The sequence below is a fragment of the Pelophylax lessonae genome, assembly GCF_965119305.1.
Source record: "Pelophylax lessonae genome assembly, chromosome: 9".
Classification (NCBI taxonomy): domain Eukaryota; kingdom Metazoa; phylum Chordata; class Amphibia; order Anura; family Ranidae; genus Pelophylax; species Pelophylax lessonae.
The window spans coordinates 248873744-249017922 of NC_138776.1; the positions used below are offsets into that span (position 1 = coordinate 248873744).

Below are 144179 nucleotides of genomic sequence, written 5' to 3' on the forward strand. Positions count from 1 at the left end.
ATTTTATACCTAAAATTCAAAAAATTTGCCAAAATTACAGTTTTTTGGGCAATTATCAATATTTAAGCTACAAACATGTAACTAGTTCTATTAGCAATGTGTTTAAGGTATAACAAATGTGAACAAAATATCTCTCTTTTTGCATGAAGGTCAGGTTAATATAACCTAGCACCGAGTTCCCTCTTACATCAGAGTCTGCAGGGTTCCCCTTTACAGTGCAAGGGGGTACTCTGTGGATGCTGATGTAAAGGGAAACACTGTGGACCCAGATGTAAGGGAGAACTTTGTGGACTGTGATAAAAGGGGAACTGAAGTCTGATGAAAGGGTTAACTCTGTAACCTGTGATGTAAAGGGGAGCTCTGTGGACTGGACACTTGTGTAGGGGTGTGGGGGGGGGGGGGGTTGTGGAAATTTTATTAGGATTAGCGTGGACATTTTTCAAGATGTGTTTTATTTAGATTGTCATTATGGCTCCTGTGGTCGGTTTGCTTGCAATATGCTCTTCGGAGCGTGTACAGGCAAACCGACATGGAGGGAATATTACTGGCAGTGAAAACCTTCCCTTAGATGTGTAGACGCGTTGGCTCTACATAGACATCTCCGCCGGCAAACATTCCATGCGCTATACGCGGATCTGTTTGCTGGTATAGATCTATGAGTATTGCTGTGCGGAGTCAATATAGTTTTGATATCTATCTGCCTTTATCAAGGGATACACGCTCATGTCTTTCTACTGTGCCTGATCAACATAGTGGAAACTTCATGGCTGCAGATAGCCTCACGTCTATGGGAACAGTACTATAATCTGATTAGGCATTGTTCTCTGATGCTTTGCTAAATGGGATTCACACCAGTAGTAGTGGTGGGAGTGCATGCATGAGTTTGATCAGAGCAGCGTTCATGGTTCTACACGCTGATTTCATTGTGTAGTTTTAGGCGGGAAGCCATGCACTTTATTATGCTCATTCACGTTTGTGAACTTCTCCTTTTCTATTGTACATTTGAATGTATACAAATGTGTCATTGGCTGATTCTATGTGAGTAACTTGTGTCATGTGACTGTACATTTGGAACTGATTGGCCGATGTAGTATAGTCCTCACTTCCTGTTGATTGTTCCTTTTGCCTCATAAATAAACAAAGCTTCCTGTCTGAGACAGGACATTTCTTGTGAGCATCTAAGGTGACAGCAGCCTTTGTGTCTCTATTCCTTGGTATTGCGGAGAGCAATTGATTAACAAAAGAGCTGAGAATTGTGCTTTTTAGCACAACGGGATTGATTGCGCTTGGCGTATATTAACCACTTAAGCCCCGGAAGATTTGACCCCCTTCCTAACCAGGGCCTATTTTGCGATTTGGCACTGCGTGACTTTAACGGACAATTGCGAGGTCATGCGACGCTGTACCCAAATGAAATGGACGTCCTTTTTTTCCCACAAACAGAGCTTTCTTTTGGTGGTATTTGATCACCTGTGCGATTTTTTGATCATGCGCTATAAACAAAAAAAGAGCGACAATTTTGCAAAAATAACAATATTTTTCACATTTTTTTATATGAAATTCCCCCCAAAAAAATGTAAAAATCAAAATTTCTTAACATTTTAGGCCAATTTGTTTTCTGCTACATATGTTTGGTAAAAAAAATCGCAATAAGCGTATTTTGATTGGTTTGCACAAAAGTTATTGCGTTTACTAACTAAGGGAAAGATTTTTGTCATTTTAATTTTTTTTTTTTAACGAGTAATGGCGGTGATCTGCAATTTTTTTTGCGGGACTGCGACATTGCCGCCGACAGATCGGACCCTTGACTGACATTTTTGACACTTTTGGGGGTACCAGTGACATTACTACAGTAATCAGTGCTAAAAATATGCACTGTTACTGTAAAAATGACACTGGCAGGGAAGGGGTTAACTTTATTGGAGAAGGAGGGGTTAAGTGTGTCCCTAGGGGCGTGCTTCTAACTGTGCAGGGATGTGGCTGTTTGTGTAACAACAGAGAAATACGATCCTGCATAGCAGGACTGTATGATCTCTGCTGTTACACAGGGGAGAATGACAGGCAGCTTTGTTTACATTAGCTGCCTTCCTTTCTCCCTTCACAGCGGACGATCGCGAGTGGCCGGCGGACATCGGGTCCGCCGGTCACACGCGTGGGGGGGTCCGCGAATGAGCGGGGGCGGGAGTGCGCCTCCAGCGGCGCGTGCTCGCCCCCTAGGCTAGTGACGTATCCCTACGTCACTTTGCCTGTGAGGGGCTGACTGCCGCCGTAAATAGTCGTGCGGCAGTCGGCAAGTGGTTAATATCCAATTTATTTGTGCATCTGGTGACCAGAGACCCCCTTACATCAGAGTTTCCCTTTACACCAGAGTCCACAGCATTCTCCCTTACATCAGAGTCCTCAGAGTTCTCCTTTACATCAAAGTCCACAGTGTTCCCTTTTTATCAGGGTCCACAGAAATGAGGGTTCCCTGATGAAGCCATGCTATTGGTGTAACACGCAAGGGACAGAGTCAGTGATGTCAGGATGTTTCAGCACCTGTATGTGTCAGAAGCTTAGCCACATAAGCATACCTTAAGGGGCCAGCATAAGATTACATCTGTAAAGTGACATACACTGTATTATCAAAAGTATTGGGACGTTTGCCTTTACACGCACATGAACTTTAATGGCATCCCATTGCAGGGTTCAATATTGAGTTGCCCCCCCCCTTTTCAGCTATAACACCTTCAACTCTTCTGGGAAGGCTGTCCACAAGGTTTGGGGGTGTCTATGGGAATGTTTGACCACTCTTCCAGAAGCGCATTTGTGAGGTTAGGTACTGATGTTGGACGAGAAGGCCTGGCTCACAGTCTCCTCTCTAATTCATTCCAAGGGTGTTCTATTGGGTTGAGGTCAGGACTCTTTGCAGGCCAGTCAAGTTCCTCCATCCCAAACTCACTCATCCATGTCTTTATGGACTTTGCTTTGTGCAGTGGTGCGCAGTCATGTTGGAATAGGAAGGCGCCATCCCCAAACTGTTACCACAAATTTGGGAGCATGAAATTGTCCAAAATGTCTTGGTATGCTGATGCCTTAAGAGTTCCCTTCACTGGAACTAAAGGGTCAAGCCCGACCTCTGAAAAACAACCCCACACCATAATCCTCCCTCCACTAAATGATTTGGACCAGTGCACAAAGCAAGGTCCATAAAGACATAAAAACTATAGGCAAAACTTTTTTTCAGTTTGGCTAAAGTAAGGGAGGGTTATAACCCCTGTAAGGTTTATTTTTGCTCTCTTAGTCCCATTGGGGAGATTTACCTTCTCTTCCTGTCCTATAGCTAAATAGAAGTCCTTACAAATTAAGGGAATCTCTTGGGGCCCTGCAGGTCACCAGAACTAGTGTTCCCATTGGAAGATTTCCCCTCTATTACTTTTCTGGGGACAACCCAAAATTTGGGATTTACTTTCACTTTCAACGATAATGGTAAACAAGACAAAGAAAGCAATAAAAACTGACAGATGTTCTAATCCATGTCCAGTCTGTCCAAAACAAAAAAAAAGTTTTGCCTTTAGTTGTACTTTTAGGCCCCTTTCACACAGGCGGAACGTTCAGATCCGCCTGTCCGTTTTTTTGGCGGATCTGAACGGTCCCCCCATGTATTCCTATGGGGCATCGGATGTCAGCGGAGACATGTCCGCTGACATCCGACCCGATCCGATCCGTCAAATCTGGACGGATGGAAACCCTATTTTCCATCCGTCCAGCGGATCGGATCAGATGGGATCGGGTGAGAACGGACTGACGGTCCGTTGACATCCGATTTCCCCCATAGAGATGCATGGGGAACTGACAGCTGTGTCTCCGCACACAGCGCGGAGACACAGCTGTCCTCCTGCTGCTCAGCGGGGGATCGGCGGCTCGATTCCCCGCTGAGAAAAACGGACTCCGTCCAACGGATGGAGTGTGTGAAAGGAGCCTTATGAAGAAAATATGTTTAAGCAGAGAAATACTATGAAGATATATTTTTTCTTTTTTATAGTGTATAGATGTACAATAAAAGTTGCACCGGGTTGTTAAGTAATTTCAGTATGATGACTGCTTCATAGATATGTGCATGCACAAAGCATTGCTCATAGAAATGAGCATAGGCGCATCACTAATAGAAATGATGCATGCACACAGGAGCATGCCCAAAGTTTCTGGCACCAGACTGGCTATTTAAGGAATGCTCTTGCTAACTGTCAGTGCTGACTGGTCTTCAGCTTTTCCTGTGTTCTAAGTGTATCCTGTATCTAATTTCTATTGAGAACCCAGCTTGTTACTGACCTAATCCTGCATTCTGCCTGTACCTCTGTCCACCTGTTCCTGACCCCGGCTTCATTCCTGACCATGCTTCCACCTACGCCTTTATACCTTGTTGCCTGCCTGCTACTGACCTCAGCTACCTATGTGACCTTGCTCCCACTTTCGACTTGGCTTCAAACTACTTCATAACTGGTCCAGTCATCGCAGCGTGTTCCTGCCTAAAGCTTGCTGAGAGCTCTTATAAGCCACATATGCAGAACCTGCAATACATGTGGAGTACCCCTTTTAGCCTTGGTCCAGCGTGCTTTACATCTGCTCCTGGCATGATGCCCTGCCTGATTTCTCAAGCCTGCATCTCCTGCTGCAAGTTCTGCTACCAACATCTGCTGGCACTCGTGTTTCTCCTGTCCCTCAGCTCCATCTGTTCCACCTTCAGTGAGTCCTGGGCTAGAGATACAAGAGATGCCAACCTCGTCAATTCAGTCTCCTACCAGATACGTGACACAGGTTCATTCATCTTATTTGAAAGTGAGAGATAAAAATTGGATGTGGATCTCATCAGAGGAGGAAGGAGTAAAGTGGAAGTACACATGACCCCATTGTTAAAGGGGAAGGCGTGCTTTGTTCTATGATAATCTTTAGGTGAAATAATGAAGGTGCCCAGCCGCTGCAAGCAAAGCCAACAAAATACTGGCATGTATAAAAAAGGGGATTCACTCCAGAAATAAAGAGATTATTCTCCCACACGACAAGACTCTGGTCCGGCCACATCTGGAGTATTCTGTCCAGTTCTGGGCACCGGTCCTCAGGAAGGATGTGCTGGAACTGGAGAGAGTCCAGAGAAAAGCAACAAAAATAATTAGGGGAATGGAGGACATCAGCTATGAGGAAAGACTACAAGCATTGAACTTATTCTCTCTGGAGAAGAGACGATTGAGGGCGGATATGATATCAATGTACAAATACTGTTCTGGTGAGGACCCTAGCATAAGGAACAAACTTTTTAGAGAAAGGGAATACAATAAGACACGTGGCCACTCACTAAAACTAGAGGAAAAATGGTTTAACCTTAAAATACATAGGGAGTTCTTTACTGTCAGAGCAGTAAGGATGTGGAATTCTCTTCCACAAGCAGTGGTATCAGCAGGGAGCATCAATAGTTTCAAAAAACTATTAGATGGGCACCTTAAAGACCACAACACAAAGGGGTATACAATGTACGGTTAACAGCAAACACACACACACACATTATAGGTTGAACTGGATGGACTGATGTCTTTTTTCAACCTCACTAACTATGTAACTATATATATTAAAGGTGGAGGCACTTGGGTGCTTCTTTCTTCATGAGTGAAGTAAATATTAATCACAGAAGAGTGGAAAAGAGGCACAGAAATAACACACAAAAGACTGCATTTATGTTTAATAATATATTTATTAAGAAAAGAACAAATGGATTTGCTAATAATATAGAAGATATTGTGCTGGTGCTTATTTCTGTTATTCTTTTCACTGGTTTTCTTAACAATATTCTTTATGTCGGAGTAGATATTTTCCAGCAAGTGGGATCATTGTTACTCTATGGGCAGCCTAACACGTCCTAGATTGTAAATTTCATTGCAAGGACAAATTGTGGGTCAGCTTAGAGACTGCCTTGACCTCTGCTCAACTTTCTTTACCCTAGTCTTCCCCTCAAGATTGCCCCTCTTACTATCCCCTCAATCTGTATACCCATTATTTGACTGTGTGACACACAACTTCAAAAGGGACTCAATTCTGCTCCTAGAAAGGCCCAATGACCACTTTTTAAAGAAACCCGGCTTGACCCCCAGGTTTCCATGCAACTTCTTTCTTGAAGTTGGGGAGCCCTTCTCCTAGCTTTATGGCTTTGTGAGCTGGTCATCTGGAACCTCTCACGGCTTTAGTTGTAGACCAACCTCTTAACCGGGTTCATGTTTTTATTACCTTCAGCTGAAAAGACTACATCAACTCAACATACAAAGAATTCTTAGAGACTCCATGCTCTTTGAACCCCTCTCCACCTTCAATCAGAGACCCCCTACTCACCTTTTTCCCAACTCTATGCCATTCTTTTGACCCAGGAATACTCACCACTCCCCCTATAATATATCAGCATGGGTATGGGACTTGAACTGCTGTTTCACCGCCAAAGATATAAAAAAAAAAAAAAAACCTCACGCTGATGTACTGTATATACCAGAGTTGTATAAAGTACTCGAAACCCATACTTGAGTAAATGTACAAGTGCTCGATCAAAAAGTGACTTGAGTAGAAGTGGAAGTGCTCGATCAAAAAGTGACTTGAGTAGAAGTGGAAGTGCTCTATGAAAAAGTGACTTGAGTAGAAGTACTAAAGTATTCAACATTTTTTGTACTTAAGTATTGCAAGTAGTTTTTTTTTAAATTTTGCTACTCAAGTAATGAAAGTAAAAGTACCAGTAGTTTTGAAAAAAAAAATTGCTACTCAAGTACTGAAAGTAAAAGTACAAGTACTGTGTTATGTAGTTATTAAATAAAGAAGTCAAAAGTTTGAACATCATATTGTTTTTTATTATTTCAAATGCAGCTTTTATTTATACATACAGTAGCATTTATTTTCGTATGCGCTGATAATACACATGTTTTGAGCTTCATGAAACCTGCCGTCTACTGTTCTGGCAGTGGTAATTTTTATAATTGTAACGAGTAACTATGCAGCACAAAAAAAAAATATCAGAGTAGAAGTATTGAAATCATAGAAAAAATGTAGTGAAGTAAAAGTGGAAGTAGGAGAAAAAAATTCTACTCCAGGAAAGTACAGATACCGCCTTTCGGTACTTAAGTACAGTAGTGAAGTAGTTCTACTTAGTTACTATACATCTCTGGTATATACTCAGCATTGCAATTAGGGTTAAGGAAAATAATTTTAAGATTCTGACATGCTGGTTTCCCCTCCTATAGATAATATTATGCTGCTGGTGTTGCATGAATGATAAAGGTACTATGCTATCAACCTGGTGGTCCTGCCCTTTGATCTTGCTTTTCTGAATGCTAATCTTTACAATATATGAGCAGGTGACAAGCCTTTGTGTCTCAAGAACACCAGAAATTGCTCACCTCTCCATGCCCCCTGCATCAATTTCAAGCGCCAAGAAAGGCCTTCTTAATTTCTTCCACATAGCTGCCAGAACGGTGATACCCAGATATTGGAGCTCTAATCTTCGTCTTTTTTTTTAAGGAATGGGTCACTGAAATCACCCATCTGCAATGAATAAAGGAACATAAAGCCCAACTTTGACAAAAAATGTATCTATTTGGAGGATCTGGATCAATTATATGAGCTCCGACCATTTTACAAGCCTTTTGCAATGTTGCTGGCTATTATGCAGTGGACTGGGCTTGAGGGCTACCCCTCTCAGTGGCTACCTCCACATTTCCTATTCCTCTCTGCTCTATCTGCCCAGCAATTCCCATTCATGTATGCAACTGAACAGGGAAAGGAGTGGAAATATGGCAACACGGCCATATTTAGGGAATGATGTCACCACTATCCCTTCCCTTTATACAGCCTTTGACAGCTTGGGGAGCTGTCATTTAGCTGGTGTCACCATTGGGGATCGGTCCTGTGCAGTAGGTCATCGGGGGGGGGGGGGGGGTGACTTGTGACTGACAATGGATTTACAATAAGGCACATGTTTTGGGGATATTTATTTAAAACTTGGTAAACATTTGGGTGTCTTTATTTCTAGGCTACAACTTTTTGTAAATTAGTAGGGATACTATGTATCCCATTCTTATTTACATAGGGGGAAGTATCTGGGGGGCCCCCTTTTTATTGAAGGTGGCTTCCAGATTCAGATAAGCTCTCCAACCACAGACCCCCACAGTATCTAGGGCCCCCTTTTATTAAAGGTATCTTTCAGATTCAGGAAAGGTCCCCGACCGTAGACCCCCACAGTCACCAGGCAAGGGTTGTGGAGAAGAGGCCTTTGTCCTTGTCAACATGGCAACGCACCCTCCCCATGTTGAGGTATGGTTCGGGAGGGCATATGGCCAAGGCTGCATGCTTAGATTTAGGGGCTGATCTGGATTTTTAGGAGGCCTCACACATATTTCTTTTTTGTGTGCGAGGTACCCCCTTAAAATCAACACCAGATTCAAAGGGTCTCTGTTATGTATTTCCGAGGTGGACACAATGCAATTTTCTTTATTTCTGCTGTGGAACGTGCTACAGCAAAAATTACATTTATAAAGAAAAAAAAATTAAGCCATTTAAATTGCCAACAAATGACATTCATAAAAAAGAAAAAGAAAAACAGCATTCAAAACTCTCCAAAGGTCCCCCAAAATACAGAGAAGACTCTTGGGGGGGGGGGGTGTTTGTTTTTTTTTGTTAAAGAAGCTGACAATGACAAAGTTATTTGTTGGCAGTTTTAAAACTTTTTCCTTTGTAAATTTGTAAATGTCAGTGCTTAAAAAAAGTCACTGCACCTGGATGGTGCCCACAATCAGTGCCAATAGTGCTGCCAGTCAGTGCCCATCAGTTCCTGCCCATCAGTGTCGCCCGTCAGTGTTCATCAGTGCTACCCGTCAGTGTCCATCAGTGCTGCCCGTCAGTGCCGCCTATCAGTGCCCATCAGTGCCACCTCTCAGTGCCCATCAGTGCTGCCTTTCAGTGCCCATCAGTGCCGCCTTTCAGTGCTCATCAGTGCCGCCTATCGATGCCCATCAGTGCGGCATTTTAGTACCTCCTCATCAATGCCACCTCATCAGTGCCCATAAGTGGCACCTCATCAGTGCCCATCAGTGCAGCCTATCAGTGCCGTCTTTTTTTTTTTAGTAAGAAATAAACTCAGCGGTGAATAAATACCACTAAAAGAAAGCTCTATTTGTGTGAAAAAAAAATGATAAACATTTCATATGGGTACAGTGTAGCATGACCGCGCAATTGTCATTCAAAGTGTGACAGCGCTGAAAGATGAAAATTGGCCTGCGCAGGAAGGGGGTGAAAGGGCCCTGTATTAAAGTGGTTAATAAAATACTTTTGACTGTCTACTTTCCAAAAAAGGGGTCATTTGGGGGATATTTGTACTGTCCTGGCATTTTTAGTCCTCAAGAAATAAGACAGGCTGTCAGGATTGAAGAATTTTCAGATATACTGTATATACCATAGCTTGTGGACTCTATAACTTTCCTACAGACTAAATAATATATATATTGGTTTGGAGTTTTTTTTCACCAAAGGAATGTAGCAGAATAAATTTTGGTCAAAATGTACGTATGAAAAAAAGGATTTTTGTTACTTACCGTAAAATCCATTGACAGACACAGCACTCCATATTCTGAACCATAGGGTTATATTGCCCCCTACATTAGTAGCGCACTAGGCATAAAAAACACTTGGCTACGCCTATGAACAGTCCTAGCTGGTATACAACCCCATCTATGTTATAGGCCTTCAGTTTAGTAACAAGCGGTATCAGAAGTATCAAAACGTCCATAGAGGAAGAGGTGCTGTGTCCGTTAATGAATTCAGAGAAATGGATTTTACGGTAAGTAAGAAAAGTCCAATTTTTCTCTTTCATTCATTGACAGACACAGCGCTCCATATTTAGAACCATAGGGACGTTCCAAAGCAGTGCCAAAAACATGAGGACAAAAAACCCAAGGCTAAACACCAGAAGCTAGCCAGGTAAAAGGAGCTCAACAAAAAACAACTGGAGCGCAACCTGAACAATACACCCCAAAAGAGGTAACAGACCATCTAAACAGCAGCCTGCAAAGCCTTGCGGCCAAAAGAAGCATCCGCAGATGCCAAAACATCGATGTGTAGAATTTTGTGAAAGTGTGCACCGACGACCAAGTGGCCACCTTGCAAACCTGCCCCACTGATGCCTGATGACGAAAGGCCCAAGAAGCACTAAGCACCTGAGTAGAGTGCGCCGTTACAGGGAAATGAGGAACCTGACTGACCCTTGATAGAATAGGCCTGAGTAACCGTCTGTCTGATCTATCTGGAAATGGTCACAGAAGAAGTGGAGAGCCCTTTTCTTGGCCCATCTGTGATCCCAAACAGTGAGTTTGTCCTCCGAAAAGATTAAGTGGTTGCCAGATACACCAGAATCGCACGAACGACATCCAAGGCATGCAACACAAACTTCTTAGGATGAGCGGGCCTGGAACACAAAGAAGGCAACACAATGTCTGCATTCAAATGGAAGTCAGAGACCACCTTAGGTAGAAATGACGGGCATGGGTAAAGAACCACCTTATCTTTGTGGACCACCAATAGGGAGTACAACAAGATAATGCCACCAGTTCCGACACCCTGTGAGCAGAGGTGATAACCACCAAAAAGCCAACTTCTGAGACAGCATAAGCAGGGGAATCTCCCAAATATTTTCAAAGGAAGGCTTCTGGAGAACTGAGAGCATCAAGTTCAAATCCCATGGCGGTAGAGAACGCACCGGCAGAGTGAGGTGATGAACCCCTTGAATGAAAGTACGCACCAAGGAATGCGTGGCTAAGGGTTGCTGAAAGAAGAACGTCAAGGCAGATACCTGGCCCTTGATAGTACCCAAGGCCAAATTCTGTTCAACACCTCATTGAAGGAAGGTCAAAGTCTGAGCCACCGAAAAAGAACGAGGATGAACACCAATTAACTCACACCACGAAATGTACGCTTTCCATGTACGATGGTAAACTTCATAGCCTTCAACAGTGTCCGAATCATCAACCCAGGCAAACCTCTATCTATCAGCACCTGGCTTTCAACAGCCAGGTCATCAAAGCCAGCGACTGAAAACAGGATGGAAGATCGGCCCTTGGGACAGCAGGTCCTCACTGAAAGGCAGCCTCCAAGGGACACTGGCGACCAATCACACTAGGTCAGCGTACCAAGACCAGTGAGGCTTGTCCGGGAACACCAGAATGACCGGAATCCCTTCTGCCTCCATCCTGAGCAGTATCTGTGGTGTCCGCCAGAGGATCTGGTGATCTTGCTACAAACCTTGGTACTTTTCTGTTGTAGGGACCACTCCCCTTGGACTGAGATAGTCCTCATGCCAATTTTACACACTTGGAATGTGCACGACGGAGAGGGCCTGAACGAAGCTCTCTGCCCACCGGAGAATGCCAGCTACCTTTAGAGCTGCCAACAAACTTTTTGTTCTGCCCTGGTGATTGACATAAGCCACCGCCGTGGCATTGTCCGACTGAATCCATACCAGTCCAGTGACCCAGGCACAGTCTGATCACTCGAAGTTCCAAGACATTGACCGGTAGCCTGGATTCTTCCGGCGTCCAACAACCCTGAGCGGAGCTCAGCTCCAGGACACCTCCCTTCCCGGACAGACTGGCATCTGTTGTGATCACTGTCCAAGACAAGGGGAGAAAAAGACTTGTCCTGTCGAAGAGTCAGAGAACAAAGCCATCTGACCAGGGAACCCCTGGTTTCACGGCACAGCCGAATCTGATTGTTCAGAGACTTTGAACACTTGTCCCATTTCACCAGGATCTCCCTCTAGAGGGACCTCATATGGAACTGTGCAAACGGGACCACCTCAAAGGTGGACACCATCAGGCCCAACACTCGCATGCAAGTCCGGAGGGAGGACCTCCTGTGGGACAGCAACAGATGAATCACAGCATGCAACTTTTGGAGTTTGCCCAGAGGAAGAAACACTCTGGCCAGAGCTGAATCCAGAGTCAGACCAAGATAATCCAATTTCCTGGATGGGATCAGGGCAGACTTCTAGTAGTTCAGAAGCCAACCAAACTCTTTCAAGGTCTGGATAGTGATCTCCACGTCGTCCATCAATGCAGATGAGGACTCTGCTCGCAAGAGGAGGTCGTCCAAGTAGCTCAGCACAGCAATCCCCTGCTGACGTAGCAACACCAAAATCGGAGCCAACACCTTCGTAAAGACCCAAGGAGCGGAGGCAAGACCAAAGGGTAACATCCCAAACTGACAGTGCTCCTCTCCCACAGCAAAGCAGGGGAAACGCTGGTGTCGGGCACATATTGGAATGTGCAAGTAAGAGGCTAGAAAATCCCCCTGATGTAGGGATGCCACCTCTGTGAATGGACTCCATTCTGAATTTCTGTACCCACACAAAACATTTCAGGGTCTTGAGGTCCAGAATCAGGTGAACCCTGCCCTCCTTATTTAAGACCGTAAACAGGTTTAAATAAAAACCTTGAAACCGTTCCAAAAACAGAACCAGGACAATCACTTCCTGAAACAATAGGTCCCGTACCGCCCCTAAGATGGCTTGCAGTCGGTCCGGGGACAGACGCATGTTGGAGGGAAAAAACCTTTCTGGAGGGCAAGAACAAAACTCTATCTTGTAACCGGACAGAATTACTTTGTTGACCCATTTGTCGTTCACCAAATAGGTCCACGGGCCCGGAAACCAACAAAGACACCCCCCACCCTAGGCATGGGTGAGGGCGTACCTTCCTGCTGAAAGGGCCTTGTCCGCAGGTCTAGATAATCCTGCTCTCGGCTTTCCTGACCAGGGCCGCTTGAAACCTCCCAAGGAGGACTTGAAAGGTTTTGAACCCCTGTCAGTGGACCCTAAGGGATGAAAAAAACTTTTTGTGTGCCATGAAAAAGGGCCACATCTGTGACAAAGATCCTTCCCCTTCCCAGACTGCAGAAGAAAAGTACCCCCCCTTCCCCCACCATGATACTCTTAATGATGTCATCCAGGGTAGCCCCAAACAGGCGGTCGCCGTGAAAGGGCAAATCAGTAAGAGCTTTTTTAGAGGCTTGGTCTGCAGACCAACACTACAGCCACAACACATGCCTAAGCATCACTGACGAAACAGATAGCTTAGAAATCAAGGGGGTCGCCTCCAGAGAGGCTTCACAGACAAATTGCAGCCCCTGGACCAACTGGTCTTGCAACTCTACAAAGGCAGGGGGAAACTGCTAGCTTACCTTCCAAAAGTTTAGTCCACTCAGCTAGAGTTTGCAGCACCAGGGCAATATTGCAGGGACTCCTCCACTGGAATCATGGTCACCTTATTTAACCTGGAGACAGGAGGGTCCACCACTGGTGGCACAGTCCAATTCTTCAAAAGTTACTCTTCAAAGGGGTACCTCACCGCAAAGCGTTTAGGAACCACAAAGGGACGTTTTGGACTCTCCCAATCTTTGTAGACAAACTTGTCAAAATAGGAGGGGTAAGGGAACACTTGCTGTGCGAGACAGCTTTTGAGTGCCAAAAGTAACTGTCACCTCTGCAACTACGTCAGCTGCATCCTCCATCTTCGAAGTCTCCTGCACGGATGTAATTAGTGCATCAACCAGCGCCTTCTCGTGCACTGCTACAGTTATTGAGAAATCATCCTCACTATCTGACAGGTCAGGGAGTGTGGCTATAAGCCCCGCAGGGTGGGTCACGTCCGCAGCAGCAGAGCCAGATTCAGGATCTGATGAGATAGATGAGGCTGGGAGGGCAGGGGGTGCTTTCTGCTAGCTCCCTGCCAAAAAGGCCAAAGAAACCCAGGAGTCAACACCAGGGAAAAGAGGCGGGGCCCCCACAGCAATATTCGCTGCCCTAGAGGCTCCCGTCATGGCCGCTGCTCCTAAACAGGCCAACCAAAAATGACCACTGGACTACACAAACATGGCAAGAGGGAGAGAAACACTCACAGGCCCCAAAAGCATGGTGCCGACCACAGCAACATGGCCACCACACGTGGCGCCCATGAGGCTCCCAGGGACAAGGAAGACATCCCTGGAACCTAGGCCACAAATTCCCCATAGGGAAGTCTGCCCCACTGGCGGCATGTTCACCCCCCCAGTGCTGTGCTGCCACACCAGCCAACATCCACCACCGTCCCACCGCACTACCCCGTGGGGGGTGTAAGGGTGGCCCACAAAGACCACATAACACAGAGGGGGGCCTGGGAAGGAGGGAAACCCGCAGGACTGACCTTCCAAGGGGGGTGCCCCCATCTACCCCCCACTGCATCCAGGGGGAGAGGGGGGACATCTTACTCACCATACCACGAACCAGGCGGGCACCACTCCAGACAGAACCCCCCAACCCCAAAACGGGGGGGCTGTCAACCAGAAGGAACGCTGCGACTCGGGCAAAGACCCGGTCATATGCGACCTTGCAAGATGTTTAACTCACAGGCCAGCTCCTGTCCAGTGGGGCTATTGTGCTGCCGACCCAGCGCGGAGCTCTGGTCTCCCCGCACTTGATGGCCAGACTGGGGGGACCACTGGATCTAACTATCCAGCCCAGTAGTTGATTATAGAACTCACAGGAGAAAAACCAGGAGAAAAAAATTCCATTTAAAAGCAAAATAAATGCCAAAACCAAAGATCACGGCAGGGAGCTAGGTCCTTACTCCTAACTAGGCAGAAAAAAGAAAACAAAGGCCTATAGCAGAGAGGGGGATGCATTCCAGCTAGGACTGCCCATAGGCGTAGACAACAGTTTTTTCTGCCTAGTGTCCTACTCCTGTAGGGGGTGATGTAACCCTATGGTTCTGAATAGGGAGCGCTGCGTCCGTCAATGAATGAAAGAGAAAGATTATTTATTTACAGAATATTACAACAGAAATGAATAAAAATGCGGGGGAGAGGGTTCTGAATTTTCTGTCTTTTTTTGTTTGTTTAGCAAAAAATAAAAAACAAAGTGGTGATTAAATACCACCAAAGAAAGCTCTATTTGTGTGAAAAAAAAATATATAAAAATGTTATATGGGTACAGTCTTGCATGACAACATGTTGTGCAACTGTCATTCAAAGTGCAACAGCGCTGAAAGTTGGCCCGGGCAGAAAGGAGGTGAAAGTGCCCGGTACTGAAATGGTTGAAGCAATGCTAGTTGCAATGGTTGACATGTAGACGACATCTTTATTATGTTCTGAGACACTGACCCAGAATATTTTCAGACTGAGATCAGCCACCTTGTTCTTTGTAGGTGCCCTTCAAGAGACATTAATGCCTCGTTTCCACTGAGCGGATCGGTTCGGGTCAGTTCGGTACGGTACGCTAATTTGAGTGTTTCCATTATGAAAGTGGCCCATACAGCCGAACCAAACCGCACCATTCCTGGTCCTGCTTCAGATGTAGGGCCATAGGAAATGGTACGGTACGGTTAGGGCGGAGCTATTGGCGTCACACGATAGATTCCACTGATTGGCGGACAGGAAAACTTCAATGCTCACGTCAAATGAAAGAGCAAAACAAACACCTCATTTGGTGTAAACCCCGCATGGTCCCTGGTGGCTCGACTTGCAGTGGAAACGCTCACCTGAATAGACAGGACCATTCTAACCCTTCCAAACTGTACCGAACAGTTTCGCTCAGTGGAAACGAGGCATAACTGTTGCAACATTTGTAATGAAGGCCAATGAACCATGATATAGTGTTGGAAGATTAGGAGTTTATTTGCAAATAACACATTTCCAGAACACTCAAAATTGAATAACCAGGTTACAGGAAAAGAACTGTGATATACTAATAATATTTTTCCTCTCTTCTACTACAAAAGGTTACATATGCCGCATCAGGGCTGGACCCATCCCAGAAGCCAGGTTGCCAGCGTTACTAAAAAAATAATACTTGGCATGGCTTCCACTATGGTTAATGGATGCACATCTATCTTGGATATTTAAAATGTCAGTCCACCCAAAATTGATATTTAAGAAATGGGTGGATGGTGATAATTTAAATTACACTGATGTTTCTCAGTATATATGGTGATGAGGAATCTGATGTACACCAGAAAATCTCAGCTTCACCCACCAGTAATTTCACTCATGCGGGAAGTGCTTTTAATTTGATTTACAGTACAGAGAATGAAGCAGGGGTAGTGAGACTTAAACCCTATGGAGGAGGGAGCATTGCAGATGCTAGCCTGTTTTGGGGGTAAACAATGGTAATCAGCCAGTGTAAACAGATCCTGGTTGAGCAACTTTAACCAAGCTGCCTCGGCCAGGGAGCACCAGCCAGGGTTGTGGAGGGGCCTACAAACATTCCCCAATCCAATTATCAATAACTGTAGGTATTTTTAGACTCTCTCGCTATAACTGTGGCACATAGGAAGAGCCAAAAATTCAAGTGAAATCGTATTGCCACAAAAAGGTTAACTGGAAACTTAAACCACTGACATCAAGCCAACACTGAAATATCAATAGTGGGTGGACTGACCATAACATCTCCTGTATTTGGCCTACTGGTTTCTGAACTTCCAGCAACACATCCACCCCTGGATGCGACAATTGCTACAGTGACAGTAAACATACAATGAAGGCTAAAGATGCATCTACATGCGGTAATCAGGTACATGCAAGGGGCTTCCCATCTATATGGACCTTCTGGTGGGCCACATAACTGTCTTTCTGGGTGAAGCACTTTCCACACTCTGAACAAACAAATGGCTTTTCATCTACATGGAGCTTCTGGTGAGCCATATAGGCAGCTTTCTGAGTAAAGCACCTCCCGCACTCAGCACATTTGAAGGGCTTCTCGTCCGCATGGATCAGCTGATGCCTGACGAGGTAGACTTTGGCGCTGAAACATTTACCACACTCCGAGCAGCCAAAAGGTTTCTCTCCTGTGTGAATTCTTTGATGAACCACGCAACTGGCCTTCTGAGTGAAGCACTTGCCACAATGGTTGCAAACAAATGGTTTTTCACCAGTATGGACCCGTTGGTGAGCCACAAAAGAAGCCTTCTGAGTGAAGCATTTACCACACTCTGAACATTTAAAAGGTTTCTCATCTGTGTGAATTCTATAGTGTGCATTGTAACTAGCCTTTTGTGTGAAGCATTTACCACACTCAGAACATTTGTAGGGCTTGATGTCAGTGTGAATCAACTGATGCCGCACCAGGTAGACCTTGGAGCTAAACCGCTTGCCACACTGGCAACACTCGAAAGGCTTTTCACCAGTGTGAATTCGTTGGTGAACAATGCAGCTGGCCTTCTGGGTAAAGCATTTTCCGCAGTGTGTACACACAAAAGGCTTTTCCCCTGTGTGAATTCGCTGGTGTGCCACGTAGCCAGCTTTCTGCGTAAAACACTTGCCACACTCTGTGCACTCAAAGGGCTTTTGGCCTGTGTGGATAATCTGATGACGAACCAGGTAAATCTTGGAGGTGAAACATTTTCCACACTCTGGACAAAGAAACGGCTTCTGGTCAGTGTGGATGCGCCGGTGGACTATGAGGTTGGAGGCACTGGTGAAACGTTTCCCACACTGGGAACACACAAAAGGCTTTTCCCCAGTATGGGTCCTCTGATGGGATGCAAAACTTGCTTTCTGAGTGAAACATTTCCCGCACACCGAACAGGCATAAGGCTTTTCTCCAGTGTGAATTCGTTGGTGTATTATTCGGTTGGCAGCATTGGTGAAACACTTCCCACAATCAGAACAGGGAAAGGGTTTTTCTCCTGTGTGAGTCCGTTGGTGTTCATCGAAGCTTTTCTTCAGTCGGAAACATTTTCCGCAGACCGCACATTCAAAGGGTCGCTCACCTGTGTGAATTCTCTGGTGTACGACGCAGCTGGCCTTCTGTGTAAACCGCTTACCGCACTGCGTACACACAAATGGCTTCTCCCCTGTGTGAATGCGCTCATGAGCCAAGTAGCTTGCTTTCTGGGAAAAGCATTTGCCACACTGCGTGCACACAAAAGGCTTCTCACCAGTGTGAACCCGCTGGTGCGTGATAAAGCTAGCCTTCTGGGAAAAGCATTTGCCACACTCAGTACACTCAAAAGGCTTCTCTCCTGTATGTATCCTATGGTGGGCCAGGTAATTTGCCTTCTGGGCAAAGCCCCGCCCACATTCATGACACTTAAAGGGTTTGTCCTCTGTGTGAATCCTCTGATGGGCCATGTATCCTCCTTTCTGGGTGAAACACTTGCCACACTGCCCGCATTGATACGGCTTTTCTCCACGATGAATGAGTTGGTGCCTCACCAGGTAGATCTTCGAGCTAAAACACTTGCCACACTCGAGACAGCCAAAGGGTTTTTCTCCGGTGTGAATCCTCTGGTGGACAATGCAACTTGCTTTCTGGGCAAAACGCTTGCCACACTGTGAGCAGACAAAGGGCTTTTCCCCGGTGTGAATTCTCTGGTGGACAATACAGCTGGCTTTCTGAGCAAAACACTTCCCGCAATGGGAGCAGACATAGGGTTTTTCCCCTGTGTGAATCCGCTCATGAGCCAGGTAGCTAGCTTTTTGTGTAAAACATTTTCCGCACAGCGTACACATATAAGGTTTTTCCCCTGTGTGGATTCGCTGATGCGTGAGGTAACTGGCCTTCTGGGTGAAGCATTTTCCACACAAAGTACACAAGAAAGGCTTTTCACCCGTATGGATCCGTTGGTGAGCCAGGAAGCTGGCCTTCTGAGTGAAACATTTGCCGCACTCTTCACACTTGAAGGGCTTCTCATCATTGTGTATCCTCTGGTGCGCATTAAAACTAGCCTTCTGCGTGAAGCATTTTCCACAATCAAAACAAGCATAGGGTCGTTCGCCAGTGTGGACCATTCGGTGTCTCACCAGATAGATCTTCGAGCTAAAACATTTGCCGCAATCTGAACACTCAAAAGGTTTTTCACCTGTGTGAATTCGTTGGTGCACAATGCAGCTGGCCTTTTGAGAAAAAGGTTTGCCGCAGTGGTTGCAGACAAAGGGTTTTTCACCCGTGTGAATACGCTGGTGGGCCAGGTAGCTAGCTTTCTGTGTAAAACACTTGCCGCAGTGGGAACAGGCAAAGGGCTTCTCACCCGTGTGAACCAGTCGGTGCCGAACCAAGTAGACCTTAGAGCTGAAGCATTTCCCACACTCGAAGCAAACAAAAGGCTTTTCGCCTGTGTGTATTCTCTGGTGGACTATACAGCTAGCTTTTTGAGTAAAGCGTTTGCCACACTGGAAGCAAACAAAGGGCTTTTCCCCGGTGTGAATCCTCTGGTGGGAAATGAAACTAGCTTTTTGGGAAAAGCATTTGCCGCACTGAGAACAGACAAAAGGTTTCTCGCCTGTGTGAATTCGCTGATGAACCACCAAGTTGCCTGCGCTGCTGAAACACTTTCCGCAATCAGAGCAGGGAAACGGCTTTTCGTTCTCATGGCTTCTCAAATGTCTGGTGAGATGGAGGCTCGTGATAAAGCACTTTCCACATTCAGAACAGACGAAGGGTTTCTGCTCTGTGTGAATTTTCCGGTGGACGACGAGGTCCGAGGCACTTGAAAAACATTTGCCACATTCGGCACAGGAAAATGTATTCTGCCCTTTGTGAAGTTTCTGGTGCTTGATGAAACCTAACTTGGAGATGAAGAGACTACCACACACTGAGCAGACAAACTGTTTCTGTTTTTTGCGAATCTCCTCATCCTGGAAAAGCTCAGACTCGTAGCTAAATGGATGCTCACCACCAAAACAGGACAAAAGGCTCTCGTGTTTGATAAAATTAGTGTTCACAGCAGACAAGTTCAAAGGTTTCTCCTCATGTATTGTTCTTTGGTTATAGTGAGATGATGAATATTCTGTCCAGGTATCGAGTCTTTGTGTTGAGACATGAAACGGGAAGATTCCATTCGGCTTCTCTAACTTTATTCGAAAGGGGGTGCCTGATGTCATACTTCTAGTAATCCTCGTAGTGTAATAATCAGGGTGGACAAAACCATCTTCTGCAATCCAGTCTAGTGGGAGAACAGGCAGATCGCTAATATCTGAAAGGGTCATATTGAAGGCTTCATCTGTAAAAATGTAAAAACAATGTTACAAAGGGTAAGAGTGGAGAAGGCTGTCATTTATAATTTTTTCCAATTCCTAAAATAAACCTGTCTCTTTAATACAATTCCAAACTCATTATTCTCTCTACCCAATCTTGGCACCCTCTGCTGAACAACCCCTGTTCCCTCTGTCCCTTCAATATCTGCTGTCCCTACAAAGCTGCTTGCAATTGTGGACAACCTGAGTATTGTTAACAACTGCAAAATTAAAGAGGTTGTAAACCCATACAAACATTTTTTTTTTTTTTTCGACCTGAAAGAGAAACACAATGAGCTAGTATGCATCGCATATGAAATACTTACCGTACCTTCGAACGAGCCCCCACCGTGCCGTCCGCTTACCTGTATGATGGGCGACATGTCCAGTCGCCCGTCTTCCGGGATCGCGGCATCCGACCATCTGATTGGCCGGAGCCGCGGTGACGTTCTTCCCGCGCACGCTGCGGGAGCCGATGGTCATGGCACGGGACTCTGAAGGAACGGCACCAGCGGCCATTCCTTCAGAGCGCATGCGCCAGTGACATCACTGGCTGCATGTAAGGTAAATATCTCCTAAACGGTGCATGTTTACGAGATATTTACAGTACCTATAGGTAAGCCTTATCATAGGCTTACCTATAGGTAAAAGTTGCAGAGGAGGGTTTACTTCCTCTTTAATGTCACATTTTTGCCTCCTTGTGACAACATCAGGGTCTGCTGATTGGCTAATCAGCCCCAGAACACTGCATTGTGGGGAGCCATGTGGCACATGCTTCCCCAAACCCAGAAGTACCAGGATTTTCAGAGACCCGCAGTGAGGATCAGCTTGATTTTAGTATAGTCACTCGAGGGTCACTTACACAGTGGGTGATTTTGGGATCTTGTTAGTTACAGGTTTGCCTTAAAGCGGAGTTCCGGGCACAAAAACTATATATTTTTTTTGTGCCCCTACGCTAGGTAGACCTCACCTGAAAAGGAATTGGATAGTTATTTTTTTTTTTTTTGTTTACTTACCTTGTAATTGAAGATCGAAGATACACACCTCAGAGTACTTCCTCCCTCTGAGCCGCGGCTCACCCTGTCACTTCCTGTCTCGCTATGATTCCTGGGAGCTGAACGTCACAGCTCCCAGGAATCAATGCGACGGCACCGGCCCTGCTCGTCATTTCCGGGCGACGCCGCATTCCCCTGCTAAACAGCTTCTGGGCATGCCCAGAAGCTGTGGAGGAATGCGGCGCAGCGCCGGAAGTGATGAGAGGGGCCGGTGCAGGCGCATTCTGGCACAAGAAGACGCGGAAGAAGACACAGAAGAGGACCGCGCCGGCTTCAGCTGCCCACAAGAGAGATGGAAACGCTGTGGAAGAAATTTTATAAGTAAGTATTTCTTCTAAAAGGTAAGTGCGAACCGGGACAGATCAGAGGCTAGCTATTGTGGAATGTGCTAGCCCTGACTGTCCCGGGGGTATGTTTAGTAAAAAATGACTTCTGTGCCCGGAACTCCGCTTTAAAGTGAAACTAAACCCTCCTATTGTTTTCATCCAAGGAAGCTGCCCTCTTGGCCTCTGATCTGTAACTGCCATGATGCTGCACATGTGATCAGTTATGACACCAGCCATTTGACAGCTTGGTTGAGAGCACAACCAAAGTGACCAATGTGATAGTTACATTCCTGGCAATGTAACTGTTTTTTGAAACTGTTAAATCATTGGGTTTAGTACCGCTTTAAACGTTTGATATACACGGCAGTTGTTTTATTAAATTCCATAAGTCTGTTAAGCGCCCCACAACAGTACTCTTAAATCTGAATTTCCTTTTCAGTATTTATTACCATGGCAGATCTATAGGATTAAAGCAGACCTTGCACTAAAAAGCAAGGGCCGCTTATTACATAGTGCCTCACCCATTCCGAACAGTTGCATGAAAGCTGTGAACAAAAAAATCACATGTGGAAAAAAGTTAGAAAATGTACTAACCTTACCGCTAGCACAGGGCAGGAGCATTATCTACCAAAATTTTGAAACCTCTGCATTCCCTGGATTCTGCTGAAATCTCCCTTGCCTGGGGACCATAGGCAGAAGCCGGAAGGTAAAGTAAAAGTTTGTTTTCTACATTTTTTTTTACAGTTTTAATATTTAGGATTTGGAGCAGCACTATGTAATAAGGGGGGCTTTCTTTGGATGCAAGGTCAGCTTTAGACTAAAACAAGCACTGATGTTCTAACTAGGGATCGACCGATTATCGGTAAGCCGATATATCGAGGGCCGATCTGCACTTTCCCCGATATATAGGAATCGGCCCCTGAGGTTACCGATATTGCCGATATTTCGGGAAAGTGCTGTACCAGAGCGATGCCTGCAGCTAGAGGCATCACCATGGTACCGGCGTCCATAGTCGACGGTCTGCTCTCTTGTAATGACAACCGATGTGGCTGAGAAGCCGCTCGGCTGTCATTACAAGGAGCGGCAGGGGACGTCCCCCCCCCCTCCCGCCGCGGCTCGCCCCAAGTCTCCCGTCCCATTGGGAGACCCGGGCATCCTACCTAGACGGCCGCCAAAGACCTGATCAAAGCTGCTGTGTCCATGCAGCTGCATGTCCCAATAGACATTTATGGGGCTGCCCGCATGGGGATGAACGTAACACCTATGCATCCCTGGGCTGGCAGAACACATCCCTGCATGGGGCATGCAAGAAATAGCAGTCCTTACATTTCAAAAATGAAATTAAGTGGAACTAAACCCTCCTATCCTCTACAGCCTAGGAAGCTGCCATCTTAGCTTCTGTTTGATCTGCAGTTGCCATAGTGCTGCACATGTGATTGGTTATGGCACCAGCCATTTGATGGTTTGACAGTTTGGTTGAGAGCACAACCAATGTGACAGTTCTCATTCGCAGCATGCCTTGAATTTAAAGCGGAACTAAACCAATCAATTAAACTGCTTCCCAAAACAGTAACATTCAAGGCAATACCATAAATGATAACTATCACAATTGTTTGCACTTTTAACTGAACCGTCAAGCCATCAAATGTCTGATGTCATAACTGATCACACGTGCGACACCATGGCAACTGCAGATCAAACAGAGGCTAAGATGGCAGCTTCCTTAGCTGTAAAGGATAGGAGGGTTTAGTTCTGCTTTTAAGCAGAGCTCCAAGCTCCTTCAGAAAAAAAATGTAAAGTCAGCGCCTACAAATACTGTAGCTGCTGACTTTTAATATTAGGACACTTATCTGTCCACGAATCCAGCGGTGTCTTCATCCGAGTCGATTTTTTAATCGTCTCTCGGGTGCTGCCGCCTCTATCTTGGCTAAAGGAAACCAGGTTCACAGCTGGTTCCCTACTGCGCATGAGTGAAGCACGCCGCACTTCGTGAACGGCCCGGCGGCATGGAAAGGAGGAGGAGGACCGAACTTCATGCTGAGATTGCCACGGCGAGCTCATCTGGAAGTGGGAGCGGGTAAGTGTCAAAACCAATAGTAGTGTTAAAGTGCTGTTTAAGAATTTTTTAGGGATATATATTTGTTTATTGATTGCAACATGATCATGGATATTTAATAAATATACATTGTTGTCTACACAGAATAGCGCACCACTTTAACAATACTATTTTTTTCATTTGTTCAAGTACTTGATTTGGTGGTAGCAGCAATTCACATATTTACTTATTTACAATACTTTATCCTTTATGGTCATATTACCAAAATAGCCAGCCATAGCAGCGCACCAATGATCCGAAATTACTTCTTTACCAGTCAAAACCAAGGACCTGCTCCCTCCTCCCCAAATGTGGCAGCGGAGAGGGGGAGGAGGCAAACAAGCAGAGCTTCCCCTTTTGGGTGGAGCTCTGCTTTAACTGTTTTTAGGGAAACAGTTAAAGTGGAACTAAACACCATTGATTATACAGTTTCAAAGACAGTTACATTCCCAGAATGTACCAGTCAACATTGGTTGTGCTCTCAACTAAACTGTTAAACCATAAAATGGCTGGTGTCATAACTGATCCCATGTGCAGCATCATGGATCAAATAGAAGCCAAGATGGTAGCTTCCTTGGCTGAAAACGATAGGAGGGTTTAGTTCCACTCTAAATTGATGGGTTTTAGAGTGGAACTAACTAAGTGATGGGTTAGTGGTGGGTTTTAGAGTGGAACTAACTAAGACAATTGCCTACTTTGCTCATTTTACTACTTCACAATATCAACTATATAACTACTTAGGTGCACTTTAATTAGAGAGCAGTGTTCTATCACTAGGCAGATAGGATATGGATTTTTTCCATGCCAAGTGACTGACCTGCGTTATAACTCTCCAGAATCATCTCCTTCTCCGACTGCCACATCTCAGTCAAGTATGGCTCCTCTCCCCGCTCAATCATCGATACGACAGAAGGCTTTACACTGTCCAATCCTTACAAATACAAACAGAACAGATCAATGTTTGCATTAGGAAAATACTCAGTATAATTTAATGCACATCTATCTGTACCTGTCATAAACAATCTACAATTCTATTTGCAAAAAAAAAAAAATGTTGTCATATGTGTATATTTTACAACTTAGTTATTAAAAACTGCAAATACTAAGGCTGATGATACAAGGGTGGTTCTGCTGCTAGTGACCAATCGCCAACAGCAGGATGGCTAAAAAGCCTGTATGTCTATACCTATGGAATTGTTCCCACTGTAGCCACATGCAGCAAGATGTCGCTATGAAGCTAGCCTGACTGCTGCTGAATCTGTTTTTTTTTTTTTTTTTTTAATCTGGTTTACTAGCTATGGAAGCTACATCTCGCTGCCTCAGCTATAGAGGGAGCGATTCCATAGAGACAAAACAGGCAGTCTCTCAGTGATCCTGCTGCTGCTGCTTTAGACAAATTGTCAGTGACAAGGTTGCTTGTGTGGCCTCAGCCTAAAGCCTCGTACACACGCAACGATTGTTGGTCGTGAATTTTCGGCCAACGTCCGATCGGCCGATTGTCGGCTTGTTAGTATGATGCTTCCGACAACCGACTACGACTTTTCGGCCGAAAAAAATCTGGTGTGCATGCTATAAAAATTTTGTTTGGCGTCAACAGAACGGCCAATTGTTCGTCAGTCAGTACAGATTTCGGCAGACAAAAATCAGATGAGCAAGACTGAGCATGCTCAGAGAAGAAAAAACACACGGAAAGTTAACCAGCACATGACATCACTTCTGAAGTTGGTTGTTGTTGGCCGAAAAAATTTGTGTGCAGTCTAGAGCACATTTCAACCAACACAACAACATTGGACAAAAGACGGCCGATCGGTCGGCCAACAATTGTTGCGTGTGTACGAGGCTTTAAGCTAGTTGCACCAATTTTTGTCCTTGATGGTCTCTAGATGACTTTTAGGCTTACATCTATGAGTGCTGTGTGTGCTTAGATTATCTTACATCTACAGGCACAATTTCATTCTCAGTGGACTGGACCTTTAAATGTTAAAGTGAATGTCTACAAAAACTTTTTTTCTTAGTTTTGGAAAGGTAGGAGTTATATTTCCTGTCAGGTTTTTACTGCTCAAAAATATATGCATTAATAGAGTGCAGTACCCAAAACAGGAGAGATAAGACTTTAAATCCAGATTTTAAAGGCAGCTCTCTGTCACTTTGGATATACTTAAGTATCCATGGAGTCATATAGGGAGTGTGAGAAGGATAAGAACATCAAAGATATATTGTGAGTCCAGTAAATCTTTATTGTACATGAAAGTCACAAAAAAAACAAAGGAGTTGATTTACTAAAACTGGAGAGTGCCAACCCTGGTGCAGCTGTGCATGGTAGCCAATCAGGTTCTAACTTCAGCTTGTTTAATTAAGCTTTAACAAACAAAAACCTGGAAGCTGATTGGTTTCTTTGCAGAGCTGCACCAGATTTTGCACTCCAGTTTAAGTAAATCAATGGCAATGTGTTTTGGGGTCTTACCCCACCCCATTCACCAGGGCTTAGATTCTGACAGTAAAAAGGGAAATTATTGGACAGCAGATTGTAAAATAAAATAATAAACTAGTGCTCATTCAGGTCTCCGGTCAGACAGACTTTTTTCCCTTTTAATCTCCCTATCTACTGTCAGCACCTAAGCCAGCCTTTTTTCAGGTCTCGGGGGAATTCATCAGGGGTCAAATGGGAAAATGCCCCACATTGGTAGTCAGGAGAAATGCAACCCTTACAGTGGTGGTAAGAATGCTACCCTTAAAGAGAGCTAAAAAAGATCAACAGTGTCATACTTCTGGCCCTGCCTAGTGGCGTTGACCCTGGAAATATGCAGTAACCCTCAAATGGGAGGTCAATCAGCTACACCTAAAGGAACCCCTAGCAACCTCTGGGGGAATCTCAGGGTTCCATGGAACCCTGGTTGAGAATGGTTGACCTAAGCTATTAGGAAGTTTGGAGAACTGAGTCTCTGAAACACAGTGGCGTTTTTGTGACCCTCTATTGTAGGCAATAAAGATTTACTGGACTCATATCTTTGGTGCTCTTATCCATTTTACATACTTTAGGCTTTCACTGCTATCTGGGGCTCTATTAGGACCCCAATCAGATTTTTAATTTTGTCCTTTTGTGTCCCTGTTGTAGATTTTCCTTGACTTCCTGTCTGGTAAAACTTGTCAGTGGGACAGAAAGTAAAGGTAAATCTTTCTAAAAAAACAGACAATAGTAGTAATCCTTCTCCAATTTATCCAAAACTGGAAAAAAAAAGTGAATTGGATTGAAGGTAGGGGGGTGTAAATGGACACAAGTTCGACTACATCTGCCACTTCATAGAGGACAGATGAACTTGATCAAAACCGATCGTGGAAAAGGGGCCTAAGGCTGCTTTCACACTGATGTGCTGCAGTTTACCCATACCGCGGGACAGAGCAGTGCACCTGTGGCCTTGCTGCACTTTGTCATAGACTTCTATTATATCCTGCAGGTGCGGTGAACTTTCTGAAATTACACCAAACCCACAAGTAATAACAGAAATCTTTGGCTCAGTACAGGTAACCCACAGGTGCACTGCGGTGCACTTGCGGATCAGTTTGAAAGCAGCCTAGTAACCACTGTAGAAGAGATATGCTAATAAATACACTGTCATTTTAGAGTATAAGCTGTCCTTTATTAATAATCTTCCATTCAGGAATCTCCCTTGCTACAGATATTGCCAACTGTTGCTGGCCCGAGCAGAATGCAAATGGAATCACTCCGCCTGTGACAGGAGTCGGCACTATTCAGGAAGCAAAGGCTTATGTGGCTCTGCTCCCTCCGCAGCCATGCTTCCTCCAGTGCTGGCCTAATGTTCTGGGATTGCAGGTCTGGTGTGGCCGACCCCCCATCCCAGAGCAGGAGGTCGCCGGCCACATCAGAGGGCTCTGCAGGCCACATGTGGCCCACAGGCCAGTGGTTGGGCGAGAAATTTGGGGTTTGATTCTGTGATGCATATTACTGGAGTGGGAGGGGTTCTGTGATACATATTACTGCGGTGGTAAGGGTTCTATGCGCCATGCATTGCTGGTGTACTATAGACCCTTTACCAGATATTAAGTCAAAGGAGTTTTATGCCATATATTACTGAAGTGTGAAGAGTTCTAAGCCACATATTACTAAATTAAAGGGGCCTCTATCACTGGTGTGGAGCAGATTCTATGTTATATTACTGTAGAGTAAGGGATTTTATGCAGCCAATCGCTGGGCATGGTTCTGTGTTACATATTAGTGGGTAAGGTTTTTTTTTGCCAAATAATAATGGAGTGCTGGGGTTTAACCACATAATAATAAAGTGGGAGGGCTTTTGTGCCTCATACAGTGTTACTGGGGTGGGATAGATTCTGGGGCACATCTAACTGGGGTTGGTCAGGTTAATGGGACACATATTACTAGGGTGGCATAGGCTCTGGGAAAGATATTACTGGGATGGGACAGGTTTTGGGAACTCAGGTACACATATTACTATGATGGGACAGATTCTAAGGCAGAAATTACTGGGGTGGGGTATGTTCTGGGGCACATATAACTTGTGTCAGATAGGTTTTGAGACACATATTTTTGAGATAGAATAGGTTCTGTGGCACAAATTTCTCATGTGCCCTCTAGAATATCTGGTCTGTAAGCTTACCTCTGCCCATTACCTTTTATCTCCAACTCCCTTACCTAATTGCTGTTTGCTAAATTGGTTTCAGACACCCTACTCTGTCTATCTAGCTGCTCTCTACCATGGTGGCATCCACTGCAATCACTCACCCAGTCCCAGTAGATGAAAAGGAGGTAGAATGCCATCTCCCCACAAAGAACCTTTCAAGTTTTTCCTACATCTTTACCTCTCCTCTTTTGAGGATCACAGTATTCATCTATTTTCTACAGTTTATTTGAGAACTGCTGTGTTTTTTTGGCCTCCTGAACTGGTATCATGCTTCCTTGATTACTTATCTGCCTGGCTACCCTACTTTCTATTCTTTGAAATACTTACTATCATTCTTGGTGGCTTTAACATCCCTATTAATGCTACCACCACAGCTACTTCTCGGCTTCTCAACCTAAACACACCTTTTGACCTCACACAATGGCCGCTCATTGCTATTCGCTCTAATTTCAAAAACACTTGACCTTAGATAATCCCACCTCTGCTCTCCTTGCAACCGCTCAAACACTTATTTTCCTCTCTATGAGCACAATGTTATTAGTTTCACCTTCACCCTCTCCTAAATTCCCATTTCCTCAACCAGCAGTAACCCAAAGAAACCTTCGCCACTTCAACCCTTCTCTTCTCTATTCAGCTACTCGCTACCTCTACGACAAAAATTTCACACCCTGTTGTGCCCTGGCCACTTCTGTCTACAACAGCTCCCTCTCTTCATCGTTGGATACACTTGCCCTCCTCTCACTACACACAGAATTATGCAATAATCACTACAACACTAGCAAATAGCTCTTAAACAAGTGTGGCATAATACTAGGTCCCTGCAAGACTATTATTATTTTATTATTTCAGGTACTTATATAGCGCTGTCAATTTACGCAGGGCTTTACATATACATTGTACATTCACATCAGTCCCTGCCCTCAAGGAGCTTACAATCTAAGGTCCCTAACTCACATACATACACAGTAGGGCCAATTTTTTTTTTTTATACAAGATCCAATTAACCTACCAGCATGTCTTTGGAGTGTGGGAGGAAACCGGAGTACCCGTAGAAAACCCATGCAGGCACAAGGAGAACATGCAAACTCCAGGCAGGTAGTGTCGTGGTTGGGATTCGAACCAGCGACCCTCTTGCTGCTAGGTGAAAGTGCTAACCACTACACCACTGTGCCGCCCTGCAAGACTATGTCCTGTTTAAAGCTGCCCTCCTAAAATATAATATAATTTCTTCCTGCCAAACAGACCTTTGACCTCCTCTCATCCAGTCTTTGTTAACTATTTTCTACCTTTAACTCTCTACTTCATCCCCCACTGCAACCACCTACTAACTCATTCATTGCCCAGGACATTGCCAATTACTTCAAAAACAAGATACTGTAGATGCAATTACTGATGAGATCTCCACAGTCCAGTTATTTCACCCAATTAACATACAATGCCTACCACCACATTCAATTATTTCCTCAAATAACCCTGTAATTACAGAGGTTGCTAAACGTTTCACTGATGCCCCCCTCACTACATGCACAAGTACCACAATACTTAAAAAGCCATTACTGGACCCCATCAGTCTGAGCAACCTAAGACCTTTCTCATTGCTCCTGTTTACTTCCAAACTTCTACAACATCTAGTTTACAACCATCCAAGCTGCTAACTTACTCATAACAAGCTTCTTGACCCCTAAGAGTCTGGATTTAGCCCGTAACACTCCACAGAGCCTACCCTCCTAAAACTCAATAACAACTTACTAACTGCTAAAATCAATGGCCACTATTCAGTACTATTAGTATTAGTCCTTTCTGCTGCCTTTAACACAGTCAACTATGCACTCCTCCTCAAAAAAGCCCAGTTCCTTGGCCTTCAAGACTCTGCACTTTCTTGGCTTTCCTCCTAATTAAGCGCTCCTTCATTGTCACCTAAAACTCTCTCTCCTGTCCTCTTATTTTCCCCCTAGGGGTCTCTTAAAACTCTGCCCTTAGACACCTCTATTCTCTATCTACACCTACTCTCTAGGTCAGTCGATAACCTCGTATTGCTTCAGCTCACCCCTTAATTCTCTCTGTGCATCACTAATTTACTAACTGGCTTATTAGTATGGATGTCACACAACTTCCTAAAACTAAAGGTTTAAAAAAACTGAGCTCATATTATTTCCCCCTATGCCCCTTCCCCAAACATTTCCATCAAGATCAATAGCACAACCATTCACCTCCGCCTCATATAAGGGTATTAGGTATAATCCTAAACTCTGGCCTCTCTTTTCAGCCCTACATCCAACCAATGTTCAAATCTTGTCACCTTCACCTCTGTAACATTTCTAAAATTTGTACCTTCTTAACCAATATCACCAACAAGCTACTAATTCACTCACTTGTTACCTCTCACCTTGACTATTGCAACTTTATCCCACCTCTACAGAGGCTAGTCCCGATTCACTCTCAATGCTGCTGCCAGACTCATCCACCGTACTAACCACTCATTGTCTGCCACCCTTCTACTGCCTTCCAATCACCGACCAAATAAATGTAAAAATACTAACAACATGCAAAGCCTTCCACAATTCTGTTTCCAGCTACATCACCAACCTTGTCTTAAAATATAACTCAAAAGGTATTCCTTATTTCTCCCAAGACCTCCTGTTCTTTAGCTCCCCCCCCCCCTTCTCAGAACTTTTCTTGGGAGACTTTTCCATCCTCTGTAACTCCCTACTACTACTCTGTCTGCCTTTAGGTAATCCCTGAAAACTCCTCCACCTAACAGGAATTCTTCTCACAGTTATTACCTTTTTTATCACTTGCCCTTCCCTTTTGGATTATATCCTGGGCAGGGCCCTCCTTACACTCTTGTCTTGAATTGTATTGCAACTTTACTGCGCCCCCCCCCCCTTCCTTATTTTGTAATGCACTGCGCAATATATTGGCATTGCAGTATATAAATTCTAATTCTATATAATAATTATGTAAAGTTATTAATAATAACATATAACTGGGCTGGAATAGGTTTTGGGACATGTTACTGATGTTACTGGGGTGGGATAGGTCCTGGGACACAAACTACTTGAGCGGTAAAGGTTCTGGGGCATATAAATTTGGGGTGGGATAGGTTTTGGGACACATATTACTGTAGTGGGATAGGTTCGAGACACATAATACTTAGAGCATATAAATCTGGGGTGAGATGGATCTGGTCCATATATTACTGTAGTGGGATAGGTTTGAGACACATGTTGCTTGAGCTGTAATGTAATGTTTTTGGTGCATATAAATCTGGGGTGAGATAGATCTGGTCCATACATTACTGTAGTGGGATAGGTTTGAGACACATGTTACCTTAGCGGTAAAGGTTCTGCGGCATATAAATCTGGGGAGGGGTAGATCTGGGCCTTATATTACTGTAGTGGGATAGGTTCGAGACACATAGTACCTTAGTGGTCAAGGTTCTGCAGGATATAAATCTGGGGTGGGACAGATCTGGGCCATATATTACTGTAGTGGGATAGGTTCGAGACACATATTACCTTAGTGGTAAAGGTTCTGCAGGATATAAATCTGGGGTGGGATAGATCTGGGCCATATATTACTATAGTGGGATAGACTCAAGACACATATTACTTGAGCGGTAAATGTTTTAGGGCACATAAACCTGAGGTGGGATAGGTTCTGGGACACATATTACTGGAGTGAGATAGACTCCAGACACATATTTCTTGAGCGGTAAAGGTTCTGGGGCACATAAACTTGAGGTAGGATAGGTTCTGGGAACACATATTACCTTAGCAGTAAAGGCTCTGCGGCATATAAATCTGGGATGGGATAGATCTGGGCCATATATAACTAGTGGGATAGACTCGAGACACATATTACGTGAGGGGTAAAGGTTCTGGGGCATATAAATCAGACGTGGGATAGGTTCTGGGGCATGTTACTGTAGTATGATAGGTTCTGGGCCAAATGTTACTGGAGTTGGATAAGGTTAGATTAATCATTTTACTGGGGTGGACAGATTCTGCAAAATGTTTTAAAGGGGTTGGATAGGTTCTGTGCTGCAAATTACTGGGGTGCAGTGGTTTTGTGGCACATAGTACATAGGATAGAAGAAGGAATTGTTTATATGACCAGAAAATAAGATGTGCCAACTCTTAGCCAACTAATGGCGCTTTTCCACTGCATGGAACCAAACGGTTCGTCTCGCTTTTGTGCTTTTCCACTGCTGGTACCGCATGGTACGGTGTAGGAACGGTTCTGTACGGTACGGCGGCGCTTTTCCACTGCCTGGAATCGAATGGTACGGCTCTCAAAAACAGTACCACCTCGATTGTGGTTCCAAGAGGTACCATACCCGGTACCATATCCCACAATCCTTTGCATGCAGTCACTACTAGCCACTGATTGGTCAGAGAATCGTTGTTATCCCACCCACTTAACTTTAGTACTACTTTAGTGGAAAAGCAAACCATACCGTACCGTATCGAACCGTTCCAAAACCGTACCATGTGGTACCAGCAGTGGAAAAGCAAACCGGGCCAAGCAGGGCCGAGTAGAGCCGAGCCGGTACTTGCAGTGGAAAAGTGCCATAAGAGGGAGTTTTATATCATATCAGATGGTTAGTGTACACATTAACTATGATTGTCTGTAGTTTCCCCCAATGGATGCTAATCTTCAGCTTTAAAAATTAGCCATAACTTTATTAGTTGATAAATCTGTCCAATGGAAAGGTGACTAGCTCTAAATTTGACCCAGGAAACCAAATATAACTAAATATATGGCTGCAGTTTTTTAAAAGCAATATTTCTGTTCAATAATGTTATGTTGTTACATACCCTGTACCTATGTACCTATAACAATTTTTTTTTTTTTTTTTAACTTTCCCATCTGAATATATATTTTTCCTTATCTGTCATTTCAACTAAGTAATCAGGCTCTCTGCATTCCTGCATTAACCATTTCTGCTCTGATCTGTGCCACGTAACCTTGACAGGCCTACCTGCTTGTTAACAGGCATGTTATGAAATAAAATGACCGGAGTTCTGCCAAAAAGTAAAAACGCACGTTATAGTGTCCGGACCTAAAAAGCTTCAAAATTGCATATTATTTCTTCCTCTTATGACAGCTGTCAGGATGGAACTACAGAAAAAGTATAATAGCCTGTACAATACTTTATAGACATTTTGTATTAATCTGGTCTTGAGCTCTTCTTTCACATAGAACAATTTATACAATAAATTAGACCTTTCAAGTCATACACACACAAAGAACAACTGAAAAGAAGAAGGTTGGGTGGTATGACTTTATTGAAAAAGAAAAAAAATAATATTCTGAGTAAGTACCGCATTCCCATTTAAAGATGAACTTCAAACAAACTGCTAAATACACAGATGAATTACATACAAATGAGCTTGTTTTAGCTGCCAAAGGTTTTGTATTTCTGGCCATCCAGTCCTGAGATTTACACAGCTCTGGCAGGGCAGGAGACCAGATTTTCCACTGCTCTAGTCCCTACACACCCTGTAACTGGACAGCGAAAGCAGAAGCAGCAGACGAATGAGCGCTCTGTCACTCCACCTATCAGCATATTCCTTGTTAGCAATGCATGACAACTGTAGACCAGCTGATTGGCTCCTTGAACTGTTTCTTTCTCCCCCAGTCTGAGCTACAGGGACTGCCAAATGTTATGTCAAGTCAAATTTAGGTAATGATATAATACAGATGTAGCCCAAAACCATGAAAAATAGGATTTTTGTCTTTTGTAAAATCAATTTCTCTGATGTTCATTGACGGACACAGATCCTGATCTTCTTAACAATTGGGTTATACTGCCCCCTAGAGGAGTAGGACACTAGGCAGAAAAAAAGGTTGACTACGCCTATGGGCAGTCCCAGGGGGTATACTCCCACTCTCAGCTATAGGCACTCAGTTTTGTTACAAGCAGTGTCAGAAGAAATCCAACTCCACATAGGGGTGGGTACTGTGTCCATCAATGAACATTAGAGAAATGGATTTTACGGTAAGACAAAAAACTGGATTTTTGACTTACCGTAAAATCCATTTCTCTGATGTTCATTGACGGACACAGCTCCTGTCATTCTTGACCATTGGGTTATGCTATCCCCTACAGGAGTAGGACACTAGGCAGAAAAAAACTTCTGGCTACACCCCTGGGCAGTCCCAGGGGATATACTCCCTCTTCCTGCTATAGTCACTCAGTTTTGTTACAAGCAGTGTCAGGAGAATTATAACTCCACAGAGGGGTGGGTGCTGTGTCCATCAATGAACATCAGAGAAATGTCAAAAATCCCATTTTCTCTTTCGTTCATTGACAGGCACAGCTCCTGTCATTCTTGACCATTGGGACTTCCCAAAGCAGTGTCAAACATGAGGGGTGGGAAAAAGCAAAAAATTCCCAAGGCTAAACAGTAGCCAACCAGGCGACTGAGGCTCAACCAAAACAACTGGAGCCCATCTGAAAACAACAATACACCCTCTCAAAGAGAATCAGGTCCTCTTAAACAGCAGCCTGCAAAACCTTGGGGCCAAAGGAAGCATCTGCAGATACCAATACATCGACTTTATAAAAATTTGTAAAAGTGTGCACTGACGACCAGGTGACAGCCTTGCAAACCTGCATCACTGAAGCTTGATGACGGAAGGCCCAGGAGGCACTAAGCGCCCTAGTAGAGTGCGCCTTGACAGGGAAAGGAGGAACCTGACCCCTGAAGGAATAGGCCTAAACTACCGTCTGTCTGATCCATCTGGAAATGATCAAAGAGGAAGTGGACAACCCTTTGCGAGGTCCATCCGTGAGCACAAATAGAGAGTCTGATTTCCTGAAAGACTCCGCAGCTGCCAGGTACACCCTAATTGTCCGGACCACATTCAAGGCATGCAGGGCAATTTCCTTCGGATGTTTAGGCCTGGGACACAGGGAAGGCAACACAATGTCTTCATTCAAATGAAAGTCAGAGACCACCTTAGGAAGGAATGATGGACAGGGGCAAAGCACCACCTTATCCTTGTGAATCACCAGATAAGGTGAATGACAGGATAACGCAGCCAATTCCGACACCCTGCACACAGAGGTGATAGCCACCAAAAAGGCCACCTTGTGGGACAGCAGAAGCAGGGGAATGTCCCAAATATTTTCACTATTAGGCTTCTGTAGAGCTGAAAGCACCAAATTAAGATCCCAAGGTGGCAACGGAGCCCGCACTGGAGGAACCAAATGTCAAAAACCCTGAAGAAAAGTACGCACCAGGAAGTGTGTGGCCAAAGGTCATTGGAAAAAGACTGCCAAGGCCGATACCTGGCCCTAATGGTACTCAAGGCCAATTTCTGTTCAACCCCCCGTTGGAGGAAGGTCAAAATCCGAGCCACCAAAAAAGAGCGAGGATGAACCCCAAGAGGCTCACACCACGCAATGTACGTCTTCCACGTACAATGGTAGTTCTTCCTAGAAGTAGATTTCCTAGCCGTTAACAGCGTTGGAATCACTGATTCAGACAATACCCTATCCTACAGCACCTGGCATTCAACAGCAAAGCTGTCAAAGCCAGCGACTGTAAGGCAGGATGGAAGATTGGCCCTTGGGACAGCAGATCCTCCCTGAGAGGAAGCTTCCAAGGAACGTCGGCGACCAGCCGCACCCAATCGGCATACCAGGCCCGGCGAGGCCAGTCCATGCCACTAAGATGACCGGAATCCCTTCTGCCTCGATCCTGCATAGAAGTCTTGGCAGAAGATTGAGAGGAGGGAAGGCGTAAATCAGACGATACTGACCCCACGGGCCCACCAGCGCATCTGTGGCATCCGCCAGAGGATCCTGTGATGGTGCCAAAACCCCTGCACCTTCCTGTTGAGCGGATAGGGCAACAGGTCTACCTCGAGAATGCCCCACTGGATGAAGTGACCATTCCCCCTGGTCCAGCGCCTGTCGTCTGAGGTAATGCACCTACCAGGATTCCACCCCTGGAAAGTGTGAGCTGTGACGAGCATTCTGCCCATCCTAGAATGCAAGCTACCTTCAGAGCCACCAGGACACAACTTGTGCCTCCCAGGTGATTGACATAAGCCACATCCATGGCATTGTCCAATTTAATTTGCACCAGACACCCCTGAAGATGATCCGTCTAAGATCCAGTACATCGATTGGTAGTCTAGACTCTTCCAGTGTCCAGACCCCCTAAGCAGAATCTTTGCCGAGGACGCCTCCCCACCCAGACAGGCTGGCATCCGTGGTGATGACTATCCAATACAAGAGGAGATAGGATTTTCCCTGTTGAAGCGCTCGAGAACGAAGCCACCAGATCAGGGACCCTCTCGTTCTCAGCTGGATCAGATTGTCCAGAGACTGTAGATTCTTGTCCCATTTCACCAGAATCTCCCTTGCAGGGACCTCGTGTGAAACCGCGCAAACGGAACCGCCTTGAAGGTAGACACCATCAGGCCCAGCACCGGCATTCAAGTCCGGAGGGATGACCGTCTGCTGGACAACAGAAGATGAACCACAGCCCACAATTTCTGGAGCATGGCCAGAGGTAGGAGCACTCTGGGTAAGGCCAAGTCAAGAGTCAGACCCAGATAGTCCAGTTTTGTGGAAGGAACCAGAGTAAACTTCTGAAAATTCAGAATCCAGCCGAACTCCCTCAGAATTCATATAGCGATCTCAAAGTTGTCCACCAGAGCAGGAGGGGACTCTGTTCTCAGGAGAGGGTCATCCAAGTAGCCCAGTACCGCAATCCCCCGCTGACATAACAATGCCAGCACTGGGGCCAACACTTTGTGAAAACCGGGGGGCAAGGACAAGGCCATGACTGGTAATACTCCACTCCCTCGGAGGAAGTGCTACAGTCGGGCACGCATCAGAATGTGCAGGGAAGCATCCTTGTGAATGGACTCCATTCTGAACTTCCGCACCTGCATAAAGCAGCTCAGAGCCCTAAGGTCCAGATTGGACAAACCTGGTCCTCCTTCTCAGGGACCGTAAACAGGCTTGAATAAAAGCCTTAAAACAAATCTGATACCGGGAAAAAAAACAGGCCATACACCGCCCCAAGGAGAGCCTGCAAGCGGTCCGGGACACACATTGGAAGGAAAGAACCTTTTCGGAGGGCAAGAACGAAATTCCGATTTGGAATCGGACAGTATCACTGTGTGGACCATTTGGTTGTTCACCAAGGAGGTCCACGGGCTCGAAAACCAGCTAAAACGTCCCCCCACCGCAGGTACAGGTGAGGGCACACCTTCAGACTGAAGATGCCTTTTTCGGTCTAGAAAAAAATCCCGCTCTCGGCTTGCCAGGTCAGGGCCGCTTGTAACCTCCCTAAGAGGACTTAAAACTTCTTGTGAACGGAGAAAGCCGGACTACGTCTGCTACAAAGAGCTGCTTCCATTCTTGTGGAAGAAAAGTACCCTTCCCCTCTGTGAGACTCTTTATGTAACCCAGGGTAATCCCAAACAGGTAATCGCCTTGAAAGAGGAAGGGAGTCAGAGCTTCCCAGGAGTATGTTCCGCAGACCAACATTTAAGCCCACTGCCAAAACAGGCAGCTTAGAAAGCAGGGGAGCCGCAGTCAAAGAGGCATCGCAGACAAACTGCTGCCCCTGGACCAACTGGTCTGCTAACTCAGCCAAGGCAGGGGAACTTGCTTACCCTCTAGATCATGGCGCAAAAGCTTAACCCACTCAGTTAGTGTTTGAGACACCAGGGCAATGGCCAGTACTGGCCTGAGGACCGAGCTAGCAGTCGAGAAGATATTGAGGCCACAGCCTCTGCCTTCCTGTCAGCCGGATCCTTAAGGTCGGAGATTTCTCTACCGAAATCATGGTTGCCTTGTCCAACCTGGGGACAGGGGGGTCCACCACTGGTGGAACAGTCCACTTCTGGAGTAGTGACTTTGCAAGGGATACTTCACAGAAAAGCATTTAGGAACCACAAGGGGGCGTTTTGGATGCCTACCTACAATCTAGACAAATTTGTCAAAATAGGAGGGATAAGGAAACATGTTGCCGTGCGGGACGGCTAGTGAATGCCAAAAGAAGGGAATGGCAACCTATGCAGCCGCTTCAGCTGCACCCTCCATCTGCAAAGTCTCCCACACAGATGTAATCAGTGCATCAACCAGCGCCTCTCAAACGCAGCTACAGCTGTGGAGAGAATATCCTCACTATCTGACAGGTCAGGGATGTGGACTAACTCCGCAGGGTGGGCACGTCCGCAGCATCAGAGACAGATTCAGGATCTGGCAACAGATGAGGCAGGGGAAGGTAAGAGGGCACTACTGGAAACACAAAAAGACCCAGAGGGGGCCCCCGACTGAAGCCCCATACAGAAAAGCGCAGACTAAGGCCCCGTATAGGGGGCACTGACCGCTGACACCCCTCCAAAGCCCGCTGAGGACCCGCCACCATCTCCTCTCTGATGCACATAGTCCCGCAATCAGAAACCCTCCAGGGGCCCACAGCACCGCAGAGAAGGGTAGCATAATGGCGGCTCCTACTGTCAGAGACCAGGACCACCCCCACCGCGCTGCCCCTCCAGAAGAAGGGGACCGGCTCGGCTGCACGGCCTAAATTTTCGGACGCCAGGCCGCAGGGCGCGGATCTGAAAGCAGGGAGGGACCGGCTAAGGCAGCAGAGGGGAGGGGGGATGCTTGCACTGAAAACAGTGGCTTAAGCCGCCCGCACTAGAGGCGCCCAATGGAGCGACTAGTAGGCCGCAAGCTGCAGCCTAAAATTTCCGGATGCCCAGCCACAAGTGTGTGGCTCCAAAGGAACAGGGACCGACGGAGGCAGTGGAGGAGGGGACATATGCCTGAGCAGAGAGCAGCGGCTTCAGTTGCCCTCACTATAGCCACCCCACAGAGCGTCCGGCCAGCAGGCCGCAAAGCCTGCTATTACCTAAATTACCGGTGGGCCTGACCACATGGAGGGCGGACTCACGGAAGCCCGATCACCCGCTCCCTAGGCCTAACACATAGCCCAAGGGAGACCCCCCAGTACAACCAACCCCAAGTGGAGGGGGAAGACTAGGGGGACACAGGGCATGTACAATGCAGGGGGGGGGTGAAGGTGAACCCCAGGGCGACGACCACCCCAGGGAGTACTCACCGTCCGGAATCTACTTACCGGTCCAGCGTGCGTGCAGGGAACTCTCCCAAGACAGATCTCCTCACCACTGAAGTGGGGCGCTGTCGGCCAGGGTAACACTGTGACCCGGACTATCGACACCTGGTCATATGTCTCCCCGCGAGACATTTAACTCGCTGACCGCCCCAGTCCAGGATGGGGCCCGTCGCGGCCGACTCAGCACGGAGCTCTGGTCTGCGCGCACTCGCTGCCAGAATGGGGTGACCACTGGAGTTTTTAAAACTTCCAGCCCATCACCCAGTCCAGCAGTAGATTCTGACAGGTAAAAGAGAAAAATTCTGACTAGAAAAGAAAAAAATTGCCAGGACCAAAGATCCCTGCAAGGAACTAGGTCCTTACTTCTGACTAGGGAGAAAAAAGCAGAGTGCCTATAGCTGAGAGTGGGAGTATACCCCCTGGGACTGCCCATAGGCGTAGTCAAGCTTTTTTTCTGCCTAGAGTCCTACTCCTCAAAGGGGCAGTATAACCCAATGGTTAAGAAGATCAGTATCTGTGTCCGTCAATGAACATCCATGTCCATGTCAGTTGGATCAGCATGTGAAAAGACTGGGGCAAGACAGAAAGAATTGGCTGGTCGGGCTCCAGTCAACTTCAACAAAATGGTGGCGCACAGACACTGAACCCCTGTTGCATTAATGTTAATGAAATGGGTAAAACATGGCTTAAGCTCCTGTTCTCCAGCTGTAGAGAACTCCTCAGATGTATTTTGCTCTTTTCCGGGCTTAACTAATTCAGCTCCTTCATGACCAGGCCATTTTTTGCGTTACGGCACTGCATTACTTTGACTGACAATTGCGTGGTCCTGCGATCATGTACCCAAATAAAAAGTATGTCCTTTTTTTTCAACAAATTGAGATTTCTTTTGGTGGTATTTGATTACCAGTGCGGTTTTTATTTTTTTGCGCTATAAACAAAAAAGTCAGACAATTTTAAAAAAATATATATATTTTTTACTTTCTGCTATAAAACACATAAAAATAAAAAAATTTACAAAATCTAATTTCTTCATCAGTTTAGGCCAATATGTATTCTGCTATATGTTTTTGGTAAAAGAAAAATCCCAACAAGCGTATATTGATTGGTTTACGCAAACTTTATAGCGTCTACAAACTATGGAATATTTTTATGGATTTTTTCTCTAGTAATGGCGTGATCAACGACTTATAGTGGGACTGCGACATTGTGGCGGACAAATCGGTCACAAAGTGACACTTTTTTGGGGACCAGTGACACTGATACAGTGATCAGTGTTACAAACATGCACTGTCACTATACTAATTACCCTGGCAGGGAATGGTTAACATCAGGAGCGATCAAAGGGTTAAATGTGTGCCTAGCAAGTGCTTACTTTTCCACTGCAAGCATCGGCACGGCTCCACTCGGCCCTGCTTGGCTCAGTTTGGTTTTCCACTGCATGGTACCGCATGGTACGGTGTTGGAACGGTTCGGTACGGTTTGGTACAGTTTACTTTTCCACTAATAGTAAGTGGGTGGGATAACAGCAATTCTCTGACCAATCAGTGGCTAGTAGTGACAAACTAGTCAAGGCTGCATGCAAAGGATTGTGGAATATGGTACCAGTACGGCCCTCTTGGAACCACAACCGAGGTGGTACTGTTTATGCGAGCCGTACCGTTCGGTTCCATGTAGTGGAAAAGCGCCACCGTATCGTACCGAACCGTTCCAACACCGTACCATGCGGTACCATGCAATGGAAAAGCGCAAAAGCGAGCCAAACCGTTCAGTTCCATGCAGTGGAAAAGCGCCATAACTGTGTGGGAGTTGCTTGTACTGTGAGAAGATAGAGGTAGCATGAACACAGGATCACTACCATCCGTCTCACAGAACGGCTATCTGCTTTGTTTACATAGGCAGACCGCCACTCTGCTCCTCTCGGGAACAATCTGCGGATCTTGGCGGACATCAAGCCCACCGGACCCGCTGGTTGGCTCTCGCTGTTTCCAATCACAGCGGGAGCAGGTCGCCAACGGCGCACGTGCCCGCCCCAGACCTGGAAGTGCAGAATCTCATACAGGTACGTGATTCTGCACAGGAATGTGCCGCCGTATATATACAGTATACGGACGGCAAGCGGTTAATCCTAGTGGCAAGCTACCAAAAAGGGTGAAACGCATCTGAGGAGTTTTCTACAGCTGGAGAACAGGAGCAGAAGCCATCTTTTACCCATCTCATTCACATTAATGCAACAGGGAGTCGGTGTCTGTGTGCAGATGGCCACCATTTGATTGAAGTTGACTGGAGCCCGATAATTAATACAGAACTGCATGATTTTTTTCATGCATTTTGGAAGTTGGAGCTTTCAGAGCTATAAAATTCCAGTCTTTCAGAAATGAGCTAGAACTGGGGACAAGTATAAAGAATTTCACTGGTTCAATTCTTGTTCCTGGTTGCTAACTAATTTGATGGATGGGAATGGGCAGCCCAGAGCTTGAACCTGTAAAAACAAAAGTGGTCATGGAGATTCCAATATGTTTTTCCTTGAACCTGAGTTGGAGAAGAGTGTAGACGTGAAATAATTAGGTGTTCTATCTAATCCTGCAGAGAAGGCCAATGAAGAAAAGGTCAGCCACTTGTCCTAACATGATGAGTAATTGATCTGTCTGCAAATAAAATTGGTATGGAAGAAGAAGATATTTAACCGCTTGCACGAATGCGCACAGTATTTTTACTGCGGCAGTCAGCCTCGGCCAGGCAGAGTGACGTAGATCTACGTCGCTAGCCTGTCACCGGGTTTTGAGCCAATAGCGGGCGAGCGCGTGCCCGCTGAGGCGCGCGCCCTCCTCGGCTCGACCCGATGTCCGCCGGTCACACTACGATCGTCGGTAGAGCGGGAGAATGGCGGAGCGGCTTATGTAAACAAGCCGCCTGTCATTCTCCCCTGTGTAAAAATGGAGATCAGATGGTTCTACTATGTAGAACCGTTGATCTCTGTTTTTACAATAGGAGACCTGTCCCACTACAGTTAGAAACACACCCCTAGGACACACTATACCCTTCCCTGTCCAATACAGTTAACCTCTTCCCTGCCAGTGTCATTTTTACAGTGCATATGCATATGTATAGCACTGATTACTGCAGTAATGTCACTGGTACCCCCAAAAGTGTCAAAAATGTCAGTCAAGGGTCCGATCTGTCTGTCGCAATGTCGCCGTACCGCAAAAAAAAAATCACAGATCGCCGCCATTACTCATTAAAAAACCAAAAAAAAAAGGGACAAAAATCTTTCCCTTTGTTAGTAAACGCAATAACTTTTGCGCAAACCAATCAAAATACGCGTTTTGCGATTTTTTTACCAAACATATGTAGCATAAAACAAATTGGCCGAAAATGTTAAAAAAATTTGATTTTAACATTTTTTTGGGGGGGAATTTCATATAAAAAAAAGTGAAAAATATTGTTATTTTTGCAAAATTTACGCTCTTTTTTTGTTTATAGCGCATGATCAAAAAATCGCACAGGTGATCAAATACCACCAAAAGAAAGCTCTGTTTGTGGGGAAAAAAGGACGTGAAATTCGTTTAGGTACAGCGTCGCACGACCGCGCAATTGTCCATTAAAGTCACTCAGTAAAAAATCGCAAAAAAAACCCTGGTCAGGAAGGGGGTAAAATCCTTTGGGGCTTAAGTGGTTAAAGCGGTTCTCCAGCCCCCCCCCCCTCTCCTCCAAAAAAAGGTCAGCAGCTACAAATACTGCAGCTCAGGGTTTCTCAACCAGGGTTCCTATAGAAGTTGCTAGGGGTTCCTTGAGCAATGAGCAATTTCTGCCTCTCAGATAACTTCCCACTGACACCATTGATCTTTTTAGTTCTCTGTAAGGGGATAATTATTCCCAATAAATACAAGTGTAAGGAGCCTTCTTATCAGTGATCATCACACTAATGTATCACCAGTTGTAAATATAGTAATTATTAATAGGGGTTCCCTGAAACCCGAACGTTATTTCAAGGGTTCCTCTGTGTTGAAAAGGTTGGGAAAGGCTGCTGTAGCTGCATACTTTTATTAAAATTACACCTACCTGTCCGGTGATCCAGCGATGTCCTCACTTGGGCCGGTCCTTTGCGAGTCCCTAGTGTCACTATGCTAAATGTGGGAACCCGGCTGTGACTCATTGCAGCTTTGCAGCCCACTGTGTAAGTGCAAGCCGCGAGACGCTGTGTAAATGGTCCCACAGCCTCCTGGGACCTGTGATGTGGCCCAAGCTGCTGCGGGCAGCATGCACAGACATGAGCAAAGAATGACTCCGCCCTTTTATCGACAACTGTTTGACACTCAGTAGTAAGAATAAAGTCTCTGAGACACAGTAGGGTGTCACCTGCGATTTTCCAGATCTAGGTAAAAATCGGACCAGAGGCTCCAATGAAGACAACGTTTGATAAGTATTTTTTCATGTTTTTATTAGGATTTAACAACTGAGTGTGCATACACAAGTAGCAGTCTAGATCTAATCTAAAGACAATTAATATACTGTACCAAAGACAACCAACGTTTCATCTATAACCACCTTCATCAAAGAATATGCTGTGTGAATTTGGTCTGCAAGCTGCGACACCAACCTAAATAAAGTATTCAGAAAATTATTTACTTCATCTGCAAAGTCGGTGGGATGATCAGGTCTAGGGAAATAACTTTACAATATACAAGAATTGAATGGATACAAAATAGATTCAAAAGTTTCTCTATAAAAGTAAATCTTTTATATCTTAAATGTACAGTGCCTTGCGAAAGTATTCGGCCCCCTTGAACTTTTCGACCTTTTGCCACATTTCAGGCTTCAAACATAAAGATATAAAACTGTAATTTTTTTGTGAAGAATCAACAACAAGTGGGACACAATCATGAAGTGGAACGAAATTTATTGGATATTTCAAACTTTGTTAACAAATAAAAAACCGAAAAATTGGGCGTGCAAAATTATTCAGCCCCTTTACTTTCAGTACAGCAAACTCTCTCCAGAAGTTCAGTGAGGATCTCTGAATGATCCAATGTTGACCTAAATGACTAATGATGATAAATAGAATCCACCTGTGTGTAATCAAGTCTCCGTATAAATGCACCTGCACTGTGATAGTCTCAGAGGTCCGTTTAAAGCGCAGAGAGCATCATGAAGAACAAGGAACATTCCAGGCAGGTCCGAGATACTGTTGTGGAGAAGTTTAAAGCCGGATTTGGATACAAAAAGATTTCCCAAGCTTTAAACATTCCAAGGAGCACTGTGCAAGCGATAATATTGAAATGGAAGGAGTATCAGACCACTGCAAATCTACGAAGACCTGGCCGTCCCTCTAAACTTTCAGCTCATACAAGGAGAAGACTGATCAGAGATGCAGCCAAGAGGCCCATGATCACTCTGGATGAACTGCAGGGATCTACAGCTGAGGTGGGAGACTCTGTCCATAGGACAACAATCAGTCGTATACTGCACAAATCTGGCCTTTATGGAAGAGTGGCAAGAAGAAAGCCATTTCTTAAAGATTTCCATAAAAAGTGTCGTTTAAAGTTTGCCACAAGCCACCTGGGAGACACCAAACATGTGGAAGAAGGTGCTCTGGTCAGATGAAACCAAAATCAAACTTTTTGGCAACAATGCAAAATGTTATGTTTGGCGTAAGAGCAACACAGCTCATCACCCTGAACACACCATCCCCACTGTCAAACATGGTGGTGGCAGCATCATGGTTTGGGCCGGATTTTCTTCAGCAGGGACAGGGAAGATGGTTAAAATTGATGGGAAGATGGATGGAGCCAAATACAGGACCATTCTGGAAGAAAACCTGATGGAGTCTGCAAAAGACCTGAGACTGGGACGGAGATTTGTCTTCCAACAAGACAATGATCCAAAACATAAAGCAAAATCTACAATGGAATGGTTCACAAATAAACATATCCAGGTGTTAGAATGGCCAAGTCAAAGTCCAGACCTGAATCCAATTGAGAATCTGTGGAAATAACTGAAAACTGCTGTTCACAAACGCTCTCCATCCAACCTCACTGAGCTCGAGCTGTTTTGCAAGGAGGAATGGGCAAAAATTTCAGTCTCTCGATGTGCAAAACTGATAGAGACATACCCCAAGCGACTTACAGCTGTAATCGCAGCAAAAGGTGGCGCTACAAAGTATTAACTTAAGGGGGCTGAATAATTTTGCACGCCCAATTTTTCAGTTTTTTTTTTTGTTAAAAAAGTTTGAAATATCCAATAAATTTAGTTCCACTTCATGATTGTGTCCCACTTGTTGATTCTTCACAAAAAAATACAGTTTTATATCTTTATGTTTGAAGCCTGAAATGTGGCAAAAGGTCGAAAAGTTCAAGGGGGCCGAATACTTTCGCAAGGCACTTGTATATCTCTTTTACGGCTTCCCTAAAAAATGCCAGGGGCAACTGTCTTCTGACAAACTTTGTAAGTGTTTTTGGGGTGGTGACATCTTGGCCTTTGAGGTAGACCCTTTATTATACACCCTGTACTTACCCAATTGCTGTAAAGGCCAGCTGGAAAAAAACATATTGATCTCTTTATGTTTTAGCTACAGTACAAGAGGGCTTGAGTGCCCCACACAGAGAGTGTCCCCTCGTATACACCAAATGGCCAAAGATTTGTGGTCCCCTGGGCATTTTGCTTTTATGAGTTTGTTGGACATCCAATTCCTTTAATGGGTCTCTGTGACCATACCAGCCTTCACAAGATTTTTAGGTGTGTCTGTGGAAATTGGTGCCCATTCAGCAAAAAGAGAATTTGTGAGGTCAGATACTGAACGGCATTCCAATTCATCCCAATGGTGTTCAGTAGGGTTGAGGTCAGGGCTCAGTGCAGACCACTTGAGCTCCTCCACACTAAACTCTTTCAACCAGCCTTTCTCAACCTTTTTAACACAGAGGGACCCTTGAATTATTTTTCCGGGCTCAGGAAACCCTTGCTAATAACTACTTTATCTACAGCTCATGGTACATTCGTGTTAATTGGGAAAAGTCTCTCCTTACCGAAAGCTATAAAGATCATTGCTGCCAGTGATTACACATCTGAGAGCAGGGCTGTTGTTAGAAATCACCTACCTATCAGGGCCCCCCCCCCTCCCCCCGAAAAATAGCAAATTATATTTTCACTGAAATGCCATGGTCGCGATGCTATGTAAAGCACGTGGTTGTGGTTTATTAGTGCGAGGTTAGAGCAGGTGGTGGGGAGGCAATATTCCTTCTCACTGCCTGTCAAATGCTCTCTGAAGAGTGATCCAAATGCTGACTGCTCTTTAACCACTTAAGCCCCGGAAGATTTTACCCCCTTCCTGACCAGGGCCTATTTTGCGATTCGGCACTGCGTATCTTTAACAGACAATTGCGCGGTCATGTGACGCTGTACCTAAACGAATTTGATGTCCTTTTTTTCCCACAAACAGAGCTTTCTTTTGGTGGTATTTGATCACCTGTGCGATTTTTACTTTTTGCGCTATAAACAAAAAAACCGCGTCAATTTTGCAAAAATAAAAATATTTTTCACATTTTTTATATGAAATTCCCCCAAAAAAAAGTAAAAATCAAAATTTTTTAACATTTTGGGCCTTTTTTTTTTTTTTTACTTGTTTGGTAAAAAAAAAATCGCAAAAAGCGTATTTTGATTGGTTTGCGCAAAAGTTATTGCGTTTACTAACAAAGGGAAAGATTTTTGTCATTTTTGTCATTTTTGTTGTTTTTTTTTTTTAACGCGTAATGGCGGCGATCTGCGATTTTTTTTGCGGGACTACAACATTGCGGCGGACAGATCGGACCCTTGACTGACATTTTTGACACTTTTGGGGTTACCAGTGACATTTCTACAGTAATCAGTGTTATACATATGCACTGTTACTGCAAAAATGACACTGGCAGTGAAGGGGTTATGTGTGTCCCTAGGGGTGTGATTCTAACTGTGATTGGCTGTGGCTTGAGGTGTAGGAACAGTGATCAACGGTCCTACATAGTAGAACCATATGATCACCATTCCTACACAGGGGAGAATGACAGGCGGCTTGTTTACATCAGCCGCCTGCCTTTCTCCCTCTCCACCCGACGATCGCATGTGACCGGCGGACCCGATGGCGGACATCGGGTCCGCCGGTCACACGCGCGGGGGGGTCCATGACTACGCGCTCGCTCCCTAGACCCTCACAGGCTAGCGACGTAGCCCTACGTCACTCTGCCTGTGAGGGGCTGACCGTTGACGTAAATAGTCGTGCGGTGGTCGGCACGTGGTTAAGAGAGCAAAGCACACTTCAACAAGCCCTTCATTTTTTTTTTTTTTTTTAGAAATGTAATTTTTTTACATTTTTTTTAGAATTGAATTATTTATTTTTTAAGTGCTCTGTTGGGTAGGCTTTGGTAAAAAAAAAAATCAGGGATCTAAACAGACCCTGATGTCTCACATTTGAGCTAGAGAAAGGGACCGAGGACAGAGATTCATCAGTACCTTTCTGTGCATTCTCAGCTGCAGATGAATGAATAGGAAGTGCTCTGAGGCTTCCCGATCATTCACAAACGGAAGCATTGTAAACATAGTTTACTATGCTTCAGTGATGAATGGACACAGGAGCGATCGTTACCGATATAACATATTTACCAGCCCCCAGCTCTCCATCCTGACCTTGATCCTCCTGTGTGCCCTCAGCAGCTGCTGGCAGGAGAAAAGTGTAGGGAAGCCGGCACTCCTGCTGGGGAGGCGGGCACATAGGGGGTACCGGACAGCAGGTGGAAGGGGGTGCAGATACAAGAACGGGACCCCTTGCAGTGCAGGGAGAGAGCCAACAGCCTTGTAGGGGGATCCACAAGAGTCACAAAGCAGTGCCTGGGCCCCCCTTTTGAACTGATGGTGCCAGGGTCTAGTATAGGAGGGCCAGCTGTACTGCCTTATCAGCGGCTCTGTCTGAGAGGCAGAAGTTGCTTATTACTCAAGGAACCCCTAAGAACCACTGAAAGAACCCTGGTTGAGAAAGGCTGCTTTAAACCATGTCTTCATGGAGCTGACTTTGTGTACAGGAGCCCAGTTGTGCTGGAACAAAAAACAGCCTTTCCCAAACTGATTCCACAAGCCTGAAAGCATACAACTGTCTAAAACATTTTTGTATTCTGTAGCATTAATAGCTCCCTTCATTAGAAACACCTGAATTTAATAATTTGATGGGATTTCCACATACTTTTGGCCATATGGACAAATGTGATAGTGAGGTGTCCACAAACGTTTGGTCATAAAGTGTACTATTGCCTAGTCTGCCTGTCATTCAATCGTCTGCAGTAGACACCAGCTGCCTGGTCCATAGCATCCTCCCTCCAATAACAAGCTACAAAGAGAGCTGAAGAGAGAGATCCACAAACACATCTTCCAATCACGTCTAGAAATAATGTCCTAAATACCTACCAGCAAGCAATCTGATTTCAAAATGAAGACCTGCAATAAAATCTGACCATAGGACAAGAAAAGGAAAAAGGTTTCATTCTGTCTTACCTAGTGACTGGAGGGTCTGATAATTTTCAATCATCACCTCCCTGTATAGATCTTTCTCTTCGTTGTTTAGGTAATCCCACTCATCCTTGGAGAAATAGACAGCGATGTCATCAAACGTAGCCTGTTCCTACAAGAGAAGATTCTATGATCAATGTAACAGTTCCTTAAAGGAGATGACCTATCTGAGAGCAACTCGTGTGATTGGTAAATCCATAAAAAGAGATCATTAAATTCTTAGAGGTCTCTTTATCAATGTTTTCACCCAAGATTCGCCCAACTTTCACCTAAGTTTCAATAAATTTTTATAAATAATTCTTATTGAAAAATGAATCATAGGTAAAAGTTGGATGAATCTCAAGTGCAAGTTGGCTAAAAGACCCTTTAAAGTGATTCATTCGGTAACTTTACTGTTTGATAATGTTATTGCTCAGGTTGTCCCGAGCAGCCACCGTAGTGGTAAGAGTAAGGAGGGCTTAGGGGGAAAGGTGGGACTTTAAGGGTACCAAATAGAGATCAGTGATAGTCAAACAAGTATAAAAATATTTAAATTTTATTAAATAAGAATAAAATCAACAAAGAGATTGAAAAAGAAAACAAGACATACAAATGTACTGGATAAGGATATTCAAAATTGCATATAAACCATGAATATATTGTGTCACAGGTAGCTCTAAATGACTAGGCCGGATAAACAACCGGCTATTATCCACAAGACATCGCCCAACATGGTTCGTTGTTGCTTCCTCAGGGGCATGTAGCTGCAGCGGACATGGTCATAGAGGTACTACATTGAAACATAAAAACATGTTACATATACAGTTTAACCGGTTGCCGACTGCGCACAGTATATTTACTGCGGCAGTCAGCCCCGGCCAGGCAGAGTGACGTAGATCTACGTCACTCGCCTGTCACTGGCATTTGAGCCAATAGCGGGCGAGCGCGCGCCCGCTGAGGCGCGCGCCCGCCTCGGCTCGTTCAGGGAGGAGTGCGAGCGTGTGACCGGCAGACCCGATGTCCGCCGGTCACTCGGCGATCGCCGGTACAGCGCGAGAAAGGCAGAGCGGCTTATGTAAACAAGCCGCCTGTCATTCTCCCCTGTGTAAAAATGGAGATCAGACGGTTCTACTATGTAGAACCGTTGATCTCTGTTTTTACACTAGGAGACCTGTCCCACTTCAGTTAGAATCACGCCCCTAGGACACACTTAACCCCTCCCTGTCCAATACAGTTAACCCCTTCCCTGCCAGTGTAATTTTTACAGTAACAGTGCATATATATAGCACTGATTACTGCAGTAATGTCACTGGTACCCCCAAAAGTGTCAAAAATGTCAGTCAAGGGTCCGATCTGTCCGCCGCAATGTCGCAGTCCCGCAAAAAAATCGCAGATCGCCGCCATTACTCGTTAAAAAAAAAAACACCAAAAATGACAGAAATCTTTCCCTTAGTTAGTAAACGCAATAACTTTTGCGCAAACCAATCAAAATACGCTTATTGTGATTTTTTTTTACCAAACATAGGTAGCAGAAAACAAATTGGCCAAAAATTTAAAAAAAATTAGATTTTTACATTTTTTTGGGGGGGAATTTCAAATAAAATTTTTTTAAAAATATTGTTGTTTTTTCAAAATAAACGCTCTTTTTTTGTTTATAGCGCAAAAAGTAAAAATCGCACAGGTGATCAAATACCACCAAAAGAAAGCTCTGTTTGTGGGAAAAAAAGGACGTAAATTTAGTTTGGGTACGGTGTCGCACAACCGCGCAATTGTCAGTTAAAGTCGCACAGCGCCGAATCGCAAAAAGTGGCCCAGACGTAAGACAGCAAAATCCTCCAGTGGTAAAGTGGTTAAAGTGATCCATTCAGTAACTTTACTGTCTGTATGAATAAATTTCTGAAATGCCACAATATGTAGTAACAATATCATTTATCAAAAAAAAGAATCAGCCTTTTTTTAATTAAAAGCCATCCATGAGTTGCAGTGTATTTTTACCCTATGTTAAGCTCTGTGGTGCAGTGCGCACACTCGAAACCAACACCAGGTGCAAAATAAAAAAAACTGCACAGGGTATACACATGATGCTTCTCTGAAGAGAACGAACCCTAGCCCTGATCAACAAGGCATAAGACTCCTGATGGGGACAGAAGTAATGGTGGTTCACCTGGCCGACACCAGGCAGACCCTATTCTTCAGGGGACCTGCCAAAGCAAGGTCTACCAAGTACTAGGTGGGGCTACCCTGAAGAGAGACCCATGCGAGGGAGAGAACCTGACAAAATAACCATGTGCCCTTCCTTCCAAGAATTTCAGGTCAAGTCTGAAGACATACACCCTACTAATCAAAAGTGAGTTAAAGTGCAAAAAAACACACACAAACATTAAAAAGGAAGGGGATAAAGAAAAAGTGCTTTGCTGCCAATGTGCAATGCAATGGCAGACTATCCGGCTGGTATAAGCATTCCTTCTGTCCCAGCCAAAAGGCCCATCCCTAGGAGGCAGGTGTGGAAAAAAGTGTGCAATGGGTGATGTGACCAAGGCGCCATATTAACATAAAAGTGAGCTCTCCCACCATGTGTGTTTCCGATACCCCCAACTGCCACTCCAGGGGCACAAACACCACTGGCTTTTCTCAGCCCAGCCCCTGGCCAAACATATGCGGTACCATCCCTACTAGAGAGACATTAGCTTGGCGAACCTTATTAGATTTAACTCGGGAGGAAAAGGGCCCTTCCAATCGCACCCACCTTATCAAGTTCCCCAACTGGAAAAGGGAACCAACTTTATTCCTCATGAAAACTAATAAGAACAGATATTTCATCTGATCTTAGACAAAGGGCTGAGTAGTGATTCCTGGTTTTTGAGATGATGTCATCAGTCTGTTGCGGCAAGAAAAAGCATTTCCTCTATCTTCTTTCCCCAGTGATTATAGAGTACTTTTTAACTTTGTAGCACATCAAATGAGTGCTGAAGGGGCAGTGCAGAGAGCCGGTGACCAACAGTCACCGGCTCTCTGCTCACTGAAGGCCATGAACTGAGCGATCAGTGGTCATGTAATTGCTCAGTATCAATATTCATCATCATCATACTGAGTAAATTGACAAAGATATTGATTAAAACAATTATCTTGACGTTGATGTTGACAATCTTCTATATATTCATTTTGGCCATTGTCAACCCCAGCACGTTAAAAAAGATGTTGATGGAAATGTTGACAATGGCGTTCCTATTGACAATCGTCAATGTATCCATATTCATTGTCATCAAACCGAGTAAACTGACAAAGATGTTGATAAAAGTTACTATCTTGACGTTGGTGTTGGCAATTGTCTATATATTCATTTTCACTATTGTCAACCTGAGTTGACAAAGATGTTGATGAAAATGTTGACAATGACGTTAATATTGACAGTTGTCAACATATTCATCATCATCAGACTAAGTATGTTGACAAAGATAAAAAAGCAAAAAATTGGGGGAGCAAACCCTGAACATGTATATCTAAAGCTGGTGCAGCTATGGACCAAGCGACATGTATATTAAAAAAGAATAGCGCACACATGCAAAAGAAATGACTATCAAATATGGAGACAATCCATAAATAAAAATGGGGATTTAGTCCCACCATATGGCCATATCGTGCTCAAGCCCACCACTGCGTCAAAGTACCCCATTATCAGTGGGTCCTACACTATCCATAAAAAAGTTGACAAAGATTTAGATGAAAAGAAAGATGTTGACATTGATGTTGATAATCGTCTATATATCCATCTTCACCATTGACAACCCCAGTATGTTAACAAAGATGTTGATGGAAATGTTGACGATGACGTTACTATTGACAATCACCAACGTATCCATATTCACCATCATCAAACTACGTAAACTGACAAAGATGTTGATGAAAACGATTATACTGATGTTGATGTTGGCAATCGCCTATATATTTATTTTCACCATTGTCAGCTTGAGTATGTTGACAAAGATGTTGATGATGACATGGATATTGACAGCTTTCAACATATTTATATTCATCATTATCAGACTAAGTAAGTTGACAAAGATGTTAATGAAAACAAAGATGTTGATACAGATGTTGACAATCATCCATCTTCACCATTGTCAAACTGAGTAAGTTAACAAAGATGTTGATGGAAATGTTGACAATGACATTGATATTGGCAGTTATCAATGTATCTACCGGTATATTCATCATCATCATCATCAAGGCAGATGTTTAACTCAAAACAGTTATGTTTTAACAATATCATGACCTGTATTTTAAGGACAGCTTGTATAAGTAGCTGAATCTAAATTTATATTAGCTTTTTGTAAATCTTTTCACAGCAACATTGGGAAATGGACAACCAGTACTGTGAGCCAAAAAAGGATATCCTGCACTGCACAGTGCCATTCGTTTGATACTGGGAGAGTGCAGAGCAATGACCTCATCAGCGTGATAATGAAACCACCATGACTGTGTGCCTTTTCCCTTAATGTCCAGTCAGATCCATGTTAGCACATTCTTCACCAAGCTGTGCTGCCTAATTGCAGGGTAGAAAAGTGACGTCAGGGACATCTGGAAAAGTGTTGGTCTGGAACCAAAGAGAGCCTGAATGGAATTACAAAACGTTTAGCCAATAAGGGTCAATTAACCACTTTGCCGCTGCTTACTAGAGCTCTACTGCGGCAAAGAGGCTCGTTATCGTCTGGCGACGTAGACCTACGTCGCCAGACACCCCCCTTCTCAGCAGCGCACGCGCGCCGCCGGAGGCTCACTCCCGCTGTATTCAGTCACAGCAGGAGTCGGGCCAGGGGAGGAGCAGCGGCGATCGCCGCTGCTCTTCCCCGATCATCGGGGAATCGAGTCTGGAGATCTGCCCACTTGTGTAAACAAAGCGGGCGGATCTCCTAAGTGAAAGGCTGGGTCAGATTGCCGGGTTCAGCATAGCTGAACCTGTGATCTGTCCCTGTGTCACATAGTCACCTCCCCCCACACATGTCAGTAAGCACCAGGCATACATTAACCCCTCCCTCTCCAATAAAATTAACCCCTTCTCTGCCACTGTCATTTTTACAGTAACAGTGCATTTATAGCACTGATTACTGTAGTAATGTCACTGTTAACCCCAAAAGTGTCAAAAATGTCAGTCAAGGGTCCGATCTGTCCAAAAATGACAGAAATCTTTCCCTTAGTTAGTAAACGCAATAACTATTGCGCAAACCAATCAAAATACGCTTATTGCGATTTTTTTTAACCAAAAATATGTAGCAGAAAACAAATTGGCCTAAAATGATAAAAAATTTTGATTTTTACATTTTTGGGGGGGAATTTCATATAAAAAAAATATGAAAAATATTGTTATTTTTTCAAAATTGTTGCATTTTTTTGTTTATAGCGCAAAAAGTAAAAATCGCACAGGTGATCAAATACCACCAAAAGAAAGCTCTGTTTATGGGAAAAAAAGGCTGTAAATTTTGTTTGGGTACGGCATTACATGACTGCGCAATTGTCAGTTAAAGTCGCACAGTGCCGAATCGCAAAAAGTGGCCTGGACGTAAGACAGCAAAATCCTCCGGTGGTAAAGTGGTTAACATCAGCTGCTGCATTACAATGTAGCAGAAGGTGTGCAGTGTCATCCAGCTGTTCACTTATTTTTTTTTTAACAAGCTTTATTTAAAAATCATTCATTTTTATTGGCCGCCGAGTCCGAATGGTGCTAGGTGTTCAGATTGCCTCCCAATGCAATTCAAAGAATAGACACATCACAAAATCACATGTGTGTATTTCAAATACTTGTAGTTCCACAAAAGCTGGAGGGCCGCCAGTTTGACACCCCTAAGCTGTCTGCCTAAAAGTCAGCTTCGAAGCGATATCTGACTTTTGGGCCTCATTCACACAGGCGTGCTACATGCAAGCAGTCCTGCTCATGTCAGTTGGGACATAGAGGCTCTGCTCCCTTTTGGACATCTGTGCAGGTGGGGGTGTATGGCCCCCAAACGAACATACACTGTCTGTGTTGAGAGCCCGTCCACACGCACCCACACAGAACACCTATGCATCCTTATGCGGGTAAACACAGCGCTCACGTGACCGTACACTGTAGTACGCCAGTGTGAATGAGGCCTTAGAGACACACATACCAAAAAACATAATACATCTGTTAGGTTTTTATTTAATACCTTTAAAACATTTCTTGAAAAAACATAAATAGGAAAAGATTTTTAAAGCGGAGTTCCGGCCTCAAAATCCACTTTTGGCCATCCGCTTGCTGAGTGTCACCTGTAAAAGAAATGGATAGTTACGATTTTTTTGTTTACTTACCTTGATATTGAAGAAAATATACTCACCTTTATTCCTCTTCCTCCCTCTGCAGCTGCGCCCCGCGCCGTCACTTCCTCCTTGCATTGATTTCTGGGAGCTGAACGTCGCCGCTCCCAGGAATTAATGCGCCTTCACCGGCCCCGCTCGTCACTTCCGGTGCGCGCGCGTCATTCCCTGCTAAACAGCTTCTGGGCTTGCCTAGAAGCTGTGGAGGGATGACGCTCCTGCCCCGGAAGTGACGAGCGGGGCCGGTGCAGTGCATTGTGGGACCGAAGAGGACACGGAAGAGGACGCAGAAGAGGATGCGCTGGCTTCAGCTGCCCACACCTGAGATGGCAGCGCTGGAGAAGAAATTTTCAAGGTAAGTATTTCTTCTAAAAGGTAAGTGCGACCCGGGACAGTTCAGAGGCTATCCATTATGGAATGTACTAGCCCTGACTGTCCCGGGGGTATTTTTAGTAAAAAATAATTTCCGAGGCTGGAACTCTGCTTTAATTTTCACAGCACGGTTAAGTTCTGATTCTACAAGAGCATAATTATTTCTATTTAACACAATAACTCGGGGGGGGAAGAAGCAGAGCCAAATAATATCTTACCAAGACCCCAAGGCCTGGGCTGTCTCCTCTGGAACCGCGGCAAGTAATTGTATCCCCTGCTGCACCGAAGCGGACAGAGCCAAAGCAAAAAAATTGTTCAGAATGAATTTGTTTTTTTTTTCTTATTAGTTGTTTTTGTTGTTGCTTATTTGTTACAAAAAAGTCAAAAATAAAATCTGAATTATAAAAAAGAATGAATTAGTTAAGGGGAAAGGAGCTATAATGTATATAGATAAATCCCCATGCCTGTAGTATATGTAATCCCCCTCCCTCTTAAAAATGAAAAAATCAGGTTGCCAAATTTAAAGTGTTTGTCAAGCCCAATTTTTTTTCTGAGTTTTGGACAGAGTAGAGAGTGGTTATAACACCTGTCAGGTTATTAACCACTTGACCTCCGGAAGGTTTTACCCCCTTCATGACCAGGGCATTTATTGCTCGTCAGCACTGCGCTTCTTTAACTGGCAATGGCTAGGTCATGCAACACTGTTCACAAATGAAATTTATAGCATTTTTTTTCACATAAATAAAGCTTTCTTTTGGTGGTACTTAATCACCAATGGGTTTTTTATTTTTACTATATAAAAGAAAAAATACTAAAAATGTTAAGAAAAACAAATTTTTCTTCATTTCTTTTATAACATTTTGCAATAAAATAAACTTTCTTCATAAATTTAAGCCAAAATGTATTTTACTACACGTCTTTAGTAAAATAAAAATCCCAATAAGTGTATAATAATTGCTTTTTGTGAAAGCTATACAGTCTACAAACTATTGGGATTGACAGTACAGTATATTTGAATATCGATCAATCCTGATACACTGATGGCCTATCTTGCTTCTTAACCACTTGCTGACTGCCAGCAGTACATATAACTTTTGCGCAAACCAATCAATATATTCTTATTATCGCAACTCCATGTCTGAATGGACATTTGGAGCTGAGATCCGGCTCAGTGCCCCCACAGCAAGCTGCTTGCTGTGGGGGCACTCAACAGGAGGGAGGGGCCAGGGGCACAGATGAGGGACTGGAGAAGAGGAGGATCCTGGCCACTCTGTGCAAAAACAACTGCACAGTGCAGGTAAGTATAACATTTTTGCTATTTATTATTTAAAAAAAAAAAAAAAAAAACTAGACTTTACAATTACTTTAAGGCCCTAAAATGCCATAACATTACAAATACCTGCTGTGATGGGTGTCACTTTGGTTGGGGGACCCGTGGAACCCAGCTTACCTTAGAGAGGTTGGGAAATCCAAGTCTCAGCTCCCCAGGTCCCTCTTATGTGTAAGTCACCCTGTGTCTATTAGGGGCACAGGATGACTGAGAAAATGATGGACAACTACTTAATGGACACTGAGAATATGGTTTGAATTACTTCAAATGGGACAGTAATATTTATCCAACATTTCCCTCAAAAAATCTAAAACATTATTTCCACTGTATCAGAATGATGGAATATTGTATGAGCTTTGTCTCATAGACTATTGTAGGTAGGAGCCGGACAGTCTGCTACTGGGGTCCCCTGCTATTGTCTGTTTAATAAGGTGTTCTGCGTTTATACTTATGATAATGTGTATTGTACTTTTAAGTTCGATGCTGGCAAGTCTGACCTGGAATGAGATCCCTGGTGGGTAGTTTCATTAACCTAATGTTTAGCTATGATAATTATATTTCAGTGTGCAGTTTGTATTGTTAGGGTAATATTATCAGGAGGGGACTGTCCTATGTGGTATATATTCTGTGTGAGTTTGTCAAATAAACATTCCAGTATTATACAAGCTATTGTCGGCTAGTCTTGTATATTGCGGCCATAATATCTGATATCTATGTTCAGACTGGAGGAAGCGGTGTACTGACAGAAGCGCTCAAGCACAGTGTGGGTCGGCTCTGTCACACCCCCCAAATTACTCCTTTTTGGAAAGTCTGAAGTAAGTAAGTTAGTTAATAAGAGGCATGGCGAGGTTTTTTAAGTTGTAATTTTTTTGTCACAATGTTTTGGAAAATTAAGAAATGAAATCATTTTTTTTCAGAACTTTTTTTTACATATGACGCTTTTCCACTGCATGGTACGGATCGGTTTGGCTCGGTTTGGCGCTTTTCCACTGCATGGTACCGCATGGTACAGGTTAGAATGGTTCGGTACGGTTTGGTACAGCGGCGCTTTTCTACTACATGGTACAGCGTCGGTACGGCTCGCTTAAACAGTACCACCTCGGTTGGGGTTCCAAGCAGGCCGTACCGATACCATATCCTACAATCCTTTGCATGCAGCATTGATTGCTTGTCACTACTAGCCACTGATTGGTCAGAGAATCATTGTAATCCCACCCACTTACTACTAAGTACTACAACAGTGGAAAAGCAAACCAAGCCGAGTAAAGCCTATACAGTGCTGAAAGGTGCCGACTCGTACCACACAGTGGAAAAGCAAACTGAGCCGAGCAGGACCAAGCAGTGCCGAGCCGGTACTTGCAGTGGAAAAGTGCCAATACTGTCACCAGTGCAGTACAGCATCATCATATGACTGGTGTGGCGGTGATCCTGACTAGTGACAGTGAGTAAAAATAAATAAAATAAATCATTTTTAATTATTTTATTTTTTACATGATCTCATCAGAGTAGTTTAGTGCCACCATAGTGACACTGTACTACTCTGTGGGGTTCTCAGGAATTTTTTTTTTTTTACACTGTGATTGCTTGTTACATTGTTGATCACTGTAACAGCAATCATTTGAATGGTCATGAATGGCTTTCATTCCTGACTCTTTGTTTTCTATTGTGATGCTATGATTGGCCCACAGCTATCACATGGTAAAGGGTGCTGTGATTGGCCCAGGTACCATGTGATCATTGGTGAACAATCATACACATTAGTAAATAATGATTTCATGAATAGATTCAATTTATGACTATTGTTTTCAAGGTGTCATGTAATTGTATAGCGATCACGTGGTATGTGGGCCGCTCACAGCTGCCCGATACCAAACACTGCAATCCACTTTGTCCGATGGACAGAGCAGTTGCAGATTGCAGATCACGAAGTCTAAAAATCCTGTCAGATTTTTTTTTTTCTGGTTTGTGTCTCTGCTGCAGATTTTCACTCACCTCTAGAGACTAGCTCGGGCGGTTTGAGCCCCCACGTGCCCAATCCTGCCAGGAAGCCGACACTGCACTCCGCTAATCACAGGCAGTGAGACATTTCCCGATCCGCCGCTGCACAGATCGGGAAGTCTCAATTCCTGTAAGTTGGGTGCAGTGTCGGCTTCCTGACAGGATCGGGCACGTGGGGACACGAACATGCCCGAGCCAATCTCTGCTCACTTCCTGTCTGGTGAAACGGTTACCAGCAGGACAGGAAGTGAGGAGAAATCTCTCCGAATAGCAGCAAAAAAAGAAAAGGGTTCTAATCCCTTCTTGTTTTCTTCTTCTCTGCTCAAAACTAGAAAATACATTTTTGGCTTGACATACACTTTAAAGAGACTTTGTCCTTTTGTCCATTAAAGCTGAATTCCAGGGAAATTTAAAAAAAATACCCTTGCAGTGGGAACCCCGACCCCCCCCCCTCCTCCTTCCCCAAAGGTCAAATGCCTATTTTTGCCTAGGGTACCATTGTAATGTGGCTTTACTTACCTTATCCCTTGCTCCCCTGGCAACCAGCATGCTCCTCTTTCCTCCGATGTTCTGAAATGTTCTGAAATGTGGGTGAACCCTCAGCATCCTCTCTTACAAAGCAGGACTTCTGGTCCTGCGTTGTATCTGATGACATCAGAGTGGGACTGGCAGACAAAGCGCCTGTCTGTCGGTTGCATGCAGAGTAGAAGCCTGCAGAAGCGAGAGATAAGGTAAATAAAAATTCTTTGCAATGGTACCCTAGCCAAAAAAAAACGAGCATTTAACCCTTGCACCGCAGAGGGAGCGCTACTGCAAGGGTAGATTATTAATTTTGCAAGAGTTAACCTTTAACAGGTTGCCGACCGCTGCACGACTATATACTGCGGCGGTCAGCCCCGTCCAGGCAGAGTGACGTAGGGGTACGTCACTCGCCTGTCACTGACTTGTGAGACAATTGCGGGCGGGCGTGCGTGCGTGTGCCCGCCGAGGCGCACGCCCGCCCCGGCTAGTTCACTGACAAGTCAGTGCGTGTGACCGGCGGACCCGATCGTCCGCCGGTCACTCACGATCGCTCCGGTGAAGGGAGAAAGGAGGACGGCTTATGTAAACAAGCCGCCTGTCATTCTCCCTGGTGTAAAAATGAAGATCAGACGGTTCTACTATGTAGGACCGTTGATCTCTGTTTTTACACCAATAGCCATGTCCCTGCACAGTTAGAAACACGCCCCTAGGACACACTTAACCCCTCCCTCTCCAATACAGTTAACCCCTTCCCTGCCAGTGTAATTTTTGCAGTAACAGTGCATATGTATAGCACTGATTACTGCAGTAATGTCACTGGTAACCCCAAAAGTGTCAAAAATGTCAGTCAAGGGTCTGATCTGTCCGCCGCAATGTCGCAGTACCGCAAAAAAAATCGCAGATCGCCGCCATTACGCGTTAAAAAAAAAAACACCAAAAATGACAAAAATCTTTCCCTTTGTTAGTAAACGCGATAACTTTTGCGCAAACCAATCAAAATACGCTTTTTGCGTTTTTTTTTTTACCAAACATATGTAGCATAAAACAAATTGGCCGAAAATTTAAAAAAATTTAGATTTTTACATTTTTTTTGGGGGGAATTTCATATAAAAAAATTTGAAAAATATTGTTATTTTTGCAAAATTGACGCTCTTTTTTTGTTTATAGCGCATGATCAAAAAATCGCACAGGTGATCAAATACCACCAAAAGAAAGCTCTGTTTGTGGGAAAAAAAGGACGTCAAATTCGTTTAGGTACAGCGTCGCACGACCGCGCAATTGTCCGTTAAAGTCACGCAGTAAAAAATCGCAAAAAACCCCCTGGTCTTTTAGCAGCCAAATCCTCCGGGGCTTAAGTGGTTAAAGGGCAAAGGGACAGAGTCTCTAGAAAGCCCACCCTCTACACTTCTGCCATGGTCCCTTGCTCTATTGGAGCTGGGAGCACTGTGTTACCTCCATGTCAGCTGGCGTTGGGGCTTGCACAAGGTTGAGGATGTCCTCCTATTGTGACAATATAAGGACCTGGCTGTTGGCCCTGACCTCTAAGCGTTGCATCCTGGGAGATCACATGCCACCTTCCCCCATACCTGGCAAGACCGGGCATATTGTGAGAACCCTGAGAGAACAGAAAAGTGAGTATAATTGGGTCAGGGTTGGGCTTTTATTAGGCTCTGCCCTGAGTTAGATTAAAGCTCCAAGTACTCTGTGATGTATATACAAACCCTAGCAATGGATTTCTTTTGTTTGGGCATTTTTGGCTTGTAACTACTTCCAGTCTGGGGCAAATCTGACGTTTCTCTTCTACATGTAAAAAAAACATAATTTTTGCTAGAAAACTACTCAACACTCAAATATTATATATTTTTTTAAGCAGGCCCTAGAGAATCAAATGGTAGGTGTTGCATATTTTTATGTCATTTTTCAATTGCTTTTCAAACACAAGTGTTTTGGAAAAAAAATTACACTTTAATGAATTTTAATGCACAAAAACACAATATAATACCCAATTTAATAATAAAATATAAAAGATGATGTTACGCTCAATAAATACATACCAAACACGCTTTAAAATTGCATACGCCCATGGAACAGCGCCGTACCTAAAAATCTCCATAGGCGACACTTTAACCTTTTTCGTTGCCAGAGACGTTTTTTGCACACGTTTAGAAAATAATTTTAGCCCTGAAGATGATGTAAAACCCCCAAACATTATATATTTTCTGAAAGCAGACACCCTAGAGAATGAAATAATGGTAGTTCCAATTTTTTATGTCACATGATATTACAGCAAAGGTCTAGGAAACAAAATTTCAGTAAAAAATAAACTTAAGTGAATTTTACATTACAAATGCAATAAATTACACACATTTTTAGTAAAGTATAAAAGATGAGGTTGCGCGGAGTAAATACATACCCAACATGCCAAACTTTAAATTTGTGTGCACCCCTGAAATGGCGACAAAAATCAGTGCCCTATATTTTTTATAGGCAAAGCTTCAAAAGCCCCCTATAGGTATTAGTTTAGTGTTACGGAGGAGGTCTGGTGCTAGAATTATTGCTCTCACTTCGGTGTGTATATTCACTTAATATGTAACGTATTTCGTATCAACGTTTTCACGCGTAAACGCTCCCGACGCATGCGTTTATGTTCATACGTGCGTATATGTGGGGGTGGGGGGCCTCCGTTTTTTTTTTTTTGGGGGGGGGGGGGATTTTATGTGCTTGGGTGAAACTTCATTTTTTTGCAAAACAAACATAAGAGGGACCTGGGGTGCTGTGTCCGTCAATGAACATCAGAGAAATGGACTTTACGGTCATTGATGGACACAGCTCCAGGTATTCTTAACCATTGGGATGTCCCAAAGCAGTGTTAAACATGAGGAGTGGAAACAGCAAAAATTAAATTCCTAAGGCTAACTATAGCCAACTAGGTAAACAGGAGCGCAACCAAAACAACTGGAGCTCACCTGAAAAAAAACAATACATCTCCAAAGAGGACCACGTCCTCTAAACAGCAGCCTGCAAAACCTTGAGGCCAAAGGGAGCATCCGTAGATGCCAACACATCCACTTTATAGAACTTTGTGAAAGTGTGCACCGACGACCAGGTGGCCGCCTTGCAAAACTGCATCGCTGACGCCTGATGACGGAAGGCCCAGGAGGCACTAAGCGCCCTAGAAGAGTACGCCTGGACAGGAAAAGGAGGAACCTGACCCTTGATTTAATAGGCCTGAAATACTGTCTGTCTGATCCATCTGGAAATGGTCGCAGAGGAAGCGGACAACCCTTTCCGAGGCCCACCAGTAAGCACAAATATTGAGTCTGAGTTCCTAAAAGACTCCGTAGCTGCCAGGTACACCCTAATTGCCCAGACCACATCCAAGGCATGCAAGGCAATTTCCTTCAGATGTTTTGGCCTGGGGCACAGGGAAGGCAACACAATGTCTTCATTCAAATGAAAATCAGAGACAACCCTTGCAAGGAATGATGGACAGGGACGAAGAACCACCTTATTTCTGTGAACCACCAAGTAAAGTGAACGACAGGATAACACCGCCAATTTCCGACACCCTGTGCGCAGAAGTGATAGCCACCAAGAAGGCCACCATCTGGGACAGTGTAAGCAGGGGAATCTTCCAAAGATTCTCAAAAGGAGGCTTCGGAAGGACTGAGAGCACCAAATTGAGGTCCCAAGGCGGCAACAGAGACCGCAATGGAGGGGCCAAGTGCCTAACTCCCTGAGTAAAAAGTATGCACCTGGGAGTGTGTGACTAAGGGTTGTTGAAAGAAGACCGCTAAGGCCGACACCTGACCCCTGATAGTACTCAAAGCCAGTTTCTGCTCAACCACCCGTTGAAGGAAAGTCAAGACCCAAGCCACCGAGAAAGAGCGAGGATGAACACCAAGAGATTTCCACCACACAATGTACAACTTAAACGTATGATGGTAGATCTTCCTAGAAGTAGATTTCCTAGCTTTTAACAGCATTGGAATCACCGACGCAGACAAACCTCTATCCATCAGCACCTGGCGTTCAACAGTCAAGCCATCAAAGCCAGTGACTGTAAATCAGGATGAAAGATTGGTACTTGGGACAGCAGATCCTCTCAGAGAGGAAGCTTCCAAGGAACATCAGCAGCCAGCCCAACCAGATCGGTGTACCAAGCCCGGCAGGAGCCACTAAGATGACCGGAATCAATTCTGCCTCGATCCTGTGTAGAAGTTTTGGCAGAAGCTTGAGAGGAGGGAAGGCATAAATCAGACAATACTGACCCCACAGGGCCACCAGCAGGTCTGTAGCGTCTGCCAGAGGATCCCTTGACCGAGCCACAAACCTCTGCACCTTTCTGTTAAACCAAGACGCCAACAGATCCACCTCGGGGATGCCCCACAGGAGACACAACTGATGGAACACCTCCGGATGAAGGGACCACTCTCTTTGGTCCAACGCCTGCTGACTGAGATAATCCGCCTGCCAGTTTTCCACTCCAGGAATGTGTACGGCGGAAAGGGCTGGAACAAACCATTCTGTCCACCTTAGAATGCTGGCTACCTCCAGAGCTGCCAGGACACTTCTTGTGCCCCCCTGGTGATTGACATAAGCCACGGCTGTGGCATAGTCCGACTTAATGCGCACTGGACATCTCTGAAGACGATCTGTCCAATGGTCCAGGCACAGTCAGATAGCTCGGAGTTCCAAGACATTGATCGGTAGTCTGGACTCTTGTGTCCAGCCCCTTAGCAAAATTTTTGCCGAGGACGCCTCCCCAGCCGGACAGGCTGGCATCCATGGTGACCAAAGTCCATTACAAGGGGAGGAAGGATTTACCCAGCCGAAGCGCCGAAGAACGAAGCCACCATATCAGGGACTCCTTTGATCACCGGCTCAGCCGGATCTGATTGTCCAGAGACTGCGGAGTCTTGTCCCATTTGGCCAGAAATGGAACCGCCTCAAAAGGTAGACACCATCAAGCCCAGCACCTCGCATGCAAGTCCGGAGGGATGACCATCTGCTACATAGCAGGAGACAAATTGCAGCCTGCAATTTCTGGAGCCTGTCCAGAGGAAGGAACACTCTGGCTAAGGCCGAGTCCAGAGTCAGACCAAGATAGTCCAGCTTTGTGGATGGAACCAGAGCAGTAGGAGACTGCTCGCAGAAGGAGGTCGTCCAAGTAGCCCAGTACCGTGATCCCCCGTTGGCGTAACAACACTAGCACCGGGGCTAACACTGGGGTAATGCCACAAACTGATAATGCTCCTCTCCCATGGCAAAGCGGAGGAAGCGCTGGTGACTGTCACATATTGGAATGTGAAGGTATGCATCCTTGATGTCGATAGAGGCAAGAAAATCCCTCTGATGCAGGGATGCCACCACTGAGCGAATGGACTTCATTCTGAACTTCTGTACCCGCACAAAGCAGTTCAGCGCTTTGAGGTCCAGGATTGGACGCACCTTGCCTTCCTTCCTGGGAACTGTAAACAGGTTTGAATAGAAACCCTGAAAATGTTCTGAAGTAAGAAGTCTGGGCCACAAACCAGCTTTCCAGCCAAAAAGACACGCCGAAGGACCACTGCAGAAACAGAGAGCCGAGCCACTAGGGGAGCCGCATCCAAAGAGGCATCACAGATAAACTGTAGCCCCTGAACCAGCTGGTCCGCCACCTCAGCAAAGGCAGGGGGCAGCTGTTCTCCCTACCGGTCACAGCATAAAAGATAAGCCGGCTCAGTCAGAGTTTGCGACACCAGGGCAATGGTGAATACCGGCCTCAGTGCCCAACCAGCCAAAGTGTACATATTGCAGGCCACAGCCTCCCCCTTTCTGTCGAGGCAGCGCCTCTTCTTCAGAGCCTCTGAAGAAGAGGCGCTGCTGCCTCAAAACGCGTAAGCCTGCACAGCTTCAGGGGACGATTTAATCCCGATCTTGTTGCAGAGGATTTTATATCTATTTGATGTGCTTTTTATAAAGAAACTCGTTTGTGAGTATTTTTAATCTATTATTTTAATAAACCTGTCTAAGAGATAATGCACTAGGCCAGTGCGCCCTTGTGTTTGTTGTCGTTTATAGTGTCCAATAGAATTGCTTCCTGAAGCTGAAATCCCTTTCGGAAGGATATTCCCTCAATCCAAGAATAAACTAGAAGCCCTACGAATCTATATTAATGAGAATCTGGAAAAGGGTTCATCCCCATTTTTCCTTGTCTGCGGGGACCGGCATATTGTTTGTTGAGAAAAAAGATGGCACTTTGATACCCTGTGTGGACTATAGGGAACTTAACAAGGTCACTATCGAGAACCGGTATCTGCTTCCCTTTATTCCTGAGCTTTTGCAGAGGTTTCGGTCTTCACCAAACTAGACCTGCGGGGAGCCTACAACCTTGTTCGTATCCGGGAGGGGGAGGAGTGGAAAACAGCATTCAGAACTCAATTTGGACACTTCGAGTACCTGGTTATGCCTTTCGGACTGTGTAATGCTGCAGCAACGTTCCAACATCTGGTGAACAACATGTTTTGAGAATTCCTCGATAACTTTGTCATTGTGTATCTCAATGACATCCTCATTTTTTCTGCCTCACTGGAACTCCATCAAACTCACATAAAGAGGGCTCTCACAACCCTGAGGGAACATGGACTTTATGTTAAGGCGGAGAAATAAGATTTTGAGAAGATGTCTACCCAGTACCTTGGGTTTATTATCTCCACAGTTAGGATAGCGATGGACCCACAGAAAGTGAAGGTGATATTGGAATAGCCAGCTGCTTCGGATAAGAAAGGGATCCAGCGGTTCGTGGGCTTTGTCAACTTTTACAGACGTTTTGTGAAAGGCTTCTCCGCCATTATCTCACCCATCACTTAGTTAACTCGCCATCAGTTCCGGTTTCAGTGGTCTCAATAAGCAAAAGCGGCATTCGATAAACAAAAGAAATTATTTGTATTACAGAACCCTGATCCGGCCTTGGCCTATGTGTTAGAGGTGGATGCCTCGAAGTAGCCACCGGAGCAATCTTGTCCCAACGGCAAGGGCTTAAGGCTCTTCTCCCCCATGGCTTTTTTCTCTCGGAAGATGACTCAACCTGAGAGGAATTATGGTGTGGGTGATCGGGAGCTGTTGGCCATAAATTGGCCTTGGAAAAATGGAGATATTTGCGGGAGGGGGCCGCTCATCCTATTATGATCTTCACCGACCATAAAAACCTGGAGTAATTTAGAACAGCTAAGCGTTTAAGACTCCGGAAAGCCCAACGTGCCTTGTTCTTCTCCAGGTTTAACCTCCACATCATATACCGACCAGGCTCCAAGAATGGGAATGCGGATGCCTTCTCCCGAATGTTTCCAGATACCCCAGAAATAGCGGAATCAGGTACCATCCTTTCGGCTCAAAATTTTTTGCTCATCCAGCCTGACCCGAAGACAGCAATCAGACAGGCTTCTGTTCATTGCACAGACCCTGAAGTTTTTTCCTTGAAAAGGCAGGAGGGGTTTCTGTGGTGTCAAGATAAGATCTTTGTCCCACCTCAAGTAAGACTTAAAGTTTTAAAAACCTTCCATGACCATAAGCTTGCCGGGCATTTCGGGTTGTGGAAAACTTCTGAACTTGTTCAGCGCTCCTTCTGGTGGCCAGCCTGAGGCAGGACTGCAAGGATTACATCAGCTCCTTTATCATCTGCCAACGCAACAAGGGGTCCAATGCCAAGTTTTGGGTTCTGCTAAGACCACTTCTGATTCCTGAGCAGCCCTGGAGAAAGCTATCCATGGACTTTATTGTAGAGCTATCTCCCTCGGAAGGATTTTCCACCATCTTGGTGGTAGTGGATCATCTTTCAACTAAGGCTCACTTTCTGTCCATGGTTGGCACACCCTCAGCTCTGGACACAGCCAAGATATTTATCAATTAGATAGTCAGGTTACACGGGCTACGAGAACATTATGTCTAACAGAGGAGTGCAGTTTACTTCCACGTTCTGGAGAGATGTCTGTAAATCCTTATCCATAGAAGTATGTCTATCCTCAGCTTACTATCCACAGAGCAATGGGCAAACGGAGAGGACAAATCAAACCTTGGAGCAGTACCTACGATGTTTTTGCACCTGTTCCCAAGATAACTGGGTTTCTCTCCTCCCTTGTGCGGAATTCGCTTACAACAACTCTCGGCATACTTCAACCAATCAGTCTCCCTTCTGGGCTATCTATGGGTTCCACCCCTACTTCTTACCCAATACTTTACCTGAGGCATCAGTACCAGCAGTCCAGGATCGAATTAGCTTTATTAAAACTAATTATCAATCGCTTCAGGAGGCCATGTGAAAAGTTCAAAATGACTACAAAAAGTATCAGGACAGAAAAAGGAAAGAAAACCCGGATTTCAAAGTTGGAGACAAGGTATGGCTTTCGGCTATGAACCTTAAACTCTCGTGCCCCTCCAAGAAGCTTCAGCCAAGATTTATCGGCCCTTTTGATATCAAGAGGGTGATAGACCCTGTGGCCAGTTATACCAAGCAAGTTCCCTGGGAGAGATGCGTTGCCCCCACCTCCAGTCTCCATGGAAGGAGAAACAGAATATGAAATTGAGACCATTATGGACTGCCGGAAGAGAGGTAGACAGATTCAGTACCTCATCACCTGGAAGGGTTACCCCCCTGAAGATAATTCTTGGGAGCCTGCCAGTAACCTGCATGCCACCAGGTTGGTGTAAGAATTTCACAGCAGATATCCAGGATACTTGGTCCATTTGGGCATCCGGAGGCTGCCCCTTGGCACTGTCAGGGAAATGGCCGTAGTGAGACTGGCATTTCCGCTAGTACTAGTGATAGGCGCATCAGGCGCATTCCTACGCGCATGCGCACTGGCAGAAGATTGCCGAATAGGTGCATGCAGGTGAACTGCGGCGTGTGTCAGCGAATGCATGTGCGCAAAGGCGCACGCATGATGTAATAGATGAGACCATTTGCTGGCCTATATAAGACCTCTACTGATCCCATAAAGTTGCTGGATTGTTGTCACCCTTCCTGTGTCCTGAGCATCTGCATACCTATCTTAGATTTCCTTGTTGTGACTGAAGGAATTGTGCCATGAACTGACAGTGGTCATGTGACTGCCCCATCTTCAAAAGTGTGCCGTACTCAGCCGCAAGGGGAGCCCTCTCTGCATTTCGGCCTCGGATCAGGTACATGACATGTGCCTCATTGTTGGTGTAAGTGGGATGAATTATGCCTAATCGTTGATGTCAGTGGATAGAATAGTGCCCCATGGTCTCGATAAAGGCAAGCAAATGGCCGCATCTGGCCCCAAACCCACAGTTTGGAGAACAATGTCTAAGACAAAAAGGAGCAGCTAACATTTGCAGTGCTGGCCCAGCCCCACTGCATGGGAAAAAAATGCCCTGAGTTCAGCTTAAGGGCTCTTTCACACGGTCCGCCTCCGTAGGCGGATCTGTGCTGCTCAGCGGGGATCGATCCGCCGATCCCCGCTGAGCCGGCGGATGACAGCTTCGTCTCCACTTGCAGTGCGGAGAGGGAGGTGTCAAAGCTCCCGCTGCTCTCTATGGGGAATCGGATGAGAGCAGACCGCTTGTCCGCTCTCATCCGATCCCCAGGACGGATGGAAAATAGGGTTTCCATCCGTCCGGATTTCACGGACAGGATCGGATGCGGATGGCAGCGGGTGTCAGCGGACATGTCACCGCTGACATCCGCTGCCCCATAGGGCTGAATGGGGCATCCGATCAGATCCGCCTAAGAAACTGACAGGCGGATCTGATCGGAACGCCCGTGTGAAAGAGCCTTTAAAAAGGAGCACAGATTCACTTTGACTGTGCAATCACAGCTATGTTCATAGGCTCCCTTTTTTTTAATATGTCCCAAGAGACTGAAGGAATTGTGCCATGAACTGACATTTGCTGGCCTATATAAGACCTCTACTGATCCCATCAAGTTGCTGGATTGTCGTCAGCCTTCCTGTGTCCTGAGCATCTGCATACCTATCTTAGATTTCCCGTTGTGACTGAAGGAATTGTGCCATGAACTGACAGCGGTCTTGTGACTGCACCAATAAACCTGAGGGTAGGAAGCAGTTTTTGGCACTGGCCTGTAAAATACTCTGTGCTGCTGTGTTTAACAGTAAGCAGTAAGAATCAATCAACTGTGTGAGTCTATGGTTATTCATTACATACCTCTCCAGTCAAGTGGATCATGTCGGAGGTGGAGCCAAGAAAATCCGCAACTGTCGGCAGACTGTCCATGTTTGCGAGATGTGACAACAAATTCCTAATGAGCAGTTAGGGCGTTACATTCTGCTTGTCGGTGGAAGGTGGGAGGGGTTCTCTGCATCCATCTTCTTCTACTGTGGGAGAGAAACGGAATATTAGTGCTGTGTGTGGAGGCAGATTATTGGGGAACTTGTACTTACCCCATATGGTAGTGTGTCTATAAACACACACAGCCCAGCTCAGGAACACTCCCACACAAGTGCCCCCACTGTAGCCGGCTTTCTGCAGCTAAACAAGCCCAAACACAACAAACTGGGATGCCCTGTGTATTCTGACATGTATCGGAACCAGCATTCACTTTTTCAGCAATCTGAGTAACGGTAGCACTTCTACTGGATTGGACTACATGGGCCACCCATGACCCTGTCACCAGTAGGCCAGTTCTCCTTCCTTAGACCACTTCCGGTCAGTCCTGACCACTACAAACTGGGAACATCCCACAAGAGCTGCAGATTTTGGAGTTGCTCTCATCTAGTTGTCTAGCCATTACAATTTGGCCCTTGTCATAGTCGTTCAAATCTTGCCCATATTTTCTGCTTTTATCAACTTCGGGGATAATATATGCCACCCACTTTCAGATATCATTGTAACAAGATAGTCAATGTCTTTACCTGTCAGTGGTCATAATGTTATGGCTAATCGGTGTATACAGTGGGTACGGAAAGTATTCAGACCCCCTTAAATTTTTCACACTTTGTTATATTGCAGCCATTTGCTAAAATCATTTAAGTTCATTCTTCTTCCTCATGAATGTACACATAGCACCCCATACTGACAGAAAAACACAGAATTGTTGACATTGTTGCAGATTTATTAAAAAAGAAAAACTGAAATATCACATGGTCCTAAGTATTCAGACCCTTTGCTCAGTATTTAGTAGAAGCCCCCTTTTGATCTAATACAGCCAGGAGTCTTTTTGGGAAAGATGCAACAAGTCTTTCACACCTGGATTTGGGGATCCTCTGCCATTCCTCCTTGCAGATCCTCTCCAGTTCTGTCAGGTTGGATGGTAAACGTTGGTGGACAGCCATTTTTAGGTCTCTCCAGAGATGCTCAATTGGGTTTAAGTCAGGGCTCTGGCTGGGCCATTCAAGAACAGTCACGGAGTTGTTGTGAAGCCACTCCTTCGTTATTTTAGCTGTGTGCTTAGGGTCATTGTCTTGTTGGAAGGTAAACCTTTGGCCCAGTCTGAGGTCCAGAGCACTCTGGAGAAGGTTTTTGTCCAGGATATCCCTGTACTTGGCCGCATTCATCTTTCCCTCGATTGCAACCAGTCGTCCTGTCCCTGCAGCTGAAAAACACCCCCACAGCATGATGCTGCCACCACCATGCTTCACTGTTGGGACTGTATTGGACAGGTGATGAGCAGTGCCTGGTTTTCTCCACACATACCACTTAGAATTAAGGCCAAAAAGTTCTATTTTGGTCTCATCAGACCAGAGAATCTTATTTCTCACCATCTTGGAGTCCTTCAGGTGTTTTTTAGCAAACTCCATGCGGGCTTTCATGTGTCTTACACTGAGGAGAGGCTTCCGTCGGGCCACTCTGCCATAAAGCCCCGACTGGTGGAGGGCTGCAGTGATGGTTGACTTTCTACAACTTTCTCCCATCTCCTGACTGCATCTCTGGAGCTCAGCCACAGTGATCTTTGGGTTCTTCTTTACCTCTCTCACCAAGGCTCTTCTCCCCCGATAGCTCAGTTTGGCCGGACGGCCAGCTCTAGGAAGGGTTCTGGTCGTCCCAAACGTCTTCCATTTGAGGATTATGGAGGCCACTGTGCTCTTAGGAACCTTAAGTGCAGCAGAAATCTTTTTGTAACCTTGGCCAGATCTGTGCCTTGTCACAATTCTGTCTCTGAGCTCTTCAGGCAGTTCCTTTGACCTCATGATTCTCATTTGCTCTGACATGCATTGTGATCTGGAAGGTCTTATATAGACAGGTGTGTGGCTTTCCTAATCAAGTCCAATCAGTATAATCAAACACAGCTGGACTCAAATGAAGGTGTAGAACCATCTCAAGGATGATCAGAAGAAATGGAAAGCACCTGAGTTAAATATATGAGTGTCACAGCAAAGGGTCTGAATACTTAGGACCATGTGATATTTCAGTTTTTATTTTTTAATAAATCTGCAACAATGTCAACAATTCTGTGTTTTTCTGTCAGTATGGGGTGCTATGTGTACATTCATGAGGAAGAAGAATGAACTTAAATCAGTTTAGCAAATGGCTGCAATATAACAAAGAGTGAAAAATTTAAGGGGGTCTGAATACTTTCCGTACCCACTGTATGTGTGTTATAAATAACAAAATGGCAGCTGATCGAATAAAATGCCTCGATGCTTCAAACAAATCTGGTGATATAACACAAGATATAGTAAGCGCTCAGATCTTCTCAAAATGCTTAACCACTTGCCGACTGCCTAACGCCGATCTACGTCGGCAGTCAGCCCCTCACAGGCAAAGTGACGTAGGGCTACGTCACTAGCTTGTGAGGGTCTAGGGAGCGAGCGCGCGCCCCCGGAGGCGCGCTCCCGCGTGGTCACGGACCCCTCCGCGCGTGTGACCAGCGGACCCGATGTCCGCCGGTCACTCGCCGATCGGCGGGGGAGAGGGAGAATGTCAGGCAGCTTGTGTAAACAAGCTGCCTGTCATTCTCCTCGCTGTAAAGACACTGATCACTCGGATCTAGTATGTAGATCCGTTGATCAGTGTCCTTACAGCTCAAGCCACAGCCAATCACAGTAGAAAGCACGCCCCTAGGGATACACACAGCCCCTCCCTCCCAAATAAAGTTAACCCCTTCACAACCAGTGTATTTTTACAGTAACAGTGCATATGTATAGCACTGATTACTGTAGAAATGTCACTGGTAACCCCAAAAGTGTCAAAAATGTCAGTCAAGGGTCCGATCTGTCCACCCCAATGTCGCAGTACCGCAAAAAAAATCGCAGATCGCCGCCATTACGCGTTAAAAAAAAAAAAACAACAAAAATGACAAAAATCCTTCCCTTTGTTAGTAAACGCGATAACTTTTGCGCAAACCAATCAAAATACGCTTTTTGCAATTTTTTTTACCAAACATAGGTAGCATAAAACAAATTGGCTGAAAATTTTAAAAAATTTTGATTTTTACTTTTTTTTTGGGGGAATTTCATATAAAAAAATGTGAAAAATATTGTTATTTTTGCAAAATTTACGCTCTTTTTTTGTTTATAGCGCGTGATCAAAAAATCGCACAGGTGATCAAATACCACCAAAAGAAAGCTCTGTTTGTGGGAAAAAAAGGACGCCAAATTTGTTTAGGTACAGCGTCGCACGACCGCGCAATTGTCCGTTAAAGTCACGCAGTGCCAAATCGCAAAATACCCCCTGGTCAGGAAGGGGGTAAAATCTTCCGGGGCTTAAGTGGTTAAAAGAATCCAAAAACTGCTTTATTACAATGTTGCTTTTGTGGGTCAGAGAGGCTGTGATCCATTTCCATTGAAACAGTGTAATAAAGCAGATTTTGGATTCCTTTTTGCACTCTGAGAAGATCTGAGTGCTTACTATATCTTGCATTATATCACCAGACTTAAGCCCCGTACACACGATCAGATTATCGAACGATCTGTCGTCCGTTTTTTGTGGCATGCTAGTCTGATGTGGAAAGTGAAGAGGTTATTTTCATACGAATTTCCCCGTACGACAGAATTCTACTTCAGAAGTGATGTCATGTGTTGGATTGCTTTCTATGTGTTCTTTTGTTTCTGAGCATGCCTAGTCTTGCTCTTAAGATTTTTTTCAGACGAAAACTGTACTAATGAGACGAAAATCGGACGTTGTGTTGACGTACGATAAAAATTTTATAGCCTGCACATTCAGTTTTTGTCATCCAAAAATCGGTAATCAGCTGTCGAAAGCACTATACTAACAATCCGAAAATTGGCAGATCGTTCGTCGGACAAAATTTCCCTTCCGATTTTCGTATCGTGTGTACGGGCCTTTACAATATGTGGAGCACCGCGACATTGTATTCGATCGGGTGCTGGTACCGCCATATTATTAAAGCGGAACTAAACCCATCCATTTATTGGTTTCCTAAAACAGATACATTAACCATTAACCAGCCCTGTTTCAGACACTTTTTGTTTACAAGATAAAACCAGTATTTTTTCCTAGAAAACTACTTAGAACCCCCAAACATTATATATATTTTTTAGCAAAGACTCTGGAGAATAAAATTTCGGTCATTGCAAAATTTTTTGTCACGCGGTATTTGCGCAGCGGTGTTTAAAACGCCATTTTTTTGGAAAAAATTTGAAAAATCACATTTCACTGCATTTAAAAAATACTAAACAGTAAAGTTAGCCCATTTTTTTTGTATATTGTGAAAGATGATGTCACGCCGAGTAAATAGATACCCAACATGTTATGGTTTAAAATTGCGCCCCCCCCCCGTGGGATGGCGACAAACTACGGTCAATAGAGATCTCAATCGGCGATGCTTTAAATTTATTTAACGGTTACCAGTTTAGAGGTAGAGTGTAGCTCTTTTCTTATAATTATTGCCCACGCTCTGGCGATCGCGGCGATACCTCACATGTGTGGTTTGAACAGCGATTTCATTCGCGGCTCGACTTGCGTATACGTTTTTTTTTGTGCGCGAGCTAACGGTGACGGGGGCGGCTAAATTTTTTTTTTTTTTTTTCCTATTTCTTTTTTCTTTTTTTTTTACTTTATTACAGTTTTTTTTAAAAAAAAAAAAATCTGATCACTTTTATTGCTGTCACAAGCAATGTAAACATCCCTTGTGACAGCAATATGCAGTGACAGGTACTCTTTATGGAGGGATCGAGGGTCTAAAAGACCCCAAACCCCTCCACTACACTTCCCTGTATGCAAAACGCCGAAAACGGCGTTTTTGCATACAGCCGTTTTTTAAATTTGCCGCCTTTTGCAGCACAGTAACCCGGAAGTGACGTCATGGACGCCGCCTCCGGGTTACGTCATCGGAGACCCGATCGATGCCGTTTCCGGCATTCATCGGGACTCCATCCAGGCGGCGGACGTGCCGGCTGGGTGCTCGGGAGCCCCGAGCAAAGCCACGGAAGGCGGCGGGAGGGGATAGACGTCCCTTCCCGCTCACCCGGGTAACGATCGAGCGGCTCCCAAGCCGCATCGGTCGTTACCGACGGAAAGCTTGTCGGCTTCAAACCACGGTACTGGGATGGTGTCTCTAGCTAGAGGCATCATCCCGGTATAACCCCGCAAAGTCTGCCGATGTATGGGTACGTCAGTATGCGGTAAGTGGTTAAAGGCACGCCGGAACTGATACCTGTCACAAGTGCTTGTGTCCTCAACCAAATTGTCAAACCATCAAATGTCTGGAGTCATAACTGATCCATCTGTCCATCTGGCTCAACCAATAAAAAACAAAAAAAAACAGTAAATAAAACCCAACCATACAATCCCATATACACAATCCTATACCCGCAGTTAATCCAGAGGAAGGCGAAAAAACCCCAGCAAGGCATGATCCAATTTGCTACAGCAGGGGAAAAAAATTCCTTCCTGATCCCCCGAGAGGCAATTAAATATTCCCTGGATCAACTTTACCTATAAATATTAGTACCCAGTTATATTATGTACATTTAGGAAAGAATCCAGGCATTTTTTAAAGCAATCTACTGAGCTGGCCAGAACCACCTCTGGAGGGAGTCTATTCCACATTATCACAGCTCTTACGGTGAAGAAACCTTTCCGTATTTGGAGACGAAATCTGATTTCCTCTAGAAGTAAAGAGTGCCCCCTTCTCCTCTGTGATGACCTTAAAGTGAATAACTCAACACCAAGTTCACTATATGGACCCCTTATGTATGTATACATGTTGATAATATCCCCCCTTAATCTCCTCTTCTCAAGAGAGAATAAATTCAGTTCCTCTAATCTTTCCTCATAGCTGAGCTCCTCCATGCCTCTTATCAGTTTGGTTGCCCTTCTCTGCACTTTCTCCAGTTCCCTGATATCCTTTTCAAGAACTGGTGCCCAAAACTAAACTGCATATTCCAGATGAGTTCTTACTAATGATTTGTACAGGGGCAAAATTATATCTCTCTCTCTGGAGTCCATCCCTCTGTTAATACAAGAAAAGACTTTGCTTGATTTGGAAACCGCAGCTTGGCATTGCATGCTATTGTTAAGCTTATGATCTACCAGAACACCCAGATCCTTCTCCGCTATGGATTCCCCCAGTTCTACTCCACCTAGTATGTATGATGCATGGAAATTCTTAGCCCCCAAGTGTATAACTTTACATTTATCAACATTAAACCTAATCTGCCACATAGTTGCCCAATGAAACAGTGCATTGAGGTCGGCTTGTAAGTTGGAGACATCATGTAAGGAAGTTATTCCACTGCAAAGCTTGGTGTCATCTGCAAAGACTGAAATGGTACTTTTAATCCCAGACCCAATATCATTTATAAAGATATTAAAAAGTAAGAGTCCCAACACTGAACCTTGGGGTACACCACTGATAACCTTACACCATTCAGAGTAAGAATCATTAACCACTACTCTGAATTCTATCTTTGAAATCAAGTTGAAATTAGCTGTTTCTATTGGAGAAAAGAAAAAAGGAAGAAGAGCGGAGATGCCCGAAAAGGAACAATTATTAATATGATTATTATTAGTAGTCCTTGTTATTAATATTATTATTAGTATTATTGGTGGCACCCACCTCAGGACCCTCAAATGTTAGTGATGGAGTATTGGGTGTGGCATGACCCCGGGACCCTCATTAGTCAATGATGGAGTATTGAGCCCCGGGACCCTCATAGGTCAGTGATGGGTGATGGAGTATTGAGCCCGGGACCCTCATAGGGCAGTAATGGGAAATGGAGTATTGAGCCCCAGGACCCTCATAGGTCAGTGATGGGTGATGGACTATTGGGTACGTGATGTTCCCAGGACCCTCATAGGTCAGTGATGGGTGATGGACTATTGGGTACGTGATGTTCCCAGGACCCTCATAGGTCAGTGATGGGTGATGGACTATTGGGTACGTGATGTTCCCAGGACCCTCATAGGTCAGTGATGGGTGATGGACTATTGGGTACGTGATGTTCCCAGGACCCTCATAGGTCAGTGACAGGTGATGGACTATTGGGTACGTGATGTTCCCAGGACCCTCATATGTCAGTGATGGGTGATGAAGTATTAAGCCCTGGGACCCTCATAGGTCAGTAATGGGTGATGGAGTATTGAACCCCAGGACTCTCATAGGTCAGTGATGGGTGATGGGTACAGGATAATGCCAGGACCCTCATAGGTCAGTGATAGAGTATTGAGCCCTGGTAGCCTCATAGGTCAGTGATAGGTGATGGAGTATTGGGTTTGGGATGACCCCGGGACCCTCATAGGTCAGTGATGGGTGATGGAGTATTGGGTGTGGGATAACCCCCGGACGCCTACAGGTCAGTGATGGGTGATGGAGTATTGGGTGTGGGATAACCCCCGGACGCCTACAGGTCAGTGATGGGTGATGGAGTATTGGGTGTGGGATGATCCGGGGACCCTCATAGGTCAGTGATGGGTAACTAAGTATTGGGTTTGGGATGACCCCGGGACCCTCATAGGTCAGTGATGGGTGATGGAGTATTGGAAACCTTCATAGGTCAGTGATGGGTGATGGAGGATTGGGGACCGTCATAAGTCACTGATTGAGAATTGGTGACCCTCACAGGTCAGTGATGGGTGATGGAATATTAGGGACCCTCATAGGTCAGTGATAACGTATTGGGGACCCTCATGTATCAGTAATAGAGTATTGGGGACCCTCATGGGTCAGTGATGGACCCTCATGTATCAGGTGATAGAGTGTTGGGGACCCTCATAGGTCTGTGATGGAGTATTGGAGACCCAAATAGGTCAGTGATGGGTGATTGAGAATTGGGGACCCGCATAGGTCAGTAATGGAGTATTAGGGACCCTCATAGGTCAGTGATGGAGAATTGAGGACCCTCATAAGACAGTGATGGAGTATTGGGGACCCGCATAAGTCAGTAATGGAGCATTAGGGACCCTCATAGGTCAGTGATGGACCCTCATGTATCAGGTGATAGAGTATTGGGGACCCTCATAGGTCAGTGATGGGTGATGGAGTATTGGGGACCCACATAGGTCAGTAATGGAGTATTAGGGACCCTCATAGGTCAGTGATGGAGAATTGAGGACCCTCATAAGACAGTGATGGAGTATTGGGGACCCGCATAAGTCAGTAATGGAGCATTAGGGACCCTCATAGGTCAGTGATGGACCCTCATGTATCAGGTGATAGAGTATTGGGGACCCTCATAGGTCAGTGATGGGTGATGGAGTATTGGGGACCCACATAGGTCAGTAATGGAGTATTAGGGACCCTCATAGGTCATTGATGGAGAATTGGGGACCCTCATAAGACAGTGATGGGTGATAGAGTATTGGGCACTCTCACAGGTCGGTGATGGAGTATTGGGGACCCGCATAAGTCAGTAATAAAGTATTAGGGACCCTCATAGGTCAGTGATGAGTGAGAGACTATTGGGGACTCTCATAGGTCAGTGGTGGAGTATTGAGGACCCTCATAGGTCAGTGATGGAATATTGAGGACCCTCATAAGTCAGTGATGGAGTATTGGGGACCCTCCTAGGTCAGTGATGGGTGATCGAATATTGGGGATTCTTATGGGTCAGTGATGGAGCATTGGGGACCCTCATAGGACAGTGATGGAGTATTGGACACCATCATAGGACAGTGATGGAGTATTGGACACCATCATAGGTCAGTGATGGAGTATTAGGGACAGTCATAGGTCGCTGATGGAGAATTGGGGACCCTTTTAACTCAGAGATGGGTGATGGAGTATTGGGTACAGAATGATCCCAGGACCCTCATAGGTAAGTGATAGAGTATTGAGCCCCTGTACATTCATAGCTCAGTGATAGGTGCTGAATTATTGGGTGTGGGGTGACCCCAGACCCTAATAGGTCAGTGATGGGTGATGGAGTATTGGGTGTGTGATGATCCCGGGACCCTAATAGGTCAGTGATGGGTGGGGGATGATCCCGGGACCCTCATAGGTCAGTAATGCGTAACTGAGTACTGGGTTTGGGATGGCCATGGGACCATCATAGGTCAGTGATGGGTAATGGAGTACTGTGTGGGGGATGATCACGAGACCCTCAAAGGTCAGTGATGGGTGATGGAGTATTGGGTGGGGGATGATCCTGGGACCCTCATAGTTTAGTGATGGAATATTGGGTAGGGGATGATCCCGGCCCCCTTTTAGGTCAGAGATGGGTGATGGAGTATTGGGTGTGGGATAACCCCGGCACCCTCATAGGTCCGTGATGGGTGATGGAGTACTGGGGACCCTCATAGGTCTGTGATGGAGTCTTGGGGTCCCTCATAGGTCTGTGATGGAGTCTTGGGGATCCTCATAGGTTAGTGATGGGTAATGGAGTATTGGGGACCCACATAGGTCAGTGATGGGTGATGGAGTATTGAGGACCCTAATAGATCAGTGATGGGTGATGGAGTATTGGGTAGGGAATGATTCCAGGAGCCTCATAGGTAAGTGATGGGTGAGGGAGTACTGTGTGGGGGATGATCACGGGACCCTCAAACGTCAGTAATGGGTGATGGAGAATTGGATAGGGGATGATCCCGGGATCTTGAGAGGTCAGTGATGGTAGATGGAGAATTGGGTGGGGGATTATCCCGGGAACCTCATAGGTCAGTGATGGCTGATGGAGTATTGGGTGGGGGATGATCATGGGACCCTCATAGGACAGTGAAGGGTGATGGAATATTGGATGGGGGATGATCCCGGGCTCCCCTATTAGGGACCCTCATAGGTCAGTCATAGAGTATTGGGGACCCTCATAGGTTAGTGATGGTATATTGGGGACCCTCATAGGTCTGTCATGGAGTCTTGGGGACCCTCATAGGTAAAAGATGGGTAATGGAGTATTGGGGACCCGCATAGGTCAGTGATGGGTGATGGAGTATTGGGGACACACATAGGTTAGGGATGGGGTAATAGGGACCCTAATAGCTCAGTGATGGGTGATGGAGTATTAGGTGGGGAATGATCCCAGGAACCTCATAGGCAAGTGATGGGTGATGGAGTACTGTGTGGGAGATGATCACAGGACCCTCAAAGGTCAGTGATGAGTGATGGAGTATTGGGTGGGGGATGATCCAGGGACCCTCATAGGTCAGTGATGGGTGATGGAGTATTGGGTGGGGGATGATCCCGGGCCCCTCATAGGTCAGTGATGGGTGATGGAGTATTGGGGACCCTCATAGGTCAGTTATGGAGTATTGGGGACCCTCATAGGTCTGTGATGGAGTCTTGGGGACCCTCATAGGTCAGTGATGGGTGATGGAGTATTGGGGACCCACTTAGGTCAGTGATGGGTAATGGAGTATTGGGGACCCACATAGGTAAGTGAGGGGTAATGGATTATTGGGGACCCACATAGGTCAGTGAGGGGTAATGGAGTATTGGGGACCCACATAGGTCAGTGATGGGTGATGGAGTATTGGGGACCCACATAGGTTAGTGATGAGTTATGGAGTATGGGGGACCCTAATAGGTCAGTGATGGGTGATGGAGTATTGGGTGGGGGGTGATCCCAGGAACCTCAAAGGTAAGTGATGGGTGATGGAGTATTGTGTGGGGGATGATCACGGGACCCTCAAAGGTCAGTAATGGGTAATGGAGTAGTGAGTGGGGGATTATCCAGGGACCCTCAAAGGTCAGTAATGGGTGATGGAAGTATTGGGTGCGGGATGATCCCAGGCCCCTTATAGGTCAGTGGTGGGTGATGGAGCATTGGGGACCCTCATAGGTCAGTGATGGAGTATTGGGGACCCACAGAGGTCATTGATGGGTGATGGAGTATTGGGGACCCTCAAAGGTCAGTGATGAGTGATAGATTATTGGGTGGGGGATGATCCCGGGCCCCTTATAGGTCAGTGATGGGTGATGGGAGTATTGGGTGTGGGATGACCCGGGGGAACCCTCATAAGTCAGTCATGGGTGATGGAGCATTGAGGACCCCAATAGGTTGTGATGGGTAATGGAGTATTGGGTGGGGGATGATCCCGGGACCCTCATAGGACAGTGAAGAGTAATAGAACATTGGGTGGGGGATGATCCCGGGCCCCTTATATGTCAGTGATGGGTAATATAGTATTGGTAGTGGAATGACCCCGACACCCTCATAGGTCAGTGATGAGTGATGGAGTATTGGGGACCCTCATAGGTCAGTGATGGAGTATTGGGGACCCTAATAGGTCTGTGATGGAGTCTTGGGGACCCTCATAGGTAAGTGATGGGTAATAGAGTATTTGGGACCCTCACAGATCAATGATGGGTGATGGAGTATTTGGGACCCTCATAGGTCAGTGATGGAGTATTGGGGACCCTAATAGGTCTGTGATGGAGTCTTGGGGACCCTCATAGGTAAGTGATGGTTAATGGAGTATTTGGGACCCTCACAGGTCAATGATGGGTGATGGAGTATTAGGGACCCTCATAGATCAGTGATGGAGTATTGGGACCCTCATAGGTCAGTGATGGAGTATTAGGGACCCTAATAGGTCTGTGATGGGTAATGGAGTATCAGGGACCCTCACAGGTGATGGGTGATGGACTATTGGGTATGTGATGTTCCCAGGACCCTCATAGGTCAGTGATGGCTGATGGAGTATTGGGTGGGGGATGATTACGCGACCCTCATAAGTCAGTGATAGGTGATGGAGTATTGGATGGTGGATGATCCCGGCCACCTCATAGGTCAGTGATGGCTGATGGAGTATTGGGTGGGGGATGATCCCGGGCCCCTTATAGGTCAGTGATGTGTGATGGAGTATTGGGTGTGGGATGACCCCGGCACCCTCATAGGTCAGTGATGGAGTACTGGGGATCCTAATAGGTCTGTGATGGAGTCTTGGGGACCCTCATAGGTCAGTGATGGGTAATAGAGTATTGGGGACCCTCACAGGTCAGTGATGGGTGATGGAGTATTGGGGACCCACAGAGGTCAGTGACTGGTGATAGAGTATTTGGTGGGGGATGATCCAAGGAAACTCATAGGTAAGTGATGGGTGATGGAGTATTGGGTAGGGGATGACCCCAGACCCTCAAAGGTCAGTGATGGGTGATGGAGAATTGGATAGGGGATGATCCTGGGTCCGTGATAGGTCAGGGATGGTAGATAGAGAATTGGGTGGGGGATTATTCCGGGAACCTTATAGGTCAGTAATGACTGATGGAGTATTGGGTTGGGGATGATCACGGGACCCTCATAAGTCAGTGATAGGTAATGGAGTATTGGGTGGGGGATGATCCCGGGAACCTCACAGGTCAGTGATGGGTGATGGAGAATTGGATAGGGGATGATCCTGGGTCCCTGATAGGTCAGTGATAGTAGATGGAGAATTGGGTGGGGGATTATCCCGGGAACCTCATAGGTCAGTGATGGCTGATGGAGTATTGGGTTGGGGATTATCAAGGGACCCTCATAAGTCAGTGATAGGTGATGGAGTATTGGGTGGGGGATGATCCCGGGAACCTCATAGGTCAGTGATGGGAGTATTGGGTATGAGATGTCCCAGAGACCCTCATAGGTCAATGATGGGTGATGGAGTATTGGGGACCCTCATAGGTCAGTGATAAAGTATTGGGGACCCTCATAGGTCAGGGGTGGCTGATTGAATATTGAGGACCCACATAGGTCAGTGATGGAGTATTGGAGACCCTAATAGGTCAGTGATGGGTGATGGAGTATTGGGGACCCGCATAGGTCAGTAATGGAGTATTAGGGACCCTCATAGTTCAGTGATGGAGTATTGGGGACCCTCATAAGTCAGCGATGGGTGACAGAATATTGGGGATCCTCATAGGTCAGCAATGGAATATTGGGGACCTTCGTAGGTCAGTGATGGAATATTGGGGACCCTCATAAGTCAGTGATGGAGTATTGGGGACCCTCATAGGTCAATGATGGGTGATGGAATAATGGGGACCCTTATAGGTCAGTGATGGAGTATTGGGGACCCTCATAGGTCAGTGATGGAGGTTTGGGGACCCTCATAGGTCAATGATGGGTGACAGAGTATTGGGGACACTCATAGGTCAGTGGTGGAGTATTGAGGACCCTGATAAGTAAGTGATGGGTGATGGAACAATGGGGATCCTCATGGGTCAGTGATGGAGTATTGGAGATCCTCATAGGTCAGTGATGGAGTATTAGTGACCCTCATACTTCAGTGATGGGTGATGGAGTTTTGAGGACCCTCGAAGGTCAGAGATGGAGTACTTAGGACCCTCATAGGTCAGTGATGGAGTATTGGTGCCCCTCATAGGTTAGTGATGGGGTATTGGGGACCTCATAGGTCAGTGATGGGGTGTTGGGGACCCTCATAGGTCAGTGATAGGGTATTGGGACCCTCATAGGTCAGTAATGGAGTATTGGAGACCCTAATAGGTCAGTGATGGGTGATGGAGTATTGGGGACCTGCATAGGTCAGTAATGGAGTATTAGGGACCCTCATAGTTCAGTGATGGAGTATTGGGGACCCTCATAAGTCAGCGATGGGTGATGGAATATTGGGGACCCTCGTAGGTCAGCGATGGAATATTGGGGACCCTCATAAGTCAGTGATGGAGTATTGGGTACACTCATAGGTCAATGATGGGTGATGGAATAATGGGGACCCTTATAGGTCAGTGATGGCGCATTGGGGACCCTCATAGGTCAGTGATGGAGGTTTGGGGACCGACCCTCATAGGTCAATGATGGGTGACAGAGTATTGGGGACACTCATAGGTCAGTGGTGGAGTATTGAGGACCCTCATAGGTAAGTGATGGAACATTGGGGATCCTTATAGGTCAGTGATGGAGTATTAGTGACCCTCATACGTCAGTGATGGGTGATGGAGTTTTGGGGACCCTCGAAGGTCAGAGATGGAGTACTTAGGACCCTCATAGGTCAGTGATGGGGTATTGGGACCCTCAAAGGTCAGTGATGGGGTATTGGGGACCCTCATAGGTCAGTGATAGGGTATTGGGACCCTCATAGGTCAGTGATGGGGTAATAGGGACCCTCATAGGTCAGTGATGGAGTATTGGGACCCTCATAGGTCAGTGATGAAGTATTGGGGACCCTCAAAGGTCAGTGATGGGGTACTAGGACCCTCATAGGTCAGTGATGGGGTATTGGGGACCCTCATAGGTCAGTGAAAGAGTATTGGGGACTCTCATAGGTCAGAGATGGGGTACTGGGACCCTCATAGGTCAGTGATGGACCATTGGGGCCCCTCATAGGTCAGTGATGGGGTATTGGGACCCTCATAGGTCAGTGATGGGATATTGGGACCCTCATAGGTCAGTGATGGGGTATTTGGGACCCTCAGAGGTGAGTGATGGGGTATTGGGACCCTCATAGGTCAGTGATGGGGTATTGGGGACCCTCGTAGGTCAGTGATGGAGTATTGGGGACCCTCAAAGGTCAGTGATGGGGTATTGGGACCCTCATAGGTCAGTGATGGGGTATTTGGGACCTCCATAGGTCAGTGATGGAGCATTGGGGCCCCTCATAGGTCAGTGATGGGATATTGGGACCCTCATAGGTCAGTGATGGAGTATTGGGGACCCTCATAGGTCAGTGATGGAGTATTGGGGACCCTCATAGGTCAATGATGGGGTATTTGGGACCCTCAGAGGTGAGTGATGGGGTATTGGGACCCTCATAGGTCAGTGATGGAGTACTGGGGACCCTCATAGGTCAGTGATGGAGTATTGGGGACCCTCATAGGTCAGTGATGGAGTATTGGGGACCCTCATAGGTCAATGATGGGGTATTTGGGACCCTCAGAGGTGAGTGATGGGGTATTGGGACCCTCATAGGTCAGTGATGGAGTACTGGGGACCCTCATAGGTCAGTGATGGAGTATTGGGGACCCTCATAGGTCAGTGATGGAGTATTGGGGACCCTCATAGGTCAGTGATGGAGCATTGGGGCCCCTCATATATCAGTGATGGGGTACTGGGACCCTCATAGGTCAGTGATGGGGTATTTGGGACCCTCATAGGTCAGTGATGGAGTACTGGGGACCCTCATAGGTCAGTGATGGAGTATTGGGGACCCTCATAGGTCAGTGATGGAGTATTGGGGACCATCATAGGTCAGTGATGGAGCATTGGGGCCCCTCATATATCAGTGATGGGGTACTGGGACCCTCATAGGTCAGTGATGGGGTATTTGGGACCCTCATAGGTCAGTGATGGGGTATTGGGGACCCTCATAGGTCAGTGATGGAGTATTGGGGACCCTCATAGGTCAGTGATGGGGTATTGGGGACCCCCATAGGTCAGTGATGGGGTATTGGGGACCCTCATAGGTGAGTGATGGGGTATTTGGGACCCTCATAGGTCAGTGATGGAGTATTGGGGACCCTCATAGGTCAGTGATGGGGTATTGGGGACCCCCATAGGTCAGTGATGGGGTATTGGGACCCCCATAGGTCAGTGATGGAATATTGGGGACCCTCATAAGTCAGTGATGGAGAATTGGGACCCTCATAGGTCAGTGATGGAGTATTGGGGCCCTCATAGGTCAGTGATGGGGTATTTGGGACCCTCATAGGTCAGTTATGGAGTATTGGGGACCCTCATAGGTCAGTGATGGGGTATTGGGGACCCCCATAGGTCAGTGATGGGGTATTGGGGACCCTCATAGGACTGTGATGGGGTACTGGGGACCCTCATAGGTCAGTGATGGGGTATTAGGACCCTCATAGGTCAGTGATGGAGTATTGGGAACCCCCATAGGTCAGTGATGGGGTATTGGGGACCCTCATAGGTCAGTGATGGAGTATTGGGACCCTCATAGGTCAGTGATGGGGTATTTGGGACCCCCATAGGTCAGTGATGGGGTATTTGGGACCCCCATAGGTCAGTGATGGGGTATTGGGACCCCCATAGGTCAGTGATGGGGTATTTGGGACCCCATAGGTGAGTGATGAGAAGTGAGATAAGTTTGTGGTCCCCCCTGAGGAGGGGGAGGAGTGTGGTCAGGCTGTGGATGAGGCCCTGTCATAGCTGTGGTTGGGTGGGGGGATGGGTGGGGGCTCCTCACACAGGGATGCTATGGGGATGAGGATGGGGCTGCAGGCCAGAGGCAGGCTACCTGCAGGCTGACTAATGGAGCACCTATGCAGGCCTCTGCCACCCCCCTCCTCCCAGCATCCCCCTCCCTGGACCCCTCAGCTATCACAATAGGCCTCCCCGCCCCCTCTCTCTTACCTGTCTATGTACAGCCCGCACCTTCACACCCCCTCCCCGCACTGTTCTTCTCTCTGTCCTGGTCCGGACAGGAGAACGGCTCCACTGCGCATGTGCTGGGGACCACACAGGCAGACCGGACCAGCAGCGAAGTGCGCAAGCGCAGGATCTCCGAGCAGGAGAGCGGTGGGTTACCGGGGCGACGGGGATGCTTGGCGTGACGTCACCATCGGAGATTCTTCTCGGCCTTGCTGGGAACGGGCCTAGTTAGGAAGGCGAGTGGCCTAGAGCCGGGCCGGGGTTCACTGTGTGTATATCCCGCTGTCTGTGCTGGGAGTGTGAGCTATAGAGCCATGGGAGCTGGAGGGAACAGAGAGCCACTATAGAGGAGTACAGGTGATCTGTATACAGAGGAGCACAGGTGATCTGTATACAGGGAGCACAGGTGATCTGTATAAAGGGAGCACAGGTGATCTGTATACAGGGAGTACAGGTGATCTGTATACAGGGGGTACAGGTGATCTGTATACAGGGGGTACAGGTGATCTGTATACAGGGAGTACAGGTGATCTGTATACAGGGAGTACAGGTGTTCTGTATACAGGGAGTACAGGTGATCTGTATACAGGGAGTACAGGTGATCTGTATACAGGGAGTACAGGTGATCTGTATACACGGAGTACAGGTGATCTGTATACAGGGGGTACAGGTGATCTGTATACAAGGAGTACAGGTGATCTGTATACAGAGGAGTACAGGTGATCTGTATACAGGGGGTACAGGTGATCTGTATACACGGAGTACAGGTGATCTGTATACACGGAGTACAGGTGATCTGTATACAGAGGAGTACAGGTGATCTGTATACACGGAGTACAGGTGATCTGTATACAGGGGGTACAGGTGATCTGTATACAGGGAGTACAGGTGATCTGTATACAGGGAGTACAGGTGATCTGTATACAGGGAGTACAGGTGATCTGTATACAGGGAGTACAGGTGATCTGTATACACGGAGTACAGGTGATCTGTATACACGGAGTACAGGTGATCTGTATACAGGGAGTACAGGTGATCTGTATAAAGGGAGTACAGGTGATCTGTATACACGGAGTACAGGTGATCTGTATACAGGGGGTACAGGTGATCTGTATACAGGGGGTACAGGTGATCTGTATACAGGGAGTACAGGTGATCTGTATACAGGGAGTACAGGTGATCTGTATACAGGGAGTACAGGTGATCTGTATACACGGAGTACAGGTGATCTGTATACAGGGAGTACAGGTGATCTGTATACAGGGAGTACAGGTGATCTGTATACAGGGAGTACAGGTGATCTGTATACACGGAGTACAGGTGATCTGTATACAGGGGGTACAGGTGATCTGTATACAAGGAGTACAGGTGATCTGTATACAGAGGAGTACAGGTGATCTGTATACAGGGAGTACAGGTGATCTGTATACACGGAGTACAGGTGATCTGTATACACCGAGTACAGGTGATCTGTATACACGGAGTACAGGTGATCTGTATACACGGAGTACAGGTGATCTGTATACAGGGGGTACAGGTGATCTGTATACAAGGAGTACAGGTGATCTGTATACAGAGGAGTACAGGTGATCTGTATACAGGGAGTACAGGTGATCTGTATACACGGAGTACAGGTGATCTGTATACAGGGGGTACAGGTGATCTGTATACAAGGAGTACAGGTGATCTGTATACAGAGGAGTACAGGTGATCTGTATACAGGGGGTACAGGTGATCTGTATACACGGAGTACAGGTGATCTGTATACACGGAGTACAGGTGATCTGTATACAGAGGAGTACAGGTGATCTGTATACACGGAGTACAGGTGATCTGTATACAGGGGGTACAGGTGATCTGTATACACCGAGTACAGGTGATCTGTATACACGGAGTACAGGTGATCTGTATACAGGGGGTACAGGTGATCTGTATACACGGAGTACAGGTGATCTGTATACACCGAGTACAGGTGATCTGTATACACCGAGTACAGGTGATCTGTATACACGGAGTACAGGTGATCTGTATACAGGGGGTACAGGTGATCTGTATACAGGGAGTACAGGTGATCTGTATACACGGAGTACAGGTGATCTGTATACAGGGGGTACAGGTGATCTGTATACACGGAGTACAGGTGATCTGTATACAGGGGGTACAGGTGATCTGTATACAGGGAGTACAGGTGATCTGTATACAAGGAGTACAGGTGATCTGTATACACGGAGTACAGGTGATCTGTATACAGGGGGTACAGGTGATCTGTATACACGGAGTACAGGTGATCTGTATACAGGGAGTACAGGTGATCTGTATACACGGAGTACAGGTGATCTGTATACAGGGAGTACAGGTGATCTGTATACACGGAGTACAGGTGATCTGTATACAGGGGGTACAGGTGATCTGTATACAAGGAGTACAGGTGATCTGTATACAGAGGAGTACAGGTGATCTGTATACAGGGGGTACAGGTGATCTGTATACACGGAGTACAGGTGATCTGTATACACGGAGTACAGGTGATCTGTATACAGAGGAGTACAGGTGATCTGTATACACGGAGTACAGGTGATCTGTATACAGGGGGTACAGGTGATCTGTATACAGGGAGTACAGGTGATCTGTATACAGGGAGTACAGGTGATCTGTATACAGGGAGTACAGGTGATCTGTATACAGGGAGTACAGGTGATCTGTATACACGGAGTACAGGTGATCTGTATACACGGAGTACAGGTGATCTGTATAAAGGGAGTACAGGTGATCTGTATACACGGAGTACAGGTGATCTGTATACAGGGGGTACAGGTGATCTGTATACAGGGGGTACAGGTGATCTGTATACAGGGAGTACAGGTGATCTGTATACAGGGAGTACAGGTGATCTGTATACAGGGAGTACAGGTGATCTGTATACAGGGAGTACAGGTGATCTGTATACACGGAGTACAGGTGATCTGTATACAGGGGGTACAGGTGATCTGTATACAGGGAGTACAGGTGATCTGTATACAGAGGAGTACAGGTGATCTGTATACAGGGAGTACAGGTGATCTGTATACACGGAGTACAGGTGATCTGTATACACCGAGTACAGGTGATCTGTATACACCGAGTACAGGTGATCTGTATACACGGAGTACAGGTGATCTGTATACAGGGGGTACAGGTGATCTGTATACAAGGAGTACAGGTGATCTGTATACAGAGGAGTACAGGTGATCTGTATACAGGGAGTACAGGTGATCTGTATACACGGAGTACAGGTGATCTGTATACAGGGGGTACAGGTGATCTGTATACAAGGAGTACAGGTGATCTGTATACAGAGGAGTACAGGTGATCTGTATACAGGGGGTACAGGTGATCTGTATACACGGAGTACAGGTGATCTGTATACACGGAGTACAGGTGATCTGTATACAGAGGAGTACAGGTGATCTGTATACACGGAGTACAGGTGATCTGTATACAGGGGGTACAGGTGATCTGTATACAGGGAGTACAGGTGATCTGTATACAGGGAGTACAGGTGATCTGTATACAGGGAGTACAGGTGATCTGTATACAGGGAGTACAGGTGATCTGTATACACGGAGTACAGGTGATCTGTATACACGGAGTACAGGTGATCTGTATACAGGGAGTACAGGTGATCTGTATAAAGGGAGTACAGGTGATCTGTATACACGGAGTACAGGTGATCTGTATACAGGGGGTACAGGTGATCTGTATACAGGGGTACAGGTGATCTGTATACAGGGAGTACAGGTGATCTGTATACAGGGAGTACAGGTGATCTGTATACAGGGAGTACAGGTGATCTGTATACACGGAGTACAGGTGATCTGTATACACGGAGTACAGGTGATCTGTATACAGGGAGTACAGGTGATCTGTATAAAGGGAGTACAGGTGATCTGTATACACGGAGTACAGGTGATCTGTATACAGGGGGTACAGGTGATCTGTATACAGGGGGTACAGGTGATCTGTATACAGGGAGTACAGGTGATCTGTATACACGGAGTACAGGTGATCTGTATACAGGGGGTACAGGTGTTCTGTATACAGGGAAGTACAGGTGATCTGTATACAGGGGGTACAGGTGATCTGTATACAGGGAGTACAGGTGATCTGTATACACAGAGTACAGGTGATCTGTATACAGGGAGTACAGGTGATCTGTATACACAGAGTACAGGTGATCTGTATACAGGGAGTACAGGTGATCTGTATACAGGGAGTACAGGTGATCTGTATACAGGGGGTACAGGTGATCTGAATACAGGGAGTACAGGTGATCTGTATACAGGGAGTACAGGTGATCTGTATACACAGAGTACAGGTGATCTGTATACAGGGAGTACAGGTGATCTGTATTCACGGAGTACAGGTGATCTGTATACACGGAGTACAGGTGATCTGTATACAGGGAGTACAGGTGTTCTGTATACAGGGGTACAGGTGATCTGTATACACGGAGTACAGGTGATCTGTACTCACTACACGGAGTAAGGTGATCTGTATACACGGGAGTACAGGTGTTCTGTATACAGGGAGTACAGGTGTTCTGTATACAGGTACAGGTGATCTGTATACACGGAGTACAGGTGATCTGTATACACGGAGTACAGGTGATCTGTATACACGGAGTACAGGTGATCTGTATACACGGAGTACAGGTGATCTGTATACACGGAGTACAGGTGATCTGTATACACGGAGTACAGGTGATCTGTATACAGGGAGTACAGGTGATCTGTATACACGGAGTACAGGTGATCTGTATACAGGGAGTACAGGTGATCTGTATACACGGAGTACAGGTGATCTGTATACACGGAGTACAGGTGATCTGTATACAGGGAGTACAGGTGATCTGTATACACAGAGTACAGGTGATCTGTATACACGGAGTACAGGTGATCTGTATACAGGGAGTACAGGTGTTCTGTATACAGGGGTACAGGTGATCTGTATACACGGAGTACAGGTGATCTGTATACACGGAGTACAGGTGATCTGTATACACGGAGTACAGGTGATCTGTATACAGGGAGCACAGGTGATCTGTATACACGGAGTACAGGTGATCTGTATACAGGGAGTACAGGTGATCTGTATACACGGAGTACAGGTGATCTGTATACATGGAGTACAGGTGATCTGTATACAAGGAGTACAGGTGATCTGTATACAGGGGGTACAGGTGATCTGTATACACGGAGTACAGGTGATCTGTATACACGGAGTACAGGTGATCTGTATACACGGAGTACAGGTGATCTGTATACAGGGGGTACAGGTGATCTGTATACACGGAGTACAGGTGATCTGTATACAGGGGGTACAGGTGATCTGTATACAGGGGGTACAGGTGATCTGTATACACGGAGTACAGGTGATCTGTATACACGGAGTACAGGTGATCTGTATACAGGGGGTACAGGTGATCTGTATACAGGGGGTACAGGTGATCTGTATACAGGGAGTACAGGTGATCTGTATACACGGAGTACAGGTGATCTGTATACAGGGAGTACAGGTGTTCTGTATACAAGGAGTACAGGTGATCTGTATACACGGAGTACAGGTGATCTGTATACACGGAGTACAGGTGATCTGTATACAGGGAGCACAGGTGATCTGTATACACGGAGTACAGGTGATCTGTATACAGGGAGTACAGGTGTTCTGTATACAAGGAGTACAGGTGATCTGTATACACGGAGTACAGGTGATCTGTATACACGGAGTACAGGTGATCTGTATACAGAGGAGTACAGGTGATCTGTATACACGGAGTACAGGTGATCTGTATACACGGAGTACAGGTGATCTGTATACAGGGAGCACAGGTGATCTGTATACACGGAGTACAGGTGATCTGTATACACGGAGTACAGGTGATCTGTATACAGGGAGTACAGGTGTTCTGTATACAAGGAGTACAGGTGATCTGTATACACGGAGTACAGGTGATCTGTATACATGGAGTACAGGTGTTCTGTATACAAGGAGTACAGGTGATCTGTATACACGGAGTACAGGTGATCTGTATACAGGGAGCACAGGTGATCTGTATACAGGGAGTACAGGTGATCTGTATACACGGAGTACAGGTGATCTGTATACAAGGAGTACAGGTGATCTGTATACACGGAGTACAGGTGATCTGTATACAGGGAGTACAGGTGATCTGTATACAGGGAGTACAGGTGATCTGTATACATGGAGTACAGGTGATCTGTATACAGGGGGTACAGGTGATCTGTATACACGGAGTACAGGTGATCTGTATACACGGAGTACAGGTGTTCTGTATACAGGGGGTACAGGTGATCTGTATACACGGAGTACAGGTGATCTGTATACAGGGAGCACAGGTGATCTGTATACACGGAGTACAGGTGATCTGTATACACAGAGTACAGGGGATCTGTATACACGGAGTACAGGTGATCTGTATACACGGAGTACAGGTGATCTGTATACAGGGAGTACAGGTGATCTGTATACAGGGAGTACAGGTGATCTGTATACAGGGGGTACAGGTGATCTGTATACACGGAGTACAGGTGATCTGTATACAGGGGGTACAGGTGATCTGTATACACGGAGTACAGGTGATCTGTATACACGGAGTACAGGTGATCTGTATACACGGAGTACAGGTGTTCTGTATACAGGGGGTACAGGTGATCTGTATACACGGAGTACAGGTGATCTGTATACAGGGAGCACAGGTGATCTGTATACAGGGAGTACAGGTGATCTGTATACACGGAGTACAGGTGATCTGTATACAGGGAGCACACGTGATCTGTATACACGGAGTACAGGTGATCTGTATACAGGGAGCACAGGTGATCTGTATACAGGGAGTACAGGTGTTCTGTATACAAGGAGTACAGGTGATCTGTATACACGGAGTACAGGTGATCTGTATACACGGAGTACAGGTGATCTGTATACAGGGAGTACAGGTGATCTGTATACAGGGAGTACAGGTGATCTGTATACACGGAGTACAGGTGTTCTGTATACAGGGGGTACAGGTGATCTGTATACACGGAGTACATGTGATCTGTATACAGGGAGCACAGGTGATCTGTATACAGGGAGTACAGGTGATCTGTATACACGGAGTACAGGTGATCTGTATACAGGGAGCACAGGTGATCTGTATACACGGAGTACAGGTGATCTGTATACACGGAGTACAGGTGATCTGTATACAGGGGGTACAGGTGATCTGTATACACGGAGTACAGGTGATCTGTATACAGGGAGTACAGGTGATCTGTATACAGGGAGTACAGGTGATCTGTATACACGGAGTACAGGTGATCTGTATACAGGGAGCACAGGTGATCTGTATACACGGAGTACAGGTGATCTGTATACACGGAGTACAGGTGATCTGTATACAGGGAGTACAGGTGTTCTGTATACAAGGAGTACAGGTGATCTGTATACACGGAGTACAGGTGATCTGTATACACGGAGTACAGGTGATCTGTATACAGGGAGCACAGGTGATCTGTATACACGGAGTACAGGTGATCTGTATACAAGGAGTACAGGTGTTCTGTATACAAGGAGTACAGGTGATCTGTATACACGGAGTACAGGTGATCTGTATACACGGAGTACAGGTGATCTGTATACAGAGGAGTACAGGTGATCTGTATACACGGAGTACAGGTGATCTGTATACACGGAGTACAGGTGATCTGTATACAGGGAGCACAGGTGATCTGTATACACGGAGTACAGGTGATCTGTATACACGGAGTACAGGTGATCTGTATACAGGGAGTACAGGTGTTCTGTATACAAGGAGTACAGGTGATCTGTATACACGGAGTACAGGTGATCTGTATACATGGAGTACAGGTGTTCTGTATACAAGGAGTACAGGTGATCTGTATACACGGAGTACAGGTGATCTGTATACAGGGAGCACAGGTGATCTGTATACAGGGAGTACAGGTGATCTGTATACACGGAGTACAGGTGATCTGTATACAAGGAGTACAGGTGATCTGTATACACGGAGTACAGGTGATCTGTATACAGGGAGTACAGGTGATCTGTATACAGGGAGTACAGGTGATCTGTATACAGGGAGTACAGGTGATCTGTATACACGGAGTACAGGTGATCTGTATACACGGAGTACAGGTGATCTGTATACAGGGAGTACAGGTGATCTGTATAAAGGGAGTACAGGTGATCTGTATACACGGAGTACAGGTGATCTGTATACAGGGGGTACAGGTGATCTGTATACAGGGGGTACAGGTGATCTGTATACAGGGAGTACAGGTGATCTGTATACACGGAGTACAGGTGATCTGTATACAGGGGGTACAGGTGTTCTGTATACAGGGAGTACAGGTGATCTGTATACAGGGGGTACAGGTGATCTGTATACAGGGAGTACAGGTGATCTGTATACACAGAGTACAGGTGATCTGTATACAGGGAGTACAGGTGATCTGTATACACAGAGTACAGGTGATCTGTATACAGGGAGTACAGGTGATCTGTATACAGGGAGTACAGGTGATCTGTATACAGGGGGTACAGGTGATCTGTATACAGGGAGTACAGGTGATCTGTATACAGGGAGTACAGGTGATCTGTATACACAGAGTACAGGTGATCTGTATACAGGGAGTACAGGTGATCTGTATTCACGGAGTACAGGTGATCTGTATACACGGAGTACAGGTGATCTGTATACAGGGAGTACAGGTGTTCTGTATACAGGGGTACAGGTGATCTGTATACACGGAGTACAGGTGATCTGTATACACGGAGTACAGGTGATCTGTATACAGGGAGTACAGGTGTTCTGTATACAGGGGTACAGGTGATCTGTATACACGGAGTACAGGTGATCTGTATACACGGAGTACAGGTGATCTGTATACACGGAGTACAGGTGATCTGTATACACGGAGTACAGGTGATCTGTATACACGGAGTACAGGTGATCTGTATACACGGAGTACAGGTGATCTGTATACACGGAGTACAGGTGATCTGTATACAGGGAGTACAGGTGATCTGTATACACGGAGTACAGGTGATCTGTATACACGGAGTACAGGTGATCTGTATACAGGGAGTACAGGTGATCTGTATACACAGAGTACAGGTGATCTGTATACACGGAGTACAGGTGATCTGTATACAGGGAGTACAGGTGTTCTGTATACAGGGGTACAGGTGATCTGTATACACGGAGTACAGGTGATCTGTATACACGGAGTACAGGTGATCTGTATACAGGGAGTACAGGTGATCTGTATACACGGAGTACAGGTGATCTGTATACATGGAGTACAGGTGATCTGTATACAAGGAGTACAGGTGATCTGTATACAGGGGGTACAGGTGATCTGTATACACGGAGTACAGGTGATCTGTATACACGGAGTACAGGTGATCTGTATACACGGAGTACAGGTGATCTGTATACAGGGGGTACAGGTGATCTGTATACACGGAGTACAGGTGATCTGTATACAGGGGGTACAGGTGATCTGTATACAGGGGGTACAGGTGATCTGTATACACGGAGTACAGGTGATCTGTATACACGGAGTACAGGTGATCTGTATACAGGGGGTACAGGTGATCTGTATACAGGGGGTACAGGTGATCTGTATACAGGGAGTACAGGTGATCTGTATACACGGAGTACAGGTGATCTGTATACAGGGAGTACAGGTGTTCTGTATACAAGGAGTACAGGTGATCTGTATACACGGAGTACAGGTGATCTGTATACACGGAGTACAGGTGATCTGTATACAGGGAGCACAGGTGATCTGTATACACGGAGTACAGGTGATCTGTATACAGGGAGTACAGGTGTTCTGTATACAAGGAGTACAGGTGATCTGTATACACGGAGTACAGGTGATCTGTATACACGGAGTACAGGTGATCTGTATACAGAGGAGTACAGGTGATCTGTATACACGGAGTACAGGTGATCTGTATACACGGAGTACAGGTGATCTGTATACAGGGAGCACAGGTGATCTGTATACACGGAGTACAGGTGATCTGTATACACGGAGTACAGGTGATCTGTATACAGGGAGTACAGGTGTTCTGTATACAAGGAGTACAGGTGATCTGTATACACGGAGTACAGGTGATCTGTATACATGGAGTACAGGTGTTCTGTATACAAGGAGTACAGGTGATCTGTATACACGGAGTACAGGTGATCTGTATACAGGGAGCACAGGTGATCTGTATACAGGGAGTACAGGTGATCTGTATACACGGAGTACAGGTGATCTGTATACAAGGAGTACAGGTGATCTGTATACACGGAGTACAGGTGATCTGTATACAGGGAGTACAGGTGATCTGTATACAGGGAGTACAGGTGATCTGTATACATGGAGTACAGGTGATCTGTATACAGGGGGTACAGGTGATCTGTATACACGGAGTACAGGTGATCTGTATACACGGAGTACAGGTGTTCTGTATACAGGGGGTACAGGTGATCTGTATACACGGAGTACAGGTGATCTGTATACAGGGAGCACAGGTGATCTGTATACACGGAGTACAGGTGATCTGTATACACAGAGTACAGGGGATCTGTATACACGGAGTACAGGTGATCTGTATACACGGAGTACAGGTGATCTGTATACAGGGAGTACAGGTGATCTGTATACAGGGAGTACAGGTGATCTGTATACAGGGGGTACAGGTGATCTGTATACACGGAGTACAGGTGATCTGTATACAGGGGGTACAGGTGATCTGTATACACGGAGTACAGGTGATCTGTATACACGGAGTACAGGTGATCTGTATACACGGAGTACAGGTGTTCTGTATACAGGGGGTACAGGTGATCTGTATACACGGAGTACAGGTGATCTGTATACAGGGAGCACAGGTGATCTGTATACAGGGAGTACAGGTGATCTGTATACACGGAGTACAGGTGATCTGTATACAGGGAGCACACGTGATCTGTATACACGGAGTACAGGTGATCTGTATACAGGGAGCACAGGTGATCTGTATACAGGGAGTACAGGTGTTCTGTATACAAGGAGTACAGGTGATCTGTATACACGGAGTACAGGTGATCTGTATACACGGAGTACAGGTGATCTGTATACAGGGAGTACAGGTGATCTGTATACAGGGAGTACAGGTGATCTGTATACACGGAGTACAGGTGTTCTGTATACAGGGGGTACAGGTGATCTGTATACACGGAGTACATGTGATCTGTATACAGGGAGCACAGGTGATCTGTATACAGGGAGTACAGGTGATCTGTATACACGGAGTACAGGTGATCTGTATACAGGGAGCACAGGTGATCTGTATACACGGAGTACAGGTGATCTGTATACACGGAGTACAGGTGATCTGTATACAGGGGGTACAGGTGATCTGTATACACAGAGTACAGGTGATCTGTATACAGGGAGTACAGGTGATCTGTATACAGGGAGTACAGGTGATCTGTATACACGGAGTACAGGTGATCTGTATACAGGGAGCACAGGTGATCTGTATACACGGAGTACAGGTGATCTGTATACACGGAGTACAGGTGATCTGTATACAGGGAGTACAGGTGTTCTGTATACAAGGAGTACAGGTGATCTGTATACACGGAGTACAGGTGATCTGTATACACGGAGTACAGGTGATCTGTATACAGGGAGCACAGGTGATCTGTATACACGGAGTACAGGTGATCTGTATACAAGGAGTACAGGTGTTCTGTATACAAGGAGTACAGGTGATCTGTATACACGGAGTACAGGTGATCTGTATACACGGAGTACAGGTGATCTGTATACAGAGGAGTACAGGTGATCTGTATACACGGAGTACAGGTGATCTGTATACACGGAGTACAGGTGATCTGTATACAGGGAGCACAGGTGATCTGTATACACGGAGTACAGGTGATCTGTATACACGGAGTACAGGTGATCTGTATACAGGGAGTACAGGTGTTCTGTATACAAGGAGTACAGGTGATCTGTATACACGGAGTACAGGTGATCTGTATACATGGAGTACAGGTGTTCTGTATACAAGGAGTACAGGTGATCTGTATACACGGAGTACAGGTGATCTGTATACAGGGAGCACAGGTGATCTGTATACAGGGAGTACAGGTGATCTGTATACACGGAGTACAGGTGATCTGTATACAAGGAGTACAGGTGATCTGTATACACGGAGTACAGGTGATCTGTATACAGGGAGTACAGGTGATCTGTATACAGGGAGTACAGGTGATCTGTATACATGGAGTACAGGTGATCTGTATACAGGGGGTACAGGTGATCTGTATACACGGAGTACAGGTGATCTGTATACACGGAGTACAGGTGTTCTGTATACAGGGGGTACAGGTGATCTGTATACACGGAGTACAGGTGATCTGTATACAGGGAGCACAGGTGATCTGTATACACGGAGTACAGGTGATCTGTATACACAGAGTACAGGGGATCTGTATACACGGAGTACAGGTGATCTGTATACACGGAGTACAGGTGATCTGTATACAGGGAGTACAGGTGATCTGTATACAGGGAGTACAGGTGATCTGTATACAGGGGGTACAGGTGATCTGTATACACGGAGTACAGGTGATCTGTATACAGGGGGTACAGGTGATCTGTATACACGGAGTACAGGTGATCTGTATACACGGAGTACAGGTGATCTGTATACACGGAGTACAGGTGTTCTGTATACAGGGGGTACAGGTGATCTGTATACACGGAGTACAGGTGATCTGTATACAGGGAGCACAGGTGATCTGTATACAGGGAGTACAGGTGATCTGTATACACGGAGTACAGGTGATCTGTATACAGGGAGCACACGTGATCTGTATACACGGAGTACAGGTGATCTGTATACAGGGAGCACAGGTGATCTGTATACAGGGAGTACAGGTGTTCTGTATACAAGGAGTACAGGTGATCTGTATACACGGAGTACAGGTGATCTGTATACACGGAGTACAGGTGATCTGTATACAGGGAGTACAGGTGATCTGTATACAGGGAGTACAGGTGATCTGTATACACGGAGTACAGGTGTTCTGTATACAGGGGGTACAGGTGATCTGTATACACGGAGTACATGTGATCTGTATACAGGGAGCACAGGTGATCTGTATACAGGGAGTACAGGTGATCTGTATACACGGAGTACAGGTGATCTGTATACAGGGAGCACAGGTGATCTGTATACACGGAGTACAGGTGATCTGTATACACGGAGTACAGGTGATCTGTATACAGGGGGTACAGGTGATCTGTATACACGGAGTACAGGTGATCTGTATACAGGGAGTGCAGGTGATCTGTATACACGGAGTACAGGTGATCTGTATACACGGAGTACAGGTGATCTGTATACAGGGGGTACAGGTGATCTGTATACACGGAGTACAGGTGATCTGTATACAGGGAGTACAGGTGATCTGTATACAGGGAGTACAGGTGATCTGTATACAGGAAGCACAGGTGATCTGTATACAGGGAGTACAGGTGATCTGTATAAAGGGAGCACAGGTGATCTGTATACAGGGAGCACCGGTGATCTGTATACAGGGAGTACAGGTGATCTGTATACAGGGAGTACAGGTGATCTGTATACAGGGAGTACAGGTGTTCTGTATACAAGGAGTACAGGTTATCTGTATACACGGAGTACAGGTGATCTGTATACACGGAGTACAGGTGATCTGTATACAGGGAGTACAGGTGATCTGTATACAGGGAGTACAGGTGATCTGTATACAGGGAGTACAGGTGATCTGTATACACGGAGTACAGGTGTTCTGTATACAGAGGGTACAGGTGATCTGTATACACGGAGTACAGGTGATCTGTATACAGGGAGCACAGGTGATCTGTATACACGGAGTACAGGTGATCTGTATACACGGAGTACAGGTGATCTGTATACACGGAGTACAGGTGATCTGTATACAGGGGGTACAGGTGATCTGTATACACGGAGTACAGGTGATCTGTATACAGGGAGTGCAGGTGATCTGTATACACGGAGTGCAGGTGATCTGTATACACGGAGTACAGATGATCTGTATACACGGAGTACAGGTGATCTGTATACAGGGGGTACAGGTGATCTGTATACAGGGAGAACAGGTGTTCTGTATATATGGAGTACAGGTGATCTGTATACAGGGGTGCACAAGTGATCTGTGCAGCCTATTTTGCGATTCGGCACTGCGTGAATTTAACGGACAATTGCGCGGTCGTGCGACGCTGTACCTAAACGAATTTGACGTCCTTTTTTTCCCACAAACAGAGCTTTCTTTTGGTGGTATTTGATCACATGTATGATTTTTTGATCATGCGCTATAAACAAAAAAAAGAGCGTAAATTTTGCAAAAATAACAATATTTTTCACATTTTTTTATATGAAATTCCCCCCAAAAAAATGTAAAAATCAAAATTTTTTAACATTTTCGGCCAATTTGTTTTCTGCTACATATGTTTGGTAAAAAAAATCGCAAAAAGCGTATTTTGATTGGTTTGCGCAAAAGTTATCGCGTTTACTAACAAAGGGAAAGATTTTTGTTGTTTTTTTTTTCAACGCGTAATGGCGGCAATCTGCGATTTTTTTTGCAGGACTGCGACATTGCGGCGGACAGATCGGACCCTTGACTGACATTTTTGACACTTTTGGGGTTACCAGTGACATTACTACAGTAATCAGTGCTATACATATGCACTGTTACTGTAAAATTACACTGGCAGTGAAGGGGTTAACTTTATTTGAGAGGGAGGGGCTGTGTGTGTCCCTAGGGGCGTGATTCTAACTGTGATTGGCTGTGGCTTGAGCTGTAGGAACAGTGATCAACGGTCCTACATAGTAGAACCATATGATCAGTGTTTCTACACAGGGGAGAATGACAGGCGGCTTGTTTACATCAGCCGCCTGCCTTTCTCCCTCTCCACCGACGATCGCTGAGTGACCGGCGGACATCAGGTCTGCCGGTCACATGCGCGGGGGGGTCCGTGACCGCGCGCTCGCTCCCCAGAGCCTCACAGGCTAGTGATGTACCGATACGTCACTCTGCCTGTGAGGGGCTGACCGCCGCAGTATATGTACTTGCGGCGGTCGGCAAGCGGTTAAGGAGAGAAATGGGGCGGGGCTGCAGCCTTAGATCTGAATGGACACAGTGAGCTGTGACTCGGCTCTGGTGCCCCCATAGCAAACTGCTTGTAGTAGGGGCACTCAACAGGAGGGAGGGGCCAGGAGAGAAGAGGAGGGACCCAAGAAGAGGAGGACCTGGGCTGTTCTGTGCAAAAACCAACTGCACAGAGCAGGTAAGTATCACGTTTCTTATTTAAAAAAAAAATAAAAAATTGAGACTTTACAATCACCTAAAGGCTGGAATTAAAGCAAAATGTTGTTCAACAAAATACTGATATAAGGGGGTGATCCTTTTTCCAACTCAGTGATTCTGTTTTTGAATTTTTATTATTTTTGGTGTTCTATCCTTCACTTGGATGTTATAGGTTGCACTTATCAAATACAGCTGGATAAAACAAAAACTGTGTCTGCCTTTATTTCAGGCTGTAAAGCAACAATATGTCATTATTTTAAAGGGGGGGGGGTGATTCTTTTCTATACCCACTGTATATCTGAAAATACCCCCCAAATGGCTCCTTTTTGGAAAGTAGACAGTCGGAGGCATTTAGTAAGAGGCATGATGAGTTTTTTGAAGTAACAATTTTTAGAATTTTTTTTTTTTTTTTTTACATACAGTCACCAGTGCAGTACAGCATCATCATATGACTGGCGTGGCAGTGATCACGGACACTGACTGGTAACAGTATAGTAAAAAAAAAAAAAAAATGTTGTAAACTTTCTAACATTTTAATTTCCTTTTTTAACCACTTTACCACCGGAGGATTTTGCTGTCTTACGTCCAGGCCACTTTTTGCGATTCGGCACTGCGTGATTTCAACTGACAATTGCGCAGTCATGCGACGCCGTACCCAAAACGAAATTTATTTTCTTTTTTTCCCACAAACAGAGCTTTCTTTTGGTGGTATTTGATCACCTGTGCGATTTTTACTTTTTGCGCTATAAACAAAAAAAGAGCGTTTATTTCGAAAAAATAACAATATTTTTCACATTTTTTTATATGAAATTCCCCCCCAAAAAAATGTAAAAATCAAATTTTTTTTAAATTTTTGGCCAATTTGTTTTCTGCTACCTATGTTTGGTAAAAAAAAAATCACAATAAGCGTATTTTGATTGGTTTGCGCAAAAGTTATTGCGTTTACTAACTAAGAGAAAGATTTCTGTCATTTTTGGTGGGTTTTTTTTAACGCGTAATGGCGGCGATCTGCGTTTTTTTTTTGCGGGACTGCGACATTGCAGCGGACAGATCAGACCCTTGACTGACATTTTTGGTACCCCAGTGACATTACTGCAGTAATCAGTGCTATAAATATGCACTGTTACTGTAAAAATGACACTGGCAGGGAAGGGGTTAATTTTATTGGAGAGGGAAGGGTTAATGTATGCCTGGTGCTTGCTAACGTGTGGGGGGGAGGGGACTGAGTGACACAGGGACAGATCGCATATGTTAAGCTATACTGAACACTGCGATCTGTCACTCCCTGTCACTTAGGAGATCCGCCCGCTCTGTTTACACAAGCAGGCGGATCTCCAAACTGGATTCCCCGACGATTGGGGAAGTGCAGCGGCGATCGCCGCCGCTCCTCCCCTGGCCCGACTCCCACTGTGACTGAACACAGCGGGAGCGAGCCTCCGGCGGCACGCGTGCGCCGCCCACAAGGGGTGGAGTCCAGCGACGTAGGTCTACGTCGCTGGACGATAACAAGCCACATTGCTGCTGTAGCAGCAATGTGAGCTGAGTTAAAGTGGTTAATTTTATATATATATATATATATATATATATATATATATATATATTTTTTTTTTTTTTTTTTTTTTACATACTTTCATCAGAGTAGTTCAGTGTCACCATAGTAATACTGTATTACTATTGGGGGTAACCAGGATTTTTTTTTTTTTACACTTTGATTGCTGTTACAATGATGATTACCGTACTTTAATAGCAATGTTTTGAACTGTCATGAATGGGTTACATTCATAAAAGCTGTGATTACTAGTGATCTGTGATTGATTACAGCTAATCACATGATACAGGGTGCTGTGGATGGCCCAGGTACCATGTGATAGCTGTGGGCCAAACACAGCATCACTTAATAGGAAACACAGCTTGTAGGAATTAAAATTCATAACAGCTTTGTTAACATTGTGGTCACGATCGCGTTGCACTTTTCAGCGGTCGGGACTCGGGATCTGTGGACACAGTGGACCTGGGAGCGGCATGCCGCGCACCCCTAGCCTGGAAAAGGCTGGATGACATGCATGTCGGCCGTCCGCAGTAAATGTACTGTGGGCGGTTGGCAAGTGGTTTAACCAGAAAAACAATTTTTTTGTAAGAACTTACCGTAAAATCCTTTTCTCTGAAGTTCATCGACAGACGCAGCTCTACCTTCTTTAGACCATTGGGTTATGCTCCTCCTATCAGGAATAGGCACTAGGCAGGAAAAAAATCTTTTTCTCTGAAGTTCATCGACAGGCGCAGCTCCACCTTCTTTAGACCATTGGGTTATGCTCCTCCTATCAGGAATAGGCACTAGGCAGGAAAAAAAAATCCTTTTCTCTGAAGTTCATCGACAGACGCAGCTCTACCTTCTTTAGACCATTGGGTTATGCTCCTCCTATCAGGAATAGGCACTAGGCAGGAAAAAAAAATCCTTTTCTCTGAAGTTCATCGACAGACGCAGCTCTACCTTCTTTAGACCATTGGGTTATGCTCCTCCTATCAGGAATAGGCACTAAGCAGGAAAAAAAAATCCTTTTCTCTGAAGTTCATCGACAGACGCAGCTCTACCTTCTTTAGACCATTGGGTTATGCTCCTTCTATCAGGAATAGGCACTAGGCAGGAAAAAAAATCCTTTTCTCTGAAGTTCATCGACAGGCGCAGCTCCACCTTCTTTAGACCATTGGGTTATGCTCCTCCTATCAGGAATAGGCACTAGGCAGGAAAAAAAATCCTTTTCTCTGAAGTTCATCGACAGACGCAGGTCTACCTTCTTTAGACCATTGGGTTATGCTCCTTGTCACGGACCCTACTTCCCCCCCCTTCTTTTCCTCTCTTCTGCACCCCCAGTACTTTACTATCTTCCCCAGCATGGGATTCTTCTCTCCCCCCTGGCTGCTCACTCCTTTGCCTGCCCCCCCCCCCACTGTGCTGTCCTCCTCCCCTCCCCAGCAAGGTGCCTGAATGTCTGCTTCTCCGCCTTCATGCTCACTGTGGACAATGAACACATTCCTTGTGTGGGCTCGAGTAGAGGGGGGCGGGGCTGGTTGCTGGGGCAACTGGACGCCAGGCTGGGAGTTGCCTGTCCCACCTGCTGGGACACAAGTCCTAATATATTTAGCTGAGTGAGAGTCTCTCCTGTGTGTTGTTCATCTCTGCTGGTTGGAAGACTGTGTGTCTCTGAGCTGCGGCCAGGGAACACAGAATCCCCTATTGGTTCCTGCGGGCCTCTTCAAACCTGCCTGACAACCTGGATTTTGGATTTACCCTGTCCCTTCCTACAACCTGGATTTTGGATACATCCTGTACCTGCCTGCTGGTGAGTGGATTAACACTGGGCCTACCAGAACTCTGCCTGAACTTTGTCACCTCATTGTTTGCCCTGCTCTGTGTGTGGCCCAATCCCTCGCTGGCCAGGACTTTGCCCATTCTATTGGGAGCCCCTGTTATGGACTACCCCTGTTATCTGGAACTCTGTCCTACCCAAGTTGGGTCTGACCCTGGACACCTTTGTTTGGCCCTTTCTTTGTGAACATACCCGCTACCGTTCAATAAAAGGCTTTGTTGGCACTCCTGCTCTCCATGTGCGTTCTGTCTTACCTACACTTCCGTCACACTGGTTGGCAGCGGCGGGATCAGAACGCTGAAGAGGATGGAGAGCAGCCCCCTCACACTGGACCCAACGCGGGGTGGGGAGTACAGGAATTGGACTGTGGCAAGTTTGCAAGAAAAGGCTCAGGAGTTAAGCCTTACCTACAGGGGCCTGTCCAAAGAAGAGCTGGTCACCGCCATTGAGGAAGCCGGCCTTCAGAGAACTGAAAGCTTGAATGCTCCGCCGTCAGAGAATGAACAGAGTGCATCCACCGTCTCAAGTCCCAGGAGCCCGTGGATCACATGGTACGAAGAGGAGATGGCTATCCTGGGGCCCGGGGCCACCTTGGATGACAAGCGGGAGGCTATCCGAAGGGCTCATGAGCGAGAAACCATGAGAGGCCTCAGGGGATATGACCCTCTCCCCAGCCCACGAGTCGGTGGGCCTGATCGGCCAAGGGTGACTCGTAAAGACTTCAAGCCATTTTGTGAAGCTACAGGGGATGTGGAAGGGTTCTTCCAGGACTTCGAACACTTATGTCAGCTGCTGGAGGTGCCCCGTGGAGACTGGGTACGCCACCTAGTGGGCCTGCTGGAAGGGGGTGCGGCTGCTGCCTACCGGACAATGAACGCACAGTGGAATCGAGATTACAGTAGGATCAAACAGACTATACTAGAACACTACGCGGTAACTTCAGAAACCCACCGGATCAAATTCCGGGACCTCTCCTGTCATTCTGAGCCCTCCTTCAAGATGTATGCGCACAAAATCTCGCTGGCCTGCAGACGCTGGCTGGAGGGGGAGCAGGCCTTTACTATTGAACAAGTTGTCCAGGCCTTTCTAAAGGAACAATTCTTTGCCAAATGCCCAGCAGAGGTGCGGGAGTGGGTGAAGGAGAGGGACCCTGGCACCCTTGAACGGGCGGCTGCACTGGCAGACGAGGCCCTTGCCATTAAACCCCATTGGAAAAGACTGGTAGTCGAGCCGCCCAAAGCCCAGAACACAGGCAGACCACTTCCCAGCAATCCCCTGCCACTCCTCCAGCGCCCTGTCGCCCCAACACCATCCACAGCCCCTTCCTACCGACCTCGTACTTCTGGGCCATTTCTGGACCGCCGGTGCTATGGGTGCAACCAGCCCGGGCATCTTCAGGCCAGCTGCCCTCAGTACCGTCGCACCACGTCTGCCAGCCACAGTCGCCCAGTCAACTACCTAGAGTTGACCCCAGAGGAAGAACAACTACCCCCACCTCCCAGTGACTGGCTGACCCCCACTGTTGCCAATCCTCCTAGGGGAGTCTACGGTGTTCATCCCCTTGTCCCATCCTACCCAGAGCAGAGGCAGCGCCACCTGCAGGAGGTCCTGATTGATGGAGAGAGAACTACGGGATTTCGGGACACTGGGGCCTTCCTCACCATTGCTGATCCCCGCGTGGTAAAACCAGAAGCCATCAAGCCAGGCCCCGGGTTCTTTATTGAAATGGCAGGTGGTACTACGAAACACATCCCCAAGGCGTCGGTTCGCCTTGACTATGGGTTTGGGGAAAAGCGCTGCCAAATTGGAATCATGGCTGGACTACCTGCGGACATTCTGCTTGGAAATGATTTAGGAGAGCTACAGTGTCAATACGTCGGAGCTGTGACCAGGAGCCAAGCCAGCCACGGCCTGCCTGCCGAGAAAACCCAACGGGACTCCCCTTCTGCCCTGGATCCGGTGAGTGTTACCAACCCTGACCAGGATAACACCCTGACCTGGGACCGTGAGAAATTTAAACAGGAACTAGACTCTGACCCCACATTGAGCAAATTCCGGTGCTATAGGTGTAACCAACCTGGGCATCTTCAGGCCAGCTGCCCTCAGAACCGTCGCACCACATCCGCCAGCCACAGTCGCCCAGTCAACTACCCAGAGTTGGCCCCAGCGGAAGGACCTCTACCCCAGCCTCCCAGTGACTGGCTGACCACCATGGCGCCCAATCCTCCTCAGGGAGTCTACAGTGTTTATCCTCTTGTCCCACCATACCCGGCAGCAGGACCTTCAGTAGGTGAGCCTATTACCACAAGTGCCTCCAAGGAGACCTGCCGAGGTCCCCCTGTCGGCACTTGTAAAATAAAAGGGGGAGGGGTTGTCACGGACCCTACTTCCCCCCCTTCTTTTCCTCTCTTCTGCACCCCCAGTACTTTACTATCTTCCCCAGCATGGGATTCTTCTCTCCCCCCTGGCTGCTCACTCCTTTGCCTGCCCCCCCCCACTGTGCTGTCCTCCTCCCCTCCCCAGCAAGGTGCCTGAATGTCTGCTTCTCCGCCTTCATGCTCACTGTGGACAATGAACACATTCCTTGTGTGGGCTCGAGTAGAGGGGGGCGGGGCTGGTTGCTGGGGCAACTGGACGCCAGGCTGGGAGTTGCCTGTCCCACCTGCTGGGACACAAGTCCTAATATATTTAGCTGAGTGAGAGTCTCTCCTGTGTGTTGTTCATCTCTGCTGGTTGGAAGACTGTGTGTCTCTGAGCTGCGGCCAGGGAACACAGAATCCCCTATTGGTTCCTGCGGGCCTCTTCAAACCTGCCTGACAACCTGGATTTTGGATTTACCCTGTCCCTTCCTACAACCTGGATTTTGGATACATCCTGTACCTGCCTGCTGGTGAGTGGATTAACACTGGGCCTACCAGAACTCTGCCTGAACTTTGTCACCTCATTGTTTGCCCTGCTCTGTGTGTGGCCCAATCCCTCGCTGGCCAGGACTTTGCCCATTCTATTGGGAGCCCCTGTTATGGACTACCCCTGTTATCTGGAACTCTGTCCTACCCAAGTTGGGTCTGACCCTGGACACCTTTGTTTGGCCCTTTCTTTGTGAACATACCCGCTACCGTTCAATAAAAGGCTTTGTTGGCACTCCTGCTCTCCATGTGCGTTCTGTCTTACCTACACTTCCGTCACACTCCTCCTATCAGGAATAGGCACTAGGCAGGAAAAAAAATCCTTTTCTCTGAAGTTCATCGACAGACGCAGCTCTACCTTCTTTAGACCATTGGGTTATGCTCCTCCTATCAGGAATAGGCACTAGGCAGGAAAAAAAAATCCTTTTCTCTGAAGTTCATCGACAGACGCAGCTCCACCTTCTTTAGACCATTGGGTTATGCTCCTCCTATCAGGAATAGGCACTAGGCAGGAAAAAAAAAATCCTTTTCTCTGAAGTTTATCGACAGACGCAGCTCCACCTTCTTTAGACCATTGGGTTATGCTCCTCCTATCAGGAATAGGCACTAGGCAGGAAAAAAAAATCCTTTTCTCTGAAGTTCATCGACAGACGCAGCTCCACCTTCTTTAGACCATTGGGTTATGCTCCTCCTATCAGGAATAGGCACTAGGCAGGAAAAAAAAAATCCTTTTCTCTGAAGTTTATCGACAGACGCAGCTCCACCTTCTTTAGACCATTGGGTTATGCTCCTCCTATCAGGAATAGGCACTAGGCAGGAAAAAAAATCATTTTCTCTGAAGTTCATCGACAGGCGCAGCTCCACCTTCTTTAGACCATTGGGTTATGCTCCTCCTATCAGGAATAGGCACTAGGCAGGAAAAAAAAAAAAACTTTACCCCGCCTATTGGGGCTGTCCCTGCAGGCATAACCCCACACACTCTGCTTCAGCCTGCAGTTTGTTTCTGCCTAGTTTAGGAATAGGACCTAGCTCTCTGTTGGGACTTCGGTCTTAGCTGTTAATAGGGGTTACCTGGCTGGCTAAGTTTAGCCTTTGGGGAATTACATCGTCTTTGCGGTGTCTTCCCACCCCTCATGATTATACTGCTTTGGGCTATCCCAATGGTCTAAAGAAGATGGAGCTACGTCTGTTGATGAACAATAAAGAAAACTGTATTTTTGTAAGAACTTAGCGTAATATCCTTTTCTCTGAAGTTCATCGACAGACGCAGCACCTGCCCCTCTACTTCTGAGTGTATGGGGTTTTTTTTTGTCTTCTAAACACTGTTTGCAGACAAAAAAAACCCCATACACTGAGAAGTAGAGGGGGAGGTGCTGCGTCTGTCGATGAACTTCAGAGAAAAGGATTACAAAAATCCAGGTTTCTCTATCGTCCATCAACAGAAGCAGCTCCATCTTCTTTAGACCATTGGGATGGCCAAAGCAGTATAATCATGAGGGGTGGGAAGACAACGCAAAGCAGACGTAATTCCCCAAAGGCTAAACTTAGCCAGCCAGGTAACCCCTATTAACTGCTAAGACCCAAGTCCCAACAGAGAGCTAGGTCCTATTCCTAAACTAGGCAGAAACAAACTGCAGGCTGAAGCAGAATGTGTGGGGTTATGCCTGCAGGGATAGCCCAAATAGGCGTGGTAATGTTTGTTTCCTGCCTAGTGCCTATTCCTGATAGGAGAAGCATAACCCAATGGTCTAAAGAAGGTGGAGCTAGGGCCATTGTTGACCCTCTGCTGCCGCCTGTGGCAGCTATTATTTATACGTGACATGTCAGTGGCTCTGTTGTGTCAATGCTGGAGGTGAAGTTCTCCAATACTAGCAATAGTACAGTGGACTGGGTGGCCGCTTCCCCCCTCGGGGCGCAGTGTGTTCCCCTGGGGGCGACAGAGAGGGAGGAGTGGGGCCTAGCCCGGATGGCAAGGCTCCGGTCCACGGAGACAGCTAGCAAGGTGTTTTTCAGATGTGTATGCCACTACCTTAAGCTCCTCTGCGGGCCATGTCGACTGTTTAGCATTATTATATGTTATCTTACACTATAGTTGTTAATTGTAAGCATCTTTGTGTTTTTTTTTTTTCTTACAAAAATTAATAAACATATTGAAATCTAAAGAAGGTGGAGCTGCGTCTGTCAATGAACGACAGAGAAATTTATTTTTTCAACATGTTTGGCATTATGGGTCACTGTATATGGTTTTCGAAAGCAGCCTTTTTCAACCAGGGTGTCCAGGCACCCTGGGGTGCCTTGAGGGTTCTTCAGGAGTTCCTTGGCAAAATGCCTACAAATTGCCCCAAAATTGTATACAGCACAGTAGATTGATGAAGGCTGCCTTTTAGTTACTATGCTATTTCAGCATGCTTGGCATTGTGGATCACTGGATACGGTTTTCTAAAGCAGCCTTTTTCAACCTTAAGCTCCTCTGCGGGCCATGTCGACTGTTTAGCATTATTATATGTTATCTTTCACTATAGTTTTTAATTGTAAGCATCTTTGTGTTTTTTTTTTTCTTACAAAAATTAATAAACATATTGAAATCTAAAGAAGGTGGAGCTGCGTCTGTCGATGAACCATAGAGAAATTAATTTTTTCAGCATGTTTGGCATTAATGGGTCACTGGATACGGTTTTCTAAAGCAGCCTTTTTCAACCAGGGTGCCTTTAGGTCTCTTTAGGAGTGCCTTAGCAAAATGCCTACAAATTACCCCAAAATTGTATACAGGACAGCAAATGGATGAAGCCTGTCTTTTAGTTACACAAAGCCACAGGTTTTGCTTGTGCGACATTACAACCTTCTAGCCACCGGCGTTCTAACAACCAATGACCCTTCCCTGCCACTCTCCATCAGCGCTGGGTTCACATTAGCTGAAAGATGGTGAAAAACTGAGGGAGAAGAGAAACACTGGAATACTAGTCTCTACCAGTGTGCAAAAGCGTATTGGATTTGGAAGAAAAAATCACCTCTAACAATGGGTGTCCTACGTGTGTGAATGTTGATGTATTATGTAAAAACTATTAGAATAGTTTATTAGATTTCAGAATGGGGTGCCTCAGGACGGTCCATAATTTTGAAGGGTGCCTTGAGGTTGTCCATAATTCAAAAGGGTGCCTTGACTGAAAAAAGGTTGAGAAACACTGTTCTAAAACACATCATTTTTGTGATTCTGTAATGTACATTCCTGTAGACTTTGCCAGTAACAGCTACTCCTGCGATTTTTTGCCAATGCTAAGCCACTGCCTCGCATTTAGCAGCAGCATCAGTCTTGCCTTGTGTCCTCCTTCAGTTAAGTAAAAGCCAAGGGGAGGGGGAAGTGTGAACAGCAGGGGTGTCCAACCCACGACCTGGGCTCATCTGGATGTACGCCAGGGGTGCTGTACAAGCACAGCGGTATGTTTGTATATTAAGAACAGCGTACAGGTAAATATGAGGGATGATATTAATAATGGAGCTAAGGACAAGGCAGAATCCCTATGGGTAGAGCTTCAAAGGGAAGGCACGGTGGGGAAGGTAATATTGGGTGTATGCTATAGGCCCCCCAACCTGAGGGAGGAGGGGGAGGCGGACCTCATGTTACAGATAGGATTGGCAGCAAGGATGGGAAATGTCATTATAATGGGGGACTTTAATTATCCTGATATAGACTGGGCAGAAGGAACTGCGCATTCAGCCAAGGCTCGGCAGTTCCTAAATATTTTGCAGGACAATTTCATGGGTCAGATGGTGAATGCACCGACAAGAAACAATGCGGTACTTGACCTACTGATTACCAACAATACAGACCTGCTCACGGATATAGAAATACGGGACAACTTAGGAAACAGTGACCATAGGTCAATAAGTTTCAGTATTAATTACAGTAATAGGAAACACAAGGGTAATATAAGGACACTGAATTTCAAAAGAGCCAATTTCCCTAAACTGCGCTCGCTGCTAGAAAATATCAAATGGGATAGAACCCTGGGGACAAAGAACACGGAGGAAAAATGGGAGTGCTTCAAGAGCATACTTAACAAGGGGATTGGCCAGTGCATTCCACAGGGAAATAAATTTAAAAGAGCAAAACTAAACCCTGGGTGGCTAAACTCCAACATAAAAATGTATATTAGAGCTAAAGAAAAGGCCTTCAAAAAATACAAGACTGAGGGGTCATTGGCAGCATTTAAGCACTACAAAGAGTGTAATAAGAAATGTAAAGACGAAATTAGGGCGGCTAAAATAGAACATGAGAGACATATAGCGGAGGAGAGTAAAAAGAACCCCAAGAAGTTCTTTAAGTATATAAACAGTAGGAAAGCGAGGCCAGAGCACATTGGCCCCATAAAAGATGATAAAGGAAAAATGGCCACAGAGGACAGAGAAAAGGCGGAAGTGTTAAATAATTTCTTTTCTTCAGTCTTCACAAAGGAATTGGGGGGCTACACAACCCAGCTTGTAAGGCCGAACTAAATAATACACCTCAGGAAGTGCCGCCATGGCTAACAGAGGATAGACTTAGAGCTAAACTAGAGAAACTTAACATAAATAAATCCCCGGGACCGGATGGCTTGCACCCGAGGGTTCTTAATGAGCTCAGCCAGGTGATTGCCAGACCATTATTCTTGATCTTTAAGGATAGTTTACAGACGGGTATGGTGCCAGCTGATTGGAAAAAAGCCAACGTGGTACCAATATTTAAAAAGGGGCCGAGATATATCCCGGGTAACTATAGGCCGGTCAGCCTAACATCAGTAGTCTGCAAAATTTTGGAGGGGATGATAAGGGACCACATACAAGACTTTAGTAATGAAAACGGTATTATAAGTAGTAATCAGCATGGATTCATGAAAAATCGTTCGTGCCAAACCAATCTATTAACCTTCTACGATGAAGTGAGCTGCCACCTAGATAAAGGTAAGCCTGTGGATGTGGTGTATCTGGACTTTGCAAAGGCCTTTGACACCGTTCCCCACAAACGCTTACTGTACAAACTAAGGAAGGTAGGTATGGACCATAAGGTGAGTACCTGGATAGAGAACTGGCTCCAGGGGAGAGTACAGAGGGGAGTACTCGGACTGGGCGGGTGTGGAAAGTGGGGTCCCCCAGGGTTCTGTCCTGGGACCAATCCTGTTTAATTTATTCATAAATGATCTAGAGGAGGGGATATCTAGTACAATCTCAGTATTTGCTGATGATACTAAATTAGGCTTGCCAATATCTTCTATGCAGGATGTGGAAACCTTGCAAGCGGACCTGAACAAAATAACGGGGTGGGCAACTACATGGCAGATGAGATTTAATGTTGAAAAATGTAAAGTAATGCACTTGGGGGGCCAGAAACCAGAAAGCAAGCTACTCACTGGGGGGGGGGGGGAACCTCTGGGTGAGTCTAGGATGGAAAAGGACTTGGGGGTACTGGTAGACAACAGGCTTGGCAGTGGCATGCAATGCCAAGCCGCAGCAAACAAAGCCAACAGAATACTGGGATGTATAAAAAAGGGGATTCACTCCAGAAATAAAGAGATTATTCTCCCGCTCTACAAGACTCTGGTCCGGCCACATCTGGAGTATGCTGTCCAGTTCTGGGCACCGGTCCTCAGGAAGGATGTGCTGGAACTGGAGAAAGTCCAGAGAAGGGCAACAAAAATAATTAGGGGAATGGAGGACATCAGCTATGAGGAAAGACTACAAGCACTGAACCTATTCTCTCTGGAGAAGAGACGATTGAGGGGGGATATGATATCAATGTACAAATACTGTACTGGCGACCCGAGCATAAGGAACAAACTATTCATAGAGAGGAGATACAATAAGACACGTGGCCACTCACTAAAACTTGAGGAAAGGCGGTTTAACCTTAAAGTGCGTAAGGGGTTCTTCACTGTAAGAGCGGTAAGGATGTGGAATTCTCTTCCACAAGCAGTCGTATCAGCAGGGAGCATTGATAGTTTCAAAAAACTATTAGATGGACACCTTAAAGACCACAACATACAGGGGTATACAATGTATGGTTAAAAGCAAACACACACACACACACATCATAGGTTGAACTGGATGGACTGATGTCTTTTTTCAACCTCACTATGTAACTATGTAACTATGTGACACACAAGCCAAGCCCATGCACGTCTGTAGGGACAGCGGGGATGCCGTGCACAGGGCCACCGGGTAGGTAAATGCTGGATGCGCCCCCCCAACCCCAAAGCCCCGGCCCACAACCACCCACCACCTCCCCCCACAGCACATACAAAGGCTAAATTTCACACCGGCGATTATGGCCCGTGCGAATAGTAGTGGCAGTTCCAGCTGCGGCTAGAGTGAGGGAAAAAATTTGGATTTTTGACTTACCGTAAAATCCTTTTCTCTTAAGCTCATTGACAGACGCAGTCCTCTTTGATTAATATCAGTAGGGTTATACTGCCCCCTACAGGAGGAGTAGGACACTAGGCAGGAAAAACGTTCTGGCCACACCTTAGGGGCAGTCCCAGAGGGTATATCCTCTCTCTCCCTGCTACAGGATGTCAGTTATGTAACAAAGCAGTGTCAGAGAATTCAACCCAACCCAACTCAAAAATAGAGGGGCGGGTACTGCGTCTGTCAATAAGCTTAAGAGAAAAGGATTTTACGGCAAGTCAAAAATCCAATTTTCTCTGTCGCTCATTGACAGAAGCAGTCCTCTTTGATTAATATCAGTAGGGACGTCCCAAAGCAGTGCCACAAATGAGGGGTGGGATAACGGAAATCAAAATCCAATCCAGAAGGCCCAACCGGAGCCAACCAGAAGTATTAAAGGCTCATCGGACAAAACGATGAGACTCAACTGAAAACCCAACAGAAAAAACCCTCGAGGTAGACCAACGGTCCCCTCAAACGGCGGCCTGCAATACCTTGCGGCCAAAAGAGGCATCCGCCGATGCCAGCACATCAACTTTATAAAATTTTGTAAAGGTATGAACAGACGACCAGGTAGCCGCCTTGCAAACCTGAAGCACCGACGCCTGATGGCGGAAGGCCCAGGAAGCACTAAGCGCCCGAGTGTAGTGCGCCCTAACAGGGAACGGAGGAACCCGACCCTTAATAGAATAAGCCTGTACCACCGTCTGTCTGATCCATCTGGAGATAGTCGCGGCAGATGCAGGCAACCCCTTTCTAGGGCAATCCGTGATCACTGCATGATTGTTCTTAATGGTAAAGCTTGCGGCGCCCTACTCCATCTTACACAGACCTTAGTCATGGATCCTCAATCCATTCTAAAATGCAGCTTGCAGCAATAGACTTACAGGATTGTCAGCTCCCAAACCAAGCCTGCTGGAGTGTTATCCCGGAAGGGGCGGCCTGGGCCCGAGTAATACTCGGCTCGGCCTGCCGGCGGGAGGGGGCGCGCAGGGATGGATTGCGACCGCCCCATATTAGCGTGGGGGAGATAGGAGGAGTATGTTACAGGATAGAAGGGAACCCGGATCATGAGGGTCCGACCATCCCACGGAGGGGCCCGCGTCCACCCGACAGAGGGAGAGGGGGACATTCTACTCACCATACCAGAACGGGCGGACACCAACTCCTGACAGAACCCCTCTCCACAGAGGTGGGGGGGCTGTCGGCCAACACAGACGCCGCGACTCAGATTTCAGACTGGTCGTGGGCGCCCTGGCGAGACGTTTAACTCGCGGGGCCAGTCCCCGTCCGATGGGACTATGTCGCGGCCGACCCAGCCCCGAGCTAGGGCCTGCACGCGCTCGTAGGCCGGCTGGGGTGACCACTGGATCTCAACATCCAGCCCGTCGCCCAGATCCAGCATAATTGCTTGAAGATCTCACAGGAACAAAAACTGGAGAGAAAAAGCTAACTAAAAAAGATTTATCTGAAAAAGCTTGCTAGGACCAGAGATCCCAGCAAGGAACTTAGGTCCTTACTCCTGACTAGGCAGAAAAAAACTGACATCCTGTAGCAGGGAGAGAGAGGATATACCCTCTGGGACTGCCTCTAAGGTGTGGCCAGAACGTTTTTCCTGCCTAGTGTCCTACTCCTGTAGGGGGCAGTATAACCCTACTGATATTAATCAAAGAGGACTGCGTCTGTCAATGAGCGACAGAGAAAGTTGGATTTTACTCTTACCGTAAAAAACCTTTTCTCTGATGTTCATTGACAGACAGAATCTTCTTGATCATTGGGTTAGACTGCCCCCTACAGGAGTAGGACACTAGGCAGGAAAAAACTTTACCACGCCTATGGGGCAGTCCCAGGAGGTATACTCCCACTTCCTGCTATAGTCACTCCGTTTTTTTTCTGCCTAGCCAGGAGTAAGGACCTAGTTCCTTGCTGGGATCTCTGGTCCTAGCATTTGACTAGGCAGAAAAAAACTGAGTGCCTATAGCAGGAAGTGGGAGTATATACCCTGGGACTGCACCATAGGCGTGGTAACGTTTTTTCCTGCCTAGTGTCCTACTCCTGTAGGGTGCAGCATAACTCAATGGTCAATAAGATTCTGGAGCGGTCTGTCAATGAACGAAAGTGAAAAAGTATTTGATCCCCTGCTGATTTTTGTACATTTGCCCACTGACAAATAAATGATCAGTCTATAATTTTAATGGTAGGTTTATTTTAACAGTGAGACAGAATAACAAAAAAATCCAGAAAAACCCAGTTATAACCCGATTTGCATTTTAATGGGTGAAAAAAGGATTTGACTCCTTCGCCAAACATGACTTAGTACTTGTTGGCAATCACAGAGGTCAGACCTTTCTTGTAGTTGGCCACCAGGTTTGCACACATCTCAGGATTTTGTCCCACTCCTCTTTGCAGATCTTCTCCAAGTCATAAACTTTTTGAGGCTGACGTTTGGTAACTCGAACCTTCAGCTCCCTCCACATATTTTCTATGGGATTCAGGTCTGGAGACTGGCTAGGCCATGCCAGGACCTTAATGTGCTGCTTCTTGAGCCACTCCTTTGTGGTTTAAGAAGCAGCACTGTGATATGGGTTATTGCCACGCTGGAATAGTCATCCGTAACAGAACCGCGACCCACGCTGTGTTTGTGGGCTTCCTTCAGAATACCGCTTCCTCCAGTCTGAACATAGATTTTAGATATTCTAGCCGCCCCCCCCCCCCCATACAAAACTAGATGGAACTTATCTTCTTGTATAGAACTGGAACTTTTTTTTGAACAAACTCACACTGAATATATATATATATATATATATACATACACACACACACACACACACACACATACATATATATATATATATATATATATATTATACACACACACACACACACACACACACACACACACACACACACAGGATGGACATCCCCTCCTGATCAGATTACCCCTCCAGGTCAGGTGCCTGATTACATTATCATATGCAGATGAAATTGTACACAGAAATATAATTAACATATCTAAAGAACAAACAAACACAAACAGTATTCTACTTTTACACCTGTAACTAATAGAGGACAGTGATTCAATCAACCTGAGCCAATTAACTAGTAGACTGCCGTCCTCGAGCTCCTGAAGTACAAAACACAATATCATAAGTGTAAACACAGAACCCACAGTAGATAACAGGTGAGTAAATCAGCATATTCAACAATGTGTGGAAGAAAGGTGGTTGAGCTGATAATATTAGAATCTGCTATGAGTCTGACTGTGTGAAGCAGTCTCTTTTCGGCAATAGGCAGCTAGGCCCTAACTTGAATCCTAGGTCTAGAGTCTTCACATGTTCCTTGGGATATATTGTTAACAAATATTACTGTCCCATTTGAGTAATCCAAACCATATTCTCTGTGTCCAATAAGTCCATCATTTTCTCGGTCACCCTGTGTCCCTAATAGACACAGGGTGACTTACACATAAGAGGGGCCTAGGGGGCTGAGAGAGGGATTTCCCAACCTCTTTAAGGTAAGCAGTGTTCCACGGGCCCCTCAACCAAAGTGACTCCCGTCTACTACCCATTTTCAATGCCCTGGCTGAGAGAAGGAGGTTCTCACCCAAGATTTGACGCTACATGGCCCCGTTCATTGTTCCTTTGATGCAATCCCCTTAGCAGAAAAACAGCCCCAAAGCATAATGTTTCCACCTCCATGTTTGATAGTGGGGGGGGGGGGGGTGGTGTTCTTGGGGTCATAGGCAGCATTCTTCCTCCTCCAAACACGGCAAGTTGAGCAGATACCAAAGAGCTCAATTTTGATCTCATCTGACCAGAACACTTTCACCCAGTTCTCCTCTGAATCATTCAGATGTTCATTAGCAAACTTCAGACGGGCCTGTACATGTGCTTTCTTGAGCAGGGGGACGTTGCGGGCGCTGTAGGATTTTAGTCCTTCACGGCATAGTGTTTTACCAATTGTTTTCTTGGTGACTATGGTCCCAGCTGCCTTGAGATAATTGACAAGATTCTCCCATGTAGTTGTGGGCTGAATCCTCACTGTTTTCATGATCACTGAAACTCCACAAAGGAGAGATCTTGCATGGAGCCCCAGACCGAGGGAGATTGACAGTTATTTTGTGTTTCTTCTATTTGCGAATATTTGCACCAACTGTTGTCACCCTCTCACCAAGAGGCTTTGCGATGGTCTTGTAGCCAATTATAGCTTGTTGTAGGTCTACAATCTTGTCCCCGACATCCTTGGACAGCGCTTTGGTCTTGGCCATAATGGAGAGATTGGAATCTGATTGATTGATTACTTCTTTGGACAGATGTCTCATTATACAGGTAACAAGCTGAGATTAGGAGCACTCCCTTTAACCGATTGCCGACTGCTCACAGTATATTTACTGCAGCAGTCAGCCCCTCACAGGCAGAGCGACGCAAGTCTACGTCGCTCGCCTGTGAGGCTCTAGGGAGCGGGCGCGCTCCTGCGCGGTCACAGGCCCCCCCACGCGTGTGACCGGCGGACGACTCGCGATCGTCGGTGGAGAGGGAAAAAGGCAGGCGGCTAATGTAAACAAGCTGCCTGTCATTCTCCCCTGTGTAGAAACAGTGATCATACGGTTCTACTATGTAGGACCCTTGATCACTGTTCCTACACCTCAAGCCACAGCCAATCACAGTTAGAATCACGCCCCTAGGGACACACATAGCCCCTCCCTCTCAAAAAAAAGAGAACCCCTTCACTGCCAGTGTAATTTTACAGTAACAGTGCATATGTATAGCACTGATTACTGTAGAAATGTCACTGGTAACCCCAAAAGTGTCAAAAATGTCAGTCAAGGGTCCGATCTGTCCGCCGCAATGTCGCAGTCCCGCAAAAAAACGCAGATCGCCGCCATTACGCGTTAAAAAAAACCCACCAAAAATGACAAAAATCTTTCCCTTTGTTAGTAAACGCGATAACTTTTGCGCAAACCAATCAAAATACGCTTTTTGCGATTTTTTTTTACCAAACATACAGTGGGTACGGAAAGTATTCAGACCCCCTTAAATTTTTCACTCTTTGTTATATTGCAGCCATTTGCTAAAATCATTTAAATTCATTCTTCTTCCTCATGAATGTACACATAGCACCCCATACTGACAGAAAAACACAGAATTGTTGACATTGTTGCAGATTTATTAAAAAAGAAAAACTGAAATATCACATGGTCCTAAGTATTCAGACCCTTTGCTGTGACACTCATATATTTAACTCAGGTGCTTTCCATTTCTTCTGATCATCCTGGAGATGGTTCTACACCTTCATTTGAGTCCAGCTGTGTTTGATAATACTGATTGGACTTGATTAGGAAAGCCACACACCTGTCTATATAAGACCTTCCAGATCACAATGCATGTCAGAGCAAATGAGAATCATGAGGTCAAAGGAACTGCCTGAAGAGCTCAGAGACAGAATTGTGGCAAGGCACAGATCTGGCCAAGGTTACAAAAAGATTTCTGCTGCACTTAAGGTTCCTAAGAGCACAGTGGCCTCCATAATCCTCAAATGGAAGACGTTTGGGACGACCAGAACCCTTCCTAGAGCTGGCCGTCCGGCCAAACTGAGCTATCGGGGAAGAAGAGCCTTGGTGAGAGAGGTAAAGAAGAACCCAAAGATCACTGTGGCTGAGCTCCAGAGATGCAGTCAGGAGATAAGAGAAAGTTGTAGAAAGTCAACCATCACTGCAGCCCTCCACCAGTCGGGGCTTTATGGCAGAGTGGCCCGACGGAAGCCTCTCCTCAGTGTAAGACACATGAAAGCCCGCATGGAGTTTGCTAAAAAAAAACACCTGAAGGACTCCAAGATGGTGAGAAATAAGATTCTCTGGTCTGAGGAGACCAAAATAGAACTTTTTGGCCTTAATTCTAAGCGGTATGTGTGGAGAAAACCAGGCACTGCTCATCACCTGTCCAATACAGTCCCAACAGTGAAGCATGGTGGTGGCAGCATCATGCTGTGGGGGTGTTTTTCAGCTGCAGGGACAGGACGACTGGTTGCAATCGAGGGAAAGATGAATGCGGCCAAGTACAGGGATATCCTGGACAAAAACCTTCTCCAGAGTGCTCTGGACCTCAGACTGGGCCAAAGGTTTACCTTCCAACAAGACAATGACCCTAAGCACACAGCTAAAATAACGAAGGAGTGGCTTCACAACAACTCCGTGACTGTTCTTGAATGGCCCAGCCAGAGCCCTGACTTAAACCCAATTGAGCATCTCTGGAGAGACCTAAAAATGGCTGTCCACCAACGTTTACCATCCAACCTGACAGAACTGGAGAGGATCTGCAAGGAGGAATGGCAGAGGATCCCCAAATCCAGGTGTGAAAGACTTGTTGCATCTTTCCCAAAAAGACTCCTGGCTGTATTAGATCAAAAGGGGGCTTCTACTAAATACTGAGCAAAGGGTCTGAATACTTAGGACCATGTGATATTTCAGTTTTTCTTTTTTAATAAATCTGCAACAATGTCAACAATTCTGTGTTTTTCTGTCAGTATGGGGTGCTATGTGTACATTCATGAGGAAGAAGAATGAACTTAAATGATTTTAGCAAATGGCTGCAATATAACAAAGAGTGAAAAATTAAAGGGGGTCTGAATACTTTCCGTACCCACTGTATGTAGCATAAAACAAATTGGCCGTAAAGGTTAAAAAAAATTTTGATTTTTACATTTTTTTGGGGAATTTCATATAAAAAAAATGTGAAAAATATTGTTATTTTTGCAAAATTGGCGCTCTTTTTTGTTTATAGCGCATGATCAAAAAAATCGCACAGGTGATCAAATACCACCAAAAGAAAGTTCTGTTTGTGGGAAAAAAGGACGTCAAATTCGTTTAGGTGCAGCGTCGCACGACCGCGCAATTGTCCGTTAAAGTCACGCAGTGCTTTATCGCAAAATAGGCCCTGGTCAGGAAGGGGGTAAAATCTTCCGGGGCTTAAGTGGTTAAGAGAGTGCTCCTAATCTCAGCTCCATTACCTGTATAGAAGACACCTGGGAGGCAGAAATCTTGCTGATTGATCGGGGATCAAATACTTATTTCACTCATTAAAATGAAAATCAATTTATAACTTTTTTTGAAATGTGTTTTTCTGGATATTTTTGTTCCTATTCTGTCTCTGTTAAAATAAACTGACCATTAAAATTATAGACTGATCATTTTTTTGTCAGTGGGCAAACGTACAAAATCAGCAGGGGGATCAAATACTTTTTTCCCCTCACCGTAGGTGCGGCCGCCGGCTCCATTCACTATGACAGCTTGCTGGCAGCCACACCTACTCGCGGCTCTCTACACAGCCACTGATCACTGCAGGTAATCGCTGGCTGTGTAGAGAGCCGCAAGTAGGTGTGGCCACCGGTGACATGTTAGTATAGTGAACGGGCCCATCGGCCACACCTACCCACTGAGAGACACAGGAGAAACTGCTCATCAGCTATCCTTATTTTTAGCGTATTTTATGTGCAGCCTAAGACAACTCCTCTTCTTCCAAAGTGGCCCGGGAAGGTCAAAAGTTTGAACGCCCCTGCTCTGTAGTTACTAAGGGCTGACCAGTGTCACCACTGGGTCATTCTAGTCCCTATTGGTCTGCACAGTAATATTTAGACACCCTGTACCATTGACAATAGACTACAACAATGGAGGAGGTTAGTACAAAGTATACCCGACTTCATACCTAGGTCTGTGCCTTTACCAGATATTTAGGGATTGCCGCGGCTTCTCAGTGTAAAATAAACTTTATTTAAATCCCAATAAAAGTTTGTTTCCATACAAAAAAAAAGTACAAATTCAACAACTTAAAGTTCATCATTTTCAGGCTGTGGTCTCATTGCTGATTTTATACGTTAGCGATGGAAAAAAAAAAAAAGGATGCAAGATGACCAAATTGCATGAACATAGCAGATTCCATTTTTTCACAGGACGATACATCGTCAAAGATTTGGAATGGAAACCTAAAAACAGCCCTCATTTCAGCATAATACACAGCCACAGAAGTTAAAGTGGTTGTAAACCCTTTACATATACCCAGTGAAGTGACTGGCCTCAGGGGATACACAGGGAGATTAAACAAATCCTCCTAAAGTTGTGCCCGTTTATCTGCATCCTTCTCTTCATCTGTTCATAGTGTGGAATTATAAAGCTTATCTGAGCTGTCAGAAAACAGGGGGCAGAGAACTAAAATTACACAGAAGTGAGTGATTGGCACGTTTGAAACCAGTAGATAAAACGAATTGCCATTTAGGGGGAAAAAAAAAAAAAAATTATATATACACATACATACACACACGTGTGTGTGTGTGTGTGTGTGTGTATAGATATACACACACACATTTTATATAATATATATACACACACACACACACACACACACACACATTATATATATATATATATATATATATATATATATATATATATATATATATATACATACATATACATATACACACATACATTATATATATATATATACACACACACACACACACATATACACATATATATATAATCAACCGATATATCGAGGGCCAATCTGCACTTTCCCCGATATTTCAGAATCGGCCCCAGAGGTGACCGATATTGCTGATATTTCGGGAAAGTGCTTGTACCGGAGTGATGCCTGCAGCTAGAAGCATCACCCCCGATACTGGCGTCCATAGCCGACGGTCGGCTGTCTTGTAAAGACAACCAATGCGGCTGAGAAGCCGCTCGGCTGTCATTACAAGGAGCGGGAGGGGACGCCCCCCTCCCCTTTCCGTGGCTCCCACTGGGAGACCCGGACAACCAGCCTCCACGGCTGCCGAAGACCCGATTTAAAGCCGCATTCGGCTCTGATCGGGGTCTCCATGTAAAAATCCAGAAGTGATGTCATGACATCACTTCCAAGTACTCTGCGCCGAATTCAAAAAAAATGACAGCATTCAAAAAAGCCAAACTTGGCGTTTTAAATGCTTTCAAGTGCAGAGGAGGGGTTTGAGGGTCTTTTAGACGCCCAGATCCCTCTACAAGAGTACCTGGAAAAAAAAAAATATTATATATTTTTAAATGTCCGAAAATATCGGCCAATACCGATATACGATGACCAAAATATCGGTATCGGCAATAAAAAAACAATATTGGTCAAACACACACACACATACTGAAATTTCCTGATGTATTCATTATAAATTATCTTTTATTTATGCTTATAGTAAGGGTCGACCAATATAATTTTTTTAAGGGCAGATACCAATTTTTTGGCCACTTTACAGGCCGATAGCTGATTGTCTGTACATTTAAAGTTGGCTGGCACCCTGCTGTGGGTGGGTGGCTGGTTGCTGGCTGGCGTGTCCGCTTTGGTCCAGCCTTTCCGTGCACTGACCGAGGAGAGGGAGGCAGCAGCCTTTGCCTTATCCAGGTAGAAGAAGCCAGGATTCAGTCAGAACGTTTGCAGGCCCCGTGCGCAGCGCAACTGGGCCTGCAGTGCAAACATTTGAGTCCTGGCTTTTTCTACCCGGGCCAATGACATAGTGGGCCCCAAAAAGATGGCCGCCGCGGCAGGGGGAAACCAATATAGGTAATTTTGTGACTGATCCTGATTCTTCTTCTTCAAAAAAGAGAATATCGGCTAACGATAATGCGCTGCATCGATAATCAGTCGACCCCTAGTTTATAGCAGATTGACTGTGCCCCATACCCCCCTCTGCAGGATATTTGGCTGTGGGTTAGTGACCCCGGTTGGTGGGTGTGTGTGGCTTTCCTGGGCAAACTCCCATCACTTGGAACCCGTTATTTTGCTCCATTGCCTCTGTACAACTTTGGAGGTTGGGAACTAATGCTGGGAACTTTGACTTGCTTTGGGTAATGGAACCTTACTTTTACATATATATTAATAAATCATGTGGGAATATGGACACTGTAGATTACTTGATGATATTTTTACCAGTATTTTCACCACGTTTTTTCCTGAAGAAGCCGAAAAGGCGAAACATGTTGCATTACAAGCATGATGAATAGGTTTCCTATGTTTGATGGATGGCAACATAGGGTTGTACAATTTTTTTTCACATTTATGTAACCAAATACACTTTGTAATTTTTTTTAAGTACTTTTTGAGTAATATCTCCTGAAAAGTACTGTATTTATTCGAGTATAACGCGCAAAATTTTCTACCAAAAAAAGAAATCAAAGTTTGGGTGCGCGTTATAAACGGGGGCTGGGGTGGGGTGGCATGGCAGTGGCGGCCGGTCCATTGAGGGCGCAGGCGAATTGTGAGTTCGCAATGCGCCTTTTCCGGGCTGCAGCCGCTCACTGTATGCGAGGGCGAAGAAAAAAAAAACGTCCCCTCGTCGCGTACAGTGGGCGGCCCGAACTGGGGGTGAGAATTCTTATTATGCGCTGTATGGTCGCCGCTTCATTTCCTCGCCTCGCCCACACGTTACGGTAAGCATTGCTTTTGTACAATTCAGTGTTTTGCGTACCGTAATTCAGTGTTCTTCATATTTTAATTGATATACTGGTACCAGTTAGATGGCAACTCAGGGTATCGAGAAAACATTCTGCATATGACGCTTCATTCAAGCTCAAAGTTGTTGATCATGCTGAAATTCACGGAAATCGAGCAGCTAGCCGAGAGTTCACTGTTTATATACCAGTTTACGTTGTCAATAAATGATTTTATCATGGCCGCACGTGTTCAACAACATTTTTTTGTCAATTACAATGCTTGGTGTGAAACAAAATTTTATACCGATTTTTAATCGAAAATTAGGGGTGCACGTTATACTCGAATAAATACGGTACCACATTTTTTTTGTATATCAGTTCTTAGCTGAAACTACAGTGCAGAGCTCAGAAAGCTGATTGAAGAGAAGGAGGCATGCCCTCCTTAACACAGCATACAGGGACAGAGCTGAAGCAGTCACCTTTTTTTTTCCTGGTGTCAGGGAAACGTCTCAGAATTAATGCTTATAGCAGAGGAACGAAGCAGCAGACAGAAATGACACTTAGTGCTCTTACTTGAGTCAAGTACACACTATATAAGGATATGCTTTGTTCATATTTCATGTTTGAGGTTTACAACTACTTTAACAGTCTACAACAGCCTCCACATTTTCTAGCAGGTAAGGTTAACCGCTTCATACACGATCTTTCAGGTAGAATTTGCCCCAGTATCTGCCCTTCAAATGAAGGTCATACGGACTGAAATACTTCCTACACCCCATCATGTTGCGGCTCACGATGCGTTCGAACGTCCATGGATTCTGGTTGTTCCTTTGCTTCTCCTCCAACTCCTCCCGCATCTGTTTTAGGCTCTCCCGACTAACGGCCTTTGCTGGGAAAGGAAGCTTCTTGGCCACTTGTTCCAGAGCCGGCAGGACCTCTTCAAATTCGCAGTGACCCCCCACTTCCAAAATAAGCTGGTCGGCCTTGACTGGGGTGACATAATGGTCCACAGCGCCTTTCCCTCCGCCCATACGCTGCCCGAGTCCTTTGCGGGTAATGGGCTTGTTAGGCGCTTCTACCATCCATAGACTGAAGGTGGTGCGAGCGTCAAACTTGCGGTTTAAGGTCAAACGCATCATTTCCAAGTGGCCCCAGCGCAAGTAGCCGCCTCCCAGAGCCTAAGAAAACAAAATACCCACAAAACACTAAAGATCAGAGGATTTTACACAGGGTAACTTCACATTAGAGATGGGCTCGGGCGTGTTAGAGTTCGAACGTGCCCGATCCCGCCAGGAAGTCAACACTGCGCTCCAATAATCACAGGTAGGAACCCGATGCAGATCGGGAAATGTCTCACTGCCTGCGATTAGCAGAGTGCAGTTCTGGCTTCCTGGCGGGATCGGGCACGTACGAACTCGAACACGCCCGAGCCCATTTCTGCTTCACATTAGCAGGAAATATCAACTCAAATCAGCTGCTTTAACCTTTTAGCTGCCAGAGGCGTTTTTTGCAGGTTTTTTTTTTGCATTCGTTTAAATAATGTTAGGCCTGAAAATTACACAAAACCTACACACATTATATATTTTATGAAAGCAGACACCCTAGAGCAGGGATCCTCAAACTACGGCCCTCCAGCTGTTGCGGACTACACATCCCATGAGGCATTGTAAAACTCTGACATTCACAGACATGACTAGGGCATGATGGGAATTGTAGTTCCTGAACAACTGGAGGGCCGTAGTTTGGGGACCCCTGCTCTAGACTAAAGGAGAATTTAACCACTTGCCGACCAGCCGCCATAGTTTTACTGCGGCAGGTCAGCTCAGTTACGCGAAACGACGTACCTGTACATCGCTTCGTGTAGCACAGGGGTCTCCAAACTACGGCCCTCCAGCTGTTGCGGACTACACATCCCATGAGGCATCGGAAAACTCTGACATGCACAGACATGACTAGGCATGATGGGAATTGTAGTTCCTGAACAACTGGAGGGCTGTAGTTTGAAGACCCCTGTCCTAGACAAAATAGCGGTAGGTCCAATTTTTTTTATGTCACACGAGATTTCCGCAGAGGTCTAGGAACTGGAAAATTTCAGTAAAAAAAATACACTAAAGTGAATTTTAAGGCAAACAAAATGCAATAAACTACCCACATTTTTTGTATGTGTGTGGGTGTAAATCTCGCGCTGTCCTGAGAGACCTAGGTGTGAATACCCTTAATGCCGCTTGTACTTGTTACTGTTAACCACACAGTTAAAAGGCATAAAAAAAGGGGGGGGGGGGGAGGGGGGGTAGTACCGCGCTTCAAGGGATATCTATAGGGTGTACATATATCTCAGTGATAATAAATCGTGTAGAATAATAAAAATTATATTAAAGTGGAGTTCCACCCTAAATTTATACTTACCTCCATCTTCTCGCTCCGGGTCACCTGAAAAACAAATGGATAGTCGCAATTTTTTTTTTACTTACTTTGTTTAGAAGAAAATATACTTACCTTACTTCCTCTTCCTCCCCTCGGCGGCTACGGCGATTCGTCACTTCCTGGCTTGCAATGATTCCTGGGAGCTAAACGTCATCGCTCCCAGGAATCAATGCGCCTGCACCGGTCCCGACGTCAGTTCCGGTGCAGGCGCCGTCATACCTTGCTAAACAGCTTCTGGGCATGCCCAGAAGCTGCGCAGGGATGACGCTGCGGCACCAGAAGTGACGGCAGGGCCGGTGCAGTGCATCGTGGGACCGAAGAAGACGGAAGAGGACACAGAAGAGGATCGCGCTGGCTTCAAGCTGCCCACACCTGAGATGGCAGCGCTGGAGAATACATTTTCAAGGTAAGTATTTCTTCTAAAAGGTAAGTGCAACCCGGGACAGTTCAGAGGCTAGCCATTGTGGAATGCACTAGCCCTGACTGTCCCGGGGGGATTTTTATAAAAAAAAAAAAAACAACGTTCACTGGGTGGAACTTCGCTTTAAATAGCGTATTGTGCAATAGATCATAAATCATGTAGATATTCCATATGTTGCATCAAAATAATAAAACAAAGTTGATGATGAAAAGATTAATATTCCTAAATATATAGTTATAAATCACCGTGTATGAGTAAAAAGTATTAAACAATATACCAAATAATAAATAATGGAGGTTCTTATGGTGGTACTATATACAAGTACAGTATGTGCCAATAAAGTGCCCTGTGACAATAAATATAATAAAATTTGCGCCAATAAAGTGCCCTGTGACAATAAATATAATAAAATTTGCGCCAATAAAGTGCTCTGTGACAATATATATATATAATCAAATTTGCTCAATAAATTACATCTATATCACCTTGATTTATTGATAATTTGAGCAAATTTTATTATATTTATTGTCACAGAGCACTTTATTGGCACATACTTGATATAGTACCACCATAAGCACCTCCATTATTCAATCCATTATTTATTATTTGGTATATTGTTTAATACTTTTTACTCATACACGGTGATTTATAACTATATTTAGGAATATTAATCTTTTCATCATCATATTTGTTTTATTATTTTGATACAACATATGGAATATATACATTATTTATGATCTATTGCACAATACGCTATTTAATATAATTTATTATTCTACACTATTTATTACCACTGAGATATATGTACACCCTATAGATATCCCTTGAAGCGCGGTACTCCCCCCCCCCCCCCCCCCCCATTTTTTATACCCACATTTTTGGTAAAATATAAAAGACGAGGTTGCGCTGAGTAAATAGATGCCCAACATTTCACACCTAAAATTTGTGTGCGCCCGTGAAATGGTGACAAATTTCAGTGCCCTATATTTTCTACAGGTGATGCTTCAAAGGCCACCTATAGGTCATCAGTTTAGCGTTACGAAGGAGGTATTAGAACTATTGCTCTCACGCCAGTGTGCGCGGTGATTTTACATGTGTATCGCAATCAATGTTTTCACGCGTAGGTGACCCTGACACATGCGTTTACGTTCGTACATATGTATATGTGGGAGTTAGGCCTCAACATTTGTTTTTTTTTTGGGGGGGGGGGGGGGGGGGGACTCACATTTTTGTAAATATTTTATACCTCTGCAGCAATGCTGGCAGCACTCTACATCTATTTCCCAAAGACAACCTTTGGATATGATGCTGAGCACTTGCACTCAACTTCTTTGGTCAACCATGACAAGGCCTGTTCTGAGTGGAACCACTGTATGGTCTTGGCCACCGTGCTGCAGCTCAGTTTCAGGGTCTTGGCAATCTCCGTATAGCCTAGGCCATCTTTATGTAGAGCAACAATTCTTTTTTTACGGATCCTCAGAGTTCTTTGCCATGAGGTGCCATGTTGAACTTCCAATGACCAGTATAAGAGAGAGCAATAACACTAAATTCAAATTCACATTATGGCGCGCCAGTTGTTCAGAAACTACAATTCCCATCATGCCTAGTCATGTCTGTGAATGTCAGAGTTTTACAATGCCTCATGGGATGTGTAGTTCCCCAACAGCTGGAGGGCCGTAGTTTGAGGATCCCTGTCCTAATTGAAGTGGTTATACCAGGGTCATGGCTGCAGCTGTAATAGTGTATTTATTCCCTAAAAATTGTGTGTTTGCAAAAATCGCTGCACAAATATGTAACATAAAATTGCAACACCCACCATTTTATTTTCTAGGGCCTCTGTGTGTGTGTGTATATTATGTATATATATATATATATATATATATATATATATATATATATATATATATATCATACACACACACACACACACATATAAAATGTTTGGGGGTTCTAAGTATTTTTCTCACAAAATACTTTAAAGCCTATAACTGCAACACCCACCATTTGATTCTCAAGGGCCTCATCTTACCATTTCTTTTACTGACACCCAACAATAGGGCACCATTTCTCCCCCTAATACCAAAGCTAGGGTATGTTTTCTCATCCAGTTGAAGCCATGATGGATGTGGCGTAACGCGTAGAGGTACCAAGCTTGACGTCATTCATGTGATTCACTGTTGGAATTGTGATTCTTAAGCTGTGTTTTATTTCAATAAATACGAGCTTAATATTCGAAGCTGGAATCTGTCTTATTGCTTCCTAAACATTTGGGTACTGCACCATTGGAGATGGTCTCTGTGTTTCTACATGTGCTAATTTGGAGCATTGCCAAGGACTGTGGAGTTGCCTAGTGAGTGGACAACGCGATAATCTTCCTTAACCACTTGCCGACTGCCGCACGACTATATACTGCGGCGGTCAGCCCCTCCTGGGCAAAGTGATGTAGGGGTACGTCACTCGCCTACGAACCTGTGACCGCCAGCCACTCGCGATCTCGCTCAAGAGAGGGAGAAAGGCAGACGGCTGATGTATCGTATGTCTCTGTTATGATCTAACAAGCCACGCCCCTTGACGGTTAGAATCACGCCCCTAAGGACACATTTAACCCCTTGATCACCAATAAAGTTAACCCCTTCCCTGCCAGTGTCGTTTTTACAGTAACAGTGCATATTTTTAGCACTGATTACTGCAGTAATGTCACTGGAACCCAAAAGTGTCAAAAATGTCAGTCAAGGGTCCGATCTGTCCGCCGCAATGTCGCAGTCCCGAAAAAAAAAAAAAAAAAAAAAAAAATCGCAGATCGCCACCATTACTAGTTTAAAAAATAAAAAATGACAAATTTCTTTCCCATAGTTCGTAAATAACTTTTGTGCAAACCAACTAAAATACGCTTATTGCGATTTTTTTTACCAAAAATATGTAGCAGAAAACAAATTGGCCTAAAATGTTAAAAAAGTTTGATTTTTTAATTTTTTTTTTTTTGAGAATGTTATATAGCAGAATTTCTTTTTTCAGAATTGTCGCTCTTTTGTTTATAGCGCAAAAAAAAAAAATTGCACGGGTGATCAAATACCACCAAAAGAAAGCTCTATTTGTGGGGAAAAAAAAGGACGGGAATTTTGTTTAGGTACAGCGTCGCACGACCGCGCAATTGTCCATTAAAGTAAGGCAGTGCCGAATCGCAAAATAGGACCGGTCATTAACCACTTAAGCCCCGGAGGATTTGGCTGCTAAAAGACCAGGGGGTATTTTGCGATTCGGCACTGCGTGAGTTTAACGGACAATTGCGCGGTCGTGCGACGCTGTACCTAAACTAATTTGACGTCCTTTTTTTCCCACAAACAGAGCTTTCTTTTGGTGGTATTTGATCACCTGTGCGATTTTTTGATCACGCGCTATAAACAAAAAAAGAGCGTCAATTTTGCAAAAATAACAAATATTTTTCACATTTTTTTATATGAAATTCCCCAAAAAAAAAAGTAAAAAAATCAAAATTTTTTAACATTTTCGGCCAATTTGTTTTATGCTACATATAAAAAAAATTGCAAAAAGCGTATTTTGATTGGTTTGCGCAAAAGTTATTGCGTTTACTAACTAAGGGAAAGATTCTCTTTTTTTTTTTAACGCGTTATGGCGGCGATCTGCGTTTTTTTTTTGCAGTACTGCGACATTGCGGCGGACAGATCGGACCCTTGACTGATATTTTTGACACTTTTGGGGTTACCAGTGACATTACTGCAGTAATCAGTGCTATACATATGCACTGTTACTGTAAAATTACACTGGCAGTGAAGGGGTTAACTTTATTTGAGAGGGAGGGGCTGTGTGTGTCCCTAGGGGCGTGATTCTAACTGTGATTGGCTGTGGCTTGAGGTGTAAGGACACTGATCAACGGTTCTACACAATAGAACCGTGTGATCAGTGTTTTTACACCGAGGAGAATGATAGGCAGCTTGTTTACATCAGCCGCCTGCCTTTCTCCCTCTCCCCCGACGATCGCAGAGTGACCGGCGGACATCGGGTCCGCTGGTCACACGCGTGGGGGGGGGGGGGGTGGGGGCTGCGTGACCGCGCCGCCGGTGGCGCGCGCTCGCTCCCCAGATCCTCCCAGGCTAGTGACGTACCGATACGTCACTCTGCCTGTGAGGGGCTGACCGCCGCAGTATATGTACTTGCGGCGGTCGGCAAGTGGTTAAGGGGGCAAATCCTTCCGGGCTTGAAGTGGTTAAACGAACACTCCAACCACCATGACCACTTCAGCGATTTGAAGTGGTCATGGTGGAAGGAGTCAGAAACATCGGACATCCACAAGGGCTCACATACTTAATGTAATCAAACTAGTGTATGTAAAACTTATAATTTTTTCAAAATTCTCACTCTTTTTTTGTTTATAGCGCAAAAAGTAAAAATCGCAGAGGTGATCAAATACCATCAAAAGAAAGCTCTGTTTGTGGGAAAAAAAGGATGTCACTTTCATTTGGGTACAGCGTCACAGGAGCACGCAATTGTCCGTTAAAGTCACGCAGTGCCGCATCACAAAATAGGGCCTGGTCTTTGAGCAGCCAAATCCTCCTGGGCTTAAGTGGTTAATATCGCTACAGACCCCTAGCGGGTTAATTATGGAGGTGAGCAGACACTTCACCTGGGGATTGCAGCACAAGGTTTAAGGAGTGAACACATATGGAATAATTCACATATTGCACCATATATAGCGACTTTGTTTGCACCCTGCTTGCACATAGAAGGGCCTTCCTATTTTTTTATTTTAGCACATCAGGATTTATGGTTTCACTTTCACTTTATGTAACCAGAGACGGTGTTTCTGCACTATTGTTGCACTTTAGGAGGTGCTCATTTTGGATTGCACGTCTATCTAGTTACAATTTTTTTGTATTATACTATCGGTCATATATTTTTATTTATCTGTTCAAGCACTGTTAATCTTAATTTAAGAGATATTATTTTAGCAGCGCTCTCACATACACTGAACAAAATTATAAAAAACACAACACTTTTGTTTTTGCCTCCATTTTTCATCAGCTGAACTCAAAGATCTAAGACTTTTTCTATGTACAGAAAAGGCAGATTTCTCTCAAATATTGTTCACAAATCTGTCTAAGGCCCCTTTCACACAGGCGGACCGTTCAGATCCGCCTGTCCGTTTTTTTGGCGGATCTGAACGGTCCCCCCCCATGCATCTCTATGAGGGATCGGATGTCAGCGGAGACATGTCCACTGACATCCGCTCCGTCAAATCTGGACGGATGGAAACCCTATTTTCCATCCGTCCAGCGGATCGGATTGGATGATAACGGACCGACGGTCCGTTCCCATCCAATTTCCCCCATAGAGATGTATGGGGAACGGACAGCTGTGTCTCCGCACACAGCGCAGAGAACAGCTGTCATTCTCCTGCTCAGCGGGGGAATCGGCAGCTCGATCCCCCGCTGAGAAAAACAGAGTCCGTCCGACGGACGGATAGTGTGAAAGGGGCCTAAATCTGTGTTAGTGAGCACTTCTCCTTTGCAGAGATAATCCATCCACCTCACAGGTGTGGCATATCAAGATGCTGATTAGACAGCATGATTATTGCACAGGTATGCCTAAGGGCTCTTTCACACGGGCGGTCCGATCAGATCCGCCTGTCAGTTTTTTAGGCGGATCTGATCGGATGCCCTATTCAGCCCTATGGAGCAGCGGATGTCAGCGGTGACATGTCCGCTGACACCAGCTGCCATCCGCATCCGATCCTGTCCGTGAAATCCAGACGGATATGGCGCTTTTCCACTGCATAGAACCGTACCGGCTCGGCACGCTTTTGTGCTTTTCCACTGCGGTACCGCATGGTATAGGGTCGGAACGGTTCGGTACGGTACGGTATAGGTTTGCTTTTCCACTGCATGGAACCGAACGGTACGGTACGGCTCTGAAAAAACAGTACCTACTCGATTGTGGTTCCAGCATGTACCAAACTGGTACCATATCCCACAATCCTTTGCATGCAGTCACTACTAGCCACTGATTGGTCAGAGAATCACACCCACCCCCTTGTTATCCCACCCACTTAACTTAACTTTAGTACTACTTTAGTGGAAAAGCAAACCTATACCGAACCGTTCCGACACTATACCATGCGGTACCGCAGTGGAAAAGCAAACCGGGCCAAGCAGGGCCGAGTAGAGCCGAGCCGGTACTTGCAGTGGAAAAGTGCCAATAGAAACCCTATTTTCCATCCGTCCTGGGGATCGGATAGAGTGAGAGCGGACAGGCGGTCCGCTCTCATCCGATTCCCCATAGAGAGCAGCGGGGCTCCGACACCTCCCTCTCCACACACAGTGCAGAGACGGAGCTGTCATCCGCCGGCTCGGCGGGGATTGGCGGATCGATCCCCGCTGAGCAGAGTACGGTCCCCAACGGAATGCGGACCGTGTGAAAGAGCCCTTAGGCCCCTTTCACACATTCAGTTCATCAGTTCAGTCACGTTTTTTGTCTTCAGTCAACGTCCGTTTTCATCTCAGTTCATATCCGTTTGTCATCCGTATTTCGTCAGTTGTCATCCGTTTTCCATCCGATCCATTTTTTTTTTGACGGATGAAAAATAGGACATTCATCCGTTCAAAAAAAACGGACATTGACAGAAGCGGATGAAAACGGATGTTAACGAATCATCTGTTTTTCCATAGAGATGCATTGATGTCCGTTTTTCATCCCGTCAACAGATGGATGAAAAACAGACGAACGGACAGCATGTGTGAAAGGGGCCTTAGGCTGGCCACAATAAAAGGCCACTCTAAAATGTGCAGTTTTATCACACAGCACAATGCCACAAGTTTTGAGGGAGCGTCCAATTGGCATGCTGACTGCAGGAATGTCCACCAGAGCTGTTGCCCGTGAATTGAATGTTCATTTCTCTACCATAAGCCGTCTCCAAAGGCGTTTCAGAGAATTTGGCTGTACATCCAACCCGGCCTCACAACCGCAGACCACGTGTAACCACACCAGCATCTTCACCTCCAAGATGGTCTGAGACCAGCCACCCGGATGGCTGCTGCAACAATCGGTTTTGCATACCCCAAGAATTTCTGCACAAACTGTCAGAAACCATCTCAGGGAAGCTCATCTGCATGCTCATCTGCATGCTCATCGTCCTCATCGGGGTCTCCACCTGATTGCAGTTCCTCGTCGTAAACGACTTGAATGCTCACATTTAGGCCCCTTTCACACAGGCGGACCGTTCAGATCCGCCTGTCCGTTTTTTTTTTTTGCGGATCTGAACGGTCCCCCCATGCATCCCTATGGGGCATCGGATGGCAGCGGAGACATGTCCTCCAACATCCAATCCGATCCGTCAAATCTGGACGGATGGAAACCCTATTTTCCATCCGTCCAGCGGATCGGATGAGAACGGACCGACGGTCCGTTCCCATCCGATTTCCCCCATAGAGATGCATGGGGAACTGACAGCTGTGTCTCCGCACACAGCGCGGAGACACAGCTGTCCTCCTGCTGCTCAGCGGGGGATCGGCGGCTCGATCTCCCGCTGAGAAAAACGGAATCCATCCGGACGGACGGATAGTGAGAAAGGGGCCTTAATGGTATCTGGCACTTGAGAGATGTTCTCTTCATGGATGAATCCAGGTTTTCTTAGATCTTTCAGTTCAGCTCATGAAAAAAAGGGGGACAAGAAACAAGTGTTGCATTTATAATTATGTTCAGTCTAGTTATACTAAAGACAGGGTATGGTTTAGCCCCCGCTCACACTGGGGCGACCTGTGAGGTGACCTGGTCGCCTCACAGGTCGCCGCAGGTCGCCTCCCATAGGGAAGCTGCGGACCCGTTCGGATAGGAGCGACACAAGTCGCTCCGACTCAGAAAAAGGGTCCGGAGCTTCTTTGGGGCGACCAGGAGGCGACCGCCATAGACTTCAATGTTATGAAGTCCGTGGCGGCCGCTCCGAGGTCGCGGCGCGCTGCTCGCACCGCGACCTCGGAGGTCGCGGTGCGAAGTAGCGTCGCCCCTGTGTGAACGGGGGCTTACTCCCTCGGACATCAATGACATTTTCTATTCCCACTGGCTACAATCCAGGATTCCCTAAAGTCTGGAAGGCAGTGAACTGGCCCTTTATTTAGAACGTATGGAGACCCCTGGTGTAGCAAATCCTTCACTTGGGGCAGCTTGGCCCAAACAAACTAGTTAAAGGATCAGTAAAACTGGAGTTTCCCCTAACATACAAAGTAACCCTGTACTGCCAGGGTCACTTTATTTCCGTTTTATCACCGATCAGTTATGGTTACCAAGATGCCGTATTCTCCTTCCCGGAAGTCCCGTCCCTCGGTCGCAGGGCCGCGGATGTCTTTTAGGTTCTTGGGCATTCTCACCACTTTCGCTAGGTCCGGCGCTCTGTTCAAAAAGCGTAGTTTGGGTCTTTCCTTCATCTGGACTCCTGAGAAACAGAAAAAAAAACGATTGAGTCTGTAAATGTAGTCCCCTTGGGTTAGAAAACAAATTAACTTCTTATAACTGCGACCTGCGGGTACAGCACAATGTCCACTATTTACACATGAACGTTTTTTATGCAAGTTTACCAAATACAGGTACACTTTAATATATTAACTTGAAAAAGCAACATACAGTTGTGTTCAAAATTATTCAACCCCCAGTGAAATTGATTGTTTTGGCCAGTTTGACATTGATTTTGATCATTCAGTCATCCTGCTTACAATTAAATCAAAGAGGCACGTGTAGGTCAGACAAATATAACATAACATTTATAATGAAATAACCACAAATGTCTTTTCTGTGCTCACATCATTATCAGTTTTATTCAACCCCCAAGTGACATTCAATCTTAGTACTTAGTACAACATCCTTTTACAGTTATAACAGCTTTTAAAAACGTGAAGCATAGCTTGACAAGTGTCTTGCAGCGATCTACGGGTATCTTCGCCCATTCGTCATGGGCAAAAGCCTCCAGTTCAGTCACATTCTTAGGCTTGTGCACTGCAACTGCTTTCTTTAAGTCCCGCCAGAGGTTCTCAATCGGATTTAAGTCTGATGACTGTGATGGCCACTCCAAAATGTTCCAGCCTTTAATCTGCAACCATGCTCTAGTGGACTTGGAGGTATGCTTGGGATCATTGTCCAACGTCTCCCAAGCCTCAGGTTTGTGACGGACTGCATCACATTATCATCCAATATCTCCTGGTACTGAAGAGAATTCATGGTACCTTACACACGCTGAAGCTTCCCTGTAACTGCAGAAGCAAAACAGCCCCAAAGCATGATTGACCCCCCGCCATGCTTCACAGTAGGCAAGGTGTTCTTTTCTTCATAGGCCTTGTTCTTCCTCCTCCAAACATAGCATTGATCCATGGGCCCAAACAGTTCTAATTTTGTTTCATCAGTTCACAGAACACCATCCCAAAACTTCTGTGGTTTGTCCACATGACTTTAGGCATACTGCAGTCGACTCTTCTTATTCTTTGGAGACAGCAAGGGGGTGCGCCTGGGAGTTCTGGCATGGAGGCCTTCATTACGCAGTGTGCGCCGTATGGTCTGAGCAGAAACTTCAGTACCCACATCTGACAAATCTTTTCTTAGTTCCTCAGCAGTCACACGGGGACTTTTCTCCACTCTACGCTTCAGGTAGCGCACAGCAGTCGAAGTCAGCATCTTCTTTCTGCCACGACCAGGTAGCGTTTCAACAGTGCCCTTTGCCTTGAATTTGCGAATGATGCTTCCTATGGTGTCTCTTGGTATGTTTAACATCTTTGCAATCTTCTTATAGCCATTGCCCTTCCTGTGAAGAGTAATCACCTCTTCTCTTGACTTCACCATGTTTGTAACCACACCAGTAAATGTCTAGAAGGAGCTGAGTATAGCCCCGTACACACGCACAGATCGTCGTCATACAAATGTTCGTCTTTTCTCCCCGGGATGTCGGTATCTGTTGAAAAGTGCAAAGACAGCACAAGGACAGCACAAGAATTTTGTCCGCAGACTTCAGCTGACTGCAGAAGTGATGTCATGTGATGGTTAACTTTCCCTGTGTTTTTTATTTTCAGAGCATGCCCAGTCTTGCAAATCTGCGGTCTGTCGGCTGATATCTGTACTGACAGGCGAACAATCGTCCGTTCTGGTGTCCGCAGACAAAAATTTTCATGTTTGCAAGAAAGACTCTTGTCCGCGGATTGTGTGCAGACAGCTGTCGGAGGCACCATACTAACACGCGTACAATCGGCAGATCTTTCGTCCGCCGACGTTTGTATGACGCCTAATTGGTGCTTATTAGGCTTTATTGCTGCTCCCTGACATCCACAGGTGTTTTCAATACCTGATTGAAAACACTTCAATGAACCTCTGTTCTTTAGAGTTGTAGTCTTTAAGGGGTTGAATAATTGTGTCAATGAAGAATTCACAAAAGAAACATTTACTACTGTATTACAAAACCAATTGATGTCATTTTAGTTGCATATGGTTCTTTAAGAAGTCCTTGTAGGATTTAATTCTGAATACAATTACAAATGTACACTAAATTCCCTAAACCCTTTACAGCATTGGGGGGGTTGAATAATTTTGAACACAACTGTACATAAAACACACACACAAAATTGTGCAGCACTAAAAATATCACACAAAAAGTTGAGATGTCATAAACCAAGTGTATCTAAAAGTTCATGATTAGACCATAATTCATAGTGAGTTGATAGTGAACCATAACAAGCATGTGCACAGCAAAGTCTCCAGGTTACTATAATGCATGTTGCACACCACATGTCCTCCACCGGTCACACTCAGAGGCTTACCAAATATGTCTCTCAACATAAGAAGCCCAAAGCCACTTGCAATGACCATATGTTCAGGTATAGATTCCACAGCTTGTGCCATAATCCATAGTTACATAGTAGTTGAGGTCGAAAAAAGGCAACAATCCATCCAGTTCAACCTGCGTAGGTGTGTGTGGACGTATACATTTCCCATACCCCTGAATGTTTTGTTCTTGGAGATGTGTATCCAAGAGTCTCTTAAAAGTAGCCATACTTCCCGCAGTTACCACCATTTGTGGAAGAGAGTTCCACAATATTATTGCCCTTACTGTAAAAAACCCCTTGCGTTGCCTGAGGTTAAATCGCTTCTCCTCTAATCGCATTGTATGGCCTCGTGTCCTCTTACATTCCTTGCAACCGAATAGTTTTTTTTCTATGCTGAGATCACCATTGAGGCATTTGTAAATCGCTATCATGTCCCCTCTCAGGCGTCTCTTCTCTAGGGAGAATAAATGCAGTGCTTGTAATCGCTCCTCATACTTTAGGTCCTCCAATCCCCTAATTAGCTTAGTTGCCCTTCTTTGGACTCTTTCCAGTTCCAGCACATCCTTTCTGAGGATTGGTGACCAGAACTGGACAGAATACTCCAGATGCGGTCGGACCAGAGTTTTATAAAGTGGCAGGATAATAGTCTTATCTCTGGAATACATCCCTTTCTTTATGCATGCTAATATTCTGATAGCTTTGGCAGCTGCAGCCTGACATTGCATGCTATTGCTTAGTCTACCTTCTACTAAGACTTCAGATCTTTCTCCATTACCCCAGAGGTTCCCCCCCCCCCCCCCCCCAACACGTATTTTGCGTTTATGTATTTAGTCCCCAAGTGCAATACCTTACACTTCTCCACATTAAACCTCATTTGCCATGTCGTTGCCCACTCTGTTATTTTGTTCAGGTCATGTAAGATTTCTGCATCATGATGTGAAGTTATTGACCTGCTTAATTTTGTGTTATCTGCAAAAACTGAGATTGAGCTACTGATCCCGTATTCAATGCTATTTATGAAACAATTTAACAAGATTGGTCCCAGGACTGAGCCTTGGGGGACCCCACTTACCACCCCAGACCAGTCTGAGTATGCGTTATTTATTACCACCCTTTGGACACGCCCCTTTAACCAGTTTTCTATCCAAGAGCACACCTTGTGATCTATCCACTCCATCCCCCCCCCTCTCAGACATGAGACATAGAAAAGAGCAAAACAGCTTGCAATTGTGCAAATCTGTGGAAAAGCATTTAAAAAAAAAAACCCATACGTCAGTGCAGTGCATGACATTCAGCATATACTACAACTCCCAGAATTCTTGTTAATGGCATGTGCTTGTGTGGCAACATTGCAGCTTCCTGCTCCCCCCAACGTGTTTTGTCATGAATGTCGTCATCGGAGGCACGTGCAAGGATTATAGTAGCATGGGGACTTCGCTGTGCGCATGCTTGTTATGGTTAACTATCAACTCATAATAGATTATGGTATAATATAAACTGTTGCAATTATGATCTTTATGATATCTTTAATTTTGTGAGAATTTCATTGCTGCACAAATGTGTGTTTCTTTTGTGGTCCTGGGGCTGATTGCAGCCCTCTGCTTAATTTTATCCAGCCCTTGAGGAATTATTTCTGCCACTGACACCAATGAGGAGGCATCATTCCTCCCACTAAACGCCAATTATGGGGCACAATATTACTCCCACTGATACCAATGATGGGACACTACTCTACCCACCGATACCAATGATGGGACAGTATACCTCCCACTGATGGGACATTATTCCTCCCACTGACACCAATGAGGGGGCACTATTCCTCCCACTGACACCAATGATGGGGCACTATTCCTCCCACTGACACCAATGATGGGGCACTATTCCTCCCACTGATACTAATGATGGGACACTATTTCTCCCACTGACACCAACGACGGGGCACTATTCCTCCCACTGATACCAATGATGGGGCACTATTCCTCCCACTGATACCAATGATGGGGCACTATTCCTCCCACTGATACCAACGACGGGGCACTACTCCTCCCCCTCGCACCAACGACTTCGGCGCGACTTGCAGGGACTTCACATAATGGAAGTCTATGCAAGTCGCTCCCAGGTCGCCCCAAAGTAGTACAGGACCCTTTTTCTAAGTTGGAGCGACTTGTGTCGCTCCTATTAGAACGGGTCCTGTGCTAATCAATGGCGGGCTGACAAGTCGCCTGACAAGTCGCGCTAGTATGAATGGGGTCTAAGACCCCGTTCACACTGGGGCAACCTGTCAGGCGACCTGGTCGCCTGCCATAGAGAAGCTGTGGACCCGTTCTAATAGGAGCGACACAAGTTGCTCCGACTTAGAAAAAGGGTCCGGAGCTTCTTTGGGGCGCCCTGGAGCGACCTGCATTGACTTCAATGATATGAAGTCTGTGCCGGCCGCTCCGAGGTCGCGGTGCGAGCTGCGCACCGCGACCTGTGAGGTCACCCCGGCAAGTCGGATCGCCCCAGTGTGAACGGGGTCTTAGTGTAAACCAAAAAATAACTAAATAAAAACAAAGAAAAAAATTAAACAGAAAGTGTAACAAAAAAAAAAAAAAATGTAAAGCGCCCCCGTCCCACCTACATATGTAAACAGCATTCAATCCACACATGTGAGGTATAGAGAGAGTAAGAATTATATCCCCAGTCTAACTTTACTGTTTTTTAATTTTTGAAACAGTGTTTTTCCCCCTTAAAAAAACGCATTTGAAAAACTGCTGCATAAATACGGCATTGCAAAAGTTGCAACGACAGCCATTTGCTAAAAAAACATAAATAATGTTTGGGGGTGTTCGGAGTAATTTTTCAAGCAAAAAAAAAAAAAAAATGGTGTAGGAGAGGGGTGCCAGAATTGGCCGGGTATGGAAGTTGGAATTTGTGTCCCTCGTCTACTGGAGTTCACCTTTAGCAGTGACAGAGGTCTCAGCATTCCCAGCGCTTTGTTTTCTTTAACATCTTACCTCTAAAATCCGGCGGCGGTACATATGACTTCAGTCCGGCTGCGGCGGTTCTGTATGTGTTAGGCACACAGCCTATGTAGAGAAAAATATCACAGTGGTGCGTTAGTGACCGTAGAAGAATATCTCCGGCTAAAATATAGCAGGGCATCATCTAAACAAAGATAATTAATTAAAGAGAACCTATCACTTCTCTTGAAAGTATAATAAGCACTATAACATAATGGCCATCTTCTATATTGTATATTGAGAAGAAAACTTTTCAACTTTTTCCTTAGAAGAACATTGTAACCTCGGGGCGATAAGTAGTCTTACTAACGATTGGGTTATATACACACTCTACTAGTTTATAATCATCTATTTATGGCAGAATTGGTTTTCCCCGTCTTTAAGGCTTCTCCCCTGTGGTCCCGGAGCCCACCCAGGGAGATCTTGTGTGCATTTCGGTCATACATTCAGGTGGGTGTTTTACTTGCCTTTCCAATGCTAATTGTTCTCACAACTTTGAAAATGAGTTTGTATAGGATTTGTAAACAACATGGTTTATTTCCCCATAGACTAGCACCATGTGGTCTCCATAGCCCTGAGGAAGCCGCATTCGAAACGTGGCACTGGAGGACCCTAGCATTTTATTGGGGAATTTTATACTAAATACTGGTGAATTTTATTTGGCTATGTTTGAATAGCACAAATACATTGCTCTTAAATGTTTACATTAGGGATAGGCCGATATATCGGTGGCCGAAATGCACTTTCCCTGATATATCGGTATCGGCCCTGAGAACTGGCCGATACTGCCGATATTTTTGTGATGTCATTCTGCCTTCTTAGGCCGCCCCCCTTGCCTTGGACAGCCTCATCTGGAGTCGGGACTAGTCTCGCAGGAGTGTATCACAGACATACACCCACCCACAGCAGCCCGGTGCCAGTCAGTCAGTCACCCACATCCACAGGCCCTGTACCAGCCAGCCACAGGCACTGTACCAGCCAGCCACAGGCACCCACAGCCCCTGTGCCAGCCAGCCACCCACAACTCCTGTGCCAGCCAGCCACCCACCACAGGGTGCCAGCTACCCTCAGACAGGGTGCCAGCCAGTCACCCACAGCCACAGGCCCTGTACCAGCCAGCCACAGGCACTGTACCAGCCAGTCACAGGCACCCACAGCCCCTGTGCCAGCCAGCCACCCACCGTCCCTGTGCCAGCCAACCACAGCCCCTGTGCCAGCCAGCCAGTCACCCACCACAGGGTGCCAGCCACCCTCAGACAGGGTGCCAGACCGCCAGCCACAGACAGGGTGCCAGACAGCCAGTCACCCACAGGCCCTGTTGCAGCCAGTCACCCACAGCCCCTGTGCCAGCCAGCCACCCACAACTCCTGTGCCAGCCAGCCACCCACCACAGGGTGCCAGCTACCCTCAGACAGGGTGCCAGCCAGCCAGTCACCCACAGCCACAGGCCCTGTACCAGCCAGCCACAGGCACCCACAGCCCCTGTGCCAGCCAGCCAGCCACAACTCCTATGCCAGCCAGCCATCCACCCACCACAGGGTGCCAGCTACCCTCAGACAGGATGCCAGACCGTCAGCCACAGACAGGGTGGCAGACAGCCAGGCACCCACAGGCCCTGTACCAGCCAGTCACCCACAGTCCCTGTGCCAGCCAACCACAGGCCCTGTGCCAGCCAGCCAGTCACCCACCACAGGGTGCCAGCCACCCTCAGACAGGGTGCCAGACCGCCAGCCACAGACAGGGTGCCAGACAGCCAGTCACCCACAGGCCCTGTGCCAGCCAGTCACCCAAAGTCCCTGTGCCAGCCAGCCACCCACAGGCAGGGTGCCAGCCAGCCACCCACAGGCAGGGTGCCAGCCAGCCACCCACAGGCAGGGTGCCAGCCAGCCACCCACAGGCAGGGTGCCAGCCAGCCACCCACAGGCAGGGTGCCAGCCAGCCACCCACAGGGTGCCAGCAAGCCAGCCATTAAGCACAAATAAAAATTAACATGTTCAATGCCAGATTTGTGTCAAAAATTGTCTATTTTTTAAAACTTTAAACGTACAAAATATCAGCCCATATCGGCCGACACTAATACGTTGTGACCAAAATATCGGTATTGGCCCTGAAAAAACAATATCGGTCTATCCCTAGTTTAAATAAATACATTTGTGAATATTATACAACTGTGCACGCTTCACTCATTGGCCTTTACAAGCTGAACCTCTTCTGTGGGTTTCCCCCCGTTTTTTTCTTCTTTTGAAAGCTCAACCCCCAGCCCTGTGATGCCTTTCCTGTGTTCAGTCACCGTTCCATTCATCTGCTGAAGCCCACACTCAGTACTTCTGGGTATGGGCAAGCGATTGACCTTTTACCCAATCACCAGCCACTGGAGAGGGGATCATCAACCTTCTAGAAGCTCTGACATGGAGATGACACACATGCTTTGGCATGGAGGTGACACACATGCTTTGGCATGGAGGTGACACACATGCTTTGGCATGGAGGTGACACACATGCTTTGGCAGAGGAATGGAGAGATGGGATGGCACTAAGTAGGTGTCAGAGGATCTTCCAGCAAGAGAACCTGAATGGGCTAATTGACAATTTTTCTGTAAATAAAACAGAACAGCCATTAGCTCCCATAGACCTGCAAAAGATGTCCGGCCAAGATGGCGGTGCAGGAGCACAGTGACAAAGGAGGACATTAGGCTGCAAGCACTGGGCTCCATGGAGTAGTAAGCATGCATTTTTTATTATTATTATCACTAAAGGAGTTTTTTGAGAAGTGTACATAGGCAGCGCAAAGCTAGAGGGGTGACACCCCGGGCTGGCTGCCAGATTGCCTCCGCCACTGTCACTAGCACACAGAGGAAGACACAGCAGTGCTGAATAGAGGGAGCTGCCGGAGTTAACCAGCAGATGTTTGGTGGTCCTAGCAACCAATCACCAGCTTGTTAATATGAAAAATTAACTCCAGCAACTCCCGCCCTCTATTCAGCGTTGCTG

The 144179-nt window shown here is 45.8% G+C and overlaps 2 protein-coding genes across 2 annotated transcripts in view; both read right to left on the reverse strand.

The window, feature by feature from the left end:
- Nucleotides 1-16282: 16282 nt before the first annotated feature.
- On the reverse strand, nucleotides 16283-86058 carry LOC309562618 (uncharacterized protein). Its single transcript, XM_082266871.1, has 5 exons — nucleotides 85945-86058; nucleotides 69512-69681; nucleotides 48802-48928; nucleotides 24334-24447; nucleotides 16283-20027 (listed from the first exon to the last, which is right to left on the reverse strand). Exons 2-5 carry the CDS (start codon nucleotides 69578-69580, stop codon nucleotides 16594-16596), a joined length of 3744 nt encoding a protein of 1247 aa, XP_082122997.1. The 5' UTR covers nucleotides 69581-69681; nucleotides 85945-86058; the 3' UTR covers nucleotides 16283-16593.
- A 39161-nt stretch (nucleotides 86059-125219) lies between these two features.
- MRPL16 (mitochondrial ribosomal protein L16) overlaps nucleotides 125220-144179 on the reverse strand; it is a 100168-nt gene continuing 81208 nt past the window's right edge. Inside the window, exons 3-5 of the mRNA XM_082267185.1 lie at nucleotides 141183-141254; nucleotides 135670-135818; nucleotides 125220-125708 (exon numbers count right to left, since the gene is read on the reverse strand). Coding sequence (XP_082123311.1) covers nucleotides 125223-125708; nucleotides 135670-135818; nucleotides 141183-141254 — 707 coding nt within the window. The 3' untranslated portion in view covers nucleotides 125220-125222. The remainder of the gene's footprint in view (nucleotides 125709-135669; nucleotides 135819-141182; nucleotides 141255-144179) is intronic.

Excerpts from the sequence above, each read along its gene's own strand:
- LOC309562618 (XM_082266871.1), bottom strand. The coding sequence starts at position 69,580 with ATGGACAGTCTGCCGACAGTTGCGGATTTTCTTGGCTCCACCTCCGAC. Across the intron at positions 48,929-69,511 it reads TGATCCACTTGACTGGAGAG|GAACAGGCTACGTTTGATGA; the intron begins GTATGTAATGAA and ends CTTCTCTTGTAG. Across the intron at positions 20,028-24,333 it reads TCTGGAGAGTTATAACGCAG|ATGAAGCCTTCAATATGACC; the intron begins GTCAGTCACTTG and ends ACATTTTTACAG.